The sequence below is a fragment of the Nyctereutes procyonoides genome, unplaced genomic scaffold (genome assembly GCF_905146905.1).
Source record: "Nyctereutes procyonoides isolate TBG_1078 unplaced genomic scaffold, NYPRO_anot_genome, whole genome shotgun sequence".
NCBI lineage: Eukaryota > Metazoa > Chordata > Mammalia > Carnivora > Canidae > Nyctereutes > Nyctereutes procyonoides.
The window spans coordinates 8,082,833-8,227,011 of NW_026575024.1; the positions used below are offsets into that span (position 1 = coordinate 8,082,833).

Below are 144,179 nucleotides of genomic sequence, written 5' to 3' on the forward strand. Positions count from 1 at the left end.
AGTGATAGATGTGGGTTGTCCACAGACTTATTGATGTGTGCCACTATGCTATAAAGTTGTATCCTTTGCAAAAGACTGAAGGAAACATACTGGTTTTCAACTCTCAACTTTACAGTAGAACAAGTTGGGTGCATCCTGGTCTCGTGGGATGCCAAGAAGAGGAAGAAGCAGACTCTGTACTGGTTTAACCTCAGTTGTCTAAGAGAATCTCCACGTTTGTCTACAGACAAAATAATTCTGCAACAAATGTCTACCAACAGGCAGCCTTAGGCCAGGAGAAATGAGCTGGAGAAAAGCCCAGTCTCTTGTTTGACAGGGACATGGTGGATATGCTGGGCCGAACTCTAAAGGTTAATTGCTCTGAGTAATACTGTGGCATTTAATCCTGGTGCCAAATGAACTGAGACAATATTGACCAAGATTCAGCCAACATCAGAATGCAAACACAAATGAAAATCCAAGTCCTTAGGCAGAGAGAGTCCAGGCAAGAATCTGAATAACCATGAAGATCAAGGGGAGATAGATTCCTTAAAACCTCAAGGGCCTTATATACCCCTCATATGCCAGCACTAGGGATGCTATGTGTGCAGGGCCTTTGCATATGCAACTCTGTGCTAAAAACAACTTTCTCTACCTGGCCAGGTCCTTGGCTTTCACCTGACCAGTGCCATTTTTAATTCTACTCTCATGGATAAGATGCTTCCTTCAAAGGTTTTCTCCCCCACCCTGGGCTGAGATAGGACATCTCTTCCTCACTTTGTATTCCCCCTTTGCTGACTGCTGCTTGAGCAATTTTTCAGACCATACACATATGTTTCTCCCTGTTATTCTGTGGCCCAGAGAGTGACTATATTCATTTATTTTGTGTCCTTTTATAATCTCAACATGTAGTACAGACCCTAGCACATAAGTACTTGATAAATGTTAAAAGCAAAAAGGATAGGTGGATGGATGGATGGATGGATGGATGGATGGGTGGATGGATGGAAGAAGAGATGAATGGCAGCCTACCTGGCTGGCTGGAGGGCGGGCTGGCTGGCTAGATGACGACTGAATGGATGAGTGGATTGTTAGATAAATAAACAGTTGAGTACTTGGATGGATGGGTGGGTAGGTGGGTGGATGGATGATTGAGTGGATGGTTGAATGGAAGGATGAATGGATGAACACATAATGCCTCTTAGAGGCAACTGATGAAGGAGTGACAGGATCTTCCATCTTCTATCTTCTGGAATTCAAAGAAATGAAGTCTCCTCAACTATAATTAATCTAGAAAATTCGGTGAATCCATTCCTGTAGAAGAAGGCACAGGCCATGCTTCCCTTTTCTCAGAATGTAAGTTGTATCATTTTTGGAATTCTATTCTTTGAGATGGTCTAGTTGCTTTTTTTAAAAGCAGATTCCATTGGGATCCCTGGGTGGCGCAGTGGTTTGGCGCCTGCCTTTGGCCCAGGGCGCGATCCTGGAGACCCGGGATCAAATCCCACATCGGGCTCCCGGTGCATGGAGCCTGCTTCTCCCTCTGCCTGTGTCTCTGCCTCTCTCTCTCTCTCACTGTGTGCCTATCATGAATAAAAAAAAAAAAAGATTTAAAAAAAATAAAGCAGATTCCATTTGGATAAAAATATAGGTCAATGTGGGTCACATCTTTGATTGGTCCCAAGAGTCTGAAACCACACCTGCACTCGTTCCTAAGGAAGAATAACAACTGGAGGGAGTTTCCTACCCTAGCCCCTGGCAGGGGAAAGCTATTGGAACACCACTGGTTACTTAAGTTGTGGGGATGTGGGGGTTTGAGAGGTAAAACCATAGTGATGTTGGTAGCTGGTCTATAGTTGAAAAACATCAACCTATTATAGGTAATATCAGGTCTGCATTTGAATTTCAACTCTATTCTCTTACTGGTTGTGAGAACTTAGCTAAGTTTCTTAACCTCCCTAAGCCTGACTTTGCTTATCTATAAAATGGGAAGTTGGAATGATTGAAGAGGACTATGAAAGAATAGCTCAAAGAATTGTGTCCAGATTAAAAAAAAATAGCACAGTGTAGTAATTGTTCAACCAACAATAGGTTGGCATAGTAGCTGGGAGGTGGAAGTAACTGAAGTAGTAATACAAACATTCTCACTTCAATTAACAAACGATTAATAGTTCACTAGGAGAGCATTTCACAAGTTACAGACTATGTGCCAGGGATGCTAGAGAAGAAAATCTTACACGGTATATAAAGTGAGCTTTAAGTAACATTAAATCACCAAGAAAGGGAGAACGTTATACCCTGTGCAACTCTCTTGCAGTTATGAATTAGTGCTTCTCATTGTATCAAGGAGAAAGTCTTGATGAAGAGAAGCCAGAGTTTCTTTAACATGTTTTAATGACATGGGTGGGACTCGGGTGCAGATCTTGGGCAGGCAAGAGACTCTAGCTGTAATGTCAGGCCTTTCTTTACAGTTGTTGCATTATCTTTTAATGTTCCTTTTTATTTGTGGAAAATAGTACTGGTTTTCCTCTTGTGGTGGAAAACACACTAAGTAAGATTTGAGTCAGTTTAAAGAAAATATGTACATAAGTTTAGGTGGCATGGAGTTACGGTAAGAAACTATCGGTTAATAACTCATCTGTGGAAAACCCTGGATAGGACAAAGAAAACGTAATTCTGGTTTTACTGAGAATATCCAAACCCACTGGTGAAACACTTGCTATCTTTTTTTCTAGGTTTCTGTTTAAATCCGTCTGAGTAGTGAGTGGTATGTCTCCATAGACATGGTTTCTCATTTTCTCAACTGTAGCTCTCTAGAGAGGCTAAGATAACCCAGATGCTCCCCCTGCCAAACAGTGAGGGGAGATGGGAAATCTCATTCCCACAAGGGAATGAAAAAGACTCACAAAGCTCCGCTTAGGACATCTCCACAAGTGCAAAGGGAAGATATATGGACATCACTTGACAGCCTGGTCAGGACTCAGTCTCAAGTGTCAAAAAGACCCAAGGCACACGATACACACTTTGATATAAACTTTCCAACTACAAAGACCTTGAGGGACCCTTGGGGTGGCCCAGTGATGGAGCATCTGCCTGGCTCAGGTTGCGATCCCGGGGTTCCAGGATCGAGTCCCACATCAGGCTCCCTGCAGAGAGCCAGCCTCTCCCTCTGCCTGTGTCTCTACCTCTGTCTGTGTGTCTCTCATGAATAAATAAATAAATAAATAAAATTCTTTTAAAACAATTTTTAAAAATAAAAAAGAACTTGATGCTAGGGCATTTTTTTCAGAGTTTATGTAGTTTTTTAAAAATATAAAAAATAAAATAAAAATATAATAATTAGGTGTTAGGTGAAAAAAAGTCATACTTGCGGTTTTAAATATGGACACACTTTGCATGTTAAGTGTATATAATCATATTTATATTCTTACGGATATAATGTATTACATATTAGATTACACAACTTGTGGCAGCTCCAGGGCAAGGATAAATGGCAAATGATGCTGGGACTCAGGGCCAGACAGAGAGAGAGAAGTAGTCGTAGAGACCCAGATAAACTGGAGAACACGTGTCCTTTTAGAAAGTACAGTTAACATCCAGTCCTGATCAACTGTGATAAAAGAATATCGCCAAACCCTTGTATTACTTAATAAGAAGCTAAAACTGTGAATTTTTATATGCAGTTCCCTGCTTCTTAAATGTCGGCAATTAATTTCTTTTAAAATACACTCTTTCCTGGGGCTCTTGGGTGACAAAGTCAGTTAAGTGTCCGACTCTTGGGTTTCGGTTAGGGTGGTGATCTCAGGGTCATGAGATCCAGCCCCGCGTGAGCTCTACACTCAGCACAGAGTCTTCTTAAGACTCTCTCTCCCTCTCCCTCTCCCCCTTTCTGTCTCTCTCCCTAAAATAAATACATATTTTTAAAAATAAAAATAAATAAAAATTAAAAAACTTAAAAACACTCTTTCCTCTGCAAATCGTGGAGAATGAGTCACTAAGATCATGACCCTCGTGCAATTTGCTCGTACTCTACCTTGGATGAGTAATGAAGCCCGATTGGTGCAGAGCTTGAGTGCTGGCCAAAGAAAGAAGTGGGGTGTCAGGACTCAGTTGTGTGGGCAGCGGACAAAGAATAAAGACAAATGTCCAGTAAGCACATGACAACACGTTCAACTTCATGTTGCCAAGGGAAAAACTCACAAGACAATACTGATGAGAGATCATCTTTTTTTTACTAACCAAATACAAAATAATCTTTTAACTGCTAATGCCCAATTTTAACCTGTACACAAAGAACAGTCCTTCTCACACACTGATGTGTTTGTTTACCCATCCATCTGCCTGTGGAAATACAGGTTTGAGTATAGAGACCCAGCCCCTGTCTCCCAGAAGATCATTTGGTTGGAGAGGTATTTGGTTTTATATATATGTATACATACATATACATACATATATATATATATAAAACCAAATATATGTCTGATATATATAATATAAATATATATTTACATATATTATTTATATGTATTATATAATATAATAATATATAACATATATATTTATATACACATATATATTTGGTTTTATATATTATATATAATATAATATATTATATATACATATATGCATTTTTACATACATATATATTATATTATATTAATATATTATATATGTATATATAACATATATGTATATATAAAGCCAAATATATGTATACATATAAATATTTATATATCAGACACTTTTATAATATACTATATTAATATATTATATATTATATGTACATATATAAAACCAAATATATGTATACATATAAATATACAATATACATATAAATATATATATATATATCAGACACTTTTATTTTTTATTTTTTTATATCAGACACTTTTAAAACATTACTACTCTTGGAATGCCTGGGTGACTCAGTGGTTGAGCATCTGCCTTTAGCTCAGGTTGTGATCCTGGAATCTGGGATCAAGCCCCAATTCAGGCTTCGCTCTGAGGCCCCTGCTTCTCCTTCTGCCTGTGTCTCTGCCTCTCTCTCTCTCTATGTCTCACATGAATAAATAAATATATAAAATCTTTAAAAAAAATTACTACTCTTTGATCCAACACTTTAACATCTGAGAAATGCTTCTAAGGGAAAACTCCAGAACATGGTTGCATTAATATTGCTGCAAGGATGTTCATCTCTGCCGTGTTTATAACAGCAGAACATGTCATGTGTCAAACATTTAAATGTCCAACATGACCAGGTGGTTAATTTATCTGGAGCACAGCCACTCAAAGAGACACCTGACCCTATTTTAAACGGCATATTTGGCATTGTATAGAATGGTAAACAAGTGAACAAAGTGTTGGCTTTCATACAGTCTTTCAGAATCACTAGTATACATGTGATATTGATATGGAAAAAGAGAAATACTAAAAGAGAGAGTATTTCTCAGTGATAGGATTATAGATTATTGTTTCTTTTATATGTAGTTCCCTGTATATTTAATAAGGAACATCTATTCCCTCTGTAATGGGGAGGGGGAGGGAAAGGAGTCATTTTTTAAGTTTTGATCTTCAGAACTCTTCACACTGTTAAAAATTCTTGAGGACTCCAACACGCTTTTATTTATTTACGTGAGAGCTATCGATGTCAACCATATTAGAAGTTAACACTAAGAATTTTAAAACATTATTTCATTTTAAAATAATAACAAACCCATTCCATTTAACAAAAATAACATTTTGATGAAAAATAGCTATTTTTCCAATAGTTTCCAACAAAGCTATTTGGTTGGTTCCAAAAGTTCCCCTTTTTGGGGAAAAGGCAAAAAAATATGGCACGGCTTTACATTGTTGCAAATCTCTTTAATTTCTACCCTAATGGAAAACAGCTGGATTCTCATCTCTGCTTCTGCACTCAGTGTGTTTCCATAAGTGGTTTGGGTTCAAGTACACGAAGAAAATCCAGCCCCATACAGTTCTGCATATGGAAGTGGAAGAAGTATCTTAATAGCCTTTTCAAATAATGAAGTGCTCCATGATCCTACATTTGACAAGCGGTAGTTTCCTAAAGTCAGTTGCAGTGTGAAATCTGAAACCTTATCGATGAATTTTTTGTTCTGTCTACACCTGTAAGGGGATGAGAGCGGAAAAGACAAACAGCCAGTCAGAATCCTAACGAGGACTGTACGACTTCATGGACTCCCTGAGAGGGTCGAGGATATCCACGGATTCCTGGACCCCACTCTGAGAATCCCCGGCTACCTTATACACGAGCAAGTGTGCAGCTCTCAAGGGGTGTCCTGGGCCAGCTAACTCCACTGTTGTTGTTTGTTTGCATTTCTTTAGATGACCTTCCAAATTATTCTAATTTTCTCATGCTCGTTTCAATGTAAAAAATCAACTTTCCTAAGGCCGTCATCACAGAGCGATCCCATGGGCGGTAGATTCTGAGATGGGGGTTGGTCTGCAGGGAGTTCATCCGGATACGCTGTCGTGAACCACCTTGAGAGGGAGAGAAGAAAGTGGGATTGAGCAACAGGAGAGACACAATGGTCACACCATGCCCTCAATCAGATGGGGAGCTCTGGGCCGAGTCAACCCTTGACAACTGCACCCACTGAAGCAGGGTGACCGGGTCTTTACATCTCTATCCCAACGAATCACTGGAAGCCAACTGCCAGAGGAAGGAGCATGGTCTGGGGAGAGGGCTGGTACCCAAGAGAAAGAGCCATCTACAGCCGAACCCTTCCAGAAGCTGGAGAATGAGCAGCTGGCCTTGAGGGGTGGTCTGGGCAGGGCACCACGGCCACATGGTTGTCAGTGACACAGTTGGGATTAGAACCCTGTCCCTCTGTCTGTCCCCTGAGCCTCTGTAGAGAGACCCTTTAGAAACTCGCTTCATCTAGCGTAGGCTCTGTTCACTGCTACGTTGTCGATGACCATGACACCAGGCTGATCTTAAGTCAGCAGGAACTCTTCTTCCCAGGAGGAAGGGATGGGGTCTGCACACCACTCAGTCCTGCATGAAGACAGCTGGCACTCCGCTCTCTGCTCCCCTCGCCCTGAGACTCGGGTCCATGGGTCCCATGCAAAGATGAAAATCAGGGTCCTGTACAATTCGCTCTGGGCTCTCATAGGATGTATTCTGGGAAGAGTGGAGGACGCTTCATGAAGGTGTTCTCACTTTCACTACGGTGATGGGAATAAGCTAATTGATCAGGAAGGGGAGAGAAAAATGTAGAAGCTGTGCCTTGGGAAGATCATCTTGGATCTGAAGCTCTAATATTAAAAAAGTGGGAAAAAAAGCGAAGTAGTTGACATAGAAATCCTTACCCATATTTAAGACTGGGGTGGGGGTGGGGGAGGTGGGGTCACAGCTCCTAGGGTTACAAATGCCCCTTCTGCTCACAGAGCCACAGTGAGCACAGTAGCTGCCTGTGTCTCTCTGGCACAGTAACCTCCTCTCTATTCTGGAAGCATCTCCCGGCAGCTCCCATCATGTAGTTCACGTTTGCTCTAATATGGAGAGAAGACCAAGGATGTCAACTGACACAGATGCTCAGGAAATCCCACCCACTTTCCTGAAAGCAGGAAGAGAAAACACAACAGACCCTGCCGGCCCTCGTGTCTGTGCTTAGTGCCCCTCATTTCATCCAGGACAGGAAGGAAAGCCTCCCGAGAATCCACACGATGAGGGAAAATTATTAGCACCTCATCATACCGTATTTCCAGCTCCATGTGCAGGAGTATTTACAGATGCTTCTAATCTAAAACAGCTTTCTGACCCACGTCTCTGTGCCGCAGAGCGCGTCAACAGCATTGCAGTGGCTGCACAGTTTTACTTTATCCCGTGTGCACTGGGGTGAAGCCTTGGAACGAGCTAGAAAAACGGCAGAAAACAGACTCCGCTCCTCTTGCCACCCCCAAGAATACAATTTAGCATGGAAGCCATTCATTCTGATGGTTGGAAGAGAGAGGCCGATGCCTGAAATCGTGGGAGGGCTCTAACACAGGCTGATTTCCTTGCCGGTTCATGCCAATCCATGCACTTTGCCGGTGGCCTCTCCGGGCTGTGCTATCCCTCCCGTGGCCTTGACCTCCCTGGATACCGAGTCAAGCACAGGGGTGGGGAAGCCTTGGAGCTGGTGTGGGAGCCCAGTCTCGTCTTGCAAAGTCACACGGGTTAGACTGGGTGACTGCCCAATTGGTTGACACTCAAATCTAGTGCCCAAATCTAGACTAGGACCCATGAGATCTAGATCTCCTTTCTGGACAGCGCTGTCATCAGGATGCTAACGTGGCCCCTCTCTTTCCAAACGCAGAACCCTAAGTGGCAAGGATTCTGTCTCCACGGAGTGCTGGATCACGTGAAAGTGAGCCACACTTCACAAAATTATCAGCTAACATTTATTGAGACTCTTTCCTAAAAGCCTGAAGATCCTGCTGAACTGGTGAGCCAGCCAAGGAAGCGCCTTCCTCGGGATTTCCTGTTTACGAAGCCAGAAGTGTCCTTGTACCTAAGCCACTGTCAGTTTCCTGCTCCTGGTGGCTAAATGCATCCTCGCTGGGTTGCCAGTCATCATTCCCTCTCCTCGGGTTCCTCCTCGGGAATGGCCCCAAATTATAGTCGCCACTTTTGGCAAATAAAAATATAGGACGCTCAGTTAAATTTGAAATACAGATAAACAGCAAATAATCGTCTAGTGTGAGCACGCCCCAAACGGCGCACGGGACATACTCCCACTACACCCATGCAATGTTTGGGATATACTTTTAAAACTTCTAGACTTCTATCATGATCGTTCATTCATTTTCTTATTTTCTTAGAAATTCAGACTTAACACCCGTTCTGTATTTTATTATTGTGATAAAATACACGGAACACAAAATTTACCATTTTCACCATTTTTAAGTGTACCGTCCAGTGGTGTTAAGTACAGTCGCATCCCTGTGTGATCCTCACCTCCATCCATCCCCAGAACTGTCTTATCCCCCCAAACTTAACTCTGTCCCCATGAAGCAAAAACCGCCCACCTCTCATCCCCAAGGGCCGGCCGCCACCATCTGCGGCCTCTGTGAATTGGAGTGTCCTAGGTGCCTCGTGTAAGTGGCATCACACAACGTTTGTCCTTTTGTGGCCGATGTATTCCGCTGAGCATAATGTCTTTAGGGTTGTAGCAGGTGTCACAATTTTATTATTTTAATCTGGCCAACACTATCCCAAGTCCCTCTCCAGTTTAAACACCTCTGGTCGCCCTTGAGAAGAAAGCCCAGACTGTGAGCATGCGGGTCAAGCTCTCCCGGTCTGGCCACGTTCACAGCCTTATTCTCTGGTGTGACTTGGGATTCTAACAACCCCAGTCGTCATGTCCTGCGTTCCCCCTGGGCGGCCGGATAACCCCAGAGCCTATATACCTCCCTGCCTCTTGCCCCTCTCCAGAATATCTATCCTCCATCCTCTGTTTTCTGGTTTCAAGAGATAGTACATACTCTGCAAAGAGGTCACCAAACTCACCCACCCTTCTGGCCCTGGTTCTCAGCTCAGGTGATTTTGCACCCTGGGGGTCATTTGGGAACGTCCAGGTACATTTTGGCTTGTCACCAAAGGGGAAGAGAGATGCTACTAGCATCTGGTAAGGCCAAAAATGCTGCTAAACATCCCGTATTGCCCAGGAGGCCCCTGCAACGAAGAATGATCCAGTCCCAAATATCACTGAAGCTGACTGAGAGAGCCTGCCCTCCCTCCAGCCACACAGATGGCTTCTCCCTTTCCGTAGTGCTTGTCCCCAACCTCAGTGATATTGCTAATAATAATACTAGACAGGAGCTGCCCTCTGCTGATAGATGTCACAAGTTCTGTACCAGGCGCTGTGATAACATTTTACATACGCCAGGTGTTCCCCTTTCCCATCAGGGACATAGTCCCAGGGAGTTTAAGAAACTCGTGCACGTTCACATGGCAAATCTGAGGCAGCACAAGGATCCACCCCTGAGTGCGGCCCACACCATATTGTACTCAACACACCACGATCCGTTGAACAAGGGAGGTGAGTGCTGACTCCTGGCTGGCACTCAGCTAAGCACGAGGCCTACAGGTGTAAGCAAGTAAGAGGCTAATTTTTGCATTGAAAGGAGGTGCGCAGTAGTGGGAAGACTAGTTAAGTCTCTGAATATGTGGCTGCGTCGTGGTCTTGTCCATCTTAGTCACCTCCATGGGTTCGGCGACAGATGGTGACAACAGGTAGCTCTGATGCAGCCGTCGCGGGGGCCAGCCCCAGCCGGTCCACTCCACACGGCCCGGGAGCAGGAGCTGGGAGCCAAGCTGAGCCTCTGATGCCAGGGCCCTGCCCTCCACCCCCTGCTCATTGCGACCCCCTCCTAGAGGCCAGGAAATAACACTAAATCACGCACGGTAGGTTCTGGATGAGGGGAAATGGCAAAGGTAGTCTTTGCAGGTGACAGCAGAGTGGCCGGACACTGTCACAGGGCAGAGATGGGCTGAATGAGAAACCTGTGCCTTGAACAGGAATGTTGCCCTGGCCTGTCCTTTACGACGCGTTCTCACACTCCAATGGGAGTCAGAGGATTAGGGATCCCCGGGTGGCTCAGCAGTTTAGCGCCTGCCTTAGGCCCAGGGCGTGATCCAGGGGTCCTGGGATCGAGTCCCACATCAGGGTCCCTGCATGGAGCCTGCTTCTCCCTCTGCCTGTGTCTCTGCCTCTCTCTCTTTCTGTGTCTCTCATGGATAAATAAATAAAATCCTTAAAAAAAAAAAAAAGGAGTCAAAGCATTAGACAGGAGGATGCATCCGGTGTGGTTCCCCAAATATCACTCACCTTCAAAGTTTGATCCAGACACAGAGATTTCAAATGGTCTCATACATATGCAGCATATGAGAAATAGTGCAAGGGACCATAAGGGAAGGATGGGGAAACTGAGGGGGTGGGGGGGAATCAGAGAGGAAGACAAGCCATGAAAACTCTGGGAAACAAGCTGAGGGTCGCTGGAGGGGAGGTGGGTGGAGGAATGGGGTGACTGGGTGACGGGCATTAAGGAGGGCATAGGATGGGCTGAGCATGGGGTGTTATATGCAACTTGTGAATTATTGAAAACCACACCTGAAACTAATGGCGTAGTATGTGTTGGCAAATTGCATTTAAATGAAACAAAAAACCCAACCAAAAAAACAAAGACAGAGATTTCACACAGACGAGCACAGTCAGGTGATCAGCATTCACGGCAGTCTTGCATGTGGGTTTTGGATCACGTGTGGGCTTTGTTACTATTTTTCCCTTCCCTTTAATCATAGGTGTTTGTGCCTTTTTGTTTCTTTAAGCATGTATGTATATATTTTTCTATATGCATGGTGAAAATTTAGCTGTTAAAGGGCACCTGGGTGCCTCAGTGGTTGAGCACCTGCCTTTGGCTCAGGTCGTGATCCAGGGGTCCTGGGATAGAGTCCCACATTGGGTTCTCTGCCCAGAGGCACCTCTGCCTCTCTCTGTGTCTCTCATGAATAAATAAATAAAATCTTTTTTAAAAATCTAGCTATTAAGAGCACAGGTCCTGAAGTCAGATGCATGAGTTTAAACCACAACCCTACCCCTTAGTGGCTATGTCATTTTATTAAGTGTCCTAGGTGCTAGGCATTGTGCCGAGCATTCTCTGTGAATTACCTCATCTAAATCTTACAACATCTCTGTGTCTTGGATGCTGCCAATATCTTCATTCTACGGATGATCAAACTGAAGCACAGAGAGGGTAAGTCACCTGCCCAAAGTCACACGGCTCATCCGCTATTGAAGCCAGGATTCTTTTTTTTTTTTTAAGATTTTATTTATTTATTCATGAGAGACACAGAGAGAGAGGCAGAGACACAGGCAGAGAGAGAAGCAGGCTCCATGCAGGGAGCCCGACGTGGGACTCGATCCTGGGTCTCCAAGATTACACCCTAGGCTAAAGGCAGCGCTAAACCACTGAGCCACCCAGGCTGCCCCAGAGCCTGGGTTTCTAACCAAGGTTGGGCACTGGGTTTTGCCTTGGGAACTTGACTCCAGCCTCATTCCATGGTTTGATTTGGGACAAGACATTATTCTTCTCCGAGCCTGTTTCCTCCTTACCCAAGTAGATAGTCACCATGTCAGGATTATAAGGAGCACACTGGATAATGTATGAAAAATACCCATTGATAGGTGGATGCAAAAAAAACAAAAAACAAAAAAACCCAAAAGTGCATATTAGATTTCCTGTCTCAGCCAAAGGAGGGTGGGCACACATGACCACACTGTAGTGTCTGGGCTATGCCCCCTCTGGCTCTGTGATCACAGACTTGGCTGAACTTGGCTCGGAGTGTGAAAGGCCTGCACAGAGGAGGGGGCGCTGGCAAGGCTGGAGGGGCAGAGGCCTGGAAAGGGCACTGGACAGGCTCCAGATTCAGATTTCCAGGGGACCCTTTGGGACCCAGCGACCAACTCCAATCCAGATTCCGGGAAAGCAGTTTGATTTCTGACAACCTTATGAGTCTGTCAATATTTGAAGAGGGGTGGAGATTGTAAAGCAAGAAGATTAAGAGGCAAACCGAGTCAGGAGATGTGATGGTGAGCACCACCTGCAATATGTATGGCCGAGGACAACCCTTTTCCGGTGAATGAACTGCGGTGTGGACACCGGAGAGCAAATGCTTTCACCAAAAATTTATACTTCTGAGGACTCGCTGCTACCTCCAGTCAGGACCCCGAGCTTGGCTTCTTGCTCTGTGGTCAGCGTTTTGAACTTCTTAATAATTTCATCTTTGAACTTGCGTCGGGAAAGCCAAATCTGATGGGACACCCTGTGAGAACAGCCGGACTCAGCACCCTGACGGGACCACATGCTGGCAAGGGTGACTCTTGCCCGCTGCTAGGGCGAGAGGAAATGGTGCAGACGCTCTGCAAGACGAGCTGGTGATTTCTTATAAAACGAAACACACTCTGACCACAGGGTCCAGCTTCTGTGCTCCTTGGTGTTTGCCCAAAGGAGTTGAAAGTTTACGTCCGCACAAACGTGGGATGTTTATAGCAGCTTTATTCATAATTGCCAAACCTTGAGCATAATCAAGAGGTCCTCAGCAGGTGAATACTACCATGATTACATTTATCATTTGGCATTAAAAAGAAACGAGCTATCAAAGCCATGAGAGGCATGGAGAAGACTTAAATGCAAATTACTAAGTGAGAGAAGCCAGTCTGGAAAGGCCGCATCTTGTGTGAGCCCAACTATCTGATGCTCTGAAACAGGCAAAAGGATGGGACGTTAAAAAAAAATAATAAGAATAGCTTCTAGGGGGTTTGAGGGGAATGCATAGGCCGAGTACAGAGGATCTTTAGGGCAGTGGCGTTACTCTGCATGGATCAAGAGCAGATTTGTGTCATTATACATTCGCCCAAACCCACAGGATGTGTAACATCAAGAGTGAGCTCTGGGAGGCACCTGGGTGGCTCAGTCAGTTAAGCGTCTGCCCTCAGCTCAGGTCATGATCCCAAGATCCTGGGATCGAGCTCCACATGGGGGCTCGGTGGGGAGTCTGTGTCTCCTTAACCCTCTGCCTGCTGCTCATCCTGCTTATGCTCTCTCTCTTTCTCTCAAATAAATAAATAAAATTAAAAAAAAAAAAGAAGAGTGAACTCTAATGTAAACTCCGTGCTCTGGGTGATTGTGATGTGTCCAGGTAGGTTCATCATCTGTAACAGACGTCCCCCTCTGGTGGGGGATGTTGATGGCGGGGGCGGCTGTGCATGTGAGGCCTGTGAGTGCTCGAGATAAAGGGAAAGTCCTTTTAAAAAGCTGATGGTTGGGGATCCCTGGGTGGCGCAGCGGTTTGACACCTGCCTTTGGCCCAGGGCGCGATCCTGGAGACCCGGGATCGAATCCCACATCTGGCTCCAGGTGCATGGAGCCTGCTTCTCCCTCTGCCTGTGTCTCTGCCTCTCTCTCTCTCTCTGTGACTATCATAAATAAATAAAAATTAAAAAAAATTAAAAAGCTGATGGTCGGCAGCCTGGGTGGCTCAGCAGTTTGGCGCCGCCTTGGACCCAGGGCCTGGTCCTGGAGACCCGGAATCGAGTCCCACGTCGGGCTCCCTGCGTGGAGCCTGCTTCTCCCTCTGCCTGTGTCTCTGCCTCTCTCTCTGTGCCTCTCATGAATAAATAAATAAAATCTTAAAAAAAAAAAAAAGCTGATGGTCCCTGAGGTGTATCTGTGAGCAGAGAAGACACGTTACAATGCACAGGCCCACCGTCCAAGCCGTCCCACTTGTGACAGCCCCCCCGGGCAGAGAATCCTAGAGGACCCACGACAGGTGGGTGACCAGCCAGCCTCAGAGTGAGGACGAGATCAGTGTGTCACATCCACAACTGGGTTTGCAGGGACAGTGACAGCCCTGAGAAGCCGTGCTTTCTATTCCAATCAGAAATCGTTTCAAATGTGCAAAGAGGGCAACACATTCTTGAAAAGGTGAACAGCAAAAGAACCCTAGCCTATCTTTTCTTCCTCGTGTCACCTCCCACCAACAGCCAACGTGCTGAAAAATGCTGCCACCGAAAGGGCAAGCCAGGGCTTCTTTCCCCTCTAAGCCTTCCTGTATTCCGCAGCAAACTGAAGGTGGAGCGTGCGGCAGGACATGCGAGCATCTACAAGTGAGGCAAACACCACCGTGTACGTGTGCGTGGCATGTACTTTGAGGAAGAACGAAATGCATATGCATGTCCGAGCTACAAAATACCAGTTGTGTGATTTCCGGGATTCTGCTCGTGAACGCGTTGCACTTAAAACGCACACTGCACAGAATCCCAAGGAGTCGTAAGATGCATGCTAGTGATTTAACATTTTAATTTTTCCTTAGAACGACTTTGAGTGGCATGGGAAACACGTAGGAAGCCGAGAGACACACACAGAGAGAGAGACTATGGGGAAAAAAAAGAAAATGCTTTCTATTTTAGCACCACCAACGGTACCTTGCCCGCTTATAGAACAAGGGGCTTTGCATTTTCCTCTTGTACCGGCTCCTGCAAATCACAGAGCCAGGCCTGCCGCCACCACTCCTGCGTTAACACGGATGACAGGGATGCTATGCCAGACACGCAGCTAAGTGTCCTGCCTGGGTGACGATGATGCTTAATGGCCCCAGTTGCTCACCTCCTTAAAGACTAAAATGCCATGCACATGGCAGTTATTGTCACAACTGTTAAGAGTGAGCCGGTCCCAACAAGAAGCACTAGTCAAGCACCTCCTTTGTGGCAGGAAAATGGGCAGGAGATGGGGGCGGGAGGGGGGGGTGGGGGGTACAAAGACAAGCACAAGATAAACACAAAGGTGCTCTCGGCCACTGGGGACGACAGAGACTGGGGGGCGGGGGAAGGGGATGCAAAGTGGCTGCTCACTGTCACACAGCCGGTCAGTCCGAGTTGCTATCTGAGCCCAGGCCTGGAACCCAACCTCCTGAGCCTTGGGCCCAGACCGCCTCTGTGACTCTGTGTGTGTGTGTGTGTGTGTGTGTGGTGCGTGTGACAGATGCTTGATAATTGGATTTATTACATTCCAGATTTAAAGATAGAGCTCTGAGCTAGAACTGGGTTTACAGCCCTCGCTGTGGGGCATGCGATTGTGAATTCACAAATACATAAATAGTATGTTTGTCCCTTAAATGTTGCTTTCTGAAAGGGGCTTTCTCTGGCTTTCCCTGTTTCTCTCTCTCAGCAGCCTTGGCTTTGTTTCATGATGAGGATCACACTCTGTAATTCTATGTTTATTTGTAGGACTCTGTGTTCAATTACAATGAGCCCGGGGGGTGAGGGGACAGGGCCTCCCTTCCTCGCCGTTCTAAACCCAGGCCTACATGTAGCCTGGTGCTCAGCAAGTATCCATGATGGGCGCTTGGGTGAGCACATTAATGAATAAAGCCACCATAATTAGTAGCCTGCATTTCTCCTGCGTGTTTTCTCAAGAACACCAAATAGCGTTTGCCGTGCTTCCCTTTTTGCATCGGCTGTTGGGAAGCTCAAAGCCACATCTGCGACGCCACCACCGCAAGCCTGTAAGCCAACATGCGTGTTTGTTTCTGAACCGGGTTCCTCTGATGTACCCACTCTTACTTCTCTGTCTTCTTTTGCTATTTTTAAGTTACTCTCCCATACCGGATTTCATGTGTCCTTGTGAGACACTTTTCATAAACATCCTTGCGGAAATTAAATAAATTAAGCAGGCTGTCTTGAATTTCCAGCCTTCAGAGAAGAAGAATGCCCTCTCCAACGCCGTGCTCTGTCTTCAGAGCAATAAGCCACCTCTGAGTTACCTGCTTTCCGCTGTCCAAAGCCCTATGGGAGTCATGTTTCTGTGACTGGGGCGGTGGGTGACGTGCTAGTTCCTTCCCATCAGGTGGTTAGGCGGTGGTGGAGGTGGTGTTCTAGAAAAAATGAAGGTGAAAGGCAGACAGGACGTGTTTTCCCTGCTCTGACCATGGCCCGTGGTTACTAGGGAAGGGAGGCGGCGACCCAGGTCAACGTGAGCAGGTGCAGTGGGTGAGGGGACAGGGACAGGATGCCTGGAGTGCCGGGGAGGCATTAGTGCGAGAGGAATCAGGTGTGAGAGGAGTCGGGTGCTGGGTTGTGATTGGAGAGGCGAGAACAGCCCCCGAATCCAGGAAGGGCACCTGCTTCCGTGGGACGATCCTCGGAGAGGGACGCCCCACCCTGCCTGTGTTTGCCTTGCTCTGTGTGTGCAGCCGGCAGGCTCCGGAGGAGGAAGCAGAGGGCGCGGAGCCCGCTCAGTGGACGGCCCGGCGCGGCGCAGCAGCAGCCAGAGACGAGGCACCCCGAGCAGGAGCAGCCCCAGGTGACACCAGGGCACTGCCGACACTCCCACCAGGGGCCCGACAGGTAACGGCTTCCCGATCAGGCTCGTTGTTTGTGGCACGTGGCGAAATATGGAAGGTGGGCATCAGAGAGGATGGACTGTGACCCCAGCTCTGCCACCGATTCGAGGTGTGGACTTGGGTACGAGTGGGCCTCAGTTTCACCGTCTGTGAAATGGATCCACAGACAGCCTTACCTAAGTGGGTTATAGAAGGAAACATGGCAACGTAGGCCGTGGCGGGTGGAAGCAACAGAAAGAGCTCCAATTGGCGTGGACCCGTTGAAAGCCATTGCAAGTGTGAGACGTGGGGTAAAACATCAGCAGATGCAGGGGCGCCCCGGTGGCTCAGTGGTTGAGCACCTGCCTTTGACCAGGGCGTGGCCCCGGGGTCAAGTCCCACGTCGGGCTCCCTGCATGGAGCCTGCTTCTCCCTCTGCCTGTCTCTGTCTCTCTGTCTCTCTCTGTGTCTCTCATGATTAAATTTTTTTTCAAAAAAATCAGCAGATGCAGGGGTATGCTATGTGGTGTAGGGACCACCGTCAGGACAAGAGTCCCCCATAGCAGAGCTGACTGTGAGTCAGTGCCAAAGGGCATGGTCCAAGGCAGTGGACGAGACAGGGAGCCAGACTCCTTGCTGAATCTGGCTCTTTCGTCTTGTTTGACATTCAAAACCATCCTTCGAGGTAGGTGCTGGATTCAAATCTGAGCTGCAGGACTCCAGAAGTTGGCATCGCCCTCTGAGACTCCTTCTGCCTCGAAGAGTCAAGGTGATTAGAGGGTGGGTGCCCTGGGGCAGGTTGCTTCACCTCTCTGGGCTTCATTTCCTCGTCTGCAAAATGAGCCCGATCGTAGCGTCCAGATCCAAGCATACTTTGTGAGGCTTGAGACTAATGCGTGGGACACCGTGCGCTTAATCAATACTAGCTCTTATTTCTACTGTCATCATCGTCTCTGTTTTTCGATTCTGGAGATGAGGCGGGGCAGGAACTCCTTCTGGGTCTCACAGAATGGAACTGAGAGCCCATCCGTTCAGGATTTGAGTGACATGAGCGAGGTACGCACAGGAGTGCAGAATTTAAGAGACACCGAGAAACCCAGTCGTCAAGATAAATTATACATATTTTCTTGAGGGGGGCAGGTGGGGTGACCGAGCGAGAGGGAGAGGGAATCTTCAGCAGACTCCACACCCAGCGTGTAGCCCGACATGGGACTCGATCTCACAACCCTGAGATCAGGACCTGAGCCGAAATCAATAGTTGGATGCTTAACCGACTGAGCCGCCCAAGATAAATTAGATTTTAGTCACTAAGTAAAAATTAGCAATATTGAAAAATGGAAAATTAATGCTGAAACATCCACAATGAACAAAATCACATGTTAAGTAAAGATAGGATCAGTACCAGCGTGATTGTGTTTTTTAAGATATTGTGTTAAAGGGCACCTGGGTGTCTCAGTGGTTGAGCATCTGCCTTTGGCTCAGGGCATGATCCCGGGGTCCCGGGATCGAGTCCCACATCGGGCTCCCTGCATGAAGCCTGCTTCTCCCTCTGCCTGTGTCTCTGCCTCTCTCTGTGTGTCTCTCATGAATAAATAAATAAAATCTTTTTTAAAAGTCTTTAAATAAAATGTTGTGTTAAAATATATCATTCATTCATCTTGAAGGCTTGAGCTTTCTGGCACCGCCCCCCCTTAAATTTTACATGAAGGGCAAGCGCCTGGCTTACCCAGCATCTGTGGGGACCTGCTGGGACACCACTGGCTTCAGGCCTGGGGTACATATGTCCTGCTTTGCCCCTAAACAAGCCAAGAGAGGGACACACTAAAGACATTTTCTATTTAAGGGGGATTGAGGGGAACAAGCCAGAGTCCCCAGTCGTGGAGGATTCTGTTTTGCCCCAGATTTCTTAAACTCAGGAATGGCTGGTTGTCTTTCTACCACGAAGGCATGTGCTTCTGCGGAGCGAGCGGCCGGTGGGAGCCCAGCCTGGCTGGTTTCCCAGGACAGCAGATGCTCGCAGACAGGGATGGGCCCGGCAGGCCCAGGGAGGGTCCAGGATCCGCTCCACACGGGCTCATGCGACCTGCTGGAGTGACACATTTGCTGATTGTCACACTGTTGGCAGCTTCTCTCACCTCTGCCCCACGCTGGGAATAGTTTAGGATGTGCCAGCCTGAGTCCCTGGAACCACATCCAACTCCATCTCTGCCTCCTTACAGCTCTCTGATCTAGGGGGACGAGAGTTCCTCTTCTTCATGCATTTAACCATCAACGCCAATTAAAGACAAGCAGGACAAGCAAGGCACCTGTCCTCATGGGGTTTGCATTCCGGAGGTCAGGGGACTGCATCACCGAGCCTCAGTTTCTTTATCTGTGCAATAGGAGAATAATGGGGCGCTGTCAGGAAAAATAGGGGCAATGCAACTATAGCTCCTAGCCCCAGGGCCAGGACTACGGTGAAGCAAACAAGGCGCCTGGGGGCAAAATCCAGGGGGGAGGGGACGCTCATTCCCAAATGCAGATTCTGGACCTGCCCAGACCTGAGAGGAATGCCTCCCCCTCGCATTTTGTACCTGGATGCCTCTCTGGCCTTACCCTAATCCTGACCCCGCCTGGCGCAGAGTCAGCCTTCAGATAGTGCCACCTGCTACCCTATTAGCATAAAGACATTTACTGTAACACTAAGAGCAGGATGGGAAGCTCTAAGCCTTCTAGACACGTGACCGTTGGTACAAATGTAACCGAGCGTTCCAGCAGCAAGACCTCAATGACCAAGCTTTCCTGAAATGCGAACGTGATTTTGGTAAAGGCACCTGTACTAGGGCGCAGGGCTTGGGGAGCACAGTGAAGGGCGGGTTTCAGTCCTCACATGCCCCCTTGTGCAGGAGGCAACCTGTGCCACTGCACACGGCAGCCCTCAGAGTATCTTACCACTCCCAGTACCACACTGGAGAACCCAGGCAGATGCAGGATCATGGGACCTGGTGGGGCCGGGTTGGTCTCTTTACTCATTTTGATCCTGCCTTTGGAATTGGGGGGCAGAGGGCTTGTCCTGCCGGGTGTACCAGATGGCTCTGTTGGCTTTGCCCTCAGCTGGGTGGTGAGGAGAAGCCACAGTTTGCCCACATTCCATCGCGTCGGTCAAAGGTGTTTCTGCTTACTTGGTGACTAATTCTGTCACCATTCCACGATTCGAGAACCTCCCCCTTCTGTTTGACAGTCATTTAGCTCCTTGCTGGCAAGGCAGCTTCAGAAGTGCTTTCTCCAGGGCAGCTTGCCTCTTGCCTGGTGTTTAATCCATTCCCTGGAGGAGAGCTTGTTGGTAACCTCTAACTGCAAGGAGGCCACATGAACACCAGTCCTTGGTGTAAAAGAGGAGGAGTTCGAGGACAGCTTCTGGTGACTAAGTCACCCACGGATCAGAACACCGAGCCAATGGGGTCATAACATTAATAAGAGAAATAAATAGCTTTGGGAAGGAAAAGGAACGTTTTCTCACCTGACTCGGGCCATGCCCTTGTGCTAAATCTTTGCACAAAGATGATTGCATTCCTCCCAAAGTGTGCATTGACTTTAGATCAGACCACACTCCTTGACAAGTTGTGATTTTAATTTCTTATTGCACAGATCTGCAATATTTTATATTCTAAGTTGTATTACATTATACATAAACATAAAAAAAAAAGCATAAGTTACCTGGCAGAGGACATAGTAAAAGGTAGGAAATAGAAAGTTGAGGGGCGCCTGGGTGGCTCGGTCGGTTACGTGGTGGACTCTTGGTTTCGGCGCAGTTCGGGATCTCAGGGTCGCAAGTTGGAGCCCCACGTTGGGCCCCATGCTCAGCGCCGTGTCTGCTTGAGACTCTTTCTCCCTCTTCCTCTGCCCCTCCCCTTGCTTGCTTGCTTTCTCTGTCTAAAATAAATACATAAAACCTTAAGAAAATGGAAAGTTGAGAGTTTGAACCAAGGTGCCAGGGGCTAAAGCCTGAGTTACGGACTCAGCAGCAGACAATCTGTATTAGTCAGCTCATGCTGCTACAACAAAAATGCCACAGACTGGGTGACTTAACAGATACTTATTTTCTCACAGTTCTGGAGCCTGGAAGTCCGTGATGAAGGTCTTGGCAGACTCTGATTCTGGTGGGACCTCCCTTCCTGGCTTTCCGGCTCTGCTGCCCTCTTGTGTGTCCTCAGGTGGTAAAGAATGAGCTCTCCCAATGACCCCTCCTCCAGAGACACTAATCCTATAAGACCAGGGCCCCACCCCATTAACCTCCTCTAACCTGGATTACTTCCTTAGAGATTTTTATCTCCAAATGCAGACTCAGTAGGAGTTAGGATTCTCTTCACTATGAGAGTTTGGAGGAGGAAGTAGTTCAGTAGTTCAGGTAAGGAACATAGGCTCCCTGCATGCAGGCTCTGCATCTGTAAAATGGGATAATATCAATACGTGACTCGTGGAGTTCTTGTGAGGATGTGATATGTCAAAATAAGAAAGCACTCAGAGCAATATCCAGCAATGAGTCAACTCTGTAGAAATACTAGGTATCAGGGACGCCTGGGTGGCCAGTGGTTGAGCGTCTGCCTTCGGCTCAGGTCATGATCCCGGGGCCCTGGGATAGCATCAGGCTTATTGCAGGGAGCCTGCTTCTCCCTCTGCCTCTCTCTGTGTGTCTCTTATGAATAAATAAATTTAAAAATCTTAAAAAAAAAAAGAAATACTAAGTATTATTATTATGAAGGTACAGCACATTTTATTTGGCCTTTATAACCAGGGCTAATCCTTAGTCCTTGACTGCTGTACACCAGCCACTGGGCTAAGCACCGTGTGGACTGCATTATTTTTATCAGCACATGAGAGCGTTGAGGATGAACCTGTCAGGATCTTTCCTCTACCCTCATCCTTACAGGCCAGGAGCTGAAGCAAATGCAGACGGCTGGTGGGAGCCAAGACGTGAACCCAGGACAGAGTTTACTCTGCGTCACAACCAGGGACTAGTTCCTGCAGCCAGCTCCTCAGAAATGTAGGTCACTAGGGAATGTTACACCATAAGCATGGGGAGGACACTAGGAGTCCGACCCCTAGAGCAGGGTCCCTCAACCTCTAGACTGGGGGCCGTCCTGTGGAGTGCAGGGTGTTCAGCAGCATCTCTGGTCTCCACTCACTGGGTGCCAGGAGCAGCGCCCCTGAGCTGTGACCATCAGGAATGTCTCCTGGAGGGCAATGCAGCCCCCTGCTCTAGAAACACTGCTCTCAAGTTATTGTAAGAAACAAAGAGAAGCATAGTTCTAAAGAGAACATATATTTGGGGGGGGAGAGATCATGAGTGGGACAGAAGGAGAGGGAGAGAGAGAATCTTAAGCAGACTCCACCACCCAGTGCACAGCAGGACACAGGACTTGATCTCACAAGCCCGAGATCATGGCCGGAGCCCAAATCAAGAGTTGGACACTTAATTCACTGAGCCACCCAGGCACCCCAAGAAAACATTTTGCTATAATAATGTAAGTCACCAATAAATACCGCAAGATCCAAAATAGTTAATGTATAGTCCTAGAGAATTAGGGCCAACCACCCCAGCCGTTGGGTGTGTACCGCTCTCTCTCCCACTTGTCGGGCGCTGGCTCCATGCCGGGCACACATCTCCCTCATCGAACCTTCCCCGCAGAACAGTGATGAGCAAGGGCTGCTGGGCAAGTGCCACAGCCTCTCTGTCCTCAGGTTCTCATCAGAAAATTGAGCGCTAACCCAGAGGGCTGTTGCAGGGACCAGGGGAAGTCGAGGCACGCAGATTAGGAGTGCGCGGCCCAGAGACAACCCTCCAAGCCTGTTCGTCGTTGTCATCATTAGGAGCACTGGGGTTTGCCACAAGAAAAATGCATTCCGAGGGCCCAGTGCCTTGCCCAGAGCCTGGAGTGGGGCCTTTTTCTCAGGGGCAGGTGGGGGCGCCCAGACAAGCAGGAGAGAGAGATTGCTCCCAACTCCGGCAGCCCTCTCCCTCTTCCCGTGGGGCCTGTGCCGCCTGGGAGGGTGAGCCTGGCTGGAGCACCCACTCCCAGGGAAGGACAGCCGGAGACCCAGGTTCCCCTGCGTTCGCAGGCTGGGAGAACAGAGGACCCACAAAGAGTGCCCTGGCAGGGTTGGGGAGGTCGTCAGATGCCTGGGCTGAGGATGCTTTGTGGGGCCTGAAGGCGGAGGCCCTTCCTCCATCTGAGAATCTCGTGTTCTGTGTGTCGGGGTAGGCGGCATCTGGGGGAGGTCCCTGGCCCTGGGTGGGGAGCTCGTGCACCCCTAAAATATCCACAACAGCCACCCTGGCTGCCACAGAAATCGCTGGAGATCTTGCAAGTGTACGGGTGCCCTGGACCCCACCCTGGAGAATCTGAGGGATCCAGTCCAGCGGGGGCCCAGGCACAGGGATTTTAAATCCTCCCCCCCCCCCCCCGTCCCCGCCCCCCCCGCCACCCGTTTCTCCTGCATCCACTGACTGCGGCCTCCAAGACACGGCCGGAAGTGGAGAAGTCAAAGGACTTTCTATCTGAACCACCCCCCCGCAGAGGCTTGACCCTGTGTTCTCAAAATGCTAAGGTCTCAAACATGAGTCTAATTTCAAAAACAAGACGCCCCGCCATATGGCGTGGCTGGTGTTTAATGTCAGGATAGGTCATTAAAAATAAAACAACTAACACCATTGGTTCGCGAAAGAAAGGGCATCACCTTCAAACTTTGTTGTTGCTTTTCAAAATAAAAACTGGCTCTTTCAGATGAATACTGCTTCCTTGATGAAAATCTGATACAATTAATTTTTCTCATTTGTTGGACACCAGAAAAAACTCCATCACAGGCAAGAAGTATTGTCTGAACCATCTTGAGACTCAGTTTTGCCATCCGTCAACTGGGGGTGAAGAGGCCCTGCTGCCCAGGGTCCCTGAGCTGGGTCCTAAGGGACATCAGCTCGTCCCCGTGTGCCCGGGGCTTTCCTGGTTTTAGCATGAAAAGTCCTGCACCCTGAGCACCTTCTTTCCCAGGACAGCTGGGACAGATGCTCACCATCCCGGGGTCTTCCACATACGCCTGACCATGAGACTCCCCTGTGCATTTACTAAAAACACAGATCCAGGGCTCCACCCCGGCTTTTCGGTGGGAATGTTGGGAATCAGGAATGTTGCCAAGTTCCTCAGCTGCTTCCCACTCTCAGGGAGCTTTGGGGGAAGCTGCTTGAAAATCTGCATGGGAATAAGGATGACAACCCTAATCATGGCTACCACTTGCTTTTTTGCTTTGTTTTGGTTTAAAGATTTTATTTATTTCTTCATGAGAGACACAGAGAGAGAGGCAGAGACACAGGCAGAGGGAGATGCCGGGCTCGATCCCAGGACCGCAGGATCATGACCTGAGCTGAAGGCAGACACTCCACCATTGAGCCACCCAGGTGCCCCATGGCTATCACCTGTACGGTGCCCACCATGTGCCTGGCCTTCTTCCCGGCACCTTGCACATAGTAACTCATTTAATTCTTGCAATGACCTTTTAAAGAAAGGGGGGGGTGCTATTGTCATCTCCATTTTACAGAAGAGGAAACTGAGGCCCCTTGTCACTCACATCCTTGTCCTAATCGCCACGTGGCTCTCCACCCAGAGTGTTCAGCACTGGGCGACACATGGTTAGCTCTCCCTCCCCAGCAGATGTGATTATCAGGATTATTTTCTTAGCTGTACCATCACGTGGGCATGGGAGGACTTGCCATGCTCGTGCCCACTTCTAACAGAAGATGTCATTGCTAAATGTGAAATTGCTCCCCTGGATTTCCCCAAACATTCTGACCTCGCCCTGTAGGCCCAACATATTCATTTCTGCTGATACTGACAATGGCCAATAGGTGGCAGGAACCTTTTGTTCTTGTCTCGCGTAAATCCTGCTCTTCACAAAATCTGAAGGAAGAGCAGGACCCATTTCACAACACCTATGTTATACCTGCTGGCGGGAAGCAATCCTAACCGAATCCAGGTTGTCCCTGTGAGCATCGGGCAAATGCAGGGACCTTCTTTCCATCCACTTGGCTCTGAGTTCGCGAAGAGGCTACGTCAAATGTGCAATATTCAGAAAAACAGAGCCCTGGCCTCACACTTCTTGCAGCCCAAAGATTTTTCATGACCTCAAACATTTTTTTTAGGTAGCCCCCAAATTTCACTGAATCTGAACTGAATAAGGAGAGCTTGAAAAGTTTGCAAACCCCTCGGTGACTCCTTTTTCATTTTGTAAACAGCTGGATTCAGGTGGTGACGTAATCTCCCATGGGTCTTATCCTGGTACGTGGCCTTGGTCAAGGCATTTAACCTACTAACCTCAGTTTCCTCGTCTGTAACACTGGAAGAATGATACTCCTGCCTTGCTGATTTGCTGCAAGGAGTCAATGAGTTTACTATAAGTAAAACCCTTTGGACAGTTTGTCAACTCACGGTACACCCTCAGCAATTATGTTGTTGTTGTCACGATGTTGTCCATCACTGTGGTTGGTAGAGTTGTCATCATTATTTTTACCTAGAGTATTTGGTAAAAGTCCTGGTCAATTGGGGATCCCTGGGTGGCTCAGGGGTTTGGCGCCTGCCTTTGGCTCAGGGCGTGATCCTGGAGTCCCAGGATCGAGTCCCATGTCGGGCTCCCGGCATGGAGCCTGCTTCTCCCTCCTCCTGTGTCTCTGCCTCTCTCTATATATATATGTCTATCATAAATAAATAAATCTTTAAAAAGAATCCTGCTCAGTCTTACTATGGCAACATTCTGTGTTGCCTTGATCCCCTTATTGGCAAACTAGGTGTATATTACTCAGGGTGATCTCTCGATAAACTTTCTGGAAAGGGCCAGTTAGTGAATATCTTAGACTTTTTAGACCATATAGTCTCTGTGGAAACTATGTGGCTCTGCCTTGGTAGCGTGTAAGCAGCCCCATGCAGATAAGACATGAATGAATGGGCCTGGCTATCTTCCATTTTATTCTACTTACAGGTTACATTTGGATTTCGTGTAATTTTCCTGTGTCACAATCTACGATTTCTCTTCTGATTCTTTCCCCCAACTCTTCATACACGTAAAGCCCGTGCCTAGCTCGCTGACCACACTAATAGAGGCGACAGGCTGGATTTGTCCTACAGCTGCTGTTTGCACACCCCCGGGCCGTTGATGATTCCATGTTATATTTATAATGCCCCGTTTATAGATGGAAGTGATGGTCTATAAATCCATGTCATGGATTTTATAAATAAGAACAACGGCAAAGTAACTAGTGTCTGGTATGTTTTAGGAAGTGCCCGGCTTTATTACCCGGTACGATTAGAAACCATATAAAATCCCCAGATTCTGTTATCTATCAAATTCCCCCCAACGGAGCCAGGTGGTGAGATCTATGACTCTTTTTTGGCCTCTGAAATTTCTGATGACCCAGGGCATGAAACCTCATACTGTGGGCCAGAAGCCCATGGGAATCCTTGGAGGAGCATTGGCTGCTTTCAACCAGAAATCGAACGTCCTAGGTTTTATTCTGAAAGCTTCCAAAGCTGATGAGCCTGTGGCTCATCAAACATACATTATGTGTGTGTGTAAAAAAGAAATGTTTAGGTCTCAAGGTGGCAGGTGTCTGGAGCATCTGAGAGAGCCCCGCTTCTGGGACCAGGCGTCCTCTGAGTCAGCCCCTGACTCTGCCATTTTCTTTTCTTTTTCTTTTTTTTTTTTTTTTAACTGCCATTTTCTGGCTGTCTCTCCTTGGGTACATTTTGGGGACTTCATTCTTTCCTTTCAAAGGGGAGGTGATAATATGCAGAACATTCCAGTAGTTAGGAGCCTGGGCAGCCTGTGTTTGAATCTTGCCTCTGCCATCATTAACTGGGTGACCTTTGGAAAGTAATTCAACCTCCGCTTCCTCCTATCCAGAACGAGATGGTGAGAACACCCATTCCATGGGGGTGCTGCAGGGTTCAGCTGAACAATACAGGGAGTGTGCTTGGGAAACACTGCTGGGAACTGCGAACGTGCTAGATAATGGTTGACTTTCATCATTATCAATAAAACAAGGCTCTTAAGAGGCTTAGTAATGCCGTGGGCACCTGCCTAGCTCAGGGCCTGCTGGGTGAGGGCTAGTTTTGAATGATTATTTCCTCCCTCCACCCCACAACTAATAATCAGCACCTGATAAATGCAAACAGCACAGTGAGAACAGAAGACACAAAGATAAAGATAGTTCCTGGCCTCATGATGCTTACAATGTACTGGGGAAGGGACACAGAAGCTAAACGTTGTGTTTTGCCTTCCCGATCTGCATCAATTGTTACTTCGTCCCAGAACCACCCTACCTAGCATGGCTGCCTCCTGCCCCCACTACCGTGGCCCCTGTTACATTACCAATTTACTTTTATTCATTGCATTGAACCCTATGTGTTTGGGCTTAATGAGCATTTAGATATTCCTAATATGGAGCCAGACATTGTTCCTACTGTTTTATAAGCCTTACTCATTGAGTCCCCGTAGCAGGCCTGGGAGGCACAGAGAGCCTAGTTAACTCATGCAAGGACACACAGCAAGGAGAAGCAGAGAGAGGGGTCAAGGTCAGGTTGTCTTGCTCCAAGCTCTGTGTTCCTAACCACTGCACCATGCTGCCTTGAACTATCAGAAATGGCCTGACTTATGGGTTTATTGTCCTTTTATTGTCTACCCACCAGACTTTCAGTCTGTGAAGTCCTGTTGAACTCACAGCCGCAACGCTCATGCCTGGCACAGCATGAGGTACAGAGTTGGTACTCAGTACCTATTTGTTGAATCAACAAATGAATGAAAACACAGCCAAATAAATGTATAATTACAAGTAGCACTAAGTGCCATGAAAAATAAAAACTAACCAACCAACCAACCAACCAAAAAAACAAAAAAGAGAAAAAGAAAAGAAAAGAAAAAAGAAAGGAAGGAAGGAAGGAAGGAAGGAAGGAAGGAAGGAAGGAAGGAAGGAAGGAAGGAAGGAAGGAAGGAAGGAAGGAAGGAGGAAAAAAAGCCATTGCTATGAAGGATTTTAACAAGGGATCTAATTTGGTTTGATGATCACAGAATACTAAAAATTATAAATATTATATTGATTATCCTCATTCTAAAGTCTCCTTGTTACAATAGCTGGGCAAGAGGGAAGGAAATGTTATCTATACTGAATATACCTTTCATGATGATAAATATTTCCTCCTAGCAGTTGAAAACTGGGGCTGTATTTGACTTAAATTCTGCTAAATATATGAGTCCCAAATCTTTTTTCATCCCCCAAATATATATTAGCAATTGACCTAACTTGGGCTTGTGGCAATTGCACCCACAGTAACTAGTCAGCTCTCTACACTTGACTTCATAAGCGGGAATAAGACTTCTGTTTGTCTTGGGGTTTAATTTCTCTCTCTCTTTTTCTCTATTACAGGAACAATGGGTAACGAAATGAGTGACCCAAAAAGAGTTGAAGACCAAGAGAATGAATCAGAGACAGACGCTAACAAGGTAGTATAGTTATGGCCACTGGGTCATTAGCTACTAGTAGCTAGATTTGGCGATGACAGCAGGATCAATGGCCTGTTCGGTGCTAATCACACATTCATTACTGATGATGCACTGCTGTTCCCGTGGACTGTTCAGTTGCATTCAAACCTCCAGAATCCATCCAGGAGCTCATTAAAGATGCAAACACTAAGCCCCCCCACCTCCCAAGACTTACTGAACCCAAAATTACAAGGCTGGGAGCCTGTGCAACCTATGTCTTTAAGGAACTCCAAGGTGCATCATATGGGGCCAGTTTGGTACCTGCTGTCAGGTGCTTCTCCGCTGTGGGTGATTTTTGCCAGCCTCCACGCAACGGACACTTGGCTAGAGACATTTTTTATCGGTCACAGCTCAGGGCTACCTATCTAGCCAGTGGAGTCCAGAGATACTACTAACCAGTGCACAGGACAGCCCCCCACAACAGAGGATGGTCTGGCCCCCAATGCCACTAGTGCTGAGGATGGGAAACCCAATTTAGGTCAGTAGCTTGCAGCGTTGGCTACTTTGGGATCATCTGGGGGATTAAAATATTGTTGCCAGAGTAGCACCCTAGATTGATTAAATCAGAATCTGTGTGTGGGAGTGAGGGCAGTCATCTGCATTTTCAGTGTAGCCAAGGTGGGGAACTATGAGTTCAGGAACCCTTATTTTAGGAGACTGCTCTGGAGGGCAGAGGCCGAGGACACCCAAAAGCTGCTCTTTAGATATTCTATGACCAAGTGGCGGAAAGCCTACATTTCTACCATCCAATGCTTCTGAAATCGACCCCATTTAAGACTGGGAAGCCCAGTTAAATATGGAAACCTCTGTAGGAGGCAGATGATACCTACGGACCAATATGGATCATATCATTGGAGAATTCCAGCTCAGAATAGAAGGCTGGAGGTGAAGCAATGGGCTCTGGCGCCTGCATAGTGGGTGCCAAGCCCAACGGCTGAGCCCACCATCGGGCAGCTTTGCAAACTCCCACGGCCTGGCCCCACCTGACAGCAACCGAAACACAGCCTCCAGCTGGGGGCTCAGGCATCAGAGGTCCCTCAAGCTCCCAAGCGCCTTCTCCTAGGCTGGGAAACTTTGGCCTCCAGGGGCTCGGGCGGTGACATAAGTAAAGGAAGCAGGCTGGGTGGGGCCCTCGGGGGACGAGAGACCAAGGGTCCATTTGCAGATGGCTGGCTCTGGCCAACAGGTACCAACCATCCAGATGTTCCCAGTCTTGTTTCTCATTAGCAGCTGGAGAACAGTGTTCATGAAATCTCCTGCTTTTCAAATATTGGCAACCGATTCCCAAAGAGACCTGAAAACAAAAACTCTCTGAGCCAAATAAATCCGATTGGCACGCCCAGGATGGCCCCCAAGGGATGGCAGGGGTGAGCTCGGGACCAAATGGTCACATAGGTTCGACGTTTCCTTGTGGTAATTGCTTGGGAGGGTTAATGACAGATTCAAGAATGCAGGCTGATTTTTAAACAATTATCAAAACGTAAAGAAAGGAAAAGTTTTCTGTGCTCCCCCCACCCCCACCCCAGGAGTCCCACCTGCAGGAGCTGCCATTCAGACTTGAGTTTTCTCTCGGTGTCCCTATTAACATATATTACACCACTGATAGGATTAGCAAAATACGATACCCTGCGCAGCGTACTTAGCACATAATCAATATTCAGTTAGTATCAACTATCGGTGATATAATGTAGATGGTCTTATTACTAAAATAGCATTAGGTGACATATGTTCTGGTAACATTTTTTCTTTCTGTGTGAGTATATGCATCCGGACGCACACACACACACAAGAAAGCTTTTTAAATTTCTGCAGCAAATGACAATTATAGAAGCAATCAGGGCAGGGGCCTAAAATCAGAAAAAGGTCCCAACAGTGAGGATGGAGGGAGAGGGTGTGGAGCAGAAGGAAAGCAACAGTGAACTTCCTGTGTTTGCCAAGTTTGTTGACCAAAGGCCGGGCTGGGGGCAGCGCCGGGTGTGCGGGGACCAGACGGTGGCGGGAGTGGCAGGCGGGGGACCTCACGGGGCTGGGGATCAGCGTGTCGGATTCTCGTTCCCCACGGATTCGAGTGTCCCTGTTAGCCTGGGCGTCTCCCTCTGTGTGATGGGGTCCATCCTGCCTGAACTTGTGGGGCCCCCTGAGATGAATGCGTTAGTTTCTCTGGGGCACGATGGGAAGCTGGGTAGTTTCTAGAAACACAGCCTTTAAGTTTAATTTGGTGATGATGCACCTGCAGCCTCGAGGTCCTTCCTTGAGTTCTGAGTTTCCTGAAACCCTTGGCCACTGATGCCCCCTGATCTGTTCCAGGTGGCATCTGAGAGCAAGTGTGGTCAAAACGGGACGCCGGTGATCCTATCGACCCACGACGTTACATTCTATGATGAAGGTCAGTGCCCCGCTGGGAGGTGGGCTGCTCCTGGGGCTGGGGCTGGGGAAGGGTCTGCAGATCCTGCTTACAGGGAAAAGAAAAAATGCAAGGCTTGAAACCACAGGCTCACTTTGGAACCATTAGTATGAGTGTCCTGGGGCTACCGGGCCAGTGTCACAAACCGGTGGCCTAAACAACAGAAATGTGTTGTCTCACAGTGCTGGAGGCTACAAGTCTTTTTCTTTTGATTTTATTCCATTTTATTAAAAAATAAAACCACAGGAAAAAAATGAATGTACAGGCGACGGGATAGTGGGGAAATGGTGAGGGAGGAGGGGGGAACACGGTGCTGGTGATGGGCAGTCCCGTGCCCCCTGTGATGGCGAGGCGGTTCTCATCACATGGACACTCCTTCGTTCCACGGCGTTAGCACGTGGGCAGGGTTGGCGCCTTCTGAGCACCTCAAGGGGGAGTCTGTTCTCTGCCCCTCCTCCGAGCCGCAGGTGCTCCCCGTGGCTTCCAGATGGTGTCCTCTCTACGCACATCTGTCCATGGGTCCACATTTCCCCTTTTATAAGGACGCAGTCACATTGGATTGGTGTCCACCCTAACTGACCTCATCCTCGCTCGGTCATTTGCAAAGACCCTGTTCCTACACGAGGTCATAGGCACCTGGGGGATCCAGTTCAACACTGGGCGCCACCCATTCCTTCTGGAAGCGGCCGAGGATCTGCAGCAGTGAAGACGGAGGCAAAAGAGTGAAAACACTAAGAGGCTGGCATCTGGAGTCAGATAACCCGAGGCTACAGTCCCCGCCCTGCAAGGACTGGCTCTGTGACCTGGACAAGCCATTTCACTTTCTAAACCTGTGCTTTCTCGACTCTCCCGTGTGGGGATAAGAACCCCTACATCACACAGTTCCCAAGAGGGTTAAAGGAGCCCGTCCGTGAAGCATGTCCATATTATTAGGCATTTAGGAACTTTGCAGAAACTGGGAAAGTAGACAAGGCAACAGGATTTTCCCTAACACAAGGCCAGTTTTTAAATGGGACCATATATTTATGTATTTTATTTTGTCCTGCAGCTTAAGACTATAAATTCAGTGCGTGAAAGTGGCCAGATTCTACTATGCAGAGAATATATATATATACGACGGTATAAGAAAGAACAAGTGGTTAAGGGTGAGAAGGCTTAGTGGAGTTCTTACTGGAATCAAACTGCTGGCTTTGCCCCCTACCAGCTGCGTGACCTCAAGCAGATTACTTAACCTCTCTGAACCTCAGGCTCCTCGCCTGTAAAGTGGGATAACAATAGCGCCGACAACATAAGCATCCGATGCACTAAAGCACCGACATCAACGCCTGCCACCTAGCAAGTGCTCTGTGGATTAGCTGTCCTTATTACCGTGTGGCTCTGGTTGCTGTCATTGCATGTAACCTTCTGGGCTTCAGTCTCTTTTTCTGAGCCGTGAGGGAATGAGTCCTCTTATTGGTGCTAGAAGTTTTAGAATTTCCTCGTGTAAGGGGAAAACTCCTTTCTTTCTAGTCTGCTACTCACCCCACATCTGACACCAAACGTGAGGGGTTTCCATGCCAAGCAATTCTGTGACACCAGCTCGGTGTCCTCCATGTCAGTGCTGTTCTGACTCTGTCTCCCTAACATGAACATCAGCCCCCACAGGCTAAAGCCTCAGCCCCACAAGACTGCCTCTCACTTTCATTTGACAGTTGAAGGTGGTGAGTGGTCAGGTTACCCGCCGCTCCTGGCCTACCTGGCTACAGATCAGAGATGCCCGTGAGCCCCTCCCAGGTTCAGTTGTCTGCTAGAATGGCTCGCGGAACTCAGGAGAAGAGTGGACCGAGTAGATGGCCGACCCATCGTAAGAGTGTACAACTCAGTAACAGCCAGATGGAAGGGAGGCATAGGGCATAGGGCAAGGTAGGAGGGCGCCTGGGGGTGGTGGGGCTTCCCTGCCCTGTCTGGGCACACCACCCTCCTCGCACCCCCGCGCATCCACCATCCAGCTCTCTGAACCCCATCCTTTAGGGACTTTTGTGCATGCTTTATTACGCGGGCATGATTGATTAAGTCGTTGGCCATTGGCGATAGAACTCAATATCCAGCCCCAGAGATGGGGGATGGGGCTGAAAGTTCCAACCCTCTAATCACACGGCTGGTTCCCCTGGCAACCAGGGCCCCATCCTTAGGGGCTTTCCAAAGTCACCTCATTAACATAAACTCGGAGGTAGTTAAAAGGGGCTGGCTTGTTATGAATAACAAAAGACGTCTTCATGGCTCTTATCATTTCTGTGATAAGCTTTAGGAGTCCTGTGCCAGGAATGGGGGATGAAGACCAAATACTAGTTCTTACCCTAGAACACTACATCATTCCTGAGGAGTTTATTAAAAGCTTAGATGGCAGGTGCCCTCCCATAGCCTCTATCTACGATAAACTAAGGTTGGGATTTTCCTAGAGGACTCTGACGCACTGCCAGGATTGGCAACCCCTGGCCGAGAAAAGGTCCCAAGTTTCTTCCTCCCTTTAAGCCCTAGAGATCAAACTTAACACTTTGACGTACACGACACGGATTGTAAATACAGCAGCAGCCTTTGATGAGAATGGGGTGAAAGCAGGCCCTTGAGACGCACAGGCTTTGAAATGAGACTCACACCGTTGATCTAATTTACAAACTGTAGATGTCTGTCCTCAAGAAGTTGAGAGGCACTGAGGATGTAATGTGTCCTACAGAAATCACTCTCTCTGTCAGAATCATATTATCATTCCCCTATTTGTAGCACTGGGCGCAAGAGCGAGGAGTGTGTAGGAAGAACAGAAGAATATAGTGTTGGGGACTGAGAAAGCCTCCCTCCTCTTTTACTCCCTCCCTCAATCCCTGTCTCTTTCCTTTTCTACTTCTTTCCCTCCCTTTCCCTTTTTTCATTCCTTCCTATACATATACACACATATATATACACACATATATATTTCTTCCTATACTATACATATATATGCATATATATGTATGTGTGTATATATATATATATATATATATATATATATATATATATATATATATATTTCTTCTTAAAAGGAGGAAAACAGGTAACGGAAACCCACAAGGATGGTCTGGAATAGCATATTGCTATTCGTGTGAATACCGACACCAGCCAAGGGAAACAGAGAATCGCATTTTGGTGAGTCATGGGTTGGTTGCATTTAGCTCTGGTTCCCTGCAGCCTCGCTTTCAAAGTCCCGGGCACCCGCTGGAGAATCTGTAAAGAGTTGTGATTAATCCCCTGAGGTCAGAATTCTGCTGCCATTCATGGACAACTTGAGCCCTGAGCAACTCGCTTTGCAGTGATTATCCCATTTAATGAGGAAGGCAGCCTATTATCACCCTCTTGCTGTTTTCCCCAGGTTATTAACTAAGTTATAATTTTCAATGCAGTTTTTAAGGGGGTATAAAAGTAGGATTCTGGGGGTCTTTTTTTTTTTCATCCATTTGACAGAATTCTCTGACCCTGCCGTTTGATGCACATTTGTATTCATCTCTGGCGATGTATACACATACATCTGCACGTAGAGAAGAGTCACCGGAGAAATAGATAAATGGGATTCTGGGTGACTGGGTTTTTTTTTTTTTTCTTTTTCTTCTTCTTCTTCTTCTTCTTCTTCTTCTTCTTCTTCTTCTTCTTCTTCTTCTTCTTCTTATCTCTATTTTTCCCATTATGATTAAACAGTTCATCACCGCGCAGGACCGTTTCCTGCGAGGGCGTATTAAGACGCAGAGGTAGCAGTGACCGGACACACAGCATAGGAAGCCAGGATGCTGGATTTGAATTGTGGCTCTGCTGTGTGAGCTCAGGCAAGTTTCTGAGCCTCTGTCCTTTCATCTGCAAAATGGGAATGCTGTCCCTGGAGGAACCAAGTCGCTAAGATCGTTGTGAGGCTGAAATGAGTTGATGTGTGTGAAATACTTAGAAGAATGCCTCGCCTCTGGTAAACACATGCAGAAAGTTGCTTGTCCTGGGTTGCACTTAATGCTGATGCTCATCAAGGTTGTCATTGCGGTTTGAAGCTAACTGGAGTATCTCTAGCCTAACTTTTACATCTGGGTGGGCCCACTGTACTCTCAAGGGTCCTTATCAGGAGGATGCAAAGGGGTTCAAAGTCAGAGGGGGAGATGAGAGGGATAGATGTCACACAGAGAGAAATATCTGACGATTCTGCAGGGCTGACCTTGACATGAAGGAAGGAGCCAGGAGCCAAGGACTGCAGGAGGCCTCTCAAAGCTGTAAAGAGCTAGGAACCAGATGCTCCCCTAGAGCTTCCAGAAGCTGCCCCGTTTTCCACTTCCGACCTTCAGAACTGGAAGATAATATATTGGTGTTGTTGTGAGGCACAAAAATTGGGGTGATTTGTTACAGCAACAATAGGAAACTAACGTGAGCACACTCACACTCTGGAGTTAGGGGACCTGGGCTAGTTAAGTCCCAGCTCTGCTGCTCACTGGCTGTGTACAGCCTTGGCAAGGAATCTGTATTCTCAGAAAGTCATCTGTCTGCAAAATGGGAATAATAATAATATTAACTTAATAGGAAAGTGTAAAGACAGTGGCTGGCACAGGGTAAATAAGTTGAAATACAGGAGTCCAGAAAAACCAGAAGCAGAGTCTATTGTCATGTGTGTCCTTTATCCCTCTCTTGTCATCTGACGATCTGAGATTTTTCCCACCTGTGCATTGATGCCTAAAACCTCACTAATCTTTGGGGAAATAAAAATGCCTCATTTTTCTCCTTCTTCCACTCCTTTCTATCAAATTTATAACATTGGTTCCCTCTCTAAAAATTAAACTGTTCAGGGGCACCGGGGTGTCTCAGCGGTTGAGTGTCTGCCTTTGGCTCGGGTCGTGACCCCGGCGGGGTCCTGGGATCGAATCCCACATCAGGCTCCAGCTTGCTTCTCCCTCCGCCAGTGTCTCTGCCTCTCTCTGTGTGTCTCTCATGAATAAATAAATTTTAAAAATCTTAGGAAAAAAAAACAAACAAACCCAAAACTGTTCAGTCCTCACTGCTACTGGAAGGCAATGACTAATGCATGATTTATCCACCAGAACACGTCATTTTTCAGAAGCCAGAGACTGTCTGTTTTACCTGGATAAGAAGTTTCAAAATATTAACACCTTTCCTTTTTGTCCCTTGTCAATTATTCCTCAAAAGAAATGCCTAATTTTGCTTAGAAAACAAAAACAAAAAATATAAATAAATAAATAAATAAATAAATAAATAAATAACAAAAATAAGTGGAATCATTTTATGAGACTAAAAATTCAAGGCTGAGCTAAGTGTCCCTGCCCATGCGGTAACATCATGAGAATAGAAGCATTTGCCAATAGTGACATTCGGGCCCAGTGTAATGGGAGTCCCCAAATGTCCAGCCAGCCCAGCCTAGGACAAATCCCTGGGCTACATGAACATGTACAGATCCCTCTAATTCACCTGGTATGGTCTTTAATTCATTGTCTTTTGACAGCTACGAAATATTTTAAGGTGTGGACATGCTATCATTCATTCAGCCATGATCCCCGCCCCCCATGGTGGGTGGGCATTCATTTTTTTTTTTCTTTCTCTCCACTCGAAACAACGAACAATGCAGCAGTGAATATTCTTGGGCATATTTTTTATCCTTTGCATTTTAGATCATTTCTTCCAGAGGGAGGCTGTACCATGTATGGCTGGAGCAAGTGCTTCTAGACAAACCACTTGAATCTGTGGCCTCTTTCCGCCTCTTTGCAGCTGTGTGAGTTTAAACACAAACTTCCCTTCTCCACCTCAGGGTGTTAGGAAGAGAAAATAAGATAATTGCAAATTATCTTGCAAATCCCTTGGAAAAAACTTGCGAATCCCTTCACTTGGTGCCTGAAACAATAAATGATGGCCATCGCAAAGAAGTAGATTCCTGAAAATCGTGTGCCTAATTTTTAATCCACATTAGAATCACCGGGAGGATTTCTTTTAAATCTCATGACCAGGGCCCACCTAAGAATAAAGAAATCAGAAACTCTGGAGGGGAGGGCCCAGGCACAAATCTTTTTTTTCAAGTTTCCCTGGCCGTGTTTTTAAAGCTGCTAACGTTCAGCCATGGTTGGAAACCATTTGGAATGCACTCAAATAGGAAATTCCTTACTCACATTTTTTCAGAAATAAAACATTGGCATTTCTGTTTTAAATTCTTCCAAGACTTTTTTTGTCCCCACCATGGCTGACACCCTGGATGCAGCTTTCTGTTCCAGGGTTCATGAAGTCTGATTTCATTAACTTCCATGCAGCTGCCGCTGAGTAACACCTAACTTGCTCTTTGCCTCTCTGGACTGAGAAGCCCAGACGGTGCACCCTGCTCTGAACACAGAGACATGGATGTGGTTTCAGGACCATAGTCATGCCCTAAACTAAAAATTTCTGGAAGTTTAACTATTTAAAGCAGCATATTAGTGGGTGAGGTCTGCCATGTGCAGAGCAGACCTCAAAGACCAAATGTTTCTGAGCACAAGAGACGAGAAATAGAAGCAGAGTCTGGCTCCATTTGTAGGTTCAAAACTGTGATGTATAATCAGTCATTGTTTTTTGACAGCTACAAAATATTTTAAGGTGTGGATAGGCTATCATTCATTCAGCCATGACCCCCGCCCCATAATCAGTATAACTGATTTTCAGAGTGGTGCCCAGGCCAGCAGCATCTATCACCTCGAACTGGTCAGACCAGCAGATTCTAGGGCACCAGCCCACACCTCCCAAGTCAGAAATGCTGGTGGTGGGGTCCTGCTGCCCATTCTCATTGCCCTCCAGGAGCTTGTGACACTCCCTCAGGCATGAGGACCTCCGCGTCAGGGACCCAGAGTGGGGCCCTGGGAGATATGGAGTGTCAGGAATCCAAGGCTGCCCCTTGCCTAGACACCTCGACTCAGTTCCAAGCGTGGCTTCCCTGCAGATAATAAGATATTTCAGGAAAAGCCTTATTTTAGGATTTTCAAATGAAATTTCCCAATTCAAAAAAACTCTAAACATTCTGCTGGATGAACACCGTGCTGGCCGTATCAGCAGATCTCATTTGTTGGCAACTTCTGATCATGTGAAGTTTTTCTCCCTACTTTTCATCACTCAACAAAAATAACTTAAAAAAAAAAAAAAGATTTTATTTAGTCATGAGAGACACACAGAGAGAGGCAGAGACAGGCAGAGGGAGAAGCAGGCTCCCTGTGGGGAGCCCAGTGTGGGACTCGATCCCAGGACCCTGAGATCATGACCCGAGCCAAAGGCAGATCTCAACCCCTGAGCCACCTGGGTGTCCCCAAAAGTAACTTTAAAAAAATATCATTCATCATCACCATTAGGTTATCCTGGCTTGAAGCAGCTAAACATTTAAATCCTATAGCTAATTCTAAATGTGCTTGCTTGGCTTCTGGACCCACCAGGCCTCTTGCCCTTGATAACGTGCTTCTGTGTTTGTTGCCACCAGGGAGGGACCCCAAGGGCAGGAAGGCGTCACTGTCTGTGTCCCCTTTGAAGCCACCTATGTGCTTCATCCACGAGTCCTTTTTATTTACTTATCTTAAACAAATTTTTATTTGGGTACCTGGGTAGCTCCTGCGTAGCTCAGCGGTTGAGCATCTGCCTTCAGCCCGGGTTGTGACCCCGGGGTCCCGGGATCGAGTCCCGCACAGGCTCCCTGCATGGAGCCTGCTTCTCCCTCTGCCTGTCTCTCTGCCTCTCTCTCATTCTGTGCCTTTCATGAATAAATAAATAAGATCTTTTATTTTTTATTTTTTATTTTTTTTAAATAAGATCTTTTAAAAAATAAAAAGATCTTATTTATTTATTTGCGAGAGCACGCGCACACGTGAGAGAGCACAAGCAGTGGAGAGGGAGAAGCAGGCTGCCCATCCAGCAGGCAGCCCGATGCGGGCCCCCATCCCAGGACCCTGGGATCATGACCTGAGCCGAAGGCGGCCACTTAACCAACCGAGCCACCCATGCGACCCTCATGAGCCCTTTTTAAAATGACCTCTGAGTGGGTACATCAACTCCAGGGGACTTAAAAAGTTGGTATCTGAGTTTGCTGAGCAGGTCAGACTCTGGAATACGGAGCTGCCCCCGAGGTCATGCCACTTGCTCCAGGATGCAGGACCCACGTGGCCTGGGAGCCCTCCGTCACAGCCACAGGCACGTTAGTAACGGAGCCCACTTCGCTGCTGGGCCAGCCCCAGGCCAAGCGGAAATAGGCCCAATGTTCCGCAGTTGGCCTTAAAACCCCATTCTAGGCCTCTCCTTTCCCCCAGTTTTTTTCTGTTCATTATTTGTACATGCTTAAGTGACATGGGATGGGTAGGCCTTAGTATGTATACATATAAACATTCCCAACAGTACACATCATAAGGGAAGACAGAAGACACGTCCCCCACCCCGCTGGTCTATCCGCTTCCCACCTCTTCCCCACATTTCCTTCCTTACAGGTGAGCACTCTGTACTGTTTCTTATGCTCACAGGTGTTCCAACTGAGCATATTTTAAAATCTGCTGCTCGGGCACCTGGGTGGCTCCGTTGCTTAAGCATCTGCCTTCAGCTCAGGTCATGATCTCAGGGTCCTGGGATCGAGTCCCACATCGGGCCCTTTGCTCAGCAGGGAGTCTGCTTCTCCCTGTCCCTCTGCCTCTGCCTGCCGCTTCCCCAGCTTGTGCTCTCTCTCTCTCTCTCTCTCTCTTTCTCCATGTCAAATAAATAAATAAGATCTTTAATAATAAATAAATAAAAATAGGGGATCCCTGGGTGGCTCAGCAGTTTAGCGCCTGCCTTTGGCCCAGGGCGCGATCCTGGAGTCCCAGGATCGAATCCCACGTCGGGCTCCCGGTGCATGGAGCCTGATCCTCTCTCCTCCTGTGTCTCTGCCTCTCTCTCTCTCTTTCTCTCTCTCTCTCTGTCTATCATAAATAAATAAATAAATCTTTTAAATAAATAGATAGATAGATAAATAAATAAATAAATAAATAAATAAATAAATAAATAAATAAAAATCTGCTGCTCTACCTCTCAACATCACTTTTTAAAAATGAATGGGAACATTCCCTCCGTGCAGTTGGACGTGGCTTTTTTCACTTACTACATGTCTTGGAGAATGTTAGTGTGTGTGGAGGATTTCGCTCTCTGGGAGTGGGATAATTTACTTAACCAGGGCCCTCTTGGTAAGCGGCTAGGTTGTCTCTAGTCTTTTGTCAGGGTGACAGTGACCCCGGCAAGTCGTGTGTATCTGTTCCCTGTGTCTTCATGCCTCGATGCAATTATATTTATAGGGTAATATTCTACAAGTAGAACATGGAGTTCACAGAGTTTGTGAATTTTTAAATATCGATATGTGTTACTAAGTTACCCTCCAAAGAGAAACCAAAATACACAGCCACGGGCGATATGTGCGGCTGTTCTTTCTCATATTCCCTCCCTGTTAGGTGATTTTTTTCACTAGTTTGATGGGTGCAAAGCTATGTCTCCTAATTTTGCTCGTATTTAACTATTTATGAAGTTGAGCATCCTTTCAGATGCTTAAAAGACCGCCGTGTGTCCTTTCTCTGAACTGTGTGCTCACGTTTGGTGCTCCTTTCTCCACCCAGCTCCCCTCTGTTTTGATGTTTGTTTATACAATGTCTTCTTTTTCCAAATTGAGATATAATTCGCATGCCATAAAATTCATCCTTTTAAAGTATGCAACTCATGCCTTTGAGTCGCACAGCCTCAAGATAGCACAACCATCCCCGCTATCTAGTTCCAGAACATTTTCATCAGCCCAACCAAGGATTCCAGACCCATTAGTTGTCCATCCCTGTAGCCCCTTGCCTCCACCCCCAGCCCCTGGCAGCCACTCATCTGCTTTCTATCTCTATGGAAAGAGATTTGCCTCTTCTGGACATTCATGTAATGAGAATCATACAATATGTGGTGTTTTCTATCTGGGTTCTCTCACTTAGCATCATGTTTTCGGGTTCACTTGCGTTGTAGCATGTATCCGTGCTTCATTCTTGCACGTGGCTAAATACGACTCCCCTGTCTGGATAGGCTACATCTTGTGTAGCCATTCATCCATTGATTGATCAATGTTCGGGCTGCTTCCACTTTTTCAGCTATTGTGAATAGCGCTGCTGTGAACATTTGTGTACGAATTCTTGGGTGGACATACGTTTTCATCCTCTCGCTTGTGTACCTAGGAGTGGAATGACTGGGTCATACAGTAACTCTGTGTTTGACTTCTGGAGGAACCACTAAACTGCTTTCCAAAGCAGCTGCACTATTTTACATTCCCGCCGGCAACATATGAGGGTTCTAATGGTGCCAACATGCTCGCCAACACTGGTTGTGATCCGTCTTTCTGATTACGGCCATCCTAGTGGATGTGAAGTGGTACCGTTATGGTTTTGGTTGCCTTTTCCTAATGACTGATGATGTTGGGCATCTTTTCACGTGCTCACTGATCATTTATATGTCTACCCTGGAGAATATGTCTTCTTGATTTGGCTGCTTTTCCCCATCCTTCTCCCCTGAGCCTCTTGTCTCCTAGTGTTTCTGGCTGGCTACTCTTAGTCTCCAGAGTCTCAAGCTAATAATTGTCACTCTTCAGCAGTGTTCTATGTGGCATGAATTCCACCTACCCCACCCTCCATGTCCAAGGCTTGTCCTTGGCGTTCTTATCCTTGGAGGGCACTGATAGAATAACACATGACCTTCCCTGGTACGTTTTCTACCATTTAAGATGTGCTTTATGTTGTATATCTGATCAATGTTCTTGCTGCTTCACATCCCTGCCACCCTTGGTGGTGGAAGAAAGACACTCTATCACATTACTGCTGAAAATGTGAATCACTAGAGCCCTTTCTGAGGAAAAAGAAAATATGACTGTATTTTTTTAAGTTTTTTTAAAGATATTAAGAAACAGGAGAAATATGAAACTATAATGAATTTTTTAAATTTTTATTTATTTATGATAGTCACACACACAGAGAGAGAGAGAGAGAGAGAGAGAGAGGCAGAGACACAGGCGGAGGGAGAAGCAGCCTCCATGTACCAGGAGCCCGATGTAGGATTCGATCCTGGGTCTCCAGGATTGCGCCCTGGGCCAAAGGCAGGCGCTAAACTGTTGCACCACCCAGGGATCCCTGACTGTCTATTTTTAAAAACTAAATGCACATTGATCTAGGTATAACAGTTCTACATCTGTGCCTGTATTCTATAGAAATAAAGCACTAACTTAGGATTTTTGAACATAGAAGTTTATCCCAGCATCGTTTGTAATAGAAATGGAACAATTACTTGGAAACTTCCAGAACATTCATTGATTGGGCGATGACTTAAATATCTTTTAGTATATACATATTAAGGAATATTATGCAGTTATTTAAAAAAATAATATAAGGGTGACTAGATGGCTCACTTGGCTAAGCATGTGACTCTTGGTTGGATCTCAGCTTAGGTCTTGATCTCAGGGTCGAGTTCAAACTCCACACCCAGCATGGAGCCTACTTAAAAAAAAAATAAGATAGATTTGGACATATTGACTGAGAGGAATCACTATAATTGTCAGTTCAGACCTAGGGGGGCTTACACACCAACTATTAATGTCTCACAGTTCTGCAGGTTGGGAAGTCCAAGATCAAGGCACTGGCAGATTTGTTGTCTAGCAAAATCTTCTTCTGGTTCTTAGATGGCCACCTTTCTACTATGTCCTCAAGCAGTGGAAGGGGCAAGAGCACTCCCTGGGGCCTCTGTTATAAGGGCACTCATTCCGTTCCTGAGGGCTCCAAACTCATGACCTGATCTCCTCCCCAAGACCTCACCTCCTAACACTGCCAGAGCAAGGGTTAGGATTTCCACGTATGAAGTTTGTAGGGACACGAACATTCAATGCATAACAATAGTATATATAAGAGCAATCAAAAACTATGTCTAACCAGTTTTTATAAAAACCTAGTTTTTATAAAAAACTTGATCCAGTTTTTATAAAAACCAAGAACAAACACAACCCCTGCGTACGTGTATCTGCAATACTTATGCGTATTTGTATGAGTATGTACAAAGCTTGGCAAGCCATGCTGGGCTGCAGATGCTAGTTAGATTGCCACAAGGGTGGAGGGGCAAGACAGAAAGAGAAAAAAGTTAAGAGATCAGTTGTTTCGGGTAGTAAACACCTGTTAAATGTGTATTATTATTATATTGAGGGGAAAAAAAACAAAATCAGACATTGAATATGTCTTTGAGTGACAATATAGGCTCCCATCGGGGCAAAGGTAGTTTAGCTCTGGAATTACCTTTGTATGTCCCAGACTTCTGCGTCACACAAGTGATAGGAAATCTGTGAGCAGAAAGGAAAACGGAAATGATGAGTTTCATTAGTACAGTCTCGCCCCACAGCGATGGGCAAATCCCTGCTGACTTTTGCGAGAGCACAGGGTGAACAGTTACCTTTTGCCCCATCACGTTGGAACCCAACATTAAAACCCAGCATTTACATCACTAGAGGTTCAGACACGTTCTATCAAGCTGATAGTCAAGAACCTTCCGCTCTAAGATGCGCCCCCTCACTCATTCCTTTCTTTTATTTATGCTGGAATTTCTTGGCGAAATTCGTAGCTTTTCCCTATTGAGATGAAAAGCATGAAATCTGATCATTCCATGAAATTTTCGAATCTAACATCTTCTTCCAAGCTCTAAGTATCTGCCACATGAATCCTTATTTCAAGACCTATAAACATATAAACAACAAATGCATTTGCACAACACAGAAAGCCACAGTTGTTTGATGTGTCATGTGACTCGAAGTACGACCGCAAAAAGGTCATTTTTGCAAAATTTTTCGAGGTCTTCATCATCAGTTTTCCCAAAGGCCTACCGTAATCCTTTGATATTCAAATATAATTCTCTTTTGAAGAGTTTAGTGGGTCATCATCTAGTTTCCCTTCCACCTTCCTGTCTTCTTCGGTGAACTCTTTGAACTCGGCCAGATTCTCACCCGAGAGCCACATGTGTGATCTGAGTAGTACTTTCCAATGACTCAGCAAACTCCCACTTCTTCTGTCAGGTGGGCAATTTCCCTTTGCAGTTTGTGTGCTTTATATTTCCACCTTACCCTCCTTTCTCCTGACTGATGGGGATACTGACACACAGGGCGGTGTTGCAGCAGAAGGGATGTTGGAGTGGGAAATAACTCTCGTAAGTGGACACTTCGTGTGTAAATGAAATCATGGTGGTGGTTTCTGCTTCCCTCTTTAACCCCAAGCACTAGGAGGATTTGGATATGGATTCTTAGGAGAGAGAACTCCACCTCCGCCACCACCGGTTATTACAAGGGTAGCTACTCTTGCCATTGCTATAGTCACCTTCCCTGAGTGCTTGCTATGCCCTGGGCTCTGTGCTGTGGCCTTTCCTGTTCCCTGACCCACTCTTGCTATGGGCCAAGCACTGCCGGAGGCACTAGGGACATGGCTATAATCAAGTCAGACCAGGCCTCTATCTACTTGGGCTTAATTTCTAGTGGGGAAGAAGTACATAAAGGATGGATTAATGAAATCATTTCAGAGACCAAGGAATACTCTGCAGAACCCAAAGGGGGAATGGGGGTGAGCGGAGGGTGACTTTAAGAGGGTGGTCAAGGAAGACCTGACCTGAGGCCTGAATGATAACCAGGTAGTCATGGGAAGATGGGAGGGGAAGCATTTTCCACCTGGGGGTGGAAAGAACAATTAGTGCAGAGGGCTTCGGGTGGGAACGCAGTTGGTGTGTTGTGCGGAGGAACATGAGCTGAGCTGAGTGAGTCTAGCAGGGGTTGTCCATGGTAGAGTTTGCGCTTGATTTTAATTGGGGCGAGGCCTTTTTCTGATGGTTTTATGTAGAAAAATGACAGAATCGAATTTGTATTTAGAACAAAACAAGACAAAATCACACACTAGTGTTTTCCATATGTGAGACAACACTGATTCTTGAAAACCCACTAATTCCGTGAACCAAACTTTCTCTGCTTTGTTCCCTCCCTCTCTTCTGTTCTTGTTTCTTTCTTTCTTTCTTTTTTTTTTTTTTTGAAGCAGGCTCCCTGCAGGAGCCTGATGTGGGACTTTTTTTTTTTTTAGGATTTTATTTATTTATTCATGAGAGAGAGAGAGAGAGAGAAAGAGAGAGAGAGAGAGAGACACAGGCAGAGGGAGAAGCAGGCTCCATGCAGGGAGCCCGACATGGGACTCAACTCTGGGTCTCCAGGATCACGCCCTGGGCTGAAGGCGGCGCTAAACCGCTGAGCCACCAGGGCTGCCCTCTCTTGTTTCAACTACAACATGTCAGGGGTTTGAGCTTTGGAATCAGGCAGATGTGAGTTCAAATCCTAACTCCACCACTTAAGAGCAGGATGAATTTGAAAGGTGACTTTAATTCTCAGAACCTCAATTTTCCCACCTGCAAAATGGGAGTGGTGATAGTAACCTAAGGTATGCATTTGCTGTAACACACAGATAAAATGCTTCTTGTTACATACAGCATTTACCATAATGTCTGGCACATGAGAAGCATCCAATAATGTTAGCTATTGTATTTACAGTTGTGCTAAGTGAAAATTTGAACATTGACACATGCAAAAAAACCAAAGATAATCCTTCCTCAGAAGTTCTGAATATTAGTAATAGAAACTTTGTGTGTGTTTAAAATATGCAGTAGAACTCTGAGAAAGCCGCTTGTTTTGACTGAGAATACTTGATACTTTGAGAATGGGAAGCATTCCTGAAGCTTCTCTGGCCGAGGTTCTTAGATTTTTCAAAGCTAAGTTAATTCTTATCATTAATATTTTTAAAAATCTTTCCAGAGCGCTCAAGTTTGTAGGTTAAACCACTGGAATATTTTTTTCCTTATGACGTATGTTTAGAAATATAAAATAATAATTGTAGTAATAATATATTAATAGAACAAAAAACCAAATTTTTCTTGAGGACCCACCACATACCCACAAGCAGTAAACACCTTGGAGGGAGCATTTCATTTAATCCTCGTAATGACCCTTTGACGAATGCGCTGTGAGGTTCTATGCTCATTTATAAGACATAGAGATATAAAGTAATTTAGCCAGATCACAGACAGTTCTTCCTCGACTTGGGATGGGGCTACTTCTTGATAAATCCATCGTACATTGAAAATGTATTTGCTATAGCTACCTTGCCAAGCATCGTAACTTAGCCTAGACTAGCTTAACTAGGCCCAGAGCACTTCCATTAGCCTACAGTTGGGCAAAATCCTCTAACACAAAGCCAGTTTGGTAATAAAGTGTTGGCTCTGGCATGTACATGTAATATACTGAATATTGCACTGAGAGCGAGAGACGGAATGGCTGTAAGGGTACAGGATGGTCGCCTCTCGTGATCACATGGCCAACTGGGAGCTGCCACTGCCCCGCATCAAGACAGAGGATTGCCCCACATATTGCTAGCCCAGGAAAAGATCCAGATTCAAAATTCCAAGAACAGCTTCTGCCAAATGAGTATCACCCTTGCACCACTGTAAAGTCAAAAAACACAAGTCCACGCACTGTAAGTCGAGGACCATCTGTATTTAATATTTGGGAGTAAACCGAGGTCCTCTGTTCCGTCAAAGTTCTTAACGATGACCCCCAAAACACCACTGGAAATAAGTTCTCAATCACATGTCTGCCTGAGATGACTTTCTTTGAAAAAGCCACACACATAATACAACAAAATTTTCTTCACTAAGATCAAAATCTCCACCTCTTCTAGATATTTGGGAGCTGCCATGTGCTTTCTTGCTTCTTTTTTTTTTTTTTATCTCCCTTAAACTCTTACACATTTTTTTTTTCATGGAAAGTAAAGTCTCTTTGGTATGTCATCTGTTTGTCTGCTTTACGAGAAAACTTTTTTTTATTGAAACCAGATTCAAGATGAGCTTCTCTCAAGATTTTTTCATGGGAATTAAAAGCTTAGTTCCCATCAGCCTGAAGGAACTTTTTAATTCTTTCCATAATAATGTGAGAAAGACATGTAAACGACATTCCTCTTTGCAGGAGTGTAAAATTTGCAACTCTGATGGGTTTTCTTCCTATTTATTCATTTACAGATTTGTGTGAGTGTGGTGTGTGTGTGTGCGCGCGCGCGCACGCATGCACAAGTTCATTTAAGTCAATGTTTTAGGACATATTTCATTTCTAGAAATGAAATTACTAAAGATCTCAAAAGGTTGTAGTCTCTTTCCTGAAGTGGATTTTTTTCTTCACTTTCCTGAGAAGACAAAGGGTTGATGGCTTTTCTAGTCAGCCCTTTGTGACTTACTTCCTCCTTTCATTCCCTTTACACTCCTTCCTTCCTCCCGTACTGACTGCCTCCCAGACAGACTTGAAAAGCCTGGAGACAACTTCCCGAGAAGAGGATTGTTTGCTATTACTTGACAAGTAAAATGGGTAGAGAGAGAATTCCGTGAAATTCTCTCCAAGTCACTGAGCATGTACTTAATTTAAACTGGCGTAAGTGAAGAAACAAAAACAGGTCTGATGGCCACGTAATGGTAAATTTCAACTTCAGGCACAGCTGGATCCAGGTATTTATATACTATCACTGGGCATTTGCTCCCTGAGTCTTTTGGCTCTGCTTTCATCTGAGCTTGTTCTCAGACAAGCACTTGTGAATGTGATGATCAAGCCCCCCCACTTACAGATGTCCCCCAACTTGCCAACCCAAGTATAAAGAATGTAACTCCGTTCTAGTAGGTTCAGCTAAAGCCACAGGATTAGTCTAGTTTAGATCATGTGCCCAGCTAGGAGGTAAGCATTTTAGAAAGGAAAAGGGAAGACCTGGGTGATGGACTTGGGTATGCACTCACCCAAGTTTGGGGGGCAGACCTTCATTATCATGGGATGTCCCATCTAGGAAGTCCTAGTTCTTACCAGTTAAAAATACTTTCCTGGGGTACTTGGGTGGCTCAGTGGTTGAGCATCTGCCTTTGGCTCAGGTAGTGATCTCTGGGTACGGGGATCGAGTCCCACATTAGACTCCCCACAGGGAGCCTGCTTCTCCCTCTGCCTATGTCTCTGCCCCCTCTCTGTGTCTCTTCGTCTCTCATGAATAAATAAAATAAAGATCTTTTAAAAATACTTTCCCCATTCTTTAATATCAAGAGCTATGGTTTGCATCTGCTATAATTTCTAAATGCATTGAGGACTACTCTAGCTACTTGGATGAAAGAAATCTATCCTTTAATAAAGCAATATATTGACATTTTTAAAAAGTCTATCCAGGGACTGCATCAAATTAAAAAGCTTCTGCACAGCAAAGGAAGCCATCAACACAATGAAAAAAATGAAAAACCAACCCACTGAATAGGAGAAAATATTTGTAAATCATTTATTGAATAAGGAGTTAACACCTAAAATGTATAAAGAATTCAACAGCAAAAAAAAAAAAAAAAAAAAAAGATCTGATTTAAAAATGGACAGAGAATCTAAATAGACGTTTTCCAAGGAAGACATACAGATTGGCCAAGAGATACATGAAAAAGTGTTCAACAACACTGATTATTAGGGCAATACAAATAAAAACTACACCAAGATATCACTTCCCACCTGTCAGAATGGCTGCTACTATAAAAAAAAAAAAAAAACCAACCCAAGAAATAACAAGTGTTGGTGAGAATATGGAAAAGGGGGAAATCTTGTACACTGTTGGGGGGAATGTACATTGGTGTAGGCACCATGGAAAACAGAATAATGTTTCCTTGAAAAATTAAAAATAGAACTACCATGTGATCCAGCAACTCCACTTCTGGGTATCTATCCAAGGGAAAGGAAAACACTAATTCAGAAAGATATCTGCACCCCTGGGTTCACTGCAACATTGTTTACAACAGCTAAGATATGGAAACAACCTAAGAGTCTATCAATCCATCAATAGATGAATGGGTAGCTGGGTGACGGGCGCTTGAGGAGGGCACTTGATGGAATGAGCACTGGGTGTTATACTGTGTGTTGGCAAATTGAATTTAACTTAAAAAAATAGATGAATGGGTAAAGACGCGGTGTTCATGTGTATATGTGGACTACTACTTGGCCATAAAAAAGAAGAAAATCTTGCCATTTGCAAAAATGTAACTGGACGTCGAAGACATTATGCTGAGTGAAATAAGCCAGACAGAGAGAGACAAATGCCATACGACTTCACATATACGCGGAACGTAAAAAAGAAACAAATGAACAAAACAAGACGTGTAGATACAGAGAACGGAGTGGAGGTTATTGGAGTATCAGAGGGGTCAAGAGGCTGGAGGGTGGGTGAATTGGGTGGAGGGGCCCAATCGCATGGTGAGCATCTGCCTTTGGCTCAGGTAGATGAGCCACACTTACCGTGGTGATCGCTTCGTAGTGTAGACCAATATCGAATTATTATGATGTCATACGCCTGAAACTCATATTACGATATGTGCCTTTTTTTACCTTTTTAAAAAGTCTGTCCTTGGGAAGGTTTTTGTTTTGTTTTGTTTTGTTTTCCCAAAGACTTTCTGAGTGTAACACTCTTAACCACTAGCTCTTTCGGTTCCCGGCTGGAGAGCAAGGAAGAGCGGAGAAAGGGAAAGAGATTGGCTGATGCTCTCGGCATTTTGCAAAGCCCTTCCTTGTTTTCAATCTCAGTCTCTGCCTTTTTGTCAACTGTTTCCTCTTCTCCTGGCATGGACGGTCCCCACGATTCATTTATATTCACTGTGATGCTTCAGCTGCCTGACTGGCTTACTTGGCACCCTGACACATCCATCTATCACTTCCTTATTCCCACTCTCCCTCCCACCTTCTCTCCCTCTGTACAATGTTTGCCACGATTATGAATTCCTAGAGCACAGGGGGAAAGGGTGAAGAGGAGCTAGAGGGCATACCCGGTGCTGCAGGGTGACTTCTTTAAGATCTGAGATTGTGAGGAGCCCCGAGTGCTTGTCACTGGCCTCTGTGCCGTCTCTTCTGTGCTCCTCAGAGATGACCATGCCACTTAGGGATCCAGCTCTCCCCTTCTCTCTCTCCTTTCTCTTTGCCCCTGACACTAGACACTAGACACACAGTTTGGCAAAAACAATTGCTAATAAAAGTGTGTGTGTGTGTGTGTGTGTGTATGTGTTTCTCACACATATTAACAAGCAATATGAGCAGAACAAAAGATTCTCCTCTTTCTCTTTTTGTCCTTCTTTCTGCCTTCCTGCAAATGTATTTTTTAAATGACTGGCTACAGGGCACCTGGGGGGCTCAGTTGGTTAAAAGTCTGCCTTCAGCTCAGGCCATGATCCCGGGGTCCTGGGATCGAGCCCCGCATTGGGCTCCCTGCTCAGGGGGGTCTGCTTCTCCTTCTCCCTCTGCTGCTCCCCACCTCTTATTCTCTCTCTCTCTCTCTCTCTCTCTCTCTCTCTCTCCCTCAAATAAATAAATAAAATATTTAAACAAAGAAAAAATAATAATAAAAATAAAATAAAAATAAAAATAAACAAAAGTGCCCGGCTACCGATGTATAAAATAAAACACCACGCTGGCAAAGGTGTGGGAGAGTCCGGAAGATAATCACAGCGTCCAGCAACTATTAAGCAGCTACTACAGAAAAGGCAGCGCAAGAGAGTCTTTGCCTCTGTTTTCTCCCTTAAACATCACAGCAAAGCTGCAAGGGAGCTATTAGCGTTCCCACTTTACGGGCGAGGAAGTTCAAAGATTGTTTTGTGACTGTGACTTGACCAAGGTCACACAGTTTATCAGCAGAGAATCCTGATCCTTAACTTTGGTCCCGAAAGTCTAGCTTCCTTCCTGAACATTGCACTGCTTTATAAAAGGCCCCTCGGAAAGAAAGCAGTTCAGTGAGACCCACGCAGAGGTCAAGGCAGAAACAGCTGGACCCTGGAAGCAGTGCTCAGTCCCCGGAGGAGGACACAGAGCCCGCATCCACGCGGCCCTGGACAGCTAACCCTATGCAGCCCGAGGTCTAGGTTGCCTTCCCACGTGGATGCTTGCTCTTCCAGCCTTCAGAGTGGAACCCCACTGAGTGCTACCTTTTAAAATCTTCCATGAGCCTGTGCTGACACAGGCCTGATGGTAAAGACAGAGCACAAACTTCGGAGTCAGGTTTCTGTCCCAAACCAGGCCCTGCTGCTCCACTGGGCAGCCCCGGGGGAGGCAAACCACCTCTGTGGTGGCCTGTTTCCTCCCTTGACAATAATGCTAGCGGCTAACATGCATCACACACCATTCTGTCTGCTTTAAACATGTTAACTCATGTAATCTTGGTTGAAAAATTATGAGGCAGTTTCTACCATTTGCCTCCTATTACCAGAAAATTGAAGCACAGAGCGGTTATTGAACTGAGATTCAAATAGACAGTGTAGCTCAGTGGTTCTCAAACGTGAGTGGTTTTTAACCACCCCCACCCCCACCCCACCCTGGGGGACATATGGCAAATGTCTGGAGGCATTTGGGATTGTCATAACTGGGGTGCGGTACTGGCATCTACGGGGTGGAGGCCCAGGATGCTGCTAACCACCCTACAGTGCACATGGGGAACCCCCATAGCAAAGAATCAGCCGGCCCCAAAAGTTGGTAGTCCCGAGGCCCAAGCTCCAGAGGCCAAGCTCCTAATCTCTGCGCAGCCACCCAGATGAAATCATGACAAAATGCATCTCACGGGGTCCCTCTGAAGCTGCAACCGGATAAAGAACACGAGTGTCACTAGTACGGTGCCTGGTGTGCGCTTTCCGCCAACTGGCTCTCCTCCTCCCTGACCCCCCCCCACCACCACGCCATTCCTCTCTCTCTCCCCTGAAGAGCAGGGTCAGAGGAGTTCTAGATAAACCAGGTTCTGCTCTGCAGAGGGGCCGAACAGCAACAGAGCCCCAGCTTCACGGCCTCTGTGTATAAAAGGTCTGGAGTCCATTATCAATCCTTGGATTTCCTCGCCGGGTTGAATAACCGCTGTTTATGTTTGTGTTTACAGTCGATTTGGGAATAAGTGTCAAGGAGGATAATGTGGCCACTTCTTCCCCCAAGACAATGGAGATAAGCGCTGTTGCAGATGCCAACGGAAAGAATCTTGGGAAAGAGGCCAAACCCGAGGCACCAGCTGCTAAATCTCGTTTTTTCTTGACACTCTCGCGGCCTGTACCAGGACGTACTGGAGACCAAGCCACGGATTCATCCACTGGAGCAGTGAAGCTTGATGTCAGCTCCAATAAAGCTCTAGGGAACAAAGAACCAACTGAGAGCATGGCACTTACGGTGGCAGCTGCACCGGGCCATGACCCAGATAAAACCCCAGGGCAGAGCCCCGCCAGGGACCAAGGCTCCTCTGCCACTTGGGGACCGGCGCCTGTCTCACCTGAGTCAGGAGGGGCAGCCCCCTCCAAGCCTAAGGACTCCAGCTTTTTGGACAAACTCTTCAAACTGGACAAGGGACGGGAAAAGGCACCAGTCGACAGCCAACAGGAAGCCAAGAGCAGCGAGCGTCGAGACCAGGCCGAGGAAATTTCCGGATTGTCCAGGCCGTCCGACGATGTCCCTGCAGAGAGGGTAAGTGCTGCACAAGAGCCACCCATTTTGTGAACACCGGCTCAGGGTTGGGGGGGGGAGCTCCGGTGGGGTAAGATGATGGCGCATGTATGGCTCTGCAGTCACCAAGGGGCCCTGACAAGGTATCGAGCCGTCGACCCCTCTAGAACAGATAGCACGTTGCAGTGTCCCCCATGTTTCTGGGGGCAGAAACATCTGTTCGAAGAGCAGGAACAGCTGTGACATCTGTTTTCTGAAAAAGAAGGGAGGAGGTGAGGTACATACGGATGAATTCGTCCTTCCATTTATCAAAGGTAGAGGAAGACAGGTCGCATTTATGATCAATGGGGTCTGGAGGCAAAGGCATTAGCAGAATAAAAATGGTCCCTGAAAGACTCCACTAGCCTGCGTGGGCTCAGTAGGTTGTTTCCCGTTTCAGTATGTTTCTAGGCTTTTGTCGGAATACATTTAATTTCTTCCTTTTAATAGCCTGGATTGATCTTTAACTATCTTTTGCACCAAAGTGTGGGTTTAAATAAAGAGCTTTTTACAGCTCTGGGCAGACTCTTTTATATCCTAATTATTTCCCAACAAGCTGGGGTAATATCTTTGTAAAAACTAGGTATTTTTTAAGGAGGTATCCCGAATCGCTGCCTCTTTTTTCTTCCTGCACAAAGAAAGGGAATTTCTTTTGATCTTAAAAAAAAAAAGGAGGCGTTCGCTTTTTATCTTGAAAGGGTTTGTTTGTATTGGGGTCGAGAAAGGAACTCCTTGAATGAAGGAGGAAATAAAAGTTGATGCACTGTGTATCCAAGGTACTGGGTGTTTTTGTTTTGTTTTGTCAATGGAAGTGTAAATAACAGTATTTTTCAAAATTTGGGAGTCAAAAAAAAAAATTGGGGAGTGCAGTCAGTACCTCTAGTTGAGGTTAGAACCAGATAAAAATTCGATGGGCTCGGGGTTTCATCACAGGGTTCTGCATCATGGCTGTCGATGCATTTGTCTTAATAACAACTAACTGCATTGCCATGATGCCAACAACACATTTATTGAGCACTTACAGTATACCAGGCTCTGTTTTATTTTTTTATTTTTATTTTTTTATTTTTTTTAAAAGCTCTTTTTGTACCCACACCATCCTCAGGTCTTTTTTTTTTTTTTAATTTTTTATTTATTTATGATAGTCACACAGAGAGGGAGAGAGAGGCAGAGACACAGGCAGAGGGAGAAGCAGGCTCCATGCACTGGGAGCCGGACGTGGGATTCGATCCCGGGTCTCCAGGATCGCGCCCTGGGCCAAAGGCAGGCGCCAAACCGCTGCGCCACCCAGGGATCCCCCAGGCTCTGTTTTAAATGCCGTGCATATATTATTCTCCTTAAAGGAAATGATTAACATGTTAGTCTATGGTTTTAATGCACCCAGGATGGTGTCAAGAACTTTTATTTAAAAAATTTTGGTGATCATTTTATTTATTTATTCATGAGAGACACAGAGAGAGAGGCAGAGACACAGGCAGAGGGAGAAGCAGGCTCCATGCAGGGAGCCCGATGCGGAACTCTATCCCAGGACCCTGGGATCATGCCCCGAGCTGAAGGCAGGTGCTCAACCACTGAGCCACCCAGGCACCCCAAGAACTATATTTTAAATGTTAGGCACCAGTTAAGGATTCTGGAGGTTCAGGCTCTCATGATCAGTGTTCTTGCTCTTTCTATATATTTCTGTTCCAAGAACCAATTTTTAAGTTTTCTTTCAAAAGTTTACAAAATTGTCCTTCAAATGCCCCCTTCCCCAAATGCACCAGGTCAGGAGCCAACTGAATAGCTTTCTGGATAATTCTTTTTTTTTTTTTTAAGATTTTATTTATTTATTCATGAGAGACACAGAGAGAGCAAGAGGCAGAGACATAGGCAGAGGGAGAGGGAGAGGCAGGCTCCATGCAGGGAGCCTGATGTGGGACTCGATCCCAGGTCCTCATGATCTTGCCCTGGGCCAAAGGCAGGCATTAAATCACTGAGCCACCCAGGGATCCCCTTTCTGGATAATTCAAAGTAGATCTTCAAACGCATCCAGGCGTCACATCTTTACTGAGTGTGACACTGCCAGGTACAGGTGAGGCAAGGGTACAGTGGTGGCTGAGACAGAGCCCTGTCCTCAGGGACTTTGCAAGAGAAAAGGTACAAAACCGCTGCAATTCTTATGCAAGGCACCAAGTGCTCTCCTTGGAGAGGCTGAGTGTTGGAGAGGATGCTCAGACACAAAGAGAATTGGCCTCACTGGCTCAGAGAACATTCCATCAAATGTGTAAACCCAGAGCTGGAAAGTTACTTGTCTTGGGGCTAGAAACTGGTCATCAATATTCATGAGTATTTGAGAAACGATTTACTGCTCGACTCTGAGCAGAAACTCTTGAGTCCTCATTATTGGTCATGGCTCCTAAGGCCATTCTGAGGTTACGACTTTGTGAATCGTCACGTGTTTCATTCACTTGGGCATCCAAAGCTAACCCATTGCCCGAGTCAGGAAAGGATGGAGTTATTTATGGGAAAAGGATGAAGGACCAAGCTTTGCCCATCTTGGGACAGGTATCTAGTGACTTATCCAAATCCCCCACCTTATTTAAGAAAACCAGTTTAGCATCTGATACCTGACTCTCGAATGTTTTTAACCGTAAAACCGCAGTGCGATCAATCCACTCCTATTCTCAGAAAAGTACAGGAAAGTTTAGAGTTGTATTTTATCAACCCAGTTTTTATATTAAAGACTCTTGGGACCAGCATCTGAATTTGAGTGTAATGAGTTCCAAAATGAGATTTGATCCAGAAGATGGGGTCTTGTGTTGGGAACATGGCAGGTTATCTGATACCGTCAAGCCCGGGGTGATATTTTAAAGTTCTAGGGACCTCTCAGTAGACCTCAAGTTGTAACTTACCCTCCTTTTGGAAAAAGTGAGTTCGCTCCAAACCAATGAAGTTTGCATTTGTTTATGTTACACTTCAAATGTCCATGTTTTTATGGGTAATATCACCAGAATCTGAATATTGAGTACCCACTCTGCACTCTATGCATACGAAATGTGGAAAAACCAGGAGATAGCCATTTATTTCTCCTTTGGTCTGTGAACTTGTGGATAATTCAAATACATATATCTGCAAAGGTTTTAAACAAAAACAGCCTTCTGATTATTGAGGTTTCTCAGCTGATCCCTGGCTGCAGAGTCTGTACTGAGCAGGGGAGGGGGAGAAATCAATTGTTCTATGAGTGTAATGAGAGAATCCAGCCCTCAGAAAGTGACATGGATAAAACTTCTCAATCAATGGCTTTCTTGGTGGGAGTACTGCATCGTGCATAAACGGCCGTCAATGTATTGATTCAGAATTCTTAGCGTAGATTATGCATTGGGCTCAGCTGTCCCTCCCCTCCCACCACACAAACCTTCCCCCCCCACCCCCCCAGTTTCACTGCATGCTTCTTCCTGGATTGGAATTCCGACCGCAAACCTGCAGAGCTGTGAATTGGGAGAAAGATGCCACCATTTCATTCTGGGAGAAGCACACAAATCTTCTGTGTTTTCAGAACGACAATCTTATTTTTGTGCCTCATAAAACTACATTCAGAGCATAGCATAATTAAAACAAGGCCAGAATTCATGAACAAATGAAGCATTTACTACATAGGCCAAAGAAAAGATAAATTATATGCCTGAAAGGTTTCACTGAGCTGTGATTCACACAAACCAATGTGTTGGCAGGGATGAGATTTTTTTTTCTTCTAATTTTTCTAGCCCTTTAACAATTGAACCAGAGCTATAAGATACACATTTAAGAGATTCGTTGCACAAAAAAAAAAAAAAAAAAAAAAAGTCACATAATGAAAATTAGATCTTTATCAGTTAAAACAACAACAACAACAACAAACCCTACATGTCTGCGGTCAACCAGTAATTCCAGAAGTGTCTTTGAGTTGGGGGGTAGGGGGAGGGGCTTAACATGTTACCAAGCACAGATTCAGGAGATTTAAACAAGAATATGTATTTCTTTAAAAGTTCAGCTAAATTCTCCAATTGTTATTTAAACACCAACCTTGGCAAAGCATTTGAAAGGTAAATCCCGATCTAGTCCTTCAAAGGTCATATAATCTGGTAAGAGATGTAATTTTTTAAAGGGAAGTTGCCATAAGTGACCCGGTTCCTCAAATTCATTCAAGCTACAAATATTAAGAGAACTACTCAGTGTTTTTGCTTCCTCCTGTCTTTTTCGCTCTTGAACACACTCAATTCAGGCTTTTATCCAATACAAAAACTGTTCTTCTCAAAGTGGCCATGATGTGATTACGTCCCCTGGCCCTTACCAAGGCCACCAAACCCTATATGTCTCAGTCCTATCCCACTGGCCCTGCTGGTCACATCAGACACCCTTCCTCTCCTGGTTGCCAGGTCCTACACTTCCCTACACCCCACCCCTGCCTGAGATTCCTTAACCACCCTTGCTAGATCTTTCCTCTACACTTCAATTCTTAGACATCTTCTTTGACTGCGCTTACTTCCTTAGACACTCTTCTAGTCCCAAGAGTTTAAATATAACTATCTGCTGACAAGTCCCAAATTCATGTCTGTAGCCCAGACCCACCCCTGACGTCAAGCCTTAAGCATCCAGCTGCCTCTTGACATATGTACTCGAATTTCGACATCTCCATTCAAACGTTTACCCCACCTCAACATGTACAAAACTGAACTCCTCTCCCACACCTAACAGCAAGCAGCAGCATGCCTACCTGTGTCATCCACAGGCTTCCTCATCTCACTTGATGGCAACTCCACCTTGCCACTGCTATTTCATGGTAGAAATGGACTAAAAGAACCAAGATTTCCAGAAAACTACATGATGTAAAGTAGGGAATTAAAACAAAAGCTGTGGAGTCAGGTAGCTTAAAATTTCAACTCGGCCTCTGTCGCCTACTGGCTGTGTGACCTTGGACGAGTGACTAACCCCCACTGAGGCTTGGTTTCCTCATCTGTAAAATGTGGATATCAATAGTATCGAGCACATTTTCACAGTATTCACACTTGTGAAAATTAAAGGAGATAAGCCACGAAGAGGATTCAGCACAGAGACTTTGCATTTTGAGAAAAAAAAGAAAATTCAGCTATTATTAGAATCATGATTCCCCCAACCCCCCACCATTAATCAACATTTTCATCTTTTTACTCTTCCCTTCCAAAGTCCCCAACCAAAGGTCACCGAGATAGCACAGGTGAATCTAACTTGAAAGCTACATCGACAAAGACAGGAGTCCTCATTTGAGTTGAAAAAAAAAAAGGTGCAGGAGTTATGAAACTATTTGAGAAACAGAAGTTCAGTGCCCTTGCTTACAGGCTGTGGTTTCTTAGTCTTAGACATTCAAGGGTCTCTATCAGCTTTCCTCTGTTTCCAACTGTATTTTCCACTATTCCCTTAACTGTACCCAGTCAGAATGACCCACATACGATCTGTGCAGATGCCTCCTGCTTCCCCACATTTTCTCCTCCTGTATCTCTCTTTCTTTATCAAAAATTCACTTCAACACACACACACACACACACACACACACACACACACATTCACTTCACCTTCCAGTGCCAAGTTGTCCATGAGGCCAACCAGATGTCCCCTCTCCTGGGTGATTTCTGATGATGTAAATCTCCCAGTATATTTTTTTTATGATCTACGTTCAGTCAAATTCAATAATGAAATCCCTTTGAAGGGATCGTCTTATCGAAACATCAAAACTTAAGTGGGAATTCCTCTATCTTTACCATTTTACAGAGGAAGAAGTCCAGGCTTTAGGGAAACCAAGTCACTGACCCCAAGCTACATAGTTGAAGAGAATTGCCGGTCCCCCACGCCCATACTTTTGATGCTCAACATTACATTTTTACCAAATTGTTGAAATTTGTGCAATAGGGTTGTGACTAGACAAAACTGAATATTTGTTTGAGGAAATTTCTATTTTTTTTTTTACTGTTAGGACATGCAATATTGGAAATGATAAGTTAAAGTTAAAAAATTTAAAAATCACCTAATTCCAATGTTAGAGTACCAAGTGATTTTAAGCTGTGTTTTTATTTTGTTTTGTCTACCTTTTGGCCTCAAGGCCATAAAAGTCCAACAGGTAAAGAGAACTATCCACCCAAATGACTTTGTCAGTACAGAAGGAAAATCTGTCCTAAATTATGCAAATTATGGAGTAACCAAGGTTTTTAGCTATGGTACTATAATTTTTATAAATTATATGGACTTAGCCCTAAAAATCATTCGATATGAACTGTTTTCAACAGCAGAGGTGATGTGCAAGTGTTAGGAGCTCAAGTGCTCCTGATATAAGTTCAAATTCTAGCACTTATTAGCTATGTGGTAAAGTCAAATAATAATTGCCTCACTTTTTAATAATTCATCATTCACAGGCTGTGTAGTAAGCATTTTGCATATTTTATCTGCTTTGATTCTTATAACAACACAACAAGGTAGGTTTCTTTAATGCCACTTAACAGATGAGGAAGCTAGAGCTCAGAGAAGTTAAGTTACCTGCCCAAGACCACACAGCTAAATTAGGGGCAGAACCCTAATCCAGATCCATGTGGCACTCAGTCCTCTCAAAACCTTGTGTTTTGGGATCCCTGGGTGGCGCAGCGGTTTAGCGCCTGCCTTTGGCCCAGGGCGCGATCCTGGAGACCCGGGATCGAATCCCACGTCAGGCTCCCGGTGCATGGAGCCTGCTTCTCCCTCTGCCTGTGTCTCTGCCTCTCTCTCTCTATCTGTGTGATTGTCATAAATAAATAAAAATAAATAAAAAAAAAAAAAAAAAAAAAAAAAACCTTGTGTTTTCATCCAGAAAAGGAAAATTCACCCTGAGGTGATAAATTGTAAGGAGAGAGGATGATGCAGACTGTCAGCAGTAATGATGTTAAATGAAACGGTGTATTTTCTAAATTCTCAGGAAGTTAGGAATAAAAAATGACAAAGTAGATCCAACGGGCTTCCAGCATGATGGAGTTTGGGTAGTCTATCATTTAGGGTGCCTTTGGCTACAAGTAAAAAAAAATACAAAAAACCCACCCAGTCACTAGTGGCATAGCTAATGAGGATAATATATTATTTCTTGAGCATAAGAATTCTAGAGGTAGGGGGTTTACGTTCATTCATCTTTATAGACCCGGGGCGAGTCAGACTCCAGGCCCTGCCATGTATTATTGGCTTGGTTCACAGGTTTGGCCCCTGTGGTTTCCAGATGGCTGCCAGAGTTCCAAGCAGTATACTCACATGGTCATAGTGTCCTTTCAAAAGGAAGAGGAGTTTCCTAAGATTCACCCATTGTAAATTCAGTCACATATCTATGTCAAGGTACGAGGAGGGCTTGTCAAGTTGCTTCAGTTAGAGAACAGACTCCACCGGCGAAGATAATATGCCATGGATAGAAACCAGATATATTTTTTTCTATCCAAGTTTATATCAGGGAATCATCAAGTAAATGGAATTGTAGAGACTGCTCCCGCATCCCCTGCTCCCATGGTAATTTAGCTGAATTGACTCATTGCGCTTCTGTCTAATTGACTATGACCCACAGTAAGAAATAGATTTTACATCTTAACCTGATAGACATGCACATGAATGCAGCAAAGAATTCACAGAACAGTGCTATTTTTTTATTTTTATTTTTTTTAAGATTTTATTTATTTATTCATGAAGGACAGAGACAGAGAGAGAGGCAGAGACACAGGCAGGGGGAGAAGCAGGCTCCATGCAGGGAGCCCAACGCAGAACTCAATCTCAGGTCTCCAGGATCACGCCCTGGGCTGAAGGCAGTGCTAAATCACTGAGCCACCGGGGCTGCCCTAAAAAGATTTTATTTATTTATTTGACACAGAGAGAGAGACACACACACACACAAGCCTGGGAGCTGTGGAGGGAGAAGGAGAAGCAGGCTCCCCGCTGAGCAGGGAGCCCGATGTGAAGCTCGATCCCAGGACTTTGGGATCATGACCTGAGCTGAAGGTAGATGGTTAACAGACTGAGCCACCCTGGGCGCCCCAGAATAGTGCTATTTTTACACAGTAGTATTTTGTGTTCTTTTCTATTCTGTTTTTTTTTTAATTCGTTTTTTTAAAGATTTTATTTATTTATTCATGAGAGACACACAGATTGAGAGAGAGAGGCAGAGACACAGGCAGAGGGAGAAGCAGGCTCCATGCAGGGAGCCCGACTTGGGACTTGATCCCTGGTCTCCAGGATCACGCCCTGGGCCGAAGTTGGCACTAAACCACTGAGCCACCGGGCTGCCCTTCTATTCTGTTTTTGTTATTATTTTTTTTTTTTAAAGACTTTTTGTTTTAAGATTTTATTTATTTATTCATGAGAGACAGAGAGAGATAAAGAGAGGCAGAGACACAGGCAGAGGGAAAAGCAGGCTCCATGCAGGGAGCCAGATGTGGAACTCGATCCCGGGACCCCAGGATCAGGCCCTGGGCTGAAGGTGGCGCTAAACCACTGAGCCACCCGGGCTGCCCTTCTATTCTGTTTTTATTTTTATTTGTTTATTTTTTAAGATTTTTTTTAAAAGATTTTATTTATTTATTCTGTTTTTAATGCTGGTTTTGACCCACTAAGTTGTTTTCCAATCTACTAATGGTCACAACACGAAGTTTGATAAAATTGCTTCTGCCATCATCACCCTTCCCGTGTACGGAGACAGTGATGGTGAGGGATGTGACTGTGTCCGATGCAACTAGGTATTCTGAGTGCCTGGCACACAGCCTGGCGCATGTTGGCATGCAGTGATGTTTGTTAGATGAACCTGGCAGGAATAAAGACGGCACACGTCATGTTACCACTTTGCATGCGGATATGTCAACTCATATATCTGCATCATTTGTTTATTTTTTAGGAGATTTTATTTATTCAAGAGGGAGAGAGAGAGAGCACAGGGTGAGGAGCAGAGGGAGAGGGACAAGCAGACTTGTGCGGGGATCTATCTCCAGACCCTGAGATCATGACCTGAGCCGAAACCAAGAGTCAGATGTTTAACCAACTGAGTCACCCAGGTGCCCCTCCGTATTTTTAATTCAGTCTTTAACATGTTATGGTGTTAATCATCATGGTTGGCTACCAAGTGAATGGTGTTTTGCAATGAATATGCAAAATAAAATTTGAGTTAACTTTCCCTTTGGTGTTATCCAGTCTGATTCACTCCCTGCAAGGTTATAATAACAGCCCTAATTTATTGAGGTTATAATAACAGCCCTAATTTATTGAGGTTATAATAACAGCCCTAATTTATTGAGCCTTTACTAACTCAGAGAGAGGTGAAGTAACTTGCACAAGGTCCTAGGCTAGAAAGCAAGAGAGCTGGAATTTATCACTAGTGCCCACACGCTTAGTCCCTGTGCCCGGAAGTTCAAAAAAGACAGAATGTTTGGAACCTTTTGAAATATCTTAGATTTAAAAAAAAAAATTGAAGCTAATACTTTGGGAGGTTAGCTAATTCTGTGCAACATGGGTCCAGTGAGATCCATCTAGAAGCAGGGATCACCATTAAATAGTCTTAGAAAATATGACTTGCCTTCTCCTGGTTCCTGAAGATTCATAATGGACATCAGCCTCCTAAAGCCCTGAGAGGTCCCGCAGCAAGCAGACCTGCTTCGCTTTAACTGAGCATTTCTCAAACTTAATTACCCATAAAACTACTAGCGGTCTAACCGGTTGGACATAGCTTCTGAGGGACTGTTCTTGGAAATGCTGAGCTGGGCGTGTAGATCAACGTTGGAAAATGACCTCTTGCAAGATGCAGCAAACCACAGATAGATTTTATTTGAACTTCACAGTGTTTTAATAGTTTAAGTGACTGTTAATATTTTGAAATGGGCCAATGTGACAATACTTCAAAATTATGGCATTCGGTACAGGTCCAGGTTTCAGATATTTCTGGAGAGTGGGAAGTTTCATCCTACATTCCCAAACAGGATGTGAGTTGTGGCTGCCTCTGGGGATGGGGCATTCACTCTCCAGCTCATCCGGCCCACACGCCTCTCACATTCCCAACAGCGTGGGGTGGGAGTTGTCCTTCACTACAACACTTGCATTATTATTTTTTATTTTTATTATTTTTTTGTGGTAGGGTTCAGAGTAAAGTGAACCCTCTCCATCACACACCACGTTACTTCCTTCCTAGCACTTACCACAATTTGAAGCTACTTAGATGACCATCTGGTTAATATACTATAAATCCAGCCTGAGAGTCAATCTGTTGGCAGATGTTGAGCAATAAAGAAGAGGCTTGAATGCTCTCATTTATTCATTCAACAAACAACTGAGTACTTTCTTTGTGCCAGGAATGATTTTAGGGTGGCTAGAATGATGTACCTCATGAAAGCTTTCATTCCAATGAAGAGAGCAGCAGTAAATAAGAAAACAAACAAAAAGGGGCACCTGGACGGCTCAGTCGGTTAAGCATCTGACTCTTGGTTTCAGCTCAGGTCATGGTCTCAGGGTTCTGAGATCGAGCCCCACATTGGTGGGAGGGGGCAGGTGGCAAGGAGTCCGGTTGAGATTCTCCTTCTCCCTCCCCCTTTGCCCTCCATCCTCCTCCCTCTCTCCAAAATAAATAAATAAATAAATAAATAAATAAATAAATAAATAAATAAATAAAATCTTTAAAAAGGAAGAAAAAGGACATAAATAAATACATATGAAGGGCTGCGAATGAAATCTATAAATGAAATCAACAGCGTTTTGAGATAGGAAGCAGGGTGGAGAGGTAGCAGATAGTTAAATGGGTAGGGGACAGGGCCAAGGAGTTTGGTCCTATCTAAAAATTCAGGGAAAAGGATGGGACTTTTTTTTTTTTCTTTTTCTGCACAAAGCCAAACTATTCTTAGAAGGTCTGCAGCCCAATTTTGGCAGCATGCAAAACAGTTTTCTCATTCCTGAGTCGGTGTTTGTTAAACAGATGACAAACATATTCTAGGCTGTGGGTCACTAGCTTTTATATTTTGAAGTACTTAAAAAAAAAAACCCGGATATTTTCCTTCTAATAAATCTGAAATGCCATGATCACTCTGGATGGAGCTTGTACATGTTAGAACAGAAGAATCTTCCACAGATCCCTTGTGCCCGACAGAACCTGCCTTGGGAATCACTCTCCACCCACTCTTTGCCCACGGCAAATGTATTTTTCCATTTTATATCATGCAGAGTGGACCTCAAGAGGATGCCAACTCGTGTGTCCTTAGGCATATCCTCAAAGCAGTGACTGCTGCAAAACCAAACCAAACCAAACCAAAAATGAAGAAGCAAGAAAAAAAACATTTCGTTGCTTAATTCTCTATCCACATTTCACTGGCCGTTGGAAATTAAGTCAACAAATTCAACAAATCCACTTACCCCTCAAGTAGAGGAGTTCTGAGAGAGAAAATGGAAAGCCTTATTCATAGGAAGCAAGTGTGAATTGCTTTCTTTGATAGGTTTCTTTCCACCTTCCAACTCTGACCACAATGAACAACTGCTTTATTTAATCTTATAAATACAATAGCCCTGCATCAGTCAACACTGTGGATTAATGAGGCTCTACGTCATATAGGTGCTGTGTTCGGCTTTTGCTGCGAGATGAGTTCTTAATACCCCCAGGTTCGGTCTGCGGAGCATTAAAGCAGGTGGTGATCGTAAGATTTACAATAAGGAGCATCCTGCTGGATAGCTGGGCCAGCCTGGCCTGCTTCAATTAGGATAAGCAGATAAGATGAACAATATTGCCTCTCTTCTCCCCAAAAGAGGAGGGCAAACGAGTAAGTGGAATATTTTCAAGTCTGTGCCACGCAGCTTAGATCCCTCTCTTAGGAAACATGCCAGAAGACAAAGAAGAGATAGTTTTCACATTTCAATATTTTAATGTTCTTTGTATTGCCGTCTGAAGTCCTTGATAATTTCTTAATCAGCTCTGTGGATCACTGGGCAGCTTGTTCCAACCATGGCAATTTGGCAGTCTCAGACAGCGTGCTTTTTGAATGAGCAATTTGACACATAGGAATTTATTGAGAAAATGAGCAGAATTTTATCCACAAGGATTTTTTTTTTTTTTTTAAATTCCAGCAACGTCTGTCAGAGAAAACTTGGGAGGCGCCTGGGTGGCTCAGCCAGTTAAGCCTCTGCCTTCAGCCCAGGTCATGGTCCTGATATCGAGGCCCACCTTGGGCTCCCTGCTCAACGGGGAGCCTGCCTCTCCCTCTCCCTCTGCCTGTCGCTCCCTTTGCTTGGGCTCTCTCTCTCTGTCTAATAAATAAATAAAACCTTAAAAAAAAAAGTTGGGAAGATTAAAATGATCCAATAAAGGGAGCTGTTCCGATGATTCTGGGACACCCTTACCCTGGACATCCTAAGCCAGGATGACACAGAAATGGAATGAGTGACCTGTGAAAACGATGTTAAGTGAGAAGAGCAGGGTCCTAGAAGGAAGGATCCTTCCAGGGTAAAAATCATATCTGTCCACTTACCCACACGTATTCATCCTTTTGGAACCCAAAGGGAGGTGTGGAGTGAGAAATTACGCCTTGTTGACAGCAGTCGCTTTCAGGAATGGAATGACGGGTGCAGTGTACATTTTTCCTCTTCCCTCACCCAGATTTTCTCATTTTTATAAAAGGAGCAAACTCAAGGTGCTCCTGGCTGAGGAAATACTGCAATCCCGGTAATTCCCTGATCGTCCACAAAAGGGCGCTGTGGGGCTGGAGCCCCCTGAGTTGCAGGACAAACTGCAGCCAGGCTGCTAGAAACTACACTTCACACCAGAAGTCCTTTTTTGACAGTAATTCCGGAACCATGCAATTCGCAGCGAGGGTGGCAAGGCCTTGCTCAGAAATAACACTGACTTTTTAAATACCCTTAGAACTAGTGCGTAGTGGTTTCCAGCAGATGAGAAAGAGGAAGTTGGCTGTGGATGGCCAGTCTTCGGAGCCTTTCACGATTGGCCATTTCTTAGAAGCCCTGTTCTTTCCCCATTTTTGCTGTGGACTCAAACGATGTGAGTGCCTTTTTGTCAGCTGATGTGAATTTGGGTGGGAAGGGCGGGGGGGGGGCGGATAAAAATTAGCTACAATCATAAACTCTCCTTAGGTGGTTTTGAGCTGCATGGTAAAGCAAATATATATAAAATGTATGTTTATAAATATATTGTTTTTTTAAAGTTTTTATTTATTTATGCATGAGAGACACAGAGAGAGGCAGAGACACAGGCAGAGGGAGAAGCAGGCTCCATGCACGGAGCCTGATGCAGGATTCAATCTCATGTCCCTAGGATCACACACTGGGCCGAAGGCAGGTGCTAAACCCCTAAGCCACCCAGGGATCCCTGTCTATAAATATTTTATATATATATGTATATATATATGTTTTCCTCTTCCAAATTATATAATTCCAAAATTATAGACATATAATTTTGAAGTTCCACAAAGCATTTTTAGTAGACTTTGGTTTTGGAGTTCCTGCTTGTTTCTTTTTTTTTTTTTTTTAATTTTTATTTATTTATGATAGAGAGAGAGAGAGGCAGAGACACAGGCAGAGGGAGAAGCAGGCTCCATGCACCGGGAGCCCGATGTGGGATTCGATCCTGGGTCTCCAGGATCGCGCCCTGGGCCAAAGGCAGGCGCCAAACCGCTGTGCCACCCAGGGATCCCTCCTGCTTGTTTCTTAATCTGCTTTCCCTTCTGAGCAAACGGAGAGATAAATTCTATCTTCAAGAACTAACCAAATTCCATTTTTCACCCTCAATCTGACAATGGCTCCATGCAGGTGACGGTGCTCTCAGAGGAAGACAGTCTGGAGACCATTGTTGCACACGATGCCCTTTGTGCTGGGGGGGGCATCCAAGTGAGAGAGGAAACAGAGCTTTCCCTTTTATCCCAGGCAGCATGTGGCTCAAATTTCTAACACATGGAAAGGAATGGAGTAATGGGTTTCTGTACCATTCGGGGTCTTTCAGACAAATTTTCCTGTGTTAAACTGTACACTAGGCGCTGATCCTTGGTACAAGGATTCAAACTGAAACCAGGGGCACACCATCCGTGAAGAAACCTAGGTGGGGGAGACATTTATCACTAATAGGTCCAGACAAGGCTTTCATGGCCTTGACCATTCTGTCTTGTTTTCACTTTGACAGCGTAGACCTTGCTTAAAGGGGCTGAAATGCAGTTGACAATTCTCAGTCGAAAGAAGGTGCCAGAAGTCCCATATGGCTTTTATTATAAACACTCAAATTATGATAACGCGGCATTATTTTTCAACATGACAAATTGTGATCCCGTAACTAGTGTCGCTGCCTATTTGCCCTTTGGAGGCAACAGCAAGGGGGGAGAAATAGGCTTCTTCCACACAGATGAAAAACAAGCTGACACCACGAACACCTGTTTGTATAAAAGAAGTTTCCAGATATTTCCTGAGGAACGTTTGTGCTTCAGTGTAAAATTTCTGTTTGCTGAAAATGATCTGGAGGCCTGATGAGAATAGCAAAGACATACTCGTAGTTAGGAGCAAAGATCGTTCTACAAATAAGTCAATATGTAAGGCATCATCTTTCTGACTGTGTTTAGTTTCTCCCTCTGGGTGTTGTTTTTTTTTTTTTTAATTTGGAATCACTCACCTACATTTTGTTTTAATTTTGATTTTTATACATAATACCTGGCTCAAAATTAAAAAAAAAACAACCATGAAATGGTACATCTATCTACCAATGCCACCTCCAATAGATAATCACTGTTTGAATTTTTAAGTGTATCCTTCCGGGGTTTCTTAGCACATACATAAGCAAATACAAGCATACTTTTTCATTCCTTTTTCTTTTTTTTTACACAGAAGTTAATATAATACACACTCTGTTCTAGTCCATGCTTTTTTTCCAGTCAGCACGATTTTGATATCTGTACCGCTTTCTCGTTTCTAACACTTGTGTAGTATGCCAGGGTGTGGATGTGCCATGATCTAGTTCACCAAGACCCTAACAATGACATTGGGCTGGTTTCCCAACATTTGCTAGTGCCTCACTGCAATAAATAACTTCATGCATTTGTTTTTTCACACGTGTGTGAATTGGGGTTTAGAGTCAACTCTTAGAAGGGGAATTGCTAGATAAAAGAGTCTGTTCTTTTAAAAAAAATGTTGGTGGATAATGCCAAATTGCCCTCAATCAGGACCAAACTAATTTACATTCCAATCAGCAGTGAATAAGAGTATCTGCTTCCCAAACCAGCCTCCCAACGGAATGTTTCCAAACATTTGGATTTTTTTCCCCCTCTCAATCTTTCCTTTTATGGCATCTGGATTTTGAGTCACAGTTACAAACGTCTTCTCGATCCAAAATCATAGAATATAAATATTTTCCCCATGTTTTCTTCTAGTGTTTTTATCCATTTGGATTTTTTCTTTGCATAGGGTTGATTTAGGACATCAAGTTAATTTTTCTTTAGATGACCACCTTGCTGTCCCTGTGTCTTTTGTGAAACAGCTCTTCACTTCAGATAGGTCTGAGGTGTCATCTTTATTATACACTCAATTCCCCTATGTCTCTGGATAAAATGTGTTGCATAGCAGGGGGGGGGGGGGAGCAGTAGGGACAAGAGAAATTAAAATAGGAAAACTCTTGGCAGAAAGATGATATTTGATGAAACACCTGAAGAAGGGAGTCGGGGGAGGCAGGGCAACATGGACTGCACATGCTTTTTGCCTCTGAGATAATATGGGCCTGGAGTCAACATCCAGCTCTACTCTATGACCATACGCAAGTTATTTATCCTTTTCATGCTTCAATTTATTCATCAGTAAAAAGCAAAACAAAACAAAACCTGCATATAATACATATACTTCATGAAATCCTTGTGCAAATGAAATGAGGCCTTCTAAACTAGTTTAGCAGGGCCTAACACATCAAGGTTGGTCATTATTATTATTATTATTATAGACCCTTTTTTCTCCTCATTCTACATTCCTCAAAGAATTCATGGCTGCAAAATAATCCACCACATAGAATGTGTAAATATTTCTACGCATGTAGAAATATAGGCTAATGTACCTTTGAGGTTAATCTCACGTGTTAATGGCCCATGCTAATTTATTGGCCTTTCCAGAATTGTTGGATTTTTTTTTTATCAGTTCTTATTCTTACTCTTCTAGAACTACCCTAGAAAGCTTTTTAAGAAAACAAGTGTTGTTTTTTTTTAAGAAAACAAGTTTTTAAAGATTTTATTTATTTATTCATGAGAGACACACAGAGGCAGAGACATAGGCAGAGGGAGAAGCAGTCTCCATGCAGGAGCCCGATGCGGGACTCGATTCCGGGCCCCCCAGATCACACCCTGAGCTGAAGGCAGACGCTCAATCACTGAGCCACCCAGGTGCTCCTAGAAAATTTTTAATTTTGAAATTGTTGTAGATTCACATGCAGTTGTAAGAAATAATACAAAGAAATCCTTTTATCCAGGGTCCCTCAGTGGTAACATCTTGCAGAACTATGATACTATATCACAATCATGATACTGACATCGGTCAAGTCCCATGGAGAACAATTCCACCGGGACAAGGACACCTCATGATGCCCCCTTCTAGGCTCATCCACTTCCGTCCCACAATGACCCCTTTCCCAACTCCTGGCAACCACTCACCTGTTCTCCATTTCCATAGTTAGGTCATTTCAAAAATGGTATATAAATGGAGCCATACAGTATGTACACTCTTTGGCAGGTTTCTTTCTTTCAGCAGAATTTTCTGGACACTCATCAAGGTCATTGAGTCTATAAATCCATATTGTTCTTTGAGGTACCTGGGTGGCTCAGCTGTTGAGCATCTGCCTTTGGCTCAAGGCATGATCCCGGGGTCCTGGGATCGAGTCCCACATCAGGCTCCCTGCATGGAGCCTACTTCTCCCTCTGCCTGTGTCTCTGCCTCTCTCTGTGTGTCTCTCATGAAGAAATAAATAAAACCTTAAAAAAAAATACATATTGTTCCTTTCCTTCCTTTTTTATTGCTGAATACTATTCCGTGCTACGGAGAGACCTCATTTTGTTTAATCAATCCTCCGTTGAGACACATTCAGTTGTTTCCAGTTTGGGGCTATTACAAATGTAGTTGCTTATAAACTTTCATGGGTAGGTTTTTGTGTGAATATATGTCTTCATTTCACTGGTGAAAACAGCCCAGGAATGCAATTAATTGCTGGATTGTATTGCGGTTGTGTATTTAACTTTGTCAAGAAACTGGTAAATTCTTTTCCAGAGAGGCTGTACCATTTTATGTGCCCATCAGCAAGCAATGTGTGAGTGATCTCGTTTTTCTGTCTCCTTGGCAGCACTTTTTTTGGTCAGTGGCTCCTCTGTTTCCAAGTCTAGGATCGATGAAGCAAACAGACACCCCAGGGCACTCCCCACTGTGTGGTTCCTCCATTCCCTAGCCGGTCTGTCTTCTCCTCCTCACCTTGAAGAGAGAAACCTGGGATTTCCCATTGTGCTCACTGGGAGGATCAGGAAACGTTCATATTCTCTATCTTTCTGAAAGCAGAAGTCAGGTCCTCTTTAAAAGCCAGTAGAAGAAGAAAAACCATTTCAGGGAAAGGGCTCAAGTTCAAGCTTGAGGATCTCAAGGTGAAAGGCCACTGGGGAAGCTCTCACTGGGGAAGATCCCCAGGCCGACCAACCCCCTGCTTGCACTGAGCAGGGGGGGCTTATCCTCAGCTGCTGTCCAAGACTCGAGAGCCTGCTGCATCTGGGAAATCAGAGGGGCAGAGGTCAGCATCTTCAGGGATGTCAGGAGGAGATGCCAGGGCGTGGAGGAGAGGGTTGGAGGGCTCCTCCGTTCCTGGAGCCCTGTTGAACTGTTTCTCCTCCATTCAGAGTGCTTCACCCTGGGGAAAGAGGTACTAATGCTCATCCGCCGCCCTCAGGGGATAGCCGTAGTGGCAGGTTTTCCCTGATGGTCCCCTAAACCCATGGGGACCACCGAACCTCCCACCAATCCATTCCCCCTTCGATGGACTTCACTGTGTCCCATGGTATCTCCAGGAGGTTCGTAAGTGTTCCCTGGGTGTCAACCTTAGTGGAACTGAGAAACCTAACCCCGAACCTTCCCCAGTCCTGTTCCCTCCTCATCCTCTCCCCATTTTTCATGCTCTTGTCTCTGGCTAAATTTCACCCCACCCCACCACCACCACCTCCACTGGTCTACCTGGGACAGGCTCCATGGCCAAGGGCAACACTGCTTCACCCTCAGACCTTCGTCTCCCTCTTTTCCAGTTGTTCTCAGCCCGGAGGCACATGGCCATCCCCTGGGGTTCTGCAGACCTCCAGAAATCCCGTTTAATTGGTCTGAATAGGTTTGGGCATTGGCTTAAAAACTGCCCAGGTGGTTGGTTCTACTATGCAGCCTGACTAAGCGTCCGTGAGCCAGAGGGGCACACTTGCCTTTTAATCAGAGGACTGTCCTCTCTCTCAGCCTTTATCCACTACGAGACTGGCAGCAATAGGAAGACTGTGGAATCACTAACATTCGCTGAATGCTTAGCAGGTGCTACCCCTTGTCCTGGGTCCTTTAAGTGGACCATCCCATTTCCTGCCCCCATGACCCTAAGAGGCGGGTGCTTCACTATTCTCCTTTTATAGATGAGCACACACCGGTGCACAGATGTTAGAGAACATGCCCAGGACTGCACAGGTGTGGATGGAGGAGCAGGGAGTGGAGTCTGGGCCACCGGCTAACAGGAACCCGGGCTAACACTCTGTGGTCTCTCTGCAACCTGGGCCTAGTCCAAGTTCCCCCATAGTTAGTGAACAAAGATGAGGAAATGAGTGAATGGAAATCACTCTGTCCGAGGCCATACTGTAAGGCAGACCTAGTGGGGCGTTTCAAAGTTACATTTATTCCTTGTACCTCCTTCGTAATGGCTCATCTCCCAAAACACCTGTTTGATTATCTATGTAATAGTCTTTTTTTTTTTATCTCAAATTGTATTTCAAGTCTTCATTTTACTCAGTTACACCTAAGCAAAAATATCCATAAGTACCAAAGGCTCGATGCTAGGAATATTTTTCGACAGCACACTGAAACATTAACTTTGTGTGGGCGCGTGCACACGCACCACCTAAAACAAAATCATTGCACCTGTAGGTACACCTGCACTCATCTGCTATAAACAGAATTTTCAGCCATCCTTCTGCCTTCCACAATGTGGATCTGAATTATATCTTGAATTAAAAAAAGTTCAACTCATTCTAGAACCCGTTTTTTTTTTTTTTTAAGAGCATCTCTTCCAAAACAAAAACAGTTTTTGCCTAGAATGAACTAGAAATCCTAACAAGTTTGTTAAGGTCGTGGATTTTAGCTGCTTTTAGTTTTATGTAGTTCCAGATCTTTATTGAGGCATTTCTCAAGAAGCATCTCTCTGTTAAGAAACAGTGCTGGGGCTGAGGGAACCCTGTGGAATACATGTGTTATTATTACCTTTTCGAATATTCATCAAAATGTGTGTGGGGTTTTATTTTTATTTTTAGGGCCATTTCACAAAAGCCCCCAAAATAGCAGACTATTTTAATGCATAATCTTCTGGCCTGGCCTCTGGCGTTAGGCTAGTCTTGTGTACCAGACTTATATGCCAAGTGAGTGCCGAGGGGAACAGGTGTATAGAAACTCAGAGAAGGGAATGCATAGATGCTGTGGATTTCAAGACCCAGAAAGATGTCAGTGAAGAATTGATGGGTTTGAGGTAACCTGCCTTAGCCCAGGGTCATAGGCATAGAGATGGGGAAAGGAATACAGGTTTGGAATGCTTCCTGCCCTCCTGCGTGAGTTAGAGGAGAAAATCAGTCCCTGTATTACATTCCTTGCATCAATAAACTCCCAGATCCCCAAAACAGAGTCATTATTTTAAAACATCAGTACTTTTAGGGGCATCTGTGTGGCTCAGTCAGTTGAGCATCTGACCCTTGGTTTTGGCTCAAGTCATGATCTCAGTGTGGTGAGATCAAGTCCCACGTTGGGCTCCTCTCGCAGCGTGCAGTCTGCTTGAGATTCTCTCTCTCTCTCTCTTTCCCTTGGCACCTCCCCCTGCTCACGCTCTTTCTCTCTTTAAAATAGGTAAATAAATCTTTAAAAAAAATCAGTACTTTTGAAAAGTTGGTATGATTTGCACTGTGGGGCTCGTGGCAAGTCAAACAGAGTCTCTGGGGATAATGTACAGATCATTAGACTAGGTGGCCACAAAGTTGGGAAATATTGGCATCACACACAACCTCTTTGTAGAATTGGGAGAAAAGGGGTTTTGTTCAGGATGCAACGTGCACTGCTGTGTTTGTTACCCTCTGGCTCCAAACAATGTCCCTCCAACTAACTGCAAATGCTGAATATGTTAGAAAGCAGAGGAGGGGAAGGAAGAGTGAGTCTCATAAGCTCCTGATTGTTCTGCACACCCGTGGGCAGAAGAAGTATGGCTGGAATTAGGGGGTAAGGGAGAAAGGGGTGCGAAGCCAGAGTATCACTGTGAGACTCTGCATTCAACAAGTAGGCCACGGTGAAAACTGTTTTACACCTAGGACATAGCTGGCAGCAAGGGGAGAGAAGCACAGGAGATCCCCACCGTGAGTGGCTCTGTCCCCGGGAACCCAGAAGAACGGGATCCTGCAAAGGAGGACCTCCAGACAACAAACACAACCGAGAATAATAATTCCATCATGAGCTTCTTTAAAACTCTGGTGAGTGGTTGCCTCCCCTTCTTTCCTTATTCTATTGCTCAAAAGTTCTGTTAATTATATATATTATATAAAATTTTATATATATAAATTATATTATATACTTATATTATAATTATAAATATATTTTATATAAATATAATATATTTATATAAATTATACATATTATAAATTATAAATATAAAATATAATGCATATATAATTTATTATATATAATAATGGGTACAATATATGATATATAAATTACATTTATATATAATATAAATATATTATATTTATAAATGTAATAATATAATTATATTATACATATATAATAATATAATTATATATTAATGTAATATATAAATTATATTACATATTAATATAAATATAATATAATTTATATATAATATAAATATTTATATATTTGGTTTTGGTTTTTTAAAAAACAAAAACAGAGCAGCTCACTTCTACTTTAAATTGCAGCTCACCTCCTTCTCATTTCCAGTGGCTATTTTGTACTATATTCCTATATTCTCAGATCTCTCCACACACAATTAAAGACTAACATGATAAAAAACCAAAACCAATAATTTATATATTTTTATATATTTATATATATAATATTTATTATATTATATTATATATTTATACATTATATTAAATATAAATATAAATTATATTTATATATCATATATCATATATAAATATATATGGGTAATATATACCCATTATTGTATTGAATGGGGTATCATGATGGGGCCGCTGGAACATTGGAGAACGGGGATGAGATGTGCTTTGCAAGGGAATTGTGTCACATTGAGCTCTCAGAGAGGGAACCCTCGGAGCTGGGAACTTTGGCATAAACAGCAGGTGCCCAAGCTGGGTGACATGGGCTGTGTTGTCATGGAACTCTACTGTGCTTGCATGTCTATGGCCATTGATCACACACATGATTGGAAAATACCTCCTTTGAGTTGTCGACCTATCAAAGCACTTCTGCCACTGGAATGGCAAATAAACTAGAAATCACTTCCTATTCTGTTACAACTGAAACTGCCGTTTTAACTGCCCAAGGGCAGGGACCCATGGCTTGGAATGCTTGCTTGTCTCTGACTCCTCAAGGTAGCCACAGCCTGGCACATGTCCGACATGCAAGAGGACTGAATGAATCAGTGAATGAATCCATGAATGCATAATCAAAGGGACAGCTCCAAGTGTGTTTGGGTTCTTTCCAAAGCCCAAGACGAACCTCGGAAGGTAACAACAAGTCAGCAGAATGTGCTGCAAACACCAAAGGGTTGTGCATTTGTTTGGATTAGTGGTAGAAGTGATGGAAAGTCCGTGACCTTCGAGGAGACAGTTTTGAATGTGGTCAAGCTCTTAGTGAACGTATAAGGTCTGATGCATTTTATGATAAAATATTAATTTTTAAAAAAACTTTTTTGTACCTAGAAAATTCTCTAGAAGTCCATGGCTTTCTACTCAATGGGATAAAACACTTTTGTACTGAAAGGGACTTCTCACCACATTCTTCACCTGCAGAGTGAACCACGCTCCCCCCCCCCCAAATGGTGTATCTATGCAATCAAATCACCCTAAGGAGCTAGCTATGACTTTTAATATTTCGTTTTCTTAAACTTTTAAGGTTTCGCCAAACAAAGCCGAGACAAAAAAAGATCTGGAAGACACGGTAGGTAGTTTGAAGTATGTTCGTGTTTGGATTTGTGTCTGAGGTTGGATTTGGATTTGTGTCTGTTGCTTGGTTTCTTGAATTTTGTGGGGTGGGTGGGTGTGTACATATATATTTATATACATACTTAGCAATTTAATAGTGCTGCTCGATTATCTTTAAAATGTTTCATTTGTGTCAGTGGTATTTTAATGAAAATTTCAGTGGAAAGCCTAAAATATATGCTAAGTCTGGATACATAATGTCACAATAACCAATTTCATATATGAAATAAGAACAGAAGACTAATAACCATATATCATGTTAGTCTTTAATTGTGTGTGGAGAGATCTGAGAATACAGGAATATAGTAAAATTAGCCACTGGAAATGAGAAGGAGGTGAGCCGCAATTTAAAGTAGAAGTGAGCTGCTCTGTTTTTGGTTTTTAAAAAATATGTTCTGTGTTTTTCATGTAATTTGGGAAAAATAAATCTCCACCACAAAGGCAATTGTTTGGTGAAATGAAAGAGTCACCATGGGACACTTGCCAAGGGAAGGAATGTTTAGAGTTAGGATGCTCTAGAGAGTCTAAATTTATTCACTGTCATCCTAGAAATCCAACCAATTCCCCTCAAATTGTGTTTGGAACAACTACTTTCTAGAGATGTTTTCCTTTACACTTGACAGAACTGATTATCCCTTAATGGAACACATGGTTTAACTTTCACGGGAATCGTGAGGAAAGTTTAACTTGGTGACAGATAAGTGTCTTACGCCCTTCTTTTGATAACCGAAAGTGCTTTGAAAGACACTGGGACCCAATAAATGGCTTGGCCAACCCGGCACATCTGTTACCAATATTTGAAGGGGCCAGGTTGGGAAAAGGATCCTAGAATTTATCTCAAGGCCTAAGTTTGAGCTCTAGTCCAGCCACACAGTGGCTGTGTGATGTGATCCAAATCCATCTGAATCCAAATCTCAACATCTGCAAAACCAGGACAAGAAAAATTCTGTCTCCCCACCCCAGCATTGGATGAAGGTGTGCAATGCCTGGTAAACCATTGAACTCTATTCAAATGTAGGTGATCCCTATTTCCATAATAGCCGCAAGATGTATTGAACACCATGATTACATTTGCAGTGTCTTGATTGGTTCTTCTACAATGTTCTTCTTCCATTAGAAAAAAAATATACCTCTGAGCTATCTATATGTGTTTTCCTATAAAATTAGTCTTTTGCTACAAGGCAGCTAGGGTCAAGTTCAATGAATAGTTTGGTCCAATGTTTCTCTTTTGATTCTTGTGTCTTGCATTGTTTGAAGCCCCGTAGTCAGCAGCACAGTAGGCTATAAACAGTGGGGTATGTGGGTGTGTTGTGTGGCTTCCCAAGTGACCTGATGCACTCATTCTCCTCAGCTGCCCATGCACCAAGACTCTTCCCCACCAGAATGTGGCCCCAAGTGCATATATCCAGCTGATAAAATCTCACTACCTTGCCTGGAGAGATCAGGGTCACTGCTAGCAGAGTGGAGTCTCAGGGGAGGGTTTGTGAATATAGGTTGTCTATGACACAAACCACCTCTTTCCACAAACCTGCATTCTTAACATCCTTTCTTTGTACAAAACTTCTTGGATTCTTGCTTTTGAAGCATCTACACTGTTCATCTTCACATTTGGCCCTGACAATTTTGAGCACACTCCACACCCTGCACAAAATCCCCAGCCATTTGTAACTTGAGTCGACAATTCTGAATGGTTGTTGCTGGGCTGTTTCAGCTCCAATCTCCCCCGACTTTGGCTCAGTGGACTGGCGCATGGTAGACACTTCTCCTGTCTGGGAGATCTGCCCATATAGAAGCCAGCTGGAATTTTTGCGGGTAACACTGCTCCCCTGAAGTTCCTAAGATTGGTTGGAGAAAGAAAGCCACTCGAGGCAGGGTTGCCTTGACTCCAGGATGCAAGAATAAATTCGTTGTTTTCATGTATCTTTTTCTTTCCCATGACAATAGCATTTAGATATTTAAAACTATCAAATAAGAACTGTGCTCTCTCTTTTTCATCTGAAAAAGACGGAGCTTAGATGTCCTGTCATTGTCTTTAGCAAATGGAGCTGTGTTAATCTGGGTCATTTAAATAGGTCACCCTGATGAAAAGCAACTGTACTTGAAATGGACTGTGAATATGCTGTGTTGCAAATTGTCTTGGAGAGTCTCAAAAAGAGAAACATCCGCCTGATTGAATGTGGTTGAGAGGTGGGGGTGATATAGCAGAGTTAATTGTCAAAGTGCTTCAATGCGCTTCAAAGCAACAGGGGGAAAAATGGATTTTGTTTAAAAACAAAGTTCTAAGGCGTCACTGCTGTTGCCCGAAAGGCATCCAAAGCAGAAAGTGTCTGTGATGGCCAAGCGGGACAGAAGACCTGTGAGAACCAAGCTAAAGGCACCAAGAAAAAGCACCTGCACAGCCCCAGGCTAGGATTCGCGTTTAGAAAATTCCTTAGGCATAAGGTCTGTATCTTGTTCAATTAGAAAGAAAAAAAAGAAGAACCCTGGTCTTCATCAATGCTACATGTGGCTGTCCTTTGTCCCCTCAGCTCCACTTCAGGGAAGACAGTCTTGTGTGGGTGGGGTCATGAAAGGGAATTAAAAATGATGTGAATCAAATTTCATTGATTCTTTTAAGTCTCCGTAATTACAAACCGACATCTGACTAGTTTTTTCCTAGTGTGGACCAGGGTTCTGAGATTATGCTTCTAACTCAGTGTTTCCCAAATGTCGAAAGTATGCATACCATCTTCACCATTTTCATCACATATAGTATTCAGTAGTTGATCTTTTTATATTACAATGGACTCATATCTTATTTAAAGATATCTTTAAAGAAAGCTTTATATTATAACGTACATGGAAAACTGGAGTTATTTTTCATAAAGAGGTAACCATTAATATGGCTAATAAAAGAAATAATTACATTCTAGCTACCTTCTCTGTGTTAAACTCCAAATATAATGCCTTTCTAGCTTTATTAAGATGCAATTTGCCAGCAATAGAAAAATGTTAAAGATGTACCAGCATCAGACTTTTTCCTCCGAATGTTCTTAGAAAGATTAGATGAGAGTTGGGAAGGGAAAAAAAAAATGTTTTCTCCATTTTAATGTTTTTTAACGTGGTATCTCTGCTCGACCTAAAATTATCTGTGATCCCACCAATGGTATGCTTCCTACAATTTGGGAAATACTTTTCTAACCTCAAGAAAATAATTTTATCTTTCTGTGGTCTGTTCCATCCATTCTCCGTCTTAACTAAGCTCATACTGACCCCAAACAAAAGCCCAAGCACAACAAAAACAATGAATGAAGGCAGAGCAATTTCTATCTCCATGTCCTCTCCAAGTGAGGGCAGCACAGAAGTGAATTTTCGAGGTTTCACTTTTTTAATGTCTAATAAGATGCCAGTGTTTGCCTGAAACCAGCGGTTAAGATCCCTGAACTGAGCCAGCATGCTTGGACATTTGTTTAAAACATCAACCATTCACCACTAAGTTGAATAAACTTATTAAAAAAAAAAAAAAAAACTTCCCCAGCTGGATGTTAAAACCCCAGGATTGTGTATGCAAATAAAAACTCCATAGAAAGATCTCCTGGCTGAATCTTTATTTGCATAAACAAACTATGTTATGAAGTTACCCTTTAATTTCCATACAGGCTTATTTTGTTTTCTAAAGACAGAAGGGGTGGAAGGATAGAAATTGCAGTGGGGGTGGGTAGAGATTAAAAAGTGGTACCAATGTACATGGCACACCATTTGGTAACTGCTAGTGAAGTGTGTCATAGACCTTGTGCAAAGAAACCCAGCTGAATTCCCACTTGGAGCCTCTGTGAGTTGGGGGCCTTGAAAGTTTACAAAGTGTGCGACTTTCCCCCTCATATCTGTACCTCAGATGGCATTCATTTCATGCACAGCTTAGTTTCCAGAATCTCTTTCCTCCACAAAGGGGGGACCACCCACGTTCCCTATTCCCAAGGTCTCCCCAGACCACTGGCCTCACCTCCTGCCACTAAGTTGGGTTTTGGGCAAAGATAGGATTCAGGGGAACGCTGGAGCTGGGTGGGTGGGGAGGTGATGGTGGTAGGAGCAGCTCCCCTTTCCAGACTTTAAGGTTTTGCCTTTTTTAGGTAAAGTAAGGAGATACTTCCCAAATGTTCTCAGTTCTCATTCACATGGCAGTTTGGTAGAGCTTCTTGGCTTTTACCTCATTTTATAATTCTGTCCTCCAAAAAGATAGGAAAATAGGGCCATTAAAACTGAGCACACAGATTGTCGCATGCTTATATTGGAGGTGTGCTGCTCATCCTCAGTTTCATTGTAACCTAGTACGGAAAAGAGGAAATCCAAGAAAATTTATTTTTTTTTAAATTTTTTTTTTTATTTATTTATGATAGTCACAGAGAGAGAGAGAGAGAGAAGCAGAGACACAGGCAGAGAGAGAAGCAGGCTCCATGCACCGGGAGCCCGACGTGGGATTCGATCCCGGGTCTCCAGGATCGCGCCTTGGGCCAAAGGCAGGCGCCAAACCGCTGCGCCACCCAGGGATCCCTCAAGAAAATTTAAAGATAAAAACATCATCTGCTGGTTTTGCAATTTAAAAAAAAAAAATGCAGTGGTGACTGATTGTGATCAACCCCTAGATTCATTTCTCTGTATTTCACTTTTTCTTCGTGTAAAAAGGATTTTCTTAAAAATGATTTTTCTTAGCTTAAAAAAGTGGGGAGTCCCAGAATTAATACGTGAAATAAGCTTATAATTATAAATAATGAAAGTGTCAGCTTTCCTTTGCTGAACTGAGATCTTTTTCTCTTGGCTTAACCACATGCTATGCTTCAGAATCAGACTTCTTCACATGTTCTTCAAACATTGAACATGACAGCATGCACACAAGGCAAGGCATTGTTTGAGGATATTAATTTATTTTTTTTTCTTTTTGCCATGCCCAGAAATGCTCCTCTCCCCACTCAGGTTTTCCTGATTCCAGCTTGTCTGCAGGGCAGCTAAAATATTAGTGGCTGGCTCATGTGATTCATAAGCTCTGCCGCACACTCATTGTTTTCCACTTCTTGGTGCAATGTTTACACATCTAACTAACCCCTCCCCTCTCCCACCCCCAAATGTGAAACAAGAAGAAAATGTACTGGGGAAGAAGGTAAGGTCATTTGCTCTGCAATCTCCAAATCTAATATGTTAGAATTTCATGGGTGGCCTTGCCAGATAAAATACAGACGCTCAGTTACATCCAAATTTCAGATAGACAGTAGATAATTTCTCAGTATGACTATAAAAAGGCCCCTGGCAGTTCTAGGGACATACATTCTTATGCTTCAAAATTATTCTTCGCTGATCTGAAATTCGAATTAACTAAGTAACTTATATTCTTATTATTGAGAGTATTGGCTACACATTCGGCAACCCTCTCCATGAGACTGACTCCCAAAACACAGAGTTTTTGTGATCTCTTCCATAACGCAGACTAAGAGTATTAATTCAGTTGATGCTGGCGGAATGCCATCTGGGGTGCTTCTTTGGGAAGTGAAGAATTGCGTGGACAGGGAGAAGAGACTACTGGTCGTCTCTGGCTCCATAGCCCAGTAAGGAAGGGGAGGGTAGATAGACACATAACATGGCAGGGTCCTGTGTGGGCATTTCTCTCTGGTCCTCTCTATACAATTATTTAGTTATTTATTTAGTGTCTATTTTGTGGCAGACACTGGGCCTGATGGGAGCTAGAGAGGTAATGATGTCCAAAGCAATGGCTCTGCCCCTCAAAGCCAACGAGATGCATATTCAACAAACAACTGCATGGATATATTACAGTTGTATTATTCTATATCTAGTAGAGTCATCTCCTTGTAATGTTCTTCAAGAGTCTCTGGGCATTTTCCCAGTGCAGAGAAGAAAAGTGCCCATTTCCCAATGAAACTGATGAGTGTAGATGTGTCTCTCAATCTTTTTGACATTATCACCTTCCCAATGTGAAGCTTTCTAAGCTATTTTCCCCCTGGATGGGTACAATAGCGTAGGGAGTGGGGAGATCTTGGTTTGTTGGAGGGAGTATAGGACGGAGGAGGTAGTAAGAGCTTGAGTTTGGGTATCAGGTTCCTGGGATTTTTTTTTTTAAGATTTTATTTATTCATTCATTCATGAGACACACACACACAGAGAGAGAGAGAGAGAGAGAGAGAGAGGCAGAGACACAGGTAGAGGGAGAAGCAGGCTCCATGCAGGGAGCCCGATGTGGGACTCAGTCACAGGTCCCCAGGATCATGCCTGGGGCTGAAGGCGGCGCTAAACTGCTGAGCCACCCGGGCTGCCCAGGTTCCTGGGATTTTTATATCAACTCTGTCCCCTTATTGGTGTAGTGGTAGGAAAGCTTTTGAGCCACCTAGGACCAAAATTTCTGTATCTGTAAAATGAACATAATAATTAGTCCCTTCCTTGTAGAACTGTTGTTAGAACATTCAATGGTTTAGAACAGTGCCTGGCACTGGTACCTTTGATTGGAATTATTAAATCAAAGTTAAAAGTCGGAAATTATATCCTTTATATTTATTTTAACCTCCTTTAATTTCACATTTGGATTAATAAAATAGTAGATGCTTATAATATAAACAAATATGCATGTATTAGAGGTGTATGTTCAAACTGTTTTTACTGATGGGAACATGATCAAACCTATTTGAAGACCCATGGCCTTGATACAGATTAATGTCCTCACAGTAAAGTACCTCTTACCAGCACCTTGATTCCTAATGACTTACATGAACATAAAATATTCTTTTGCAAAGGAAAAATATCTTGACTTTTTCCAAAATTTTAACACAAATCGCATTCGCATAGAATCTTTATAAATACAGAAAATTTAAAAAAGAAAATTAACATGTGTGACCCTAGCCTATGCTTATAAAAAAGAGATCTTTCACTTTTGAAATCCTGAGATCAGTCTAATTTTTTTTTTTAACTCTGTAGGGTGCTGAAAAGTCGCCTGCTACTTCATCCGACGTCAAGTCAGACAAAGCAAACTTTATATCCCAGGAGACCAGAGGAGCAGCCAAAAACCCTACATCCACAGACACTGCAAAGGAAGTTGCCAAGGAAAAGGGAGGTCCCACCTCTCTGCCTCTGGGCAAACTGTTCTGGAAAAAGGTAAGTCCTGTTTTCAAGACCTGCAGAGTAGTTGGGGCTAGGGTGACTGGAGAAATTATTTCAATTGGGCTAATCCATGTGCTCACAAAGTACAGAGTTTATTTTTTCTTCCCCAAAATGACTCAACTAGCCATTGAGTTGAAGACCTGTCATTTACTCCTGGGAAGCGTGAAGTGCCTATGGTTTTATTTATTTATTTATTTATTTTTTGCCTATGGTTTTAGAAGCATGTGTTTCATGGGAAAGAAAAGGAAATAAACAAGTAGATTTTTTCATTCTTGGAGTCACTCCGGTTCATGACAGACAGTTGTGGTATTTCGTGATTTCATTTTCTTTCCAAAATGGCTTAGTACTTTGGCTTCCTCCTGGATTCCTCTGAGACTGTCCACCCACCCCCACCAACCCTGGCAAGCTGAACCCCCTCTGGGCTCCCTCTCTCTTTTCCCAGCAAGACATAATCAGTCATTATGAACCACGAAAGCTCACTCTCCTTTTGGAAAACCAAGGTGTCCATCATTCACCACCCAGGATAAGCACACAATGTGCTCTGTGATAGGAGCATTCAAAATATTGTCTATTTTTTTTCCTTCTAAACTAAGGTGGCATACAAGGGAGTTTGGTGGGTGGGGCTGAGTCAGTCTGAGAGCTAGTCCTTGGTCATCTTTGCTGAGCACACCCCAGCTGCCACACATGTTCAGAACTCTTGCCTCTTTTAAATGTGGCCAAAAGATGAGCAAGAAGTTGTGGGTGAGACAGTGGAACATAATTCACAGAGCTGAAAAAAAATCTAATTAGTAATTTCTTCAAAACATCCATGCCACTTAGCATGCAGCACATGCTGCAAGTCAGGTAATGAACACAGATGCCCCTACAGTGCTTGCTTTATTCATTGGTCCAGAATCCAACTGGATTCTAGAACTCTTTTCCATTGTACAGAAATCTTCCTTCTGGGTTCAGCCCAGAACACAAACTTCAATACTTAATGAAAACTTTGGGTGATGTCATTTGGCATTCTGTTCTAATCCTCCTTCCTTCCCAACCACCAATTACTTATTTTTAAAAATCTTTTATCAGCAATATAATGTAGGGAAAAGTTCCCAAGTGAATCATATGTGCATACTGGTTGCCAGGAAGATGACTTAGGCAACCCACATTCAAACATCCTTTATTTTAAAAATTATATATACTTAAAATGCATTAGAAACACTGAGCTAGCACATTAAACTCAAGATTTAATAGACATTTTGCTCGAGGTGAGACTATATATATACATTTAGGTTAAGAAGTAATCCAATTAAAAGAAAAGTGTCACACAATGGATGTATTGATCTTAAGTACATGATCGTAAATTTGGATCCTCCAAGGAGTGACACAGACGGGATTGATATACAATAGATTTACCGTAGGAAAGCAATGTGAAGGATAAAGGGGAGGGGACAGGAGTAGGGAGAGGGAGCCTTCAGACCACAGTGAGGGTCTGACACGGCCGAAGGGAGACCGGGAAGGAAGGAGGAGAAGGTTGGAAAAGCCAGGGACTAAGGGTGGTGCTGAGCCAATGGCAAATCCCAAGTCCCGTGTTGAGCAAGAATGGTTCCGGAATCACCTGGGAGCAGGCGGCAAGAACACAGCCTCAGCATTAGCTCTGTAGCGGATGCCAAGGGGTGCAGGCCAGGAGCTGCCCTTCTAGTGGGGAAATCTGAGCAGTAAACACTCCATAGTTGCCATAGATGGTACATGAAATGTGGCCAAAACCATATAGGAGGCTGGCAAATGACTGAAGCTTGAGGAACACTTATGTAAGTTTGGCATTGGACAGATGAGCCCTGATGAGCTACCTCAGTTTCCTCATTTGTAAAATGTAGATAATAATAGTACCTCATCATAGAAATGAAGATTAGAGGAAATTATGCCTGCAAAACCCCCAACTTCATGCCTAGAGTAAAAGTGACCAGTGAATGGCCCTTCGGACCTCTGTCATTTTTCTCCTGTGTGCTCAGGAGGCTGGATACACTGACCATGGCCACCTCTCAATCTCTCCATACCCTCTGATTTGGGGAAGTTTCTGAACTACTAAGCCACGAATACTCCATCTTTCCTTATCTTTGGGGCCTATAAGGCATACATTGATTCCTTTTTGAAATTCAAGCTATCTCCATTGGGGGGGGGGGGGGGAAGAGGACCACTTGACATTCTTTCCCTAATGGTCGGATTTCATGTAGTTCAGTCTCGCTGTTTTTTGATTTTTCACCATTATCTGGCTTTATTTCTTTAGTAGATTATAAAAATAATGAAGAGAAGCTAAAACTCAAATCACCCATAAATCTTACTTTTCCTTCTTCCATCCAACTAGAAAGAACAGCTCTCTATGGAAGTAAAATAGGAACGATTCACTCATGCAAGAGTATTTGAAGTCTCCTTTCTGCAGAGATGCTTTTGTGCTAAATGCTTTGTGCTAAGGCATTAAAAAGATACCAGCAAACAGATTGCTGCCCTTTGGCAGCTTACACTCTCAAGGGGTGAGGGGACTTATGTTCTAGTCAAAAACAAAAAGAACATGGTGTCTACGAACCATCTGCATATACAACGTCTTCATTTTCTTTTCTTTAAATTAGATAAGCTTTGGTTATAAAATCACTGTTGTAAAAATTCTGAAAAGCAAACAGAGAAATGCTAAAAAATCTTGATCTTTCCACTAACCCAAGCTCTCTTTCTTCTCCTCTTTTAACTGGAAAGCTTTTATTTCTTTTTTTAATTTATTTTTTATTGGTGTTCAATTTGCCAACATATAGAATAACACCCAGTGCTCATCCCATCAAGTGCCCCTCTCAGTGCCCAACACCCAGTCACCCCCACCCCCCGCCCACCTCCCCTTCCACCACCCCTAGTTCGTTTCCCAGAGTTAGGAGTCTCTCATGTTCTGTCTCCCTCCCTGATAATCTGACTTTGAACCATATACATCTAGAATGTGAACATCAGGAATAAAATTTTACCCCTAATGTGCTGTGGACAGGAAATTCTAAGTTATTTTGATTTATAGTCTTGATTGCTAAAGTCATTCTGATTATAAGACAAAAATAACACAAATAGCCTTTGAGAAAATTAGTTTCAAATTAGTTTTATTTGCCAAAAAATGTTTAAAAGTCAATATCCTGGAGGACTTATGTCCCTTATTGTTCTGAGTTCTCTGGGGTACCATTTGCTCTGTGACCTCACAAAAGTTACCCATCCTGTTCGCGTTTTCTTTTCTTCATCTGTTGAAGGAAAAGGGTTGGAATAGATGATCTTGAAAATTCTGGTATGTGGCAAATCTCACATTCCAGACAGAACCAGAAAGATTGGACTGCATAGCCTTGGACAAACTGCTTGACCCCTCAAAGCCTCTCTTTCCTTTTGTGTAAATAGGGACACATTTATCTCACTGTGCTGTTATGACGCTCCATTAAGTGTACACAGAGAGACCCTCAGACATAGTAAGTGCTCAACGAACAGTTTTATCATTTCTTCAGGTATGAACAGTTGTTGGTTCTGATCTAAATATCCATGTGGGGCATCAGGTGCCAAGAGCGCCCAAGGTACAAAATGAGTCTAAGACTCATGGATTCTGCTATTGAAACACCCGAAGTCCGTTTGGAGGAACGAGGTAGATACACATGCATGCACGTGCAAATGTGTGAGTACCTATGCATGCACACAATTCGTAAATAATACATTTGGAATGTCTTCAAAACAGTGCTTTTCCTGCTTTCCTTTGGAGGACACAAATGATGTCATGCAAAATAATGGGGGCTCTGGAGCCCAAGAGACACATCATCCGATCTCAGTTCCTGCTGAGAGTTGCTGGCTGTTTGGATGTCATCGGGTCACTTAAACCCTCCATGCCTTGCTTTCCTCTGCTCTGGAAGCAGGCAGTGACACCTACCTTTTGTGATTATTGGGAAGAGAATGCAGAGTGACTAGCCCTGGTTCCAAAACAATGATGTTAGGATCCAGTGTCAGTGTGTCTTGTGCAGGTTACAAAGTGCTACGCGTGTTTTAAAAAGGCAGCAGTCGGGGTAGGTCCAAACAGACCAAAAGAACTTTAAAAATCCTCTGAATCATCTGAGTCACTTGCTTCAAGTGCAGATTCCTGTATTTGATCCCCAAATCCACAGGAATCCTGGTGAAGAGAGTCTGGCATATGGCTGGACAATTATGGCAGCACTTGAAAGGCGGGCTGAAATGTCTCGGCTTGAGAAAAGGTCTTAGGGCCGCTGTGAAATCAGTGAACTCGGAACAGCTGTCACATGATCAAAATGATGCTTCCAGAAGACCTGCTAGCAACAGGGATGTCTGTTGGCTTAAGTGCTACCATGTGACAATATTTTAAAGAACATTCTTTCTTCATTGTACTCTTCAAAGGACAGGACCCCTTGCTCTGCAAGTTTATACTGATGCATTCAGGGGCTGTGTTTGGGTCTTTATTCTCCAAAATATAAATGCCCCAACAGGAGCCTTTAGTTTCAAACTAAAGAATTGTTGTTATGGTGAACAAGGCCAGGTAGTTTGTAGGCTCAGCAGGTAACAGCTGGATGTCCAGTTCATTGAAGAAGACCAGAAGGTTCCGGGCTTGAGATTTGAATGGGAATCCTGAACTCTGTGCACTTCCCGATTAGCCCCTCACCTTATCATATTCTGACTGGAGAGCCTGAGCACCCAATAAACACTTTTCACTCTGCACAGGTGGCCCTTGCGCTTAAAAAGTCTCCCTCGTCTACGTTGAAGTGAGCTGCTCCGTCAGCAGCGCCGTGCAATCTCCCCACCTGCACACATTTCCCAGGGGGAAGAATCAAGTCCTCTGCCCTCCAGCCCAGAGCTTATCTATCACACGGGACCCACTGCCAGTGGAGAAAAGCGGGTTGCAATCTGGTGCCTCTGGTTTCTCCGCTCATAGGCTCATAAGGAGAAAAGGAAGAAGCTTCCCGAGGCTTTCATTTGTCATTGTGTGTTGAGCATGGAAACCATGCTGGGTGCAGATACACATGGCCTGTGAGATCCAGGCTTGGCTCAAAGGCTGGGTTCAATAGAAATACAGTTGTAAATGATCCAAACTGAAAATCTCATCTAGGGAGAAAGCCAATCTGGTCTTGGAGAAAGAAGCTCACACCATTACTAAAAAAAAGTGTGTTTTTAGTAATGCAAAAAAAAAAAATTAGTAAAAAACTGTTCTGACCCTTGAAATCGTCACAGCAGAAGGAAAACTTGGCTCTTAGAACCATTTCCACCACTTCCTAGCTGGACCACCTTGAACAAATGACTTTACCTCCCTATATCTCTATTTCTCGCTGTGTAGATGAGGATTACCATCCTTACCACTGGGGGCCACTCTCAGGGAGATGGTGTCTACAAAGTACCTGCATATACGATGTCTATACAGGTTTACAACAATCTGTTTGCACAATGCAGAAGACATATTTGTGAATGCTGAGTCCTTTCTCCCCTTCCACTGAATGTTTTAAAGGTAAAAATAAACACAGGACTTGGAACAGAGTGAATATGTGGAAGAGCTCCTTGCCTGGAATCCAAGAGAAGAGATGGTCTATGAACACCCTAAAATTATTTGCAAAATATTCTGTTTGTGTTTATTTTTCTGGGGAGAGAGGCCAGATCTGTCAAGTGAGTCACAAAGTGGTCTGTAAACACCACCACCACCACCCCTGACAAATTTAAGAACAACTGCTAAGACGATCTCCAAAGTTGAAACTTAGCAAACTGATGGCGGCATTGACCTTTGATAGCACTGGGCCAACTGCTCTCCCAATTTGAGGCAAGTCTGCACATGCCATATTTCCTCCAGTAGGGAGGAACAGTGTTTGAAGTTGGATGTGTTGGACACCAACCCTCTGGGCCTCCATAGGAGGGTTTTAACCAAATTCAACTTTGGCGTGATGACATGAAGACATTGGCCCATATTGAGCTGATGTAAGAGGCAACTTCTGACTCTGGCCACCGTGCTGCGGTCAGAATACGGCTGAAGACCCTCAGTGTCTGTTTGCTCTATGAGTACCATGGGATGGATTTCTCTGGACTTTCGGCCAGAATTTTCCTGAGCTGCTCATTTGTTTTTACCTAATGGTGACTGTGTCCTGCATGACCGATCCTTTTCCCTCTTTTCATCAACAACAACCAGAAAATGTTAAGGAAAATGCGCCACTGATCCACAGCCCAGGCTGTGGTTTGTGTTTTCTGTAGTAACCCTTCTTCTCACTCCATTGGTGTCCTGGCTGCAGCTGGGTGTTTATTTGCCCTTCGTTGCATTTTTAAAATACAGACCTATTTATATTGTCTTGCTGTACTGTTGACTGTCGTGTAAGCCTCCCACAAGTCCGTTTTGAAACCACGTATGCGTAAGCAATACAACGTCCAAGATGGCACCAGAGGGCTGCGAGCCCAACTAATCTCTCCATTTATGGGCTAACCTCTGACTCTTACTTTTGTTTTTATCTTCCCTTTAGTCAGTTAAAGAGGATTCAGTCCCTGCAGGTGCAGAGGAGAATGTAAGTTATGCATTAATTGGCACAACCATTCCATGCTCATCTTCCCGCATACTGGACCATTGGGCATTTTGGCTGTGGGGCCCTGTGCATGCTCCAACGTCTCCCATCTGCTGTGGACTCTTTCAGCCTTTCACAGGATTAGGGACCAATGGGAAATAATGCTGGGTGAATATCTGTAACGCCTATTGAATCAATGCAAACTAAACACAAAATCAGAGTAATATAATAATATATAATTTTTTTTGTTATCATTTAGGGGCTGAAAGAGTCTACCAAACATAAGAACATTCTCACTCTTCCTTGAGGGGCAATGATGCTGCATGCTGTCCTCCTCCACCTTGATTGCTCTTTCATCTTTATTTCCGTGGCAACCTAGATTCTCTACTAACTGTGGGCCTTAGCCAGGATGGGTAGTGGCATCCAGCAGGAGAGCTTCTTGCTGCACTCGATGCCGAGACTGTTGATGTTGGGAGGGAGGGCTGACTTCTGGGATCTACACCTGAGAGACACAGGTTGAGCCTCTTTGTCCAAACTTTCAAGACCGTTCATTCACATCTGAAGGGAATGGCTCCATAGCGGCACGTCAGAAATGGAGTTTTCCAAAACATGTTCCAGGGAGATTAATAAATTGTCCTCATGAGTCAGCAGCTTTCTGCTCTGAAGAAAAAAAAAGTACAGTCTTTGGAAAATGCTCTAAGTGGGGATAAGTGAGTTCACAGCTCCTTAATATAGAAACTGATCATTATCATTTTGCCAAAGCAAAATATGTTTGGCTCTTTCTAGGTGTCTCTTATTTGCTAGCCTTGGATAGGGCTTGTGTTTTCATTTTTATTTAATTGCTGGCATTGAATGGATGTTGGAAATCCAAGTATGTTCCAGAAATGTTGCCTGTGATGTGGAATGAAAATTAGAATGACTGTGTTATGGTTCTTGTTAGGAGAAAGATCTTTCAAATCTGCTTTTTTGTTGTTGCAAGTGTTTTTCTTTTCTTCCTTCTTTTCTTTCTTTCTTTCTTTCTTTCTTTCTTTCTTTCTTTCTTTCTTTCTTCCCCCGGCCCCCTCTCTTTTGAGCCAAACTTAGTAGCTCAGGGAAGCTCAGATCTCTCATAATTCCAGAAAATTTTCATGAAGTGACCAGCTATTTTCTACAGAGACAGAGCAACCTGTGAGGAGAAACTCTGTCCCTTTTCCCCATGAACTTTGGGTTTAAAAGCTGCAGGTCAGGTCTGAAGCATCAGTTAGCTTGGAGGTTCTGAGTTTTTTGAAAAGAAACTCGCTTTGGGATGTTTGTGTGCAGTTGCCTGTCTGAGGAACTCCTTGCAGCTTGCGTGTTAAAATGCAGAGTTGACCTCTGACAGACAAAGAGGAAGCATTTCCTTCTCCAATGTGAAGTTCAAAACAGAAAGATAAACGTGAACCAAAGTTAAGTTAAATTACTGATAGCAAAAGAGAACAAAAAAGCTGATGAAGACATCAAAGAAAGCAAAATATTTTCTCAAGAAAATAAAGCAGCATTATCAAAATGGCTTTAAATTGCTTAGCCCCACAAGTAACATTTCTGTTTGGAAGCTCCAGCATTTCATTGTCTAACAGCCTGTTAGTTGGAGGGAATGAGATTAAAAGTAGTGATCCTGGGCCCATCATCCCCAGGCTGTGCTACTTCTGGGACCTCAGTTTACTCATCTCTTAAATGGCCACAATAATATCACCTACCCCGTAGGGTTCTTGTGGGAATTAAATGAACAAGGCATATGGCACAACGTGCATACGGCAGTGCCTGAAACACAGGAAGAATTTAGTAATTTAGAGGTCAGCAAACTGCAGCTCACAAGCCGGTTCCAGCCCGTTGACTGTGTCCATATGACCTATGAGCTAAAAATGGCTTTTACATTTTGAATGATGAGAAAATTGAAAGAAGAACGATATTTCAGGGCATGTAAAAATTACACAAATCTGGATGCTGGGTGGCTCAGTCAGCTGAGCATCTGACTCTTGATTTCAGCTCAGGTCCTGATCTCAGGGTTGTGAGATCAAGCCCCACATCAGGTTCCACACACCTAGTGTGGAACCTGTTTAGGACTCTCTCTCTCCCTCATCCTCTGCCCCTCCTCACTGCCCTGCTCCTGCCATAAATAAATATGTAAATAAGTAAGTAAATAAATAAATAAGATGAGAGTATCTGCTTTTTAAAAAATTACACAAATCTCACGTTTCACTGTTTATGAATAAAGTTTTATTAGCACACTCATTCATTTGCATGTCATCTATAGCTGCTTTCCTGCTTCAGTGGCAGAGTAGAGTAGTTGGGACAGGGCCCTTGGCGGGAAGAGTTTGCCACCCATGGGGTAACTGTTAGTGCACAGGAGTTGTAACGTGATGAGTGCTTCCCAGTATCACTGGTTATAGTGCCCTGTGAAATTGCACATCTGTCAGCTGACTCAGTGCCCATGTAGAGTGAAGGCATGTGTGAAATAATTACTTTAATTTCCTTCTCCCAAATAAGAGACATAGCATTAATCAAAACAACGCAGAGTACTCTAAACCTCCAAACAGGACCATTAGGTGAGATTAATCACATTATATGAGTCCTTTTAACTAGCAACTTCTGGCTAAAGTATGTTTGAGTTTTTTTTTTTTTAATTTCTCTACCACCAGTTTTTTTTTAAGATTTTATTTATTTATTCATAGAGAGAGAGAGGCAGAGACACAGGCAGAGGGAGAAGCAGGCATCATACAGAAAGCCTGACGTGGGACTCGATCCAGGGTCTCCAAGATCACGCCCTGGGCTGCAGGTGGCACTAAACCGCTGTGCCACTGGGGCTGCCCCTACCACCAGTTTCTATAGCCAATCTATGAACCAATGCAAAGCAAAAGATAGAATGATTTCAACATTTCTCATAGTTTTTCATGAGGAGAAAAATGAGGCTTTTGAAATCCACAGAAGTTGAGTGTTTTTCCTAGAATGTGTTTCTGGTCCTATCAGAAATAAAATCTACTACAGAAACTACTGACTCATTCCACTGTAATCTGTAAATATTTTGGCCATTGCTTAATTACGTTAATGTTCTAACTAATGAGGGGGAAAGAAATCTTTCCTTCCCAATGACCTATAAGATGAAAGAAACAGGTACTTCGGTTGTTTACCTCTTAGGAAGTAAGCTCACAGTTGCAAGTGAAAGAAAACCCAACCTAACCTAGATTTGTGTTGTTTTTTTCTTTTTTTAAAAGAAATTTATTGGCACTCATCACTGGGAAGTAGAATTGGTTTTAAATAAATCTTGATTCAGGGCTTTCCTGTGGCTCAGCCTTCATGGCCTGGCTACATTTCTAGCTCTCTAACATCACATCACATAGCCCAGAATAAAGGAGAGATTGGTCCAGCAGAAACCCTGCATGCCCTGGAATCCATTCTCTTTCACAGATTTACATGGGTTCACAGGCTCTATTAGTCAGCTTGGCCAGGTTGTGTTGCAGCAACATCCAAGCCCCACACCGCAGTGGCTTTCAACAGCAAAGATCTTTTTTTCCCTTCACTCATGCTACATGGCAGCCATAGGTTGGCCGTAGCTGATCCATGTGGCTTCTTCCTGCCGAGATCTAGACTGAGAAAAACATTCCCTTCCATAAAGGCGTGCAATTGTAGTGACAAGAGAGAAGGCAGTGCTGGGGGTGAACCATGAAATGGTTCTGAGAGCTTCCACTCAGTCTTGCTTTACATCGTGTCGGCTCATGTTACATTTGCCAAAGCAAGTCATGCAGCAATAGGCACAGATGTATGATCCCCTCACAGGAGGCCAGAGTGAATAACTGGGAAAGTCATACATTCCGTCACACACTCCTGGCCCTGAATTCATATGGTCAAGGAGCTGGACCATGTGGGTTGGCTTAGATCTGCTCAAGCAACTTCATCCTGACTATGCGGGCTAAAAGCTAAGGAGGGTTGTTCCCCCAAGATAAAACTGGGGTTCCATGAAGGGAATGAGGGAGAATAGTTACCAGATTGAAAAATAAAATCTTTCCCAGGTCTTTGTGATTCAAATAATCCCGTTCTTTTTTTTAAAAAAAATTTATTTATTTATGATAGTCACAGAGAGAGAAAGAGAGAGAGGCAGAGACATAGGCAGATGGAGAAGCAGGCTCCATGCACCGGGAGCCCGATGTGGGATTCGATCCCGGGTCTCCAGGATCGCGCCCTGGGCCAAAGGCAGGCGCCAAACTGCTGCGCCACCCAGGGATCCCAAATAATCCCGTTCTAAATCAAATCAGACAGCATCTTTAAAAGAATCTAAAGTAAAAACTGTTAGTAGTGTGTGTTATGGGTGAAGTTTAGGTGGAGGGCATCTATTTTGCTATAAATCTGTTTCCCAAACTCACAGTTCCAGTGAAAACGGTATAATCCAAATTTCAAGAGTACATATGGGATAATATTTGAAATCAGAAAAAAAAAAAGGTGAAACCTTTTGCTCTGATGTGTATTGTCCGTGTTAAACATTAAGAGCCATCGTCACACAAAGTGTAATAACCCCTCCTGAAATCAAGCAAGGGGGATTAGATTCTAAAATACAGCACAGGTCTGATTTTCATTATATCCATCATGCCCCAAATTAAACTGTGTAGATGCAGTTATATATTCTAAATAGGGAGTGACTTTTTCCAAAGCCCTGGCCTAGAAGGATATCAGAAAACTATCCAAATAAAAATCAAATTTTATGTCTGTAGATGCAAATCAGCTCCTAACTCAGGTCAAATCCTTCTGGATTTACACACTGGAAATCAGTGGATTTTCCCTGGCTGCTGAAAGCCAATTTCTTGGCTTCAAAGTTAATGGGAGTCTCTAGAAGTTCCCCCCAAAACCAGCTTTTTTTTATGCCTACCAAAACAGTTGTGTTTTGAACAATGGACTCTCTGGCCTAGGATTTATGAGTTGACATCACTCAAATTTTTAAAGGCCCAGCAAGAAAACCATTGGCAATCAAAAAAAAAAAAATGATTGATGAAGTCACTGCCATATAGTCTGATCATTTTTATTATGTAATTTTCCCTCCAGGCTCTTGCATACAAAAAAGGAACATGCTGTTTCAAAGACAGAATAATTCTGAACCCAGATTAAATGAGTCAGACTCTGGTCATTACCCACCTAAGGGCTATTTCCCATTTCTCCACCCTTCTTCCCTTGATGTTGGACAAGGTTGGCAACTACGACACCCCCAAAGAATTTGATCATGATTAGTCTACAGCAATGATCCCATTTTTTTTCAACAATGATTTATCTAGGGGTAAGGACGTGACCACATCTTGCCAGTAGTATGTATGCTAAGGTAGGAAATCAAAATACAGAAGTTCATTTGAAACAAACATTTTGCTATAGCCTTCCTTCCTTTTTTAAGACATTGGGTTGAGGATGTGATGCCTGAAACTCTAGCAGCTATTTCATATGCATGAGATAACAAGTAAAAGGATGAAAACCCAGCATGCCAAGGATGGCAGAGACAAAGAATAGAAGGAGCCCAGATTCTTAAAGACATTGTGGAGCCATTGAACCAGTCCTAGAACTTCTCACTTGCAAACTTTTTGTTTTATATTTTTACTAGTAAAGTCACTATTAGATATTCAGTTACTGGTACACAACCCCATCCTCATTGAAATGGCTACTTACCTGGGCTGGGACTTTGGCCAAGTCATTCAATCATTCAGATCCTTCATCTCTAGGATAGCAATAATGCTACTTACTCTGAGCTGTTTAATAATTCAATAACTATTCACCGAGGTAATATATTAAAAGTACCATGCATGATATCAGCCATAGTAAGAGATAGTTATTAATATCATCTCTAAAAAGTGGGCATGGACATGGTGGGTGATTCCTCATAATTCGGGCCCATGGAATAAGTGGTTCTCATAATAGCACAAGTAACCACCGCTAGTATTAACTCAGTGCTTGTTATATGTCAGGCACAGATCTAAGAACTTTATGTGCACTGCCTGATTTAATTTTGCAAACAACTTTCTAATGCGTATAGAATTAGGAAAACCCAGGTACAGAGATGGGTAGAGACCTCGTTTTAGAGCCTCTGTATGGGATAGAGTGGAGACTTAGAGCCAGTTAGGCTGGCGCTATAGGCTGCAAGACCTGCGAGACCACTACATTAGACTACCTGCATTTCAGGCTTACCCCCAGATTCTTTTTTTTTTTTAATTTTTTTTAATTTTTATTTATTTATGATAGTCACACAGTGAGAGAGAGAGGCAGAGACATAGGCAGAGGGAGAAGCAGGTTCCATGCCCCAGGAGCCCGACATGGGATTCGATCCCAGGTCTCCAGGATCGCGCCCTGGGCCAAAGGCAAGCGCCAAACCGCTGCGCCACCCAGGGATCCCCTTACCCCCAGATTCTTGGGGCAGAAGCTTCTTTTTTCAGAATTGCAATTGAATTGAATCAGGCCTAGATGGGGAAATCCATGATCATATCTGACTGCCAATCCCAGTATGTCAGTTGGCTTCAGTCTCAGCTTAGTTTCCCAAGATGGGCCTGTTTGGCCAGTCCAGTGTTTTCATTCTTTCAGTGTCTTTAGATGGGAAACCTTGACTTGTTCATCAGCTCATTTGTGTCTTATGGTCAATCCATATAAATATTACCTGCCTTGCCGCCTTTGGACTTTTGAGTTGATGACTCCCCAACCTAGATCTTTACCTACAACAGAAAGATGCTAGAAGTCATGACAATGAGTTATAAAATTGAAGGTGGGGACAGATGACTGTGATTTAGTTGCCATATTTCGGGGTGTTCCCTCATGCTGATCTGTTTATGGGCACCTTCCTGCTTTGATTGATAACACAGAAATTAAGGGAGGGTCCTTCTCAATCTGGATCACTGGGGCTGTGTGCAAACTAATGGTGTGTTCGGCATGAAGGAAAGGAAAATAATTTCTCCACAGGCATACAGGTGCTTTTGGAAATACCTAAGTTCCCTCCCCCTACCCCTTGGCCAGAAGAATAAGATTCAGAGGAAGCTGGGGGGTCCAGCACCGGCAAAGACAAATGCAAAGATGCCTTTGGCTCTAGAGCGCCTTCCTGTGAGGCAAGGGATGACAAACCTATTTTGTGAAGGGCCAGGTAGTAAATATTTCAGACTTTACAGGCCACATGTAGTGTCTGTTGCCTGTCTTTTATCTTGTAAAAACATTTTACAACCTTTAAAAAAAAAAGTAGAATCCATTCTTAGCTCACAGCCATACGAAAACAGTATCTAAGATGGATGTGGTAGTAGTTTGCCTCTCAGCCCCTGCCTGAGGAAACAAAGAAATTATGGAGCCTTCTCCAGGCTAATTCAATCTGTTGCAGGGACCAATGCAAAGCAGCCCCTGTTCCAGATGTGACTGGGGCACAGCACAAATGGAGTGAGGCAATGCAAAAGAGCAGAATTTAGAATCAGAATGCAGGTGAATTGGACCTTCTATCCAAACCCCCTGTTGCTGGCCATCTCTTTCCCCCTATAGACATCCCGGGGCACTGAGCTCACTGGGTACTTTGCAGGGGGCTGTCAGGAACTTACCCATGGTTTTATTACTAAGTTCAGTTTTCTTCTGAAAGCATGAACTTCGGGTAAGAAACAAATGCAAATGACTGGCCTGGGGTAGGGTGGGAAGTAAGCTAAAGAGGAGATCCAGTCTGTTAAATCCAGTGTGGCTTTCGTGCTACCTTTTCCACAAAGAGAATGGGTCCTTCTAAGTTGTGGTTATCTTAGGGCAGGTGGTGGAAGATGTCATGGTCACCATTTCCAAGACTGGACATTTAAGGAAATGCTGACTCTTGATTTTTACCCACGCCAGGTGTAAGTCACCTTGATGGCAGACCAAAGAGGTGGGCCTACTGGAATGGAAGGTGTACTGAGCTTTCTGTAGACAGCAGTCCCCAAGAAGGGCTTCCTACCTAAGCCTCTACCTTATGGAGCAGGATTTTTGCCACTTCCAAGTCAGCATATTTGGCATTTTTTTCCCCAGAAATTGGCTGTTTGAAAGTACATTATATGACATGAACATTGCTTCTTGAAGATGTGCCTGTGTAGAAATGATCACTCGTTCAGACCTATAACACTATGTGGACAAGGGGGCAACCAGGACCCCACTTCAGAAAGCTTGTTTTGGGGAATGTTTTTTTTTTTCACTGTCTTATTACCTGGCAAAATAATCCAGGTGGTGTGTGAATCACCAGTAGAGGTTGTAAAGTCCGAGGAAGTAGAATCACCCTTACAAACAGTGGATCTCAATGAAGAAGGAGATGCCACACCTGAACCCACAGAAGTAAAACTCAAAAGAGAAGAATACAAACCACCGAGAACATCCCTGATGGCGTTTCTCAGACAAATGGTAAGCCACCTGCTCCCAGCACAGGAAAACTGAAATACCCACATCAGCTTCTGAGAGTCAAGGACCCGTCTCAGGTGGGGTAAGACGCAATTGTACGCGGTGGAGATGGGATATAAATGAAATCTGTCGTGTGCAGGGAGACAATTGCCTTTCATCCTACTGACTCAATCATAGAGCAAGTCTCAGTGTATTCCAATGTTCCTTAATCTTTCCTTAACTCCTGACAACTCCCTTTTTAACAAAGAAAGAGCTGGCCTGGGGTCCTGAGCTTTGGCAGACAGCAGCATCCATCCAGAAGTTAATATTATTGTTCGCCTTCAATTTAATTTATTTTTAAAATTTCCTTCTGTTTATGGCAAATGATGTTGTTTTTCTCATTATGGAAATGAGATGCAGTTTCCTTTGAAAATACATTTATTTACATAAAGAACATAAGGCATTGTTTAAAGAACTGGGCAAGAAATAGGCCAAGTTATATGTTGATGCTGGAAAAATTCTGAAAGTGACGTGTGAGAGACACAAATTTGGACAAAGCTGATTTAGAAATAATTCCAATTATAAAGTGACAGCATAATTTTCTAATAGTGAATGTGTATAAATCAGTTGGTGAATTTGCCAGGCTTTTAACTTGCATAAAATGGAAAGAATGCAGGCAGATGTTTTTTGGTGTCCATAAAGTGTCATGTACATTAAATAACTAAGCATCCAAGAACTTAAATAATATAATACAACCAAATCCAACTTGGTTGGAAGACAAAAAGCAAAAACCCATGTAGAAGGTCGTTGGTTTAATTCTCTTTTAATGAGAAACAAGAATTTCATTATTGTGTACCATTATTTTCAGGAGTATTTGGAAGTTTAATCCTCTGAGAAAGCAACCCTCTGGTTTCATAGGCTCTGCCTGTTAAGGAATTCATTCTAGCCCATAACACAACATAACATAACACAAAACCCTTGCCAGTGGGAGCTGAGGCATATTAGAAATAACTCTGTTAGAAATTGTCAACGGGAGTCATTTTCTTTTATCACTGGACTCTCTGGGAGTAGGAAGCGCAGAGTAAGTATTGAGCAACGTGTATGGATGGGAGCCCACCTATATTCCTGGTCATTTCTCTGCAATTTGGCACTGCAAACAGGGATGAAGATCTGAGATTTTTCAACCAATTTTTACACAATGTCAGGAAAGAAAAGAACATTTGGCCTGTTTCTGGCAACCCATCTACATTACAAATGGAATCCTCAAATAGTTCATCATAACACTGAGAGTGATCCAACTTTCCTCTTTCTGGGTGGGGTTGGGGGATTACCCATCCCCCTGCCGCCACCACCAACATAACAAATAGTATGGTTTTCTCTCCCAAATGACTAACCTGAGACTTCTTAAAGACAAGAAAATGCAAGAGACTCCAAATAAAGTATGAAAGATGACTAAACTTCCCACTACATCCTTAAATTCTAATGAGGTCCCACATTACTTAAATTCACCCTCCAGAGCTCTCCCCTCTAGGTTTCTTGAAGATATTTTCTAGCAATAGAAACTGGGTACCTCTGAACTCTTAGAGGAACAAACTAGAAACAAAAGAGTCCTTTATAATTGATTCTCCATAGGATAGGGATAGAGGTAGAAGAGGACATGTTCTTCTGGAGCAATCCTCAGTGGATTCATAGGATCGGATCTTATAATGTCCATGATTCTTATTATCTACCGGCCATAGGAAGACTTATGCCTGGGATCTTGAACGTTTTTCCTTTCTATTAATGTTGAAACTCCAAAGCTTCTGTAATTTGAGGGGTTTTCCCTGAAGATTCCAGATAACCTAAAGATTCTTGTCTTGCAGTCTGTTTTGTCTTCATTATAACAATATATTGCCATTGTAGTAATAATAATAATTCAAATACACAGAAAATATGGGTTTTCCAGTTTGCCATGATCTCATGACTCCCTATTACCACATCCAGCCCAGCTCACTCATTTATGTCACTGGCCCTATCCCTGTGGGTATTTGGTGAGGTGTCCCTGATATAGTGCCACTCCATTCTATATAACAACTTCATTGAATCACATCATCTGGATTTATCATATTCAGATTAACCATTGTTCTCTTGATGGATGTTTGATTTGTTTTCAACTTGTTGCACTTCATTTGGTCATTTATTCAACAAATAATCATTGAGGACCCACTGTTTTCCAGCCATTGGGATACAACAGTAAGTGGACGTGGCCCCTGTCCTCGTGGAGAATGAAGCCTAGTGAGGAAAACAAACGTTTAACTCTAGGCCACCTGCAGTGAGCACACACCATGTGTCTCAGGCACATGACCTCAGGTGCTTCACTAACTAACCTGATGAACATCCTTGTGCACCTACCTTCATGTGTATGTGCTAATATCCCACAGCGTGCATTCCTGGGTGCTGGCTTCAGAAACTGTTTTCAGGAAACACTCTGAGCTAACATTTCGTGCCTTCCAAATCTAAAGTCTGGATTTATACAGAAGAAACCCAAACCAATCCAAACCCTGCTCCAAGGGCTTGAAAATTGAGACAACCCCTGACTCATCACTGAGCTTTTTTATTTTTTTAAGCCAAATGAGTGAACATTTCAAACTGATTTTAGATATTGTTGGCAAAATACAGTTCTTTTTAAAATAATTGATTTAATAGAAGAGTGAAGTCAACTGTAAAGGCGTCACCCTTGTTTTGGAATCAACATCAGCATTCATCAGATCATTGCTTTGCCTTTGCCTCCCTTAAATTTCTCTCAGAAAGCATATTTTGCTGTCCCATGGCAATGTGACTCATGGTTGCATTTTTTAAAATGCATTGCCCAGTTTATTTCTAATGAGATGTTTTTCTTTCCAGAAATTAACCTCTCATAAAAATAGAAATGGAAAGAATATGATTTTTCAAATAATCCTATTTCAGTAAAAAAAAATTATATTTCAGGAAAAATAGAGTCACGTAAATCCTCACACAGCATCTGACACATGTAGATCTATCACTTCACAAAAATCCTATGGGCTCCTACAGATTTTCAAAATAATTGCAAGGAATCTCTAAGACATCTGTCATGCCCTAAATAGAAAAAGATTCTTATATGTATTAATTCAAGTGTATGTCAAGAAATTGGATATTTGAAGTGCCAGTATATTTTTATAAAGTGAATGGGTGGAGAACTCTATTCATGTGCCCACAAACCAGGTAGGCAGATGAAACCGTAAGGTGCTAGATAGAATTATAGAGATATAGATTTATAGTTTGCCAATATTAATAACACCCTGTACTTGAAAAGTGGTTTCCTCCTCCAAACCATTATCACCTACTGTTTCATTTAATTCTCTTCCTGTCTCTTTCTTTAGACCATTAGTTTTATAAGAAGCTCTTTGTTGGAACAATGTTCTCAGGCACAGAGAGGGACTGTGAGCTTTAATATTGGGCAAATATGAGACTGGAATGAGGATACAGCCAGGAAATCATGGTCCTCTGTTGCTTACATTCAATCTATAAATCTAATAAAACCTGTTGAAATTTTCCATCTGGAGGAAAAAAGAGGATGGTTCGTGATGGTAATTGTCAAACAAAAAAATTAAAAAACAAAAACAGGAGTCTTCTAGCTCAAGTCTTGATCTCTGATTCTGCCCCGAGTATTGACTATGAATACAGAGTTGCTCTTCGAGAGAAGGTTTCTGAAAGTAACATTGGTTTGGGTAATTCCTGTCTCCACAGCGGCCTGTGTTCCGTTTTACCCTTAAAGGGGATTCTGTGGTCATTGGCACTCTCAGTTAATAATTACAGTAATGATGACAATAACTATTGGTTATTTATCATGTGCCAATGGCCTGGCCAGCAGTATGCTAGCTAGCACAGTGCACACATCATCTCATTTATTAACCTAAAAACCCTGTGCAACACTTTCCTGTGCAGAGAAGAGCATGAAGACTCAGCGTGTTTAAGAGGTCTGGTCGGGGTCACAGAGCTGGTAAATGGCAGCCAGAACTCAAGCTCAGGCTTTCTCGGATTCTGAAGCTCGCCCTTGTACTTACATGTGGTTGTGGCTTTCTGTGCTCCTGGCAGCTGATTTTCTTTGCGAGTACATGAAGGTAGAGCAGCCATAGCTTTGTTTTTGTGATTCCCCTGGTAGTATTTTCTGTGCTCATCTAAAATCACCTGAAACTACAACAAAGCAAGAGAGATGAGAATTAATGCATGACTTACATAAAGCTTGGCTGTACGTTTTCTGAATATATTTGTCGCTGAAATGAGATTTGCCTTGGCTGCGTAGTTTTGTCTGATGGTCCAGTTCTGTTTCAAGTGAGCATCTTGGTAAAACACAAAGGTTGGACTCATTGCCTTTGTTGATTCTGGAAACTTCTAGCAGGTCCAGTTCCTTGGATTTGTTACGATGAGGCTGATCTAGTAACCTATCTTGCTGATATCCTCACACTAAATTAAAACATCTTCTCAATTCTTCTTTAAAATCTCAACTTCGGTTGGACTGGATGGCCATCAGAAATCCACTTGCACTCCTTTCAAAGAAATGTGAACTGCCCACCAAACATTTCCACTAGAATTTTGAATATCTAAGTGATACATGCTGGAGAGGCTTCAAATGCTCCTCCAAGTACCAAGCTATCAGAATGCATGACACAATGAAAGAAATAAAAATGACTTTACTAATATGCAAAGCTTGGATGTCACAACCAGATTCCATCTCAACACTGCAAGTTGGATGCCCTGAGATGCTTCATCTTTGGCTCTCGAGAATAAAAATAAACCCGTGGAAGAAAGTCGCTCAGTATTGAACTAGAAAATCTCTGAAATTACTTGGTAGTCTTCAAACTGTTCTTCTTAAAGTATTAGATAGCCCCTGAAAAAAAAATTGGGTTCTTTAAACAACAACTCTATTTTTGACAGCTGAAGAAAATGAGCTTCTGTGGTTATGGTCTTTGAATACAAAGCCCAAAATGAACTATTTGAATTGGCCTCTGAAAGAGGACTCAGCAAAGAGGAAAAAAAGAATGATAGAAGGAAAATAAAGAAAGGAAGGGAGAGAGGGATTTAGAAAGACCCTTAGTCTAAACTCAGCATAGAGTCAGTCACCTTTGCAAATATACAGCTTTTTATGCTTAAAAATGAATAACAGAGGAAAAATCATAGAAAAGCTTGAGATAGTCTCTCTCTCTCTCTCTCTCTTTTTTCTTTTCTTTCTTTTTCTTTTTTTTTTTTTTTTTTTTTTTTTTAATTTGAACTTCTTTGCAATGATCTCCCTGACAGCCTGAGGGGCTGTTTTCAGGATGCTAACCTAGATCCACTGCTGCCAAGAAAGCCTTTAGATTCAATCCAAATTTTACTCCAAGGGCTAGCAAAGAAAGAGAGGGGGGAAAAGGGCAGATTTAAACCTTAAACTGGCAGAGGACCTAATGGATACCAAATTGAAACCCCTAAAGGGAAGTTAAAAAATCTCTCGGGCAGGAAGGTGACACCAGGGGCCATGCGTGCCTCTGGTTCTCCATTTACATTTTGCTTAAAAAGCCATTTTATTTGTCTGTTTGGCTGATTTTGCCATTCAGCATTCCCCACAGGGCAGCTAGTGAAGATGGACACCATATTCTAAAGGATACTAGGAAATGTGGATTGTAAGCCTGAAGTTTGGTGGCAAATGAAGTCCCAGAATGACAAATCCTTTGGATGCAATGAGGAGGCTGACAGAGCTGGTTATAGGGATAGAATTAATAGCCCAGAAAGCCAATTTCTTTTTCTAAATGTTCTCAAGCAAGACTGGCCCATGTGGAACAAAGCAGAAGACTCTGAGGGAAAAAAAACCAAAAACCAAAAAACAAAACATTTTTTATCTAAATGCATCTACAATGTATGAGGAGGAAAAACAGATCCTTATTTGCCTTTGGGCTGAACACCTTGGGGAAGCCATGACAATGATGCCCCAAAGAAAAGCAGATGCAACTTCCAGACACTAGGGGTTCAGGCTGAAGAAAGATTTCCATTCCCAACCGATCAAGAAGCATGTATGAAGCTTCTGCCCTATGCCAAGCTCTGTAAAGGCTGCTTCTGAGGCAGGAAAAGGCATAAAAATTGCCATCCTCTGTTAAACCATTGACAGTCCTAGTCAAGACTTCTGATTTGGAGCAGCACCAAGTAGAATTTAAAGACGAGTGTGGTTGACCTCTGAGGATGAGCAGGTCCCACAAACCTCCCAGTTTGAGATTTATCAACCTCCATCTTATCCAAGCCCTTATTGTCTTTCCTAATTAGGGAACTTCCTAGTAGATGCTCAATAAAAAATGTGTTGGGACAGAACGGGGAGACGGTGAAGAGTATGGAATTCGGAGTCATTGCTTGGTGTCAAATCCTGACTCCCTAATCTGCTGGTTCCATGACCCATGCTAGTTTCTCTGAGCTTCCATTTTCTTGCCTATAAAATGAGGCAGATTCTTCCTCTATCTTAAGGTTCTACATGATGAAAAAATGAACTAGCAGAGGTTATCACCTCATTTAGCGCAGTGCCTGGCTCTTAGCAAGCACTCCACTAGAAGGTAGGCTTCATAACTAATAATCTTCATTATCTTTACTAATATGCATACCATACCTCAGGTTAGAGAAACATATAAAACGAATCAGTCAAAAAATTATCTGAGCGCCTTTCATATTTTTAACTGTCCTTGATGTAGGTGTTAGAGATTCTTGCCGTCTGCTGGCAGACCAGCTAAGATAATAACAGTGGGATCTGAAGTCTTCCCGTTTGCCCCCATTGCCTAACCCCTGTTTTGTACACTCCCTCCAGCCCAGGAGGAAGAGCCGATAAGCAATGACAAAATCTGTGGGAATTAAACCCGACTCAAAATTGTTGATAAGAACTCAACAATCCGTTACCAGGTTTCTTGGGTACTTTATCAAGCATCAGGCATAGAGCATTACTTAACCCACAGTTAAAACTGCCAGGACCCAGTATGGTCTGCACTTTTCTGTTGCCAACTGGCTTTGAAAAGTGATGCTCAAACTCAAGTGTGCTTCAGAATCACCTGGAGAGCCTGCTGAAGCACAGGTGGCTCGGCCCCACCCCTGAGACTTTCTGACTCAGTGGATCTGGCTTGGTTCTCGAGAACTGGTATTTTTCTAACAAACTCCCAAGTGACTCTGAAGCTGTGGTCCTGCGGTCACGCTTTTCGAACTCTTCGTTGAGAGTGTGCTTTAAGGGACCAAAGCTGTGAATTCAACCCATCCAACACTGTCAGTGATGCCACGGGGCACCGGGGTTGCTAAAAGTGGAAAACAGGATGTTCCACTTACCCCATCTCTCTGCAAGGGGAAAAAATGCAAGGAAACATCCACCACCTAAGTGTCACCAAGAGAAGGCTACCAAAGGTTTAATTGCTCGTTCATTCATATGTCATACCACCTCCTGGTTCCAACATTAGCATTTTGATCATCATTTCTTTATCCCAGAATTACCTAGTCCCAGGGTTTAAGACTTCTATCGCTGTGGTTATTTTGGGAAAACAACACTTGAATATAATCGGACTCTGGTTACAAGCCACATGGAAGTCATGTATCTCATGAGTAATACATTTCTAGCTGGTCTTCCATGTGTCTTGACCCCGAATCTCAATAATGAATGACTGAGGTCATCCATTTCAGAACCCCCCTTGCATTCTCCATGTTACTGTGCCGTGGTAGCTGAAAGGCCATTGTCTGTTTGTTATTTTAGTCAGTGAAAGGGGATGGAGGGATCACCCACTCAGAAGAAATAAATGGGAAAGACTCCAGCCATCAAGTAAGTGATCTGTCAACCCTGTTCGGTGGTGGGTTTAGCTTGGATGTTTCTCACTTCTGTCTAGCCTAGTTGCCGATGCAACTCTCAACCACAGACAAGTCATTTACCACCTCTAGGTGAAGCACCTGCTGTATACCAGGCACTATCTTGGGCTCTGCGGATTCATGCATGAACGAGCTAGAGTTTCTCAGCTACGTCTTATTAACACAGGCTTTTCCCTCTTCTCCACATGGCAAATCCCTTCCTATCCTTCAGGTCTTGGCCTAAATATCACCTCCTCAAAGAGATGTCCTATTTTCTACCATCATCATTGCATCTTGTTTTCTTACTTCATGGACTTTATCATACATTGTAATAAGTCATTTGTCTATTAGTTTTGTCCCCTCTATTCCTTCCTTCCTGTGTCTGGAGCCTTTTCTGTCACATGGGATAGTGCCTGGCATAGAGTAGGAACTGTTTCTTGAAAAAAAATGGGTGGAAGGCATGGGACCATGTGGGGTTTTCCCCCATTATTTTCTCCATTCTAACGAATCATAGCTATGACATTTTTGTAACTACATGTATCCTTTTTGAAAATGGGATCATCTCATTCTAGACACCCTATTTTATAACCTGCACTCTCTCTTAACTTAAAATTATACCTCCACAAAAATGTCTTCAGACATTCTTGACTGATTTTTGCGATACAGAGAACTGGTTAAGAGTGTGAGTTGCAGGCTCAGACCGCCTGGGTTCGAATCCTGGCTCTGCTACTTTTTAGCTGTGTGACTAAAAACAACTTACCAAACCCCTCCGTGCCTCAGTTTACTCATCCATACAGTGGAGCTAGGAAAAGTACTGCCTCGTGATGTTGTCATACTGAGATGAATCAACACGTGTAATGCCCCTGGAACAGTCCTAGTACAGGGGACTCAGTAAATGTTAGCTGCTACGTGAAGCCATGTGGGCTACCATACAAACTACCATAGATTCGGTGGTTTAACAACAGAGATTTATTTTCTCACAGTTTTGGAGACTGGAAAATCCAACACCAGGACACTAGCATGGTTTCCAGTGAGAAAAGCTCTCTTCCTGGCTTTCCAACAGCTGCTTTCTGCTTTGTTCTCACATGGCAGCTCTTACCAGGACACTGATCCTATTGAATGAGAGCCCCATCCTTATGACCTCAATTAACCTTAATTACTTTCTTACTCCATATACCGTCACATTGGGCTTGGGGCTTCAACATATGAAGCCATAGCAGTTGTTATTATTTTGTTAGTATTTTGCCACTGATAGGAAATTACCACCCTATAGTATTTTTCATATCACACACACACACACACACACACACACACACACACACACACAAATGGACAGCAATGACTGTAAAAAATTTATTGTATTTCTATTTCCATAATAATTGGATTAGCCCATATATTTCAACAGGGAATATATTGTTTTTGCTGCATTCAAATTATTTTCGTTTTTCTTTTTCAAAAAACTATGACTTTTATCACTATGCCTGCCCCAAAATCATTCTCTAGACAGCTTTACAACCAAAAATCCTGAAGTAGATTACCTTGGAAATATGATAAATTTACTTTATTTAATATGAAAGATTTAAATATAATTATATGTTTTGTCTAGGATCCAAATGTGAAACGGTTATGCCAATCATAGCGATTCTAAAATGTAAGTGATGTCAGCAAAAATATGAATGAGCTAGAAACTTACCCATTTACACTCACCTAGAAGTGACCTGAGAATCCGTTAGAGGGCCCTGGATCCAGACTGGAGGAGACTTGGAGAGATGATAAATGCTTAGGTTAATTTTGGGGGTGGGAATAGACATTCTCTGCTCCTTTCTGACTTGCCTTCTCAGAGTTGTAAATATCTGGGCTGATGATTCCAGAAGAAGAAGCCTCAGGCACCTCCTGGTCTAGCTGTGCTTCCAGGATGTGAATCAAATGGGATGTTCCCATGATCCTGTCCTCCGACTTCCTGCCAGCATTGCTGGGTTCCAGGGGGAGGATACACTTGGATGATTCGGATGAGAATAATTTTTGTTCAAAATTCTGAGACAGAAAAAAAAAAAATCTGAGACAGGATCAAATCCCAAGCAAAGATTTTTAAATCATCTACATTTAATGACAAAGCAATCCACGCACAGTTTAGATTCTTAGCTTACTTGGGATATAAGGAACCAGCCATCTGTTATTTTTAGAAGTTAGTTTCTAAGCCATTAAGAAGAACATTTAAGCCTAATAGCAATGGCGTAACCATGTGGTAAATGGACCTGATCCATTGAAAGCTCCCCTCCTGGAAAAAAAAAAAAAATCAATGTCCTGTGAAAGCTATTGATGTGTAGGCACTTCTCACTCCCCGCCCCACAATGATTTGCAGAGGGAAATAGTGTAGAAACATCTGGAAGGCGAGTTGCTGGCCATTCATTCAACCCATCTTGGTGGAGACTTACTATGTGTCAGACTAGGTGCTGGGACTAAAGCCACGGAACACAGAAGAGTGTTGTTCTCTGGAGCTCCCCTTCCAGCAGAGGGAGGCAGGCAGAACAGTCTCAAGGGAGCCAAGAAATCCCCAAGATTAATGCAAACATTAAAAAAAAAAACCCACAGCAGTGTTTTGTCAGAGAAGGGTCGGGCTTCTTTAGACCCTCTCAACAGGGACTGGCTCTCCAAGGAGGAGACATCTGAGCTGAGACTCGACAGGAAAGAAGTGTCAAACCCTGTGAACAAACATCCTGAGCAGAAGTTACAGGGACCGAGAAGCCCCTTCTTGGGAATCAGCTGGTTCAGGAGGAAGAGGAGGCCACGTGGCTGGAACAGAAAGAACAGGAGGAAAGGGCTGAGAGACGAGCCTGGAGGGGCACAGGGACACTGGGGTGACCGAGTATGCCCTGAGGCCTTCGTCTGCACCAGGCCCTGGGGTCCACACACGAGGAATCTGTCAGAAAGAATCGCTGCTGGAGTGTTGGGTCAGGATGACCGGCTCTTCCCAGTTGGCCTGGGACTTTGTGGTTTTAAAATGAAGCACATGTCCTGGAGCTCCCCCCTCTCCCAGGCAAAAACTTCGGTCCCCCGAAGTTTGGCATTTCCCAAGGGCCAGGCACCATGTGATGCAGGTTTCCCCTTATTGGCTAGTTTAATCCTCAGACCAGGGGGTATGATTTCCTTTGTTTCTCCCACACGGAGGAGGAAGTGAGTGAGCCAGCAGTTTATTCCAGGCCGTACAGTGAGGATGCGATGGAACCAGAACCACACTCTGCTCTTTTTTTTTAAGATTTTATTTATTCACGAGAGACACACAGAGTGAGGCAGAGACACAGGCAGAGGGAGAAGGAGGCTGGGAAGCCCGATGGGGGACTGATCCCAGGACCCCGGGATCACACCCTGAGCCAAAGGCAGATGCTCAACCAGAGTCACCCAGGCGCCCCTATAGCTCCAGATTCTTATGACCCTAGGCGCTTAGTAGGTCTCAAAAAAAAATTTTCTTTTTGAATTTTTGAATGGGTTCATTGAATGGATTGGCCTAAGCCACTCTGAATGCTTAAAGACTAGTTTTGGGTGCATCTCGGTGACCATTCTTCTAGGTAAAGTTTTTAACATACTCGAATGCATTGCAATAGGCACAACCCTTTTGACTCCAAACACCAAGCCCTTAGCCAATGACTGGATCTTACCATCTTCTCTGCAACAAAAACAGTTAACAAGATGTTCAAACGGTGCGTGGTCTTTCTGAAGAGCATCACGGGGGGAGTGTGGTCTCTGCTCTCAGCCCCTGCCCTGCTCAGCACTTGCTACCACTTCGCAGCCCGGGCCTGGCGGAGAGATTCAGGGCCTGCGGTGGCAGGTGTCTGATGCCCTCGGTGTCTGATGACGTCTCCTTTCTCCAAGGAGCTCTGCCCTCGGGAGCCTTTCAGGACCAGGGAGTCTTCTGTCCTCCTGCTTAGTTCTAAGGGGTACACGTGATACTGATGCGAAATGACAGTTCCCCGCATGTGGCTTTCTCCTTCAAACTGCAACTTGGCCGGAGAACGTCTTACCTCGGGGACAGTCTACCACTCCCACAAGTCAGAGGTTGCAAACGTGCATTTGGTGAGCCAGTTGTGGCCCACGGGGGACTGGTGTCGTGGCTGTTCTCTGAGAGCCAGGCTTTAAAACTTTTGAAGTCGGCATTTTAAAATTGAGATATTTTTCACTCAAAACAACTCCATTTCAAGCTTCGATGGGAAAAATGGCAGATTTGGCAGCACTGGGGCTGGGGTTGTCATCCTATGTAGTACCTAGGCTGGGTCTGAGCACCTGTTGCCCCTTTGGACAGGGCATGTGACAATTCACCACAAACCCCCCACCACCACCACACACACACACACACACACACACACACACACACACTCCAGTTTCTCCCCAACATCAAAGCCAGCCTTGCTTGAACTGGTGTTTTTCTTACACTCGAGAAATATTCCTTATGCTGTTTTCCCAAATGGGAAAACAAGGCCTCTATTCTTACCCCTGGCCACTGTCATGTTTTTATTTCATCTGTCTGGCCCCTATAGTAATTTTAGTTCAAGTAAATTATGGGGAAAGGGCTTTTACTTTATAGATATTCTGTTATCTGTCATTTACCTAGCATTTGCTAGAATTTTCGATTTTATATCTTCATCCCTCCCAACTGTAGGAACCAAGTAGGATTGCAAAAATTTATCTTTAGGACGAAAGATGAACATCCAAAACTAAAAATAAAGCCCTCATCTTCTCTCACCACTGTTTTATAAACATAAAAACAGTGTCACGCGGGCACGGAGGGGGACACTTGACGGGATGAGCACTGGGTGTTATTCTGTATGTTGGTAAATTGAACACCAATAAAAATTAATTTATAAAAAACAAAAAAAAAAACAGTGTCACGCCAGGAACTAAGGTAGACATAATCATGAAGAAAATAATAGGCATCCCCAAGAAAAGAGTCACCTGTGGTTGTTAAGTGGGAGAAACCCTCTCAAAGCTGGCTTATGAAAGAAAAAAAAAAGCTGGCTTAAGCACAAAAGAGCTTCAGGAACAGCTAGATCCAGGGGCATATGTGATGCCATCAGCACAGGGGCTCTCTCTCTCTCTCTCTCTCTCTCTCTCTCTCTCTCTCCATCTCTCAGCTCCACTTTTCTCTCTATTGGCTTCCTTTTCAAGCAGATTTTTCCTGGAAATGGTGCTGGCTCAGAAGCTCCACACTTTCATCTTCATGATTTTAAATCCAATCAAAAGTGGACAGACCTCCATTGGTTGACTTACCAAATCTCTGAGATTAGCTCAGTTTTTATCTGTATTCAGCCCTCCTGAACCAGTCACAGTAGCCCAACTGCGTGCAGGGCTCTGATTGGCCAGGCCGAGTCCTATGCCTTTGTCCAGGGGTGGAATTCATTTGCCTGAACCATGCTGAATAAATAAAAGTTTTCCTTGGAAAACCCAAGTTCTAGTGCCAGGAGAAGGAGGGAAGAATGCTTCTGGGAAAGCATACATTAATAAATTATCAGATAAACAAATGTCTTCTACTGTGACCTTGAACACTAACAGCTATTTGCACATTATTCTCATTTCTTTTTTTTTTTTTTTCCGTTTCACCCAGGACTCATGAAAATGTAGACAGCATCCAACACTTGAACACCTCTGTTTCAATATACTCATTCCCCAGCTATGGAGTGTTGTCTTACATCTACTAAATATGCATTTTCTTTGAACTTGCTGTAGACATCGGACTCAGCGGAGAAGGCTGTCACATGCCCAGAGCCGGAGCTGGCAGGAGCGGGCCAGAAGGGCAAAGAAGGCTCATCCAAGGACAAGAAGGTGGCGGCTGAAGGGAACAAGCAGAAGAGCACCAAGCAGGAAGCCAAAGAGCCGGTCCAGTGCGTGGAACCAGCCGTGGTGGAGGCGAACTCACTGCAGAATGGGGACAGGTCCCAAAAGAAACAGGAGAAGCGGCGACAGTCCCTCGGGGGCTTCTTTAAGGGCCTGGTAGGTGGATAGTTCACCTCTTCTTTCTAGGCTCTTGGGCCAGGAGTGTGGTTCCTGCCTTCAAGGTGGAACTGGCCTGGGCATTTGTCGACCAAGGATTTCAGGAGCACCTGCTGTGTGCCAGGCACTGTGCTGGGCACAGAGAGCAGGGTGGGCCTCTGCATCATGGTTCTGGGGGACACTCAGCTGCAGGCGGCTGGGGGCTGGGGGGATCCTGAGTGTGGGGGCGCCAGGATGCAGAAAGCAGGCATGAGGGAGCCTAAGGTTGAAAGGAATGGAAGGTTTCTTGGAGGAGATTACCTCTGAGGTGGGGCCTCAAATTAGCCTGTGGAGGAGGAGGCAAGGGGAGGTCTGAAGGCCCAGTGTGTTCCAGGCAATGGAGAGACAGCAGGGAAGTGAAATTCAGTCTGGCGGGAAGAGAGCACAGGAGGACAGAGGCAAGGCTGGCAGGAGCAGGTGTGATGAGAAGCAGCAAGGAGCCTTGATGTGTTTAAATCAGGAAACTGCTGTGAACCTGATACTGGGTGGTGGCTACACAGAGGTGACTACAAATTAGCTCCTTCCTTCTAGAGAGCCCTAGTCCAGGGTAAGCGGAGGCCAGACATTCAATAATTAACTAACCTTTGTTAGTTAATTTTTGTGTGTGTGTCTCTTTGGTTCTTCTCTGTCTCCTCCCCTAGACTGTTAGCTTTGGGAGAGCAGAGACCATGCTCTCATGGACAGACGTGCTGTCCTCCCCAGCGCGGTGGCTAGAGCTCAGTAGACACCCCGTTAGTGTTCATTGAAGGAATGAAGGAATGGATGAAGTGAAATAGGGCCTTAGTAAATGTCTTTTATTTGGGATCATAGACATCCTGGCAAATGAGGAGAGTCTGAAGGTCACTAACCAAAAGATAAGCAAAGAGCTCAAGCATCCACCAGGAGGAGAAACAGGTGAAGTCATACCGAGGACCCATGGGAGTGTGGCTTGAGCCCACGGGGCAGGACAAGGAAATAACACTGACACTAGCCATGGGGGGGGAGTTAACTGGGGTTAACCTTCAGGCAGTGGTAGAGATGGGGTAGGTACGTGAAGCAAACCGCCCTAAACCAATTGATCATTCCCCATGGTCCTGGTCCCTGCATATCTGGAGGTATTGGTGACCTCTGATACACGGAGGTGGGGGTACGATGGTTCCTCTGGGCCCGAGTTTGGTCTCCAGACAGCATCTATGGGAAGCCTGCTAGGAATACAGAGTCTCGGGCCCCATGTTTAAAGTTTTATGATGAATGCCATCGTATCTGCATCTGATCTCCATGTCCGAGGACGTGTACAGAACCTCAGTGTGAGATAGTGCTAGAAGTCACGGCTGGAGGCTGTTTGAAAATGGGAAGCCCTGGCACAGAGTCCTTCTCCTACTCCCAAGCCTCTGGTAAAAAGCTCTTCTCTATCTTTTTAAGAGGTGATAAAGACAGGAGACCAACTGTCAAAGCAGGGAGCTGCCTAAAAGACAGATTGTGCTTTCAGTGGTTTTGCAGGAAAATTGGTCTCCATTCTCGGCTCCGTTCCTTGGAGAGGAGTGTAAACCCTTATTAGACTTTTCTAGACATTTCCAAACTGTCTATGCCTTTTTTTTTTCCCTGCCCAAAGTTCTGGCTGAACCATTCCCTGCCAACCTATGGCACATGGGGGAGGGGGGGGGCAGGGGGCATACAGCATGGGGAAGGCGCTGTTCTGGAAAGAGTCTGCACTCACACCCCAGTCAGTTCCTCACTTGCTTGATGGTGTTGGTTGTCTGTGGGTTTTATTTTATTTTATGTTTTGTCAGAGGCTTGGGGAGTGCTCTCTGCATATCTCCTTACCCACGAAATCCTTGCACCTGACAGGATCTCATCCAATAGTTCTGAACCAGCGATTTTATTCGCAAGGGACATTTAGCAATGCCCAGGGGCCATTTTGATGGTCACCACTGGGAGCAGGTGCTGTTGGGTCATTGTGGGTAGACACCAGGGATGTTGCTAAATGTTCCATAGAGCACAGAACAACCTTGAGGTTGGAGTTAGCCTTCAGGCTGTGATTGAGATGGGGTAGATACATGAAGCAAACTGCTCTAAACTGATGGTTACCCAATTATCCAGGTCCTTGAATATCTATCTGTAGGTATTGGTGACCTCTGATAAATAGAGGTAAGGGAGCCCAAAGTGTCAATGGTTCCAGAGCTGAGAAGCCCGGAGATGACCAAACAGCATGTAGAACAGTGGAAAGAACAGAGCAATGCCAAAGAGCCTATGCTGTGAGTCAGGCAGCTTCCCTGGAGTCCTAGACCTACCGCTTCCTAGCTACGTGACCTTGGGTTGGTCACGTAACCCCTCTGCGCCTCCTGTGGGAATCAAATGAACATTTGCTCTATGGGGTCCGGCACCTTGCACAAAGCAGGAGTTCCAGAGTGGATGCTATCATTTCCCCGACAAATATTCAGGGACCTTGTGTATGGACTAGAGCCTAAACCCAGCCAAGTTGGGACATCAGCCCACATTGTTCTTACCCTGAACTCACCATGGCGCTCCTTCCTGGCAATTCATTCTCCCTCCCTCCGCATGCCACCCCTCTCTCCTTGCCCAAGACCAGCTGCCCCAGTCAGTTCCCAAAGTCACTGCCCGCCGACCCCTGCTTGATCTTTGCCCTCCAGGTGAGGTCCTCTCTGCTCAGCTCCTCTCTTCCTCCTCCCCATCATGCTGCTTGGATTCTAACAGGGAGCGGGATCTTTGGCTTTCCATGCAAAGCCTGAAAAGAACTGGAAGGAAGCCTTTAGAATTCACCAAGTACAACTATTTGCAAGCACTTGGGGTTTGAGCAGAGGGACTCAGTCTACAAAGAAGATGTCAGAACCTTCGCGCGTGCGTATGTACGTGCGCTTGTGTGTGGACACACACGTACATGTGTATATAGAAACATGTCTGTTTGATCAACATGGAGCTCTGATTGGAGGAACAGTAGGTTCCCCACCCCAGCTTGCCAAGAACCACCCACCTGACGGCCCCTTCATCTCTCCCACTGTCATGAGTCCCAGAGACACCTTTATATAATGCTAGGATTCTGTGGAGCCCCATCCAGATTCCAACTCAGGGTGGCCCGTCCAACGCTCGGTAAGCTGGTCCTGACTTATCTTAGAGCCTATTTCCACATCCGTAAAACTGGGTGAATAGTCACCACGTGCCTCACCAGGCTGGCAAGAGGACCAGATGAGAGCGGATTTGGCTTGGCTGGCGTAAACTGTGAAGTGCAGTCCTGATCCAGCAGGGAAGTCAAAGGTGACATTAATGCCTCTTATCCCCAGAGTCCATGCCTCGTGGGGCCAAGGGGGAACTGCTTCACCTTGGAGCAACCCTTTGAGATAAATTGTATCTCTTCCATTTTAAAGATAAAGAAACTGAGTTTATTTTTTTATTTTTTAAAAAGATATAAATAAATAGATAGATAAATAAATAAATAAAATAAAAATAAAAAGATTTTATTTATTTATTCATGAGAGACACACAGAGAGAGAGAGAGGGGCAGAGACCCAGGCAGAGGGAGAAGCAGGCTCCCTACTTGGGAGCCCCATGCGGGACTCCATCCGGGGACCCCAGGATCACGCCCTGAGCTAAAGGCAGATGCTCACCCACTGAGCCACCCAGGGATCCCAAGAAACTGAGTTTAAAGTGTTAAGTAGGGGATCCCTGGGTGGCGCAGGGGTTTAGTGCCTGCCTTTGGCCCAGGGCGCGATCCTGGAGACCCGGGACTGAATCCCACGTTGGGCTCCCGGTGCATGGAGCCTGCTTCTCCCTCTGCCTTGTGACTCTGCCCCCCCCCCGTGACTATCATATATAGAAAAAAAAAAGAGTTAAGTAATTTCTCAAAGACTTCACAAAGCTAGAAATTGGTATTACTGGGCATTGCACTCCAACATCTGGTTGGAGACCATTCTTTTATCCCGCAAATTTATTTAGCACAACACCTGGCACAGAGTAAGTGCTACATAAATGGCAGTGGTTGCTCTTGATATTTCAGACTTTCCTTAGGGTACAACTTCTTTATATTTTTCTCCAGGGACCAAAGCGGATGTTGGACGCTCAAGTGCAAACAGACCCTGTATCCATCGGACCAGTTGGCAAATCCAAGTAAACAAATCACTACAGTTCCCACCAAGTTGTCCTGCCAGCAAGATGCCTTCTCCCTGCCCCTTCTCCTCCCCGAACCCACTCCATGTACATAGTTTTCTCCTAATGGCCATCCAATGAAATTCTGCCTACAAATTAAGCCTGAGCTGTTGTATATTGAGGTGTATTATTTACGTCTCTGGTCCAATCTTTTCCGGTAAATAACTGTAAAGATGGGTCTAAGCAGGTTAATGAGTCAGGTCAGAAGACTGGATGGGGTGGCGGGGCAGCAGGGGGTGGAGGGGGCAGAGGAATGCATTCCGGGTAAGTCATGGAAAATGACAGTGGCAAGTAAGCAGCGGAGGAAAAATGCCTGCTGGACGGAATTCAGCTTTGTAGTAAAAACGAGCTCATCCTCTCAGCTCGAAGAGGAGGGACAAAAATCCGTCTAAGTTCACCTTTCGAGGAGGGACAACATGGGCTCAGTGTTGGGGGGAGGTTGCCAATTTCCTGGGATGGAAAGTGTGGGGAGTGGAAAGGGAATGAATAGGAATTGCTTTTCGAATAGGGTCCTTGGGAGTTATTGATGAGAGGGAAAAGATTGACCGCAGAGGGTTTGAAATGATTTGGGGAAAACAATTGCTTTTTGAAGCTCAGCGACAAGGGCAAGGATTACAACTTAAAAAAAAAAAAAGCAGAATAAATGAAGTTGCAAGTTTACTTTGCAACACAAGGGGGCACTGAGGTCTCCGTTTTAATCCCGCATCCTGTAGCCCTAACAAAGATTTGGTCTCTGCAATCTTACATTATTAATGCTTCTCAGATGGCTGAGGGGCTTGCTTCATCTGTTCTGTCTGACACTTATCTCAAGTCTGTCTGTAATTTCCTAATGTTCTCAGGATGTTTTCTGATCAAACCCGCCCCGTAACCCCCGTTAATAAAAATTTTCAGAAGATTATTCAAATACTCGAGGTTTTTTTTTTTAATACGTGTACAGAGGAGTAAACAGGACCGTGAATCTATTAAAATGTAATTCAAAGTAGCATATGATTGATATCATGTATACTGTATCTTTCTTTTTCTGATTTAATAAAAAAAAATACATTTATATCTAAAGCATCTTTTAATTTCCAACTGTTAAAGCAGGTGTCTGGTTCTCCCCGAGGCACTTGTATCCTCCACAGTATAAAATCAGTTTTCTTCCTCCCCCTTGTCTGCCCTCCTGGATGCTCCTAGATCTCCTTGTATGTGGGCACATGCGCATACAAATGTGTGCACCTATATTTGCATATAAACATGTGCACTTATATAAAACTACTGCTTTTGCCCAGGAGGCCTAGTGCAGAGCCTGAGACAGGGATTCAGAAGCCTGTGATACACCAGGGGAGGACTGGGGGGGGCGGGGAGAGGAAGTGAGCAACAGGGCGGGGAGGGAGCTGGGCAAGGACTGGTCTCAGCTGGAGTTGTTTCATCCTGATCCCCTTAGTGGGCGCTGGAGTGTGAATTACACTTTACAGCAGGTTCTACCTGGGGTTGGGGGGGGGCGGGCAGCTGGGAGGTGAACCTTTGAATCCTTGTTGATGAGTCCTGGCCCCGCCCCCCGGGACCAGGTGCTCCCAGTGAGCTGGGAGCAGCTAGAGGATGTGTGCCTGGGCAGTGTCCACGTTAGATACGCACGTGATATTCAGATAGGGGTCTACATCGTATCAACGTACTTTACACACAGACATGGAGAATTGCACGAGCACACTCATACTTACATATTACATACAAGAATAAACGCTTGCACGCGCTCATATTCACATACGTAGAACAGATCCGCACCTACACGCTGGCTCGTATAAATCCATCACACAATGATCCGAAGTGAACACTGAATATACTCCCCTGACAAATCTGCGCGTGAGGTAAATGAAACCATGGCTTTGGCACAAAAAAAAGGGGGGGGCGGAATTTAGAAAATGTCTTCAGGAAAAATATGGTATCCCTGAAAAACCAGATTTGGGGGGCCCCGTTGCAGCCGAGGCCTGCCGGCTCCCAGCTCGGATCTTGGATGGCCGCAGGCTAGGTTTCAAATAAAGATCAGAGGTCCCTTCCTTGCAGCTAGCTTAGCTTCATCAGACCTGTGCCTCAAACCTGGAGATCAGGGTCTGTAACTCACCCTGTTGACAATGACCTCATGACACTCCATGTCTGCATGCTTTACTTGGCACAAATGAGGAAAAAGTCCTTTGGGGAAGCCCTCGCTGCCAGGGTGTCTTTCCTCCACCAACACCATCCTAGAACATGGGCTGATTCAAGGAAACCAGGCAGCTGCTTATTCCTTTGTCCCCGAACACCAGGGGGGGGTCGCCCTGTGTGACCTTTGGTGAGCTCGGGGGCCCTACACGTCCATTGAGAAAGGTGACAGTTTCATTTGCAAGTTTCACCTCACTGGGCACGGGGGCTTTTGGCCCTGATGAAAAATGCCCCCAAGCAGCCCTGAGTCACAAGGGACGGAAGGGGCCCACCCCTCCCCCACCTCCCGGAAAAGAAATTTTCAAAAAAAAATTTTAAATGACGTTCTTTGCTGAGAACCTCTCTGCACAGCCAACACTTTCTGTTAACAGTTTCATATCGCCCCGGCCAAAAAAAAAAAAGAGAGAGAGAGAGAGAGAGCAAGCTTTGCATGAAATTGCTTGGGTTTGTTGTTGTTGTTAAAGGCAAGAAAACTTAAGCCAGAGCAGACTCAGAAAAGAACTTGCTTGGGGGATTTGAAATATAGTTGTCGCCCCCAGAAACCCAATAAAGCCCCTTCTCTGAGTTTTGAGGGTTTGTGTTTTGTTTGTTTTATTTTGTTGTGTTATTTTTAGCTGGGAGCTCATTCCTGATGCATTTACAGCCAATACTAATTTCCATGCCTGCACACCCATAAAAAAAAAAAAAAGGAGCAAAACCTCCCCAAGTGAGCTCAGGAAGGCTCTTGAGTCTCAAAAGCCTACAGGGACTGAAGTTCTTCAGAATATGGAGCCCAGAAACACCGCTTGGCCGCCGAGCTGTGCACAGCCAAACTCCAAACCCGCCCTGCAAGCTGAAAGGGAATCCTGGCCTGCGGGGGGGGGGGGTCGTTCAAAATTTGCAAACTCACTTATTTATTTACTTTTTATTTTTAGGTGCATGGGGAAGTGTGTCTTCGGTGGCAGGAAGAAGTGGCCCTTCCAAGAATTGAGCTTTTGAGCTGAAACGGCCGCCAGTGGGGGAAAAACAAAAGCAAAAAGACTCTGCTTTCCAGTTCCAGCTGACGGTGACTTTTTGACTGATATCCATAAAAGAATTCATTCAAAAGCGCGCTTGTTCTCAGCGGCCCGTGAGGTCCCTGGTGAATTCATCATCTAGGGAAGGGGAGGCATACCTAAAGAAATGCCAAAAGGGGAGGGAAAAAGGGAAAGAAAATGAAGTTATTGGGGTTTGATTGCATCCCCCTGCTCTTTAAGCAAATTATCCGGGATTTCAACACACACACACACACACACACACACACACACACACACACGCATTGGGGCTGGGCTGCCCTGGGCTGCTTGCAAGCAGTCCAGATAGCAATGGGGCCCCATTAAATCAGACTCCAAGAGACTGGAATCTGTGTCCTGCTGGTTCCTTCTCACACCTGGACCTGACAAATGTCATTTCTTGTGTCAAACAGTCCCCACGTGGATCTTAGAACATAAAAAAGAAAAGCAGCTAGCTTTTCCTACCTTAGAGAAAATTTTGCAGAGGAAAAATGACTTCAATTAGTAACTCACCCAAGTTGCAGACACAGGGCAAGCGCTCTGCAGAGTCGCAGGGAAGCTCAGCGCTGGTTTTAACCATCCTCCCAATGTCCCTGTCTAAGCCTTCTTAAAAGGCGGTTCGCCCGGTGGGTAGAAATTGGGCTCCTCTGCAGTCTGGATCTTCCTCACTTGATCAGTGAACACACAGTGGGCACTGGCCCACTGGAAATTATGGGCTCCATTAGGGAGAAAAGAAATTACTTACCGAGCAGCAAATTCTGTAAATTTGTAATTCAGATCTTAGCGCTGGCCTGAGAGCTGGTTGGGATCCAGCCCTTTGCATAAATTGGTGTACTGGAGGGCTTAACCTTTGCGGCTCTGCTTCTGTCCCCCAGAAAGTGACTCACTTTATCTTCTGCATCCCCCGGCCCTTTAACTTGTCATAGCAGACAGAGCAACCCGGGCAATTCCAGAAAAGTAAGGGTAACATTAATAATGCCTCACATTCTGGCGCTTGGCAGTTTATAGAGTGCTTCCTGAATACATTATCTAATTTCAAGCTGTATACCTCTAACTGAACTTAATTGCCACCTTTGTTATATTTTATTATGAGGGCACTGGCATGCACCTGTATGCCTTCTCTCTCTCTCTTTCTCTCTCTCTCTCTCTCTCTCTCCAAAAGAGCACTTCTTGACAAAATGGCCCCCAGCTGCACTTCTGGCGATGGTTGCCATCCGAGGAGCTCACTGCTTCCGTGATTGACTCTCACAGAAGGATGTTTTCGTTGAAATCTGGCCACATGGGGGAGTTCGAGGACTTAGGGTGCTACCGTCTCCAGCCAAGCCTTTTCCCTGACTCCCTAACCAGGAGGCTCAGCCAAAAAAAGGTCTTAAGAATGTGTTTGTTGACCAACTTCTAGAAAGCAGTCAAGTTTAGTGAAGAGAACTAGAACAAGAGAGCCAACCTGGGCAAATCAACTGCTTTCCATGATTCCCAGTCCATCAGACAAAGATAAAGTGGGATGGTTGGGTTTTCCATTCTTATCAGTTAGAAGAAGCTTAAGGCAGCACAGTGTGACTGTGAAGCGTGTAGGCTGGTTTCACTGCAAAGCACTTGAGTTCCCCTCGCCAGCATCTTATGCTCCATAACACTGCCTTACCTCTCACGTCTCTGCACCCACCTAGCGGGCAAGCGACTTAACCTCTCAGTTTCCTCCCTCAACAATGGGACGGTACTGGTGCCTACGCTGGGCAGCTGGTGGCTGGCACATCATGAGCACTCAGTAAAGGAGAGCTATTACATCATAGGGAACTTTCAGCACCAATAGCAAAAAACTCCTACTCAAATTGGCTAGTAATAATAATCATAATAATAATAAGGATACGTATCATATCATTTAACGGATGTTATATCACAGCCTGGCTCTGATTCTCTGGACTCTGCTCTGCCATGTTTCATGGGCTGACTTCACCCTAAGACCAGTGCCAACTGATGGCTACAGTTCCAGACAAGGGGATTATAGGATTACCATAATCAGTTTTGATTTATCATTTTGGCAAAATTGGTTATTTAGAGGCAATTATGATGATGCAATCAACAGGAAGGCAATTACTGGCATCGGTATCCTTAAAGTTAGCCGTTTCTCAGACCAACCGTGCCCCTAGAATTGGGACTGATGGGACACATACATTTATGATGCCCTGCCCTCCAAAACAGGGCCATTATACTATGAACTCATCAACATCGGAGACCTTTGTGTCTGTGTCCTTCACCACTCTGTCGCCAAGGTCTAGCACAATGCCTGGACACGGTAGATTCTCAACAAATATTGGCTGAATGGATGGATGTATTAACAGATAGATACACCATGTCCACATCCGTCGGGGAGGGAGGTGCCTTATGCTCTAGTATGAGTTTATTTTAGCACCAAGTATTCCATCACTTTCATCAGACATCCACCCTCCCCAGCTGCCCAGCCTACTGGTTCTCAGAGTATGGTCCCACAACAATCAGCAGTGGCATCACCTGAGAACCAATTAGACATGCAAATTCTGCAGCTCCATTCCAGATCCACTGGATCAAAAACTCAGGGTGGAGTCCAGCAATGTGTGTTTTAGCAAGCCCTCCAGGTGGTTCTGAGGCAGAGAAATGTGAAAACCACTGGTCTAGGCAGAGCTACCACTCCACTGATCATCAATTTAAAAGGATCAGCTCTGAAGATGCATAGCTAACGTTGGACTTACTACATGTCAGGCATTGTGTGCCACATAAATTACCTCTCTTACTGCCCATTTTACAGATGAGGAGATTAAGGTTCAGAGAGGAGAAGCAATGTTGTTCAAGGACACACATGTCAGAGCCAAGGCTGAAACCCACCCCAAGCTCTTAACAGCATGTTCTCATGCCTATGGGAAAGACGGGCAGGCAAAAGGACAATAATAATACAACGTACGATAAGTAAATGTAGGATGTTGCGGAACTCAGAGGAAGACACAGCTACAAGACTACAGGGGGCGGAGGTTGGCCATTTGAAGTGGTGACAGTTGAGCTAACTCACAGAGTGATTAAGAGTTGGCCAAAGGGGTTCCCAGCAGAATAGGAAGTGCAAAAACCCAGGATCTATAGAGAGAATGGCAAGTAGTTCAGCAAGGCTGGAGTGAGGCCATGGGGAGGACAGATAAGATGGTGGAGGCTGGAGAGGAGGCCCGGGCAAGATCATCAAGGACGTGAAGTAAGGATCCCATAATAAGAAGTTCAAACTTCTGAGAAATAGGGGGGAAAAAGATCTGAACTGAAGGGTGGCAGAGTCAGTTCTTTGGTTGCAAGTAGGAACTAACATAAACTCAATTCAGCTAATACTCTTTGAGTGAGCTGAACTATCTAGTAGGTATTACAGAGCATAATCATTTCCATCTTAAGCCTCTTTTAAAAGTATAAGAAATACTCATTTAGATAAAACCTCTAAATGGCATTGATCCCTCCGAGAACTTTTAAATGTTCATTTCCAAGTGTCATAAGTGTGGGTTTGGAATTTGGCACCTGGAACGCCTGGGTGGCTCAGCGGTTGAGCACCCACTTTCAGCCCAGGCTGTGATCCTGGGGTCCCGGGATCGAGTCCTGCATCGGGCTCCCTGCATGGGGCCTGCTTCTCCCCCTGCTTGTGTCCCTGCCTCTCTCTTTCTCTGTGTGTCTCTCATGAATAAATAAATAAAATCTTAAAAAAAAAAAAAAAAAAAGGAATTTGGCCCCTGATCCACCCAGATGATCCACACCTATGACCCAAGGCAGGGAGATTATGAGCAAGTTATTTCACATAATAAAGCCTTAATTTGTTCCTCTGTAGAACGGGAATAGTAATAGTACTTAACCCAGCAAGTTGCTGAGAAGAGTAAAAGAGACAACACGTTAATAGCTTGTAAATATAGTGTCTGGCGAGTAGTGAGTGCCCAGTGAGCATTATTGATGAGGACACAGACAACATTTGCCTAAAGTAGATCATCTTCACTTTCATGGCCACCCAATCTTTAGGATTAAAATGAGTGCCAGGCTCTCTCCATTCTGGTAACCAGTTGGCTCGCTGGCTCATCCAAGAAAAAAGAAAAGAAAGAGGAGAGAAGAAAAGAGAAAAGTTGATTTCCCCTGATGTCCAGCTCATTCTAAAGTAAAGTAGAATTTCTGGGGAGTGGACTTAAGTCTGCCTTTGGTTTTCCTTGATTGTATCTTCTTATAATTATTAGCCCGTTTGCCATGGTAACAGATGCTATGGATGCTCCACCTCATTTCTCTTCAGCCCACTTCAGAGTTCACCTGTAGTACGGATAGCTCCCCAACTCAAAGATCCCCCCAAAACTGGCTTTTCTTCTTGGTGGTTTTCTTCTTGGTGAGACATTCAGCTCACTTGCAGAGCATTCTGGAAACGCCTAAAATCTTATCCCCCGAGGGACAACTTTCAACCAATGAGGGATTGGAGATGGCCGATAAACATCTCAGCTTCCCCACCTCTCAGAGGGACAATGTTGAGGTGTCTTCTAAATGCTCCCACAAGGTCCCCAGCAAAACTGAATCCCTAGCTGTCCACAGCAGTAACCTACTCATGAACACACGCTCCCTCGTTTGTGCTTCCCGGGATCACTTCCCAAATAAACTACCTGCATCCAAGTTCTTGTCTCAGGGTCTGAGTCTAAGGCACAAACAACTGTATCTCACTGTATCTTGGTCCTTGTGCCAAGTAGTTTAGCAGAAGGGAATTAATAGGTGCTGGAAGAGGTGAAACAGCAAACCCTTGATGAGAAGACCACCCAGAGATTAGATACAGAAGGAAACTGCAATACCACTGGGGCCAGACAGACAAAAGGAAGAGGTCATGTTCTCAGAGCTGGGGAAGCTGGACACCCTGTGGGAAGCAGAGGAGCACATGGGAACGGGGGAGGCTGCCTGAGGGTAGCTGGGACCAGAAAGGGGCTTTCGGGAAGCACTGCCTTTCCGCTGACAGGAGGACATAGGAAAAATAGCTTGATGGCAATGCCTCCCGCACTGTCTGAACCTAACCAGAAGCCAGTTGGCAATGGAACCTAGGAAATGAGATTTGAAGGGAAACATGGAAAAAGGAACTTAGAACCAGTGGGCAAATGCCCAGCACAACCCAAAGGCCTGCTTTGAGAGGGAAACTAAAATCAGAAGGCAACATTGTTTAGAGCTCCGCACCCTCCCTGGATCCAAATCAATGAACATGTACATTAAGGGCCCACTTAATTTCTTAAACTTCACTTTGATATTCATAAAATGGAGATGACAATGGAATCTACCACGTGGAGTTGCTTGGTGGATTTAATGACATATTCCGTGCAAAGTAGTTAGCACTGTGCCTTGCACCTGAGTGCCCAAGAAATGCTTGTGCTGATTGGAACATTTTGAGATTCAACTGCTTTTTGAGTACCTGGCAACCCATTAAGATTCGTGCTCAAACTTGCTTCTTCCCCTCTTTACCACTCAAAGCTTCAACTTCAATGTCGAGAATCTGCCTCTAGTTTCTAGTTCATTGCCCTAAAAAAAAAAAAAAAAAATAGAAAAAAAAAAAAAGATCTTTCCACTTTCACTGAAGTTTTGCCAGAGCTGAAGGAGGAACAGCTCTCTCCTCCCCTCTTGGCTCCAACCCTCTCCCCACAACCCCCACCCCCTCCCTATCTTTGCTGGCCAGTTGTTCACAAGGAGCTTAGCAGTTTTGAGGATACAAAAACAGGAAATTATGCACCAGTCCTGACTAAGGCTAAAAACTCATGTGCAAACCCTTCATCATACAGATTTCTTCAGCTCTCAAAAACCGGGGCCTTGAAAAATCAGGTCCGTGGCCAACATCTTTGGATTTGCTTAATCATTTCCTTTGCAAATTTATAACCTCTTTAGCCATGAAGAAGAAATGGTGAGAAAGAGGGAGGTGGGAGTTGAAATACTTTAAGTCAACCACAAGACAGGACAGGAAATTCTGGAATGGAGGTGGGGAGGGGGGGGTGGCAATTTTTCTTTAATGCGCCAGTGCCAGAGCCCACTAAGACAGCAAGTTTGGGGAAGTGACCTTTCTAGGAGATTCTTTTACTGTTGACTCTGACCCGGAGTGAAATGTCATAGCCCTCTTCATTCAGGGCTGAATAGAGAACATTAGAGCAGAGAAAACTCTGAGCTGCATCCCCCAATGACCCTTTACTTGACTCAGGCAGCAAACATTTACTGAATGCCTACTCTGCCCCTGTGCTGTATAGAGACTAAGATGGGTTTCCAAACAGGCAAGAGACATCCTCGTTTGCTCAATGCCAGTTAAAAGTTAACGTACCTATTGGAGGTACCTATTGGAGGTCTCTGCCTACCAGAGAATCTGAAGTAGGTGACACCCAAAGCCCATTCTGTTGTTAAAATCTCTGAACGACAACATAATATGTGGCTTCTCTGTGCTTCCTTCCTGCTTTTGGAACTTTCCCCAGCAAATCAGAGCTGTGTACTTTATCAATCCTTAAGGAAGGTCATTGTCTTTAGCAGAGATTTTTATCTGAAATGGGAACCAACCCATTAATGTTAATCCAGCAAATAGAATGGGATGGGATGACATGAAACGGCATGAAGTGGAGTGGAATGGAAATGGAATGGAATGGAATGGAATGGAATGGAATGGAATGGAATGGAATGGAATAGCGTAGCGTAGCATAGCATAGCATAGCATAGCATAGCATAGCATAGAATAGAATAGAATAGAATAGAATATTCCATGATGTATTATAGGTAATAGGAATAACATTGATTAGTGAAAGATTAGTTTTGAGTATGAATATATACATATAGATTCATGATATATTTTTTTACTATGGTTTATAATCAGAAAAGTTTAGAAGTCCCTGGTCTTTAGTGTAGTTTAGTGGTTAAATGTGTGGGCTCTGGAGTCTCCTGGCATGGGTTCAAATTTTAGTGGGTATACTAGCTGTCTGAGATTAGACATGTCAGTTAAACTCTCTGAATTTCAGTTACTTTAGGGAAGTACAACATAATAGGGAGGAATGTAAGATGGAATATTGGATATGATAGTCTCACAGGTTCTAGGGCCATTTGTTTTCAGAAAGTGCCATTCTCTCTGCTCTTTCTTTCCTTTGCTCCCAGGCTGCTGCTAATCTTCTGGGGTCCACTCCTCTTAAGTAAAGTTACTCCTTCTATCATCACCTCTCTCTCCTTCTGATCACCTCTCATCCCCTGAACCTCCAGCTGGTCTCTCCAACACTATCTGGGGGAAAACAAAGTCATTTAACATACAAAGCTTTTCTCTGGAAAAATGTCCAGATAACTAGTTGCAGACCCTCTCACCTCCTAGAACAACTACGAAAGCTAGACAAAAAAACTGACATGAAGATATCCTAAAACAGAGACACAGGCTCTACTTCAATGGAAAACAATAAGGGGAATGGCTTTTGACTTTTCAGCAGAACTGATGGAAGCCAAAAGATAAAAATCCTTTAAAAAAATTAAGAACTGGGATCCCTGGGTGGCGCAGTGGTTTGGCACCTGCCTTTGGCCCAGGGCGCGATCCTGGAGATCCGGGATCGAATCCCACATCGGGCTCCCGGTGCATGGAGCCTGCTTCTCCCTCTGCCTGTGTCTCTACCTCTCTCTCTCTGCGCCTATCACAAATTTAAAAAAAATTAAAAAATTTAAAAAATTAAAAAATTAAGAACTGAAAGAAAATAACTGCCAACCTATAATTCTACACCCAGTAAAAATATCTAACAAAATTTAAGATGAAATAAATATATTTTCAGACAAACAAAAAGTGAGTGAATACATTACCAGCAGATTTTAACTAAAAGAAAGACAAAGGAAAGCCCTTTAAGAAAAAAGAAAATAATCTCAGAAGGAAGACTAGAATTTTAGGAAGAAATGAAGAGCAGCAGAAGAATAAATGTGTTGGCAAATCTAAATGAATATTGACTATATTAAAAGATAATAATCACATCTTGTGGGGTTTAAAATATATGTAGAATTTAAATTGACAGCAGCAGTAATGTAAAGGCAAGTAAGAAGAAAAGGGAATCAAGTGTGTCCTAAGTTCCTTGCATTGCCAGAGAAGTAGTAAAAGCACAGATTTTATTAGCCTGTAATAAGACAAGAATCATCCTTGTAATCTGCAAGATAACAACAAAAGAAATTATGGAAATAACAAGCTGATAGAGAGGAGAATGACCTAAAAAAGATGTCATTTATGTAAAAGTCTATAATAAAGGAAAAAAATGGACAACAGATGGAACTCATTAAAACAGTATTATGTTATATAATGTGTTAATAATTACATTAAATGTAAATTGACTAAATAAAAAGACATTATCATACTAAATGAAAAAAAGCAAAAACCCAACTATTTTCTGCTTGCAAGATATAAGTCTATATGAGCATACAGATAGGATGAAAATAAAGGATAGGTAAAGACAGTGCATACATACACTAATCAAAAGAAAGTTGATTAGTTACTCTACTATCAGATCAAGTTGATTTTAAGGTAAGAAGCAATAGGATAGATAAAGAGAGTGAGTTTTATAATAACAAAAAGGGCCAGTCCCACTGAAAGAGAGAACAATCCTAAGTCTAGAAATATTTACTAATGTAGCTTTGATATGTATAAGGCAGAAACCACCAGATCTAACAGGAGAAATAGAGAAATCCACAATCATAGTGGTGGGCTTTAACATTCCTCTATCACTAACTAATGAATAAACCAACAAAAATAAATCAGAAGGATTAGAAAAAATTGGCCAGGGACGCCTGGGTGGTTCAGCAGTTGAGCGTCTGCCTTTGGCTCAGGGCATGATCCTGGGGTCCTGGGATCGAGTCCCACATCGGGCTCCCCGCAGGGAACCTGCTTCTCCCTCTGCCTCTCTCTGTGTCTCTCGTGAATAAATAAATAAAATCTTTTTTAAAAAGAAAGAAAAATTGGCCAATACCATTTTACACACTTCACCTAACTGACATCTACAGAACAAAGCAACTGATAACTACAGAATATATATTCTTTCTCAAGTGCACTTGGAGCATTTACCCAAACTGACATGTGTGGGCCTGTAGAGCAGGTCTCAGATTAGAAGGTGGGTGGCAGGGGCAGGGTTTGCTGCTTGATTGGCTGTGAGGATGACAAAGAGACAAGTCAAGGTTGATGATGAAAGACCCAGTGCTCTAAAGTCCAGAGTGACTGATTCATATTGCACAGTTAGCATTTTGGAAAGATAAGGGTGTGTATGTGTGTGTGTGTGCGTGTGTTTAACAGTCATAAGATACTCAGGAGTATTTACATGTGTGAGTCAACCAGGGAGTGAACCTGTGTCCAACTGAACATGAAGTGATTATTCAAACTTGGTTTCTGGAATAGTCCCAGGGTGAAGTTATTTCCTGTTTTTATCACCGTCTTCTCAGTTCAAGTGTTTGCTTCTCTTAGGAACTGGGTTGGCATCATCTGTTTCAGTTTGGAATGGTAGGCATTCAGAAAAAAACTCCATAAAAATCCCATAGAGTTGACAGACCCTTCTGAGAAATGAAGAGAACAACCCAAGTCCCGGCCTCTCTTATCAGAGAAGGATTGGTTTATTCATCTGAGATTGAGTATCACCTGTGAGTGTGGGTCTGAGAAAGTGATAAACAAGAAAAGCAGAGAACACTCCAGGACAGGTGGGAAGGTACCCACTCCAAAAGCCAAGTATCAAGGATATACATCAGGAAATCCCACACATAATTGCATTAGGTACCTTTGTGTGATATGTTTGAAGTAGTAGTTAAGAACGTTCCGGAACTCAGTTCTCCTTTGCACTAGCTCCAAGACGTTGCTCTGGATACGAAACATTGTGTTTTATTTTCTTCCCTGTAAAGTGGGAGTGATGTTATTGATGCCACCATCATTACAGAGGTAAATCAGGTAATATTCAGAGGCTGCTCAGAGCAGTGCTTGGGATTCAGTTCACAGAATTAGCATTTGCAACGTTCATCATTCTGGTGTTTCAAATATTTCTTTCCTTTTTTTAAAATTAGGAAACCATAACATTTTTTTGAATGTTAGGAGAGAATAAAGGTAAAAGACTCCATCATAATCCCATCTCCCAGACTCAGTCTTATGTTTACATAGTACCTTCAGATATTTTTTATATTAATTATGTCATTGTTTTGAAAGTGCCTAGCATATAGCAGGTGATCAGTATATGCATACTGATGGCCTGACCGTCCAAGTCAATGCCAACTACTTTGTTTTATGCTTTGCATACCTAATTTAGTACATAAGATTATGATTATAATTATATCACATATATTCTTTTATGTTTTTCATAAGCTGCATAATTGTAATCTTTATGGCTCCTGGAAATCTCATTGGATCAATGGGCAAGCCCCAGATAAGCCATTTCTCTTTTGCCGTACTGTTGTACGGAGAATTGCTACAGACCACATTTCTGCAGACACCACCACAGTGCACAGCTGTCTATGTAGCATTTTACCTTTTCTTATAAAATTTCTTAAGAGAATCATAGAGTCAGAAGTTGAATGTTCCAAGCTAAATCTTTACGTTAGCTGAGAAAGGAGCCGCCAAAGATTAAACCAAAATGGGATTCCTTCCAAAAGGTTAGGTTGTAATAAAATGAATTCCATGAGATGATGAAATCTTGTGGTGATCCTATTACCATTTTGAAGCATTGCTTTCCACTCTTTCAAAAAAACAACAACAACAACAACAACAAAAAAAAAAAAAAAAACCCCACAACTCCCCCAGCACAGATCAATAGAAGATATGAAGATTTCAGTGTATTCATTGAACAACAATAACAAACTCACCCTTCGTGGATATACGCAAGGAAAAATCTCCTCAGACCTCTGGTTAACTCAAAGGTTGGCTTTAAAAGGTTGCAGAGAAAGATTTTCAGGCTATGCACATGTGTCTTGAAGCAGCAACCCCAACATCTGATGGTATGTTGGGTGATGAGTGTCTCCCCCTTCGTGCTGGGGAAGCACAGGAGGGCAGGTGAATCATAACACTCGATTTGAGTGAGAGACACTTACCTCATCAGACAGAGACACCCACTGTGCTCAATTCTCAGAGTAATGAGGGGTGACTGCAAGCCTGGTGGTCCTCCTGGGGGTCTCTGGAGCCAGGCCGCCATGGGTGTGAACAGCAGCTTCGCTACCTTGTGCCGGTAGGTAAGTTGATAACTGACCGAGGCAGGGCGCAGGCCCAGCTCTCCCAGGCACCAGACCCTCTGGTTCTTCTCTTATTTTGGTTGATCCCAAAGTTCACTGGAAATAGGAAGAGTGACTATGGAGAGCCATGAAGAAGGCCATCGCCACTGCTTCTTGATAGAAGCATGGTTGCTGAAGAGGAAGTGAGAAGTGGCTGTTTTCAGGACTTACTTGAATAAAACATGACAGGATAATATCATCTCTGTGATGCCTAGTCACGCACCTGAGAGGGGACAGAGGCACACTTGCCCGAAGGCAATAGTGCTCAACACATGTGCTCATTGGCTCCACGTGGAGACCAGCCTCGAAGGCGGAGGCTTTATTTTCACAGAAAAACCTGAGGTGAAAAAGAGTATCTTTCTCCCCAGACTGTCCTTTTTTATTTCCATCTCCTGAATGATGGCCGTAAGGTAGCACGAGAAGAAGAGAAAATCAGATGACCCTGAGAATAAAACCAGGACTCAGTGATGGCCACATGGCCTCTCCGGGTTCCAGCTCGTTTTCAAAGGAACCCAGTGAGCTAGGGATGCTCCATCCCCTTCCCACACAGGAGACAACCCAAGTAGAAGGAAGTTACAGGATTTGCTGGAAGCCACAGAGCCGTCCGGTAGGAGCCGGGATTCCACAGGGCTGTGTCTGATTGCAGAGTGTGCAGGCTTCCTGGTGAGGCCGCGCAGCTTCCCGCCATGTTGGGGGGCAGGCGGGGGTTCAGCCTGAGGGAGAGGAGCGGCCTTCCTCTCTCCCCCCATCACAGAGCTGGTTCAGGGTCAGCCGTCGGCTGCCAGCCCACTGAGCTCAGGGTTAAGAACACACCACAGGCCTCTGGTTGGGAGTGGGAGGAGTTGACATTTTGTTGCCCAGCATTGGGGAAGTTGATCGTTTTAGGTCCTCTCACACTGCGGGGAAGCCTGACATCTGACATTTGGGTAAAATGGGAAAAAAGTCTCCAAAAGGCTGCTTAGGGCCTGCTTGCCTGATTCCTTGGCCAAACAGGAATCTTTCCTTGGCTGTCTTCCTTTATAAATGATTTTCAAACTATAGGGGTTTTTTTTAAGATTTTATTTATTTATTCATGAGAAACACAGAGCGAGAGAGAGAGAAAGAGAGATAGAGAGACAGAGACACAGGCAGAGGGAGAAGCAGGCTCCAGGCAGGGAGTCTGACGTGGGACTCGATCCTGGGACCCCAGGACCATACCCTGAGCCGAAGGCAGATGCTCAACCACTGAGCCACCCAGGCATCCCTTGAGGCTGTTTTTTTTCTTTCTTTTTTTTTTTTTTTTTAAATCAAACATTGTGTGACCAGGATTTCCTTATGTTTTAAAATTTAAAAACATGAGGAAAAAAAAACATGGAAAACATGATTTTTAATGACTACCCAGTAGTCTACCCCACTGATTACTATGACATTTAATCAAATGGACATTCTTTTGTGTCCTACTTCAAGCCACTTTGTCCTCATATGAATATTTCGCCTTTCTACAGTTCCTGTGCCAGCAACGAAACAAGTTTAGTTTTCCATCAAAATCCTTCTAGACTTTTCTATATCAGAAGATTCAGGATGCAAATCATAGGTGTGATCTTGGCTCAGAAGCGAACACCGTGCTGTACTACAGCAGTCACGCCTTGGAAGGATGAAGCCAGAATGTCCTTTTATCGAGCTGTTTTGGTCACCCCTATTAAAAGCGACCCCACAAAGAACCTTCCCATGCTCCTGTCCCCGATCTGAGCCCTTCTGTAGCCTCTGTTCCTCTTTCCCTTAGCCTCAGTTTCTGTGCCTTGACCCCCCGTTTACTCCTCACGACGTTGCAACCTTTTCCACCTCTACTGCGCTGCTGACACAGTCCTTGAAAAATGCCATGTGCGTTGTCCTATGCTGTCAATTAATTTTTAACTGTGTGAGTGATGCAGACACGTGTTTTCCTGGTTAAAATAATTAACAACTTAAAGACAAAGGCGGATTCCCTTCAAGCCTTATCCCCAATCTTGGAAGCTTTCTCCTTCGACAAAGATACCTGGTAGTGTCAGTGTGGCCAGAGGCTTCAGATCCTACTTCCACGCACAGACGCAGACACAGACACAGAGGGAGATACACACTATGTAGTGTTTGTTCTGTTTGGAAGTCTTTCAGTGCATCTTCTCTGTTTAACTGTTCCTCGGGTCACCAAGGCCCAGGTATACCATGAACCGTGACTTATTGACCTGGAAATGAACTGATGGACGTTGAGGTTGTTTCCAGTTCTTCACTATGACAAACAACGATGCAACCAGGAGCATGCTACCCTCTCTGTGCACCTGTGCGGGAGTTTCATGTCTCTGGGGCAGTCACAGGGAATGAGCCCCCCCAGGCACTCCTGTGCTCTAGACTCCTAGGTGGCATTGTGCAGCCGGCATGCCTCTTCTGTTTCTTATCCCACCTCTCCTTCCCTGTGCATCCTCGTCCTCCAGTCTATGTTTTCTAAATCCCCTTCGTGATATTCCCTACACTGCCCTGAAATGTTCTTGTGGCCTGGAATGCTTCACTTCTTGCTCGGCCTGAGTGACCTCGTATGTTCCTGCAGCTTGAACAACTCGCTCCCTCAGGGGTCACAGACTCAAACATGTATGTTTGAGGAGCCAGGGGGTAAAAAAAAAAAAAATACGGGGGAGTCCAGGCCCAGCCCTCACCCAGTGCCAGCTGTTGTTGCTTTATTGGAATCTACATAAAATATTCTCACATATTTTTTCAACAGGAATCCGAAATCTAGATTTGTGTGTAAATGCTCATATTTCTTTTTAAGAGCTAGAAATTAATGTAAAATAAATTTTAAGGGTACCTGGGTGGCTCAGTGGGTTAAGTGTCTGCCTTGGGCTCAAGTCATGATCTCAGGGTCCGAAAATCGAGTCCTGCAGTGGGCTCCTGGCTCAGTGGGGAGTCTGCTTCTCCCTCTCCTTCTGCCCCTCCCCCAGCTTGTGCACTTGCTCTCTCGCTCTCTCTCTTTCTCAAATAAATAAATAAAATCTTTTTAAGAAAAAAAGAAATTTCAAGCCTGTGCAGCCCACACAACATATCTGCAGGGCACATTCTGCCGCCAGAATGCCAGATTGCAGCTTCTGCCTCAAACAAAATCGCTCCATTCTTCAAATCCCCCCTTTCCTACCCGGGGCCTGTCCCGTAGCCGCTCCGTCACTAAATGCGCTGATGCTGCCTGAGAAATTGTTCCAGAATTTTATCTACCTCTCTGTCCTCACTGCCATTGCCCGAATTCGAACACTTGCCAAGTCATATCCTGGCTGTGACTAGAGCATCCTATCTAGTTCTCCTGCTTTCAGCTAATACCTCCCTGCCCCTGCCTTTACACTACCCTCCCCTGCATTCTAGAACATTCTCCCCATGGCCAATGGAGAGAGAAGGAAAAGAAGAGGTAAGTATCCATGCCTCTTCTCTGCTCAGGCAATCCTACTGGGGCCGTATCGCCCATAAAGCCATGTTGCCCACTGCGGCCACATTTGGTCCACACTTGCCCCATGACCAAGAGTATCAAATCTGATTGCATATAAATATTCAGATATTGGGCTTTTCCTTAAAGATCTGGCCAGCAGCACTGGGTCTGCCAACAGAACCGATTGTCTGGAACCCAGTAGTGACTGTCACTGTGGGGACAGCTTTGGTCCTTCCCTGTTTCCCGCAGCCAGCCTCATGCACCCATGCTACTGTCTGGCCCTGGAGGATTTTGCAACCCCTGAGTCATAGGCTAAAATTCAACTGTTAACGGGGCCACCAGACCCAGCACGTCTGGCCCCTCTGTCCTCCCCCAGCCTCAGCCCCTCCCTTCACCTCCTTTCTTTTCCCCGCCACTAAGAATGGCTGACTCACAAATTGATTCAGACCTGAACTTAACCACCACTCAATGGCATGACTGCTTTAGTTACTTAAATCAAGACAGACACACTCTGTTCAGAGAGGGCTTCCCTTTAGCTCAATAAATCTCTCTTCAAATCACTAATGAAGTTGAACTTGCCCTAGACAGTGTGTTTCAGGTTTAAGAAACTCCTACTGAAGCTCTTTATAGTTCTCAGGAGTATCCTCACTCAGCCTTGGATTCTAATAGAAGGAGACTGAGCTGCTGATGGACAAAGTCACACCTAATTCATTTACCTCCCAGGAGAACAGGGTTGAAGATCAGGCAGTCAGAAAGCTATTCGCCCTCAGAGAGAACATGCACAGACACACGCACACAAACACACCCCTGAACTCTCTTCCTTTCTTGATATACATATTTAATAATACGCATGCTCATGATTTTGGTACCTGGTAATCAGTTATAAGCAAGAATCTTTCATAAAGAGCATTGAGTTAGGATTACTTTTGCAAAACTAGATAAAAAGAATTTTTTTTAATTTATTCATTTTGTTTTAAGATTCTTGGAAGTGGTCAAAGTCTACTGGATGCCTACCCCACATGCACTCTCCCTTCTTTGTTACTATTGACTTTAATGGGGGTGGTGGGAGGAGGGCTTTAAGTACATCGGCTCTAATAACTACATTTCCCAGCGTCTTTTGCACCTCGACTTGGCCGTTTAACATGGCTCTGACCCATGAGATGCCATAAGCCATCAGGTGGCCTTCCCCAAAAGCTCCTTAAAGGTGGTGGGGGAGGTGAAGGGTGGGAGGCAAAGACTCAGGGGATCCCTTTTCTGGTACCTGAAATGCCATATGACTATGAGAAAAAGACCCAAAAAATTTGGCCTTAAAATCCATAGCACGCCAACACCAGCAGCCACCTACAGGATGGGAAAAAATAAATCCTATTTAAGCTTCTGGTATTAGGTTTGCTCTTCTAGGCAGATATATTCTATTCAAACCTATTTTGAACAAGGTGGGGGCAATTTCTCCCACTGGCTAGCCCACCAAAAATCCCAGGAGGGGTCCAGTTCGGAGATAACTGTAAATAATACTACTTTATTCCTAGCACCTCAAAACTTTTCATGTGCTTTTACCATTTTCTATCTTGCGGCCCAAATGCAGTACAATGTGAAATCTATCAACTGTGCATATAATAAACAGTGATTGTGGATTTGCAGACCATCTGAAAGATTTAAACCCAAACGTAGATTTCCATTTTGGCTGAAAGCAAGATGTTCCTTTCGGTAGTGGGAGGCCCTCAATTTCCCACTTCACTCTGGGTGACTCAACTTGAACGCACTCCCATCGACATTCTGTATTTTTCTGTAATCTCCTTTCCTTAATAAATTCAAGATAGCTCCGCAAGTCGCAAACAGCTTATAATAGTGTTACTGTTTCCGGGCAAAATCAGGGACGCAGCCCCGGCCAGTAGCTGTGTCTGTGGATATCTGAATAATTGCTTCAATTCCCCACTTGTTTCTGAGTGAGTGTAGGCCTGACCTCCGGGCATGGCTGAGCATTACTCAGTCAAACCGAGAGTCTCAACACTAAATGTGACAGTGTGTGCTATATCTGTTTTCTCTCTGGCAGATTATTCAAATACCATCGAGCTGAAGTCAAGTTGTCCCAGAGCCCGCTGAAGCTTAGGCCCAACGGTCCGAGGAGGAGCCCTTCCTTGAAGAGCTTCCTTTGCTGCACTGTAATCTGTTTCTCAGTGAATATGTGATGATTGGATGTTTTCAGCCTGATTCTTTTCTCCTGCCTCATGTCCCCTGGAGATCCCGCTGCCTCCTTATAAAAGCCATGTGTATCTTATCTTTTCCAGTGCAGTTGCTAAAACCAGAAAGCAGGCTGGAAAACATTTCCCCAAACTGTACTGTTTTTCATCATTTCTTTCTGACACCTCCAGATAACTTGTTAGCATATTGTCTCTCTCTATTCAGCATAGGCCCGCTGGGTGTTTGGGGACCGAATGACATCACTCAGGCATTTATAATTAGAAACCAAAATGCCTCTTTCCAAATCCATAGCACCAGGAGACAACTGGAGAAATTTCTTAAGTTGCCGGTGAAACCTCAAATGAAAGAGGTCTTTGGGGACCACGCAGGCCTGGCTTTCAGGACGCTCCCGGGAAAGCACTGGAAGCAAGTGGCAAATAATCTTTCCAACTGCTGATCCCAATGCCACATGCCAAGGTGACACTCAAGAGCTGGGGTTGGCTTTGGAAATGTGACAGGAGAATTGTCACTGGGCTCCTGGCTCTCCCCAGAGGAGCTGTGTTTTTTAAAGTTCCTGGAAATCTCCAAGCAGTGGTCTGAATTTTCACCACCATGGAGACGGAGCTCAGTGGCTTTTGATTACGGAGCTTTTTATTTGTTGAACAAATTCTTATTGACTCGACATGAATGCACTCCCATGGACATTCTGGATTTTTCCGTAATTTTTTTTCCTTAATAAATTTAAGATAACTCCACAAATCATGAATGACTTGATGACTGAGTTCTAATTTATTCAAGAAATTCTTATTGAGAACCCCTCTCAGCAAGTCCTGCGCCTTGAGGACCTTCTCTGCTGTCATCCAGGTCTTCACCTCTGAATAATATGACCAGGGCTCTACTATCCCATACCCTAACCACTAGACACATGCAACTATTTAAACTTAAATTTAGATTAGGAAAAGTTGAGGAAGGGCAGCCCAGGTGGCTTAGTGGTTTAGCACCACCTTCAACCCAGCCCGTGATCCTGGAGACCCAGGATTGAGTCCCACGTCGGGCTCCCTGCATGGAGCCTGCTTCTCCCTCTGCCTGTGTCTCTGCCTCTCTCTCTCCCTATGTCTCTCATGAATAAATAAATAAAATATTTTTTTTAAAAAAAGGAAAAGTTGAGGAAGCTGCAAATTCATCTCTTCGGTTGCACTGGCCCCAACTCAATAGCCCCATGTGGCTAGTGGCTACCATATGGCGGACAGCACAGATCTAGAGCATTTTTGTCATTGTGCAAAGTTCCTTTTGGACCATGCTGGGCTGATCATCTGACTTGCCTTGAACACTCCTGGATCACACCTATTGACCCCGCAGGAGCATTCGCAGCACCTCCTTTCACACCCAAAGTGTCCCGGTTGGGCAAAGACCCCTGAACAAGGACAGCGAACCTGGCCACCGAGCTCGCCAGGACTTCCCGGGGACCCAGACCGCTGGGTCTTGATGCAAACCTTGGCCCAGTCAGCAATCCCCCTGCTTTTTCAGCAAGATTCCCTGGCACCTGGCAAACCCACCAGTAGTGGGAACAGGGGGTAAAACCCGCAGGAGAAGCAGCACTGGGCAGTTCTGGGCTAGTGAGCGGCTCGCTTGCAGGCAGGTCCAGGGCGGTTTCCGAGGAAGCGGCCTGAAGAGGCTCGGAGGGGTAGGGGTGGGGGACGGGGGGCGTGCCCTGGAGGATGCCCCGTCCCGGCAGGAGGGGCCCCTGGGGCTTCCCCGGGAGCCCCGCCCCCCGCGCCCCGCCCCCCCCGCCTCGCCCGGCAGAGGGCGCCCGAGCCCAACGCTCCGGGCGGGGAGCTTTGCACGCTCCCGGGCACCTTTTTTTTTTTTGCTTCCAGTGATACTTGTGTGTGTGCGTGTGTGTGTGTGTGTGTGTGTGTGTGTGTGTGTGTGTGTGTGAGCAGCAATCGCAGGTGCAGCTGATACAGGTCACCTTAGGGCTACGTCGTCAAAACTGGGAGGGGGACCCCGCGCCCCCGGACGGTCGGCGGCGGCCCGCGTCCACACGGGCAGGCACCATTTTGCAGAAGTCTCCAGAAGTGGAGGGGGCGGGGGGTGTCTACACCGTGTGGGATCCGATCCGATCCGTGCCGCCCGGAGGGTCGGGCCTGCACTGCCGGAGGGGCCGCCCCGGGAAGCGCCGCGATCGTGGCCTTGCTCCGTGCGCGGCTCTGGACACCGGCTTGCAGCTCAGACACCTGCCCCGCAGCCGCAGGGTGGTGGCCGCCAAGGGGTGTCTGCGGGGACCAGAGGTGACCTCGCACCCCGGGCTCAGCTGCCCGCGCCTCCCACCAGGCAACACCCCATGCCTAACCCCCTTCTCTCTCTGTCTCTCGCCCCTTCCTCCTCTTCCTCCCCATCCTCCTCCCCCTCCCCTCTTATTCCCCTCCCCTCCCCCCTCCTCCCCCTCCTCCCCAACTCCTCTTCCTCCTCCTCCCCTCCTCCTCCCCCTCCTCCTCCCCCTCCCCTCCCCTCCCCTCTTATTTCCCCTCCTCCCCCTCTTCCTCCTCCTCTTCCTCCTCCCTCTCCCCTCCTCCTCCTCCCCCCCCCTCCTCCTGCCACAGTCCCTCCCTACGGAAGGGGGCTGAAGTCCCAGCTGATTGGATTCCCCGCTCTTGGCTCCTCAACGCCGCTAATTCATTACTGAGCATAGTTTTTAGTTGTTTTTATGTATCCAAGGGGCGAGGTGCTGAGGCACTGTTAGCAGCTTGGGTTATTTCCTTTGCCTTTTGGGGTGCACTGAACACTGTTTACGAGATCCAAAAGCCCATTTCTAAATGGGTGTTCATGGCTCTTAAGATGTTCAAGAAACGTTATGAATGGGGTGTCTAATGGCAAGCGCCAAGTATCACTCCACTCTATGTTTTGGGAAAGAGACCAGCATGTGCTGCCGTCTGGGCTCTGGTGGCGGTGACGCGGTGGGGGGGATTTGTCTCAGGCACCTTCATTGTCCTTTTCTGTGTAATAACCACACTTTCTTTAATGGTAAATAAGACAAGGCGTGTAGAAGGCTTAGCGAAGGCACAGGGCACAGGTTCAGTGAACAGCAGCTGTACTATTTTATCCTTTCTTTGCCACAAGCTCCCTCAAGGAGGCCTGGAGCTCAGCCTCTCCTTATCAGTCCTTGCTGGAGGGAGCTTTGTATTTCCTGAGCCAGGGAATCCTGTGGAAGAGGGCTGGCCTCACCTCACCTGTGACTTCCTCTCTGTGATTTTTGTAAGTCGTTGTTTTGTAACTCGGTGTCTCTCTGAATGGAACACACGCCCTTTTCCTTACCACCTCTTGTGAGTCTGTTGATGAAATACACTCAATGTGCCTTTATGGAGCCCTTGTGATGAGCCAAGGACTGCGGAGAAACACTTGGCAACCTCCACCCCACCCCACACACATCCCAGGGTGCCTAGGCAGCAGCATGTGCCTAAGTACCAGCCATACCCACCCCACCCCACACACTCCCCACAGTGTCCTGATGGATGACAAATAAGGTCACCTACAGAAAACATAGCAGACCTGAATAAGTTCAAAGTCAGGGGTAAGAGGTAAAGATACATAGATAGATGATAGATGAACAGATGATAGATAAATACATGGATGGATGAGCAGACAGTTAGACAGATGGATGGCTGGGTGGATGGATGGGTAGATGGGTGGATGGATGAGTGGATGGATGGATGGATGGATGGATGGATGGATGGATACAGTTAGAAAGACAGAAGATGAAGAGAATCTTCCCTTCTTCATCTGGAAAACAAGGGTCACCGAGTAATCCCTGCCTCCGGGGCTGCAGAACTGACTAGGTGGCAGGTGTGTTAGCACTGCTGCGTGGACAAGTCAACCTAGGGTTTCTCCACAGGTGACTACTAGTCTCACGGTTGAGGTGAGGCACTAGCAAAGAAGGGCTTTACCTCCCCAAGAAAGAAAGAAAACATCTCAAAAGAAAATAACTTAATCGTAGCATATAATGTTGTGTGTCATTTCAAAAGCTATAGTTTCATTTTATGGCTTAATGCTTTTTTTTTTTCTTGTGAACATCATTGCAGCTGGAGAGGAGACCCCACCGGGACATTAGGGCCTCTCAGATGGTCTTGCGGGTTGTTACCATCAGGTATTAGAATACGTGTCACCTAATGTGCTAAGCTACACACAGCAGGCCGGGTGGTGAGGGCTGGGATGGAGGGTATGCACCATGGGACAGGGACAAAGATGATGGGGCATGGACTTCTGCCTAAATTGGGGGACGGGGGTGGAGGAGACAGAGCACAGGAAGTGGCCCTGCCAGGAAGCGCCCAAACATCCTGCCCATGTCCTGCTCACACATGACCCAAACAGAGCAGATGTGGCAGTGGCCAAAGGAGGCAGTTGTTATTTGAGAAACATCCATATCTCCTGCTCCAAAGGCTTCCCAAATGTCTTCTCAAATTTGACACAGGCTTCTAAAAATGGCATCAACGACCCCCTACTGCAGAGGGCTATGGCAGGCTAGGCAGTTGAGTCCTGAGGCAACATGGCAGGGCCGGCCCCACTGTCCCACTTGTGCCCCACTGAGGAGGAAGCTGGAGCCTGGGGGCACAGTGATTATGACATCCCATAGTCCCAGGCCAGAGCTCCAGAGTTTGAGCTCTCCCTCTGTAAGGCTTTCCTGCCTCTGATAACTTTCAATCATAGGTCAACTTACCAGGTCTTTATAGCTGAGATTTGTCTTACCTGCTTCTTTTTTTTTTTTTAAAGATTATTTATTTGTTTATTCATGAGAGACACAGAGAGAGAGAGAGGAGAGAGAGAAAGAGAGAGAGAGGCAGAGACACAGGCAGAGGGAGAAGCAGGCTCCATGCAGGGAACCCGATGTGGGACTCGATCCCAGGTCTCCAGGATCAGGCCCTGGGCTAAAGGCAGCACTAAGTCGCTGAGCCACCTGGGCTCCCCATGTCTTACCTGCTTCTTAAACCTTAAACAAATAGGAATTAGTTGGCTCATAAAACTTAAAGAGCTAGGATCGATAGCGTCAGGCATGGCTTGATCCAGACTTTGGGTTCCGAGCCATATATCCACTGAGGTGGTGTTTTCCTGCTTTCTTCTCTGTTGGCTTCACTTTGGGTAGGTTCTCTTTCTGTAGCAGTCCTTGGTGACTTCACTTTTACATTCTCTCACTTTCAAGCCCCAGCAGAACTAAAACACTTCTTTGCCAATGATTCCAGTAAAAGTCTCAGCTCAAGTCTCATCAGACCAACTTAGACCTTTTGTGAATCCATCAGTTTGCCAAGCTTAGAAACCAGTGGCCATTTCCGAAGTCAGCCCCCAAAACCACATGAGCTGTAAGTGGAGATGGTAGTTTAGCCAAAGGAAAGCCAGGGAGCTTGTCACCTATAGAAGAGAAAGTGGGTGGAATCTGTGAATGTCCGTGACATAGGGAGGTGCCCAACATACTTTAGCTACTTAAGGGAGCCCTTGACCAAAAAGTTCAAGCCTGAAAAAAAAAAAAAAGTTCAAGTCTGGGGGTCCCTGAAGCTCTGGAATTATACCTTGAAGCTGGTAGTTTTTCACCTTGGCAGGATGCTAAAAATGCCTACAGATCTTTAAACATTCTTCTATCCCTTCCCCTGACCTTTGTAGATTCTGATTCAGTTGATCTGGGGCAGGGTCAGAGCAGCAGTGGGTTGCTAAAAGCACCCCAGAGAATTTAATGTACTGCCAGGGCTGAAAACCACTGCTCCAAACTAATGCATATGCTTGACTGGCACCCACAAACATCCTAACCATAGCACCAAATCCTCTAAGGCCCAGAGAATTAAGAAAGAATAATTATATGTGAAGCCTTAATTCAGAATTTAAAAAATGTGCTAACCCAGAACTTTGTTGGTCTGCTGAAAAAAAATTGCAAAGTGGGAACTTAGTTGAGGTGTGTGCGTGTGTGCATGCATGTGTATGTGTGTTTGCGTGTGTGTGCATGCGTGTGCTCACCCTTGTGATTATACAAAACCTTGCTCTGGGTGGTTCAACCAGCAACACCGATAACTCAGGATCCTAACTAATGCTGAGTCATAAGCCTCCTTTTTCAACTTTCTTCTTCCCTCCCACTCCATGTCGCTTACAAACATCGGATAAAAGACTGGGGGCTATTCAACATCACCGGTGACAGACAGAGAGACATCGTGTGCCTCTGGAGGTGATAAAGTAAGAAGCAGACGACTTCCATTATGCCCCACATTGCAGCCAAGAATGCACAGCCTATACCTAATCACGAGGAACCATTAGACAAACACAAAATGAGGAACATTCTGTCATAATGGGGCAAGGGACAGAGGAGGGGCCCTATTCTTCAAAAATGCTAATATCACAGGAGACAAAGAAAAGCTGTGGAAATGTTCCCAGTTAAAGAAGGCTAAAAAAATAAAATAAAATAAAATAGAAAATAAAAGCAAATCCTGCCTCTGGATGTACCTATACTGGAGGGGACGAAACCATTAAAAATAGCATAAGGTTAATAGATGAAATTGGAATATGGATGATAAATGCAATCAAAGATCAATTATACATCAGAATAAATGTATGAAGTTAATTGTCCTGGGGTGGGGAAGAGCCTATCTCCTTTCTTAGCAAATAGGAACTGGGAGTACTTGGGAGTCAAGGACTACAATGAATATAACAACCACAGTGGTTCAGAAAGACAATTATTCATGTGTGCGTGCATGCGTGCGTGTGTGTGTGTGTGTGTGTGTGTGTGGAGACAGACAATCCAGCAAATGGTGTAAAAAATTAATAGACAAATCTGACGAAGGGTATGCAAATATTTGTTATATGGTTCTATATTGCAAATTTGGGGGCAAATTTGAAATTATTTTCAAATAAAAAGTGCTTCAAACGCTGGGGACGGAGAAAGACTAGAAACAGTAAACAGGAACCAAATGTGGAAATATGCTTCATGACTCATCAAGATTAAGAATTCCAAGCACACACACACACATACACGCCACATATCAAAATGCACTCCTCATTCTAACGAAATGAGGAGCTCCTGTAGGCACCCAAGACCATTCAACAGTCGAAATGTGAAGCACATCTATTCTTGAATTTTCGTCAACTCTCCCAGATGAGGGGGTTTCCAGGAAGCTGCCAGATGGCACAGCCACACCCCGGCGGGTTCCCAGGACTTGAAAAATGTACGAGACACAGGCCACCAAGTTTCACCGAAGCACACACAACCTTTTACAAGCAGAAATCAGTGTGGTCACTCCCCTCCTTAACGCTTCCCCATGGTGTCCAACCTTCCTTAGAACAGAATCCAAACTTTTACCCTGCGGGCACCGAGCTCTGTCTATCTGATGGTCTGCATCTGGAAGACTCACTCCTATGAGTGTGCTTTCTGGTTCCTGGACACACCAAGCCCTTTCTTAGTTTTAGGGCTTTGAACTTGCTCTTCTCTCTCCTAGAAAGCTCTTGTCCTGTGCTTTGAGTAACTGCTGCCACCTCCTCATTTAAATCTCAACTCCACTGTCATCCAGCTCATTTCTATTTGTTCTGCTCACAGAAATGACCACAAAGTGGAATTTTTTTTAAAACTTAGATTGTTTCAGGGCACCTGGGAGGCTCAGTCGGTTAAGTGTCTGCCTTCGGCTCAGGTCATGATCTCATGGTCCTGGGATCGAGACTCGCATCAGCCTCCCTGGTCAGCGGGGGACCTGCTTCCCCCTCTCCCTCTCCCTGCTTGTTCTCTCTCTCTCTCTCTCTCTCTCTCTCTCATTCTCTCTCTCTGCCAAATAAAGAAATAAAATCTTTAAAAAAAATTAAAAACTTAGATTGTTCCTTCTATACAAATAGAGTGTAGAAACCTGTGTGACTATTTCCCACTCTGTCCGGGCTCTGGTAACTTCTTTACTCCTCTGCCCTGAGGAGCATGTGTTGTGTGGTGCAAGATTTTGCTTCTGTGGGGTTATGTTCAGCTCTTGTCCTCAGAGAGCCTCTCCCTCGCTGTTCCCCTCGTTCCTTTGCTTTATTTGTGTTCATGGCACTTGTTATTGTCTAATCACATGCACACACACACATACTATGTATCTGACTAATATATATGTGTATGAATATGTGAATTTGACAAATGAAATGTATATATATTTCTGATTATCATTCCAACTTCCCCACCTTCAACCCCAATGGACTGTAAACTCCATGAGAGCAAGGAATTTATATATTTTTATCACCACTGTGCCCCAGCACCTAAAGCCAAGCTTGGCGCGTAACAAATGCTCTAGAAATATTTATGGAATGAATCAGTGAATAAATGAGCACGACTGGACACGTAGCTGGCACTCCATAAGTGAATGTTGGAAAAAAAAAAAAAAACAAAAGTGGAAGACTTCAGCTGCCAGAGTTCAAGACTACCTACAGAGCTATATTAACCAGGATAGTGTGTATTGCTGTCAGGATTAATATATAGATCAATGGAACATCCAGAAATATCCTCACACAAATATGATCAGTTGATTTTATAAACAGCTGCCAAGTTAATTTAATGGGTAGTCTTTTTCCACAAATGATCTGGAACAACTGGATATCCATATGCAAAAATAATAAACCTTGGCCGTTTCCTTACAACATACCTAAAATATTCATTTGAAATGGGCCATAGAGCTAACAGACCTAGATGTAAGAGATAAACCTGTAAAACTCCCAGAGGAACATAGGCGAAAACTCTTGGCGACTTTGGGTTAGGCAAATATTTCTTAAGTTACAAGATTATCCACATAAAAGAAAAAAATGGATAAATGAGTTCTCATAAAATTAAAAACTTTTGATTTTTAAAAGACACTATTAAGAAATTGAAGAAAATGAACAAGCAAGTAAAAAATGGGGGAAATATTTGCAAAGCATGTATCTGATAAAAAAAAAAAACAAACTTGTGTCCAGAATATATAAAGAGCACCTTACAACTCAATAAGAAGAAGACAAACATTTTTTTAAGTGGGCAAAATATTTAAATAGACCAGTTCACAAAGAAGGTATAAGAATATTACATAGGATGGGCAGCCTGGGTGGCTCAGCGGTTTAGCGCCGCCTTCAGCCCAGGTCGTGATCCTGGAGACCCGGGATCGAGTCCCACATCGGGCTCCCTGCATGGAGCCTGCTTCTCCCTCTGCCTGTGTCTCGGCCTCTCTCTGTCTCTCTCTGTGTCTCTCATGAATAAGTAATTAAAATCTTTGAAAAAAAAAGAATATCATATAGGTGCTCAGTATTGTCAGCCACTGGGGAAATGCCCATTAAAACCACAATGGAAAAAAAAAACCAAAAT

At 44.5% G+C, this 144,179-nt stretch overlaps 1 protein-coding gene across 7 annotated transcripts; it reads left to right on the forward strand.

Annotated features, from left to right (window-relative positions):
* Positions 1–16,768: 16,768 nt before the first annotated feature.
* On the forward strand, positions 16,769–115,727 carry BCAS1 (brain enriched myelin associated protein 1). Of its 7 annotated transcripts, XM_055343059.1 has the most exons (13): positions 16,771–16,889; positions 28,311–28,387; positions 30,734–30,812; positions 51,821–52,392; positions 72,960–73,118; positions 74,743–74,787; positions 77,139–77,273; positions 81,786–81,962; positions 88,454–88,495; positions 96,686–96,859; positions 104,580–104,645; positions 110,387–110,650; positions 114,720–115,727. In XM_055343059.1, exons 2-13 carry the CDS (start codon positions 28,316–28,318, stop codon positions 114,792–114,794), a joined length of 1,860 nt encoding a protein of 619 aa, XP_055199034.1. In that variant the 5' UTR covers positions 16,771–16,889; positions 28,311–28,315; the 3' UTR covers positions 114,795–115,727. The 7 variants fall into 7 exon arrangements, with proteins under 7 accessions (XP_055199004.1, XP_055199024.1, XP_055199034.1 ...); XM_055343001.1 differs by lacking the exon at positions 96,686–96,859 and having other exon boundaries at positions 16,775–16,889; XM_055343029.1 differs by lacking the exons at positions 77,139–77,273; positions 96,686–96,859 and having other exon boundaries at positions 16,769–16,889.
* The last annotated feature ends 28,452 nt before the right edge of the window (positions 115,728–144,179 follow it).

Excerpts from the sequence above, each read along its gene's own strand:
- BCAS1 (XM_055343059.1), top strand. The coding sequence starts at position 28,316 with ATGGGTAACGAAATGAGTGACCCAAAAAGAGTTGAAGACCAAGAGAAT. Across the intron at positions 81,963-88,453 it reads GCAAACTGTTCTGGAAAAAG|TCAGTTAAAGAGGATTCAGT; the intron begins GTAAGTCCTGTT and ends TCTTCCCTTTAG. Across the intron at positions 110,651-114,719 it reads GGGGCTTCTTTAAGGGCCTG|GGACCAAAGCGGATGTTGGA; the intron begins GTAGGTGGATAG and ends ATTTTTCTCCAG.